Raw genomic sequence first — 119,634 nt, 5'->3', positions numbered from 1 at the left:
TGGGTGAAGAGTTTTCTTATTTGTGTGTAGAGTTTTGCAAAAACTGCCAATAGTTACAAGAAATGTGCTCAAGCCATCAGAAAAAACTGTAATCACACCACTCCCAAGACTTGTCTCAATTTTCAATTTTGTGCCTCCTCCTCGTTCAACAATTGTGATTATAGTTTTGTTTCTGATGTTTAACTTTCCGTTATTATAAAGTAAAACCTCATGAGCTCTGCTGCTGCTGTAACCACACTCTCACCAAAAAACTTTCAGTTCTCAGAAACGTCTTCAGTTCAACAATGAGGAAGAGGAGCGTCTCAGTACTGCTTCCTGGGTGTTTGGTGGCCAGAGCTTTTCATCACTTCCACTTTCGAACACTGTCCAGCTCATTGCTGACATCACTGGTCAAGTCCAATCATCTTTCTCCCGGCCTTCTTCAAGCCAATCAGCTTCCACTTCATGTACTTTAAATCTCACTGCTCATCTTTCATTCTCCCTTCCAGACTCCTTCACAAAACCCACCTCGCCACGATCTCTGCATCTCCCATGTTACTCAGCGCTCCATCGAATTCTTCACCATCATCACCACCATGTCTGGACTGTGGGGGGTCCTGCCTAATTCTTTCATCAGCGGGAATCCAATCAGCCGTGAAGGCCATCAGAGTCCAATCACCAAATATCTTGACTGGATTCTGTTTATCAGTTAATCATCTTTAATTCATCCTAACAATCAGTATTTAAATCACTGTCAGTCTGTCACAAATGCACTGTGGGAATAGACACGAAGTGCACCTGCTGAATGTGATTTCTCATTACAATAAATTATGTTTATAGAAATCATGACTTTCAGAGACATGAAAAGCTGACATACTCAACCTATGAAACATTATCATCAGCAAAAATAACAACTGGATCCCTAAAGCTGTGATGAGGAAGTGACATCTCACTGATGAAAGGAAGTACAAACAGTCTTAAAGAGTCATCAGTTCAGAGAGTGTGACAGTCGAGATCGAGAACAAGAAAGAAGTGAGACAGAGAAGCACGATGGATGAATTCAGATGGATTCAAATGTTTTCATGTCTGATGATTCAGATTGCAGGTAAGAATACAGGAAACATTTAAATCGCAGTCAAACTAAATATTGTTCATATTATCACAGTCAACAACCTTTACAGTAAGTAAGACAGCTGATCGTGCTCTGTTTATGAACTTGTGTCTAAAATATCTTCACTCTGATTGTAAAAACTGCTGTATTCTAATTTATTTTACATTTCTCTTCAATCTTCTCAACAGTATCTGTAACTGAAGCCTCCATGTTTATGAAAGTTGGAGATGATGTCACTCTGCCTTGTCTAAATGTGATAGATGAGCAGAATAACTGTGATGGTACTGCGTGGGTATTTACTTCAAGAAACAGAGAAACAGTAGAGCTGATCACACTTGGACAGATTGGTGAAGTAGCTAAAACTAAATCAGACAGACTGAGTGTTACAGTGAACTGTTCTCTGTTTATAAAGAACGTCACAGTTGAGGATGTTGGTTTTTATTATTGTCAACAATACAAAGTCGAGGAAACAACATCTAAACACACTCTGGTTCATCAGTCTTTCATTGATCTCTATGTTATTACCCGTGAGTATTTACATCAAAATATTTTCAGTTCAAATCTTTTCAGAACATAAAATGTTCAATAATCATACTGAAACTGATTAAGATAACTTGACTAATTTCCGCTCTGTTTGTCTCACTTTGTTACATTATGTTCACCAGTGACTGAACATAAGGACACTGATAAGGTGAAGTTAAGCTGCTCTGTGGTGACATATGAACAGTGTCATCACACAGTGAAGTGGCTGCTTGGAGGTCGAGATGTGGAGAAAAGGAATAAAGAAATAGTGACTTCACAGACTGACTGCGCTGCCACTGCGTCTTTTCTTGAGTCTCACTATATTTACCCATCAAGGTATAATATAATGAAATGTGAAGTGACTGACACTAACGCAAGAAGAGTGCAGCTGTTTACTTTCGGCCCTCAGCCATCAGGTGAGGAAACAGGTGAGATCAGGATCAGCTGTTAATATGAGTAAAATCACATCAAACATTTACTTAATATATTTCAAGTATGAAAGTAGAATATTGTTTCTCATATTTACATCAGATGAGAAACATGAAAAACTTTTGTGCTTTTACTTTTTCATTTATTCAGGTGACACAAAAACAACAAAGAATCCAGCCAGAAAAACTGAAATAAGCACAAAATCAGAAACAAACCCAACAATGAAGAGTCCTTCAAAAGCAGGTGACACTATGAAGATTAAACTACAGTCAAGTAAAACTTTGTGTTTATTTGAAATGTAAATAGGGCTTTTAAAATCATGTTATCTTTTACAGTTTGTGAAAAAAACTGTCTTGAATTGGAACTGGAGTGCACTGATTTTGCTTCACATAAATTTACTAAAATAAGGTCTTTTTGCTCATGTGCTTTGAAGTTTCTTTTCCCCCCTTTTGTCAGCTATCCAGTGGTTCATCATTCCAGCTGCTGGTTTAGTCTCCCTCTTGGTAATAGTTTTGGTTTTCATCAGATGGAAGAGAACTAGAGGTGAGAACATTTACAGATAAAACTTGTATGAGTTTTAAAGTCAATGTTAGAGTTGACTGTTTGTGTCTTTACAGGAAATAAAACACAGATGGATGAAGATGCTGTGAGTTTTACATAATAATTATTTTACATTTTAAATAATTAAATGTTTCTTCAACTGACATTAAATAAACAACAAATCCGATCATCTCTGAGGGGTGTTAACAAGAACTAAACTGCCTTCATAGACACAGTTTACCACCTGATGTAACCAGATTATGTCTGTTTTTCAGGGACTGAATTTGAACCCTGCAGAGACTCAGTCTGCTCCTCAAACCAGTCAGGACTCGGTGAGATCACACACGACACCCAGAGTTAAAATCACTTCTTCTTCTCTAAAGTTAGAAATGCATGAGACTCACTGAGAAAGCGTACAAGATAAGAAAGTTAGACAATGTAGCTGTAGAACTGTGCAACAGACCATAAATTCAGAAATGTTAGGTCAGAGAAAGAAAAGACAACATTTTGAGACATCATTCACGAGATATACCATGACGCTGATACGAATTAAAGACATCAAAGTGTATCATGTGTGAAGAGTTGCTGGTGTCACATGACACAGTGTCACATATTACTGAGGAGTCAGCATGTTCTCGTCTTGACTGTTTAGGCTGATCCTGAAGTTTCGTATGCCACCGTCAGCTACACCAAAAACACCAACGGTAACACCAGGGTAAGGTGTTTTTCTTCTTCTTCTTCTTCTTCTTTTGGATATGTTCTGTAGTGTCATAGTTATGAAGTTAAACTTGTATGTAGAAGTGAAGAGGCTTGTTTGTTTTAATGTTGTTTTTGTTGGTTTTGGTTTTTTTGCTTTGGTTCCCTCTACTGACATGTTCTACATCCAGCTGTTCACTGGAAAACGAATGTTGTAGTGCAACCCCAATATCAAAAAATGATGCTGCAATAAATAAATAAATAAATAAACAAACAAATACAGAATAAAAATGGAATAAACTCATGTTTTATTGTCAATGGAACATTAAAAAAATCTAATGTTTGACTGAGAGATTTTACTATTTTATTAAAAAAAAGTTTATGTTGAATTTGAAAGTTGGGGGCAAAGAAAACAGGAAATGGAAGTGAAATTAAAGACCAGAAGGTTAATTCTGTTCATCTGGACATAGCATCTGTGGGGATGGGGTTCGCTCTGTATCAAGCCTTAAATATTGATCCATATGTGTTGTTTCTCCAACTGAAAACACTATCAACAGAATCAACTTTCTGGGATTTCCTTGCAAACCCAGACTGAGCATGCATCAATAAAGCAGGACAAACTTTTTGGAACTAACACGGTTAATCTGCCAGTAAGATGGTAGTGTGGAAAAAGAAATATCTCACCATCTACAATATATAATATCATCAAACGATTGTGAAGAATCTGAAGAAATCTCTGTGCAGAAAGGACAATATCGGATGTCCATGATCTTTAGGCAGCACTGCATTAAACACAAGCATGACTGAATCATGGAAACAACAGCATGTTTCAGAAATCGTTCCAGAAATCACCGTCTGTGAACACAGTTTACTGAGCCATCCACAGCTGTCTCTTTCAGGGAAGACCTTCCATATTTCAGCAACAACACTAAGCCGCATACTGCATTACAACAGCGTGGCACTGTAGCAGAAGCTGAAAACATTTGGCACGTGATAAAAACAGAAAATAGGACTATTGAGCAGCTTTCCTATATCTGATAGGAATGGGACAATATTTGTCTCCCAAAAGTCCAACAACTGGTCACTTCAGATCCCAGATGGTTATAAAATCTTGTTAAATGATGGGGGGATGCTACACAGTAATGGCCCTGTCCCAATTTCTTTGAGCTGTTGCTGAAATCAACAAATAAATCATTGCATTATTTGATTTACATTTTACACAGCTTATCAATGTTTTCAGAAATATGTACTTTTCTGTACTTTCCTCTAATATGTATTATCTTTATTTGTAGACCACACTAAGCCAGAGTTTGAATAAAGACTTCAAACAGACCTCCGGTTGTTTTGCTATGGATGTCAATGGCTGCTGTGTGTTTACTTAGTTCGTTTGTCTGTCAGTGAGATTATTCCAAAGAGCATGACAGAGGAAGATATCATTATGTGTCACACAGGTTTCCTTTTGTTTCCCAGATTCGGGGTGATGATGACAATGATGTGACCTACTGCACCGTGAAGGCTCCTTCGTCTTCTGCTGCAACCACTGCTGATCCCGACAACCTCTGCTCTACTGTCAACTTCCCAATCACATAGCACAAGCAGCTCACAAAAGGACTTGTATTTAATGGAAAATCCTTTTTTTTTTTCAATTTCACATGGAGCAGCGTGGTAGCATTATATTAATGAAAGTATAATTGGTGCCTGGACTACTTTACGTAAGTTATGAGCTGTAGCAAATACTCCAAAAGAAGGCTGGCTAGATAGAAAATATACAATTACATCAAACACTGGTATTTCCTGGCAGCTGGACGGCTACATGACCCACAGCGTTCAATGTCATTTAGCGTTAGTGTCTATTTTGAGTATTTCTTCTTGTGTTTCTAGTTCCCTCGTGTTCCCTCTGTCTCATCTATGTGTTTGCATCCTCTGTAATCATGCTTAGGGTGTGCTCCATTTATTGGAAACATTTATCTTAACTGATGATCTTCACACATTCAATTTCCTTAATAATCTTTTTATGTCCATGGTGTCATTGTCACAAATATGCCGCATGAGTGGACTCAGTGTCAACCACAACATGCAATTTCGCCTTACAAAAATTGTAATACCATTGTTAAAAAATGTCAAATATCAAAAATGTGAAAAAAAATTACGTACATAAGTAAAGGAGACAACTTACTAAAGTTTACTGAAGTTGTAATTAAGAAGTGACGTCTCACTAATGACAGGAAGTGACAGTCAAGAACAAGAAAGAAGTCAGACAGAGAAGCACAATGAATGAATTCAGATGGATTCAAATGTTTTTATGTCTGATTTATGTAGCATCTTCATAGATGTCTTTATAGTGTGGTGAAGAGAGGATAGGAAAGCAAGGAGGCAGAGAAAGTGGGGGAAGGCACGCAGCTAACTGTCAGGCTGCTGCATTTGACTTTGTGGCTTAATGTCACCTGCTTAGCTTGTGAGCTAAACTAGTGCTCAGGCTACAGGAAACACTTTAATGATGGGAAAACTAAATGTTATCAATACTACAATCACTTAACTGCAAATTAATGAAAAGGCTGATCATCCATGTTTTAGAGGAGCATTGGACATCTTTATAGGGTTGTTTCTGAAAGTTCCTTCAATCTTCTCAACAGTATCTGTAAATGAAACCTCCATGTTTATGAAAGTTGGAGATGACGTCACTCTGCCTTGTCTAAATGTGATAGATGAGCAGAATAACTGTGATGGTACTTAGTAGACTTTTACTTCAACAGAGAAACAGTAGAGCTGATCACACTTGGACAGATTGGTGAAGAAGCCAAAACCAAATCAGACAGACTGAGTGTTACAGCGAACTGTTCTCTGGTCATAAAGAAGCTCACGGCTCTGGATGTTGGTCTTTATTACTGTCATCAATACAAAGTCAAATAGAAACCTGATCTCACACTCTGGTTCAACTCTCTTATTACCTGTGAGCATTTAAAACTACTTTTTTTTATAGCTCAAACTCTTCTTGGAACAAAAGCAGTAATCACAATCACTGTTCCCTCTAAGCTGACCTCTTGAGCAATCGTGCAGTGCTGACACAGTCTTCACGCACAGAAAATCAGCGAAATAAAATAAAGACATGAATTTACTTTCATTCCAATTCAGGCTGGATTTTTGTTTTTGTGCGCAGCGCAGATTTTCTGTGTGGGGAGACCATGTCAGCAGTGCGCGATTGCTCACGCGCTTAGAGGGAACATTGAAATGAAACTGATTAAGATAACATGACTAATTTGTCTGTAGTTATCTCACATTATAAGATTATGTTCACCAGTGACTGACCCCACAATAAGCTGATTTTAAACTGCTCCGTGTTGACGTGTGAAGAGTGTGATCACACAGTGAAGTGGCTGATAAAAGGTGACGATGTGATTAAAAATAACAATGAAATTGTGACTTCACAGATTAGCTACTCCTCCACTGTGTCTTTCCCAAAGTTTCTCCATAGTGACTGAAACTGACACATTCAGCCCTCAGCTATGGAAACAGGTGGTGTCTTATTGTATTTAATTCATCTGAATAAAAAACATTTTTTATTCAGTTTTATTCTTTGTTGCAGGTTGTAAATTGTACTGCAGAACAAATTAATAATTGTCACAGTTCAGTTCTGTTAATCACACCTACATCACCTTCTTCCAAGACTTTTCTCATTTCCATACTTTGTTCCTTCTTGTTTTGTTCCTCCTGTGACTCAGTTTTTACTTTCAGGGTAAAAATTCATTTCAGTCAAAATTCATATTTAATTGACTTTACTTCAAAGTGAGGCTCCAAAGCAAAGGGTGTTTCATTTCATTAAACACGAGTCAAAGATTTAGAAAATAAAAATTGGGCAGTTTTTCAGTCAGCTCTCCTCGATCATCTGATCTTAAGATTCACTCATTTTCTCTGAACTTTTCAAGCTGGTTTTTTGTTTCACATTTCTTCACAACGTGTTTGAGCCTTTTCTTCCTGCTTGAATTTAGTTCCTCTTTTTACATCCACAAAGAAACCACATAAAGACTGTTTCTGTGCATTCAGGCCCTCTATTCTGATCTCTAACATACATGTGACAATAAGTGAGTTTTAAACATTAAACGTAAGAAATAAACTGAGAGAACACGTAGTTGGGTGGAGAGAGAGGCTCAGAGGCTTCATCACTGTTTTAATCATTTGTGTTTCTGATGTTTATCTGGTCATTATTACAGACTCAAATGTCCAGAGCTCTGTTGTTGCTGCAGCTCACACATTCTCACCAAAACACTTTATCATCAGCTCTCAGAAAGAAATGACTTCATGTTAACAATGAGGAAGAGGAGGGTCTCAGTCCACTAAAAAAATCTTATCTGCTATATTTTCTATAGCTGCAGTTGGATATCTTTATCTCTTACACATCAGTCAACATGTAGGAGTTTGATGCTTCGACTGTTTGTTCTTATGTGCTGTCTGTTTTCTAACAAGCTCTGTTAAAACAAAGAGGATGGAAACATTTATCTTTACAATCTTCACACGTTCAGTTCTCGGTCATCTTTTTTTATTTTCATGGTGTCAAACACGTCATTGTCACAAATGGACACAATGTGCACCTGCTGAGTCTTCTTATCGTTTTTCTTTAGAACTTTTATTTATAAAATATTGAAAGAGTTCAGTTGGTGGACTCAAATTTTTAAAACATTTTACAATACTTTTTCCTTTTTAAAAATGCATTCATGAATTTCAGAGATTTCAGCTGATGGACTCAGATTTTGAAGTACGAACATCAACAAAAAAGGGACAGAACTGATAATTACTAAAGTTGTGGTGAGGATGTGACGTCTGACAAATAACAGGAAGTACAAACAGTCTTAAAGAGTCAACGGTTCAGAGAGTGTGACAGTCGAGATCAAGAACAAGAAAGAAGTGAGACAGAGAAGCACGATGGATGAATTCAGATGGATTCAAACGTTTTTATGTCTGATGCTGACGATTCAGATTGCAGGTAAGAATACAGGAAACATTTAAATACCAGTAAATCTAAACATTATCAATATCATTACAGTCAATAACCTTTACAGTAAATAAGACAGCTGATCGTGCTCTATTTATAAACTTGTGTCTGAAATGATCTTCACTGTGATTGTAAAAAGTGCTGTATTCTAATTTATTTTTCCTTTTTCTCTTTAATCTTCTCAACAGTATCTGTAAATGAAGCCTCCGTGTTTATGAGAGTTGGAGATGACGTCAGTCTGCCTTGTCTAAATGTGATAGATGAGCAGAATAACTGTGATGGTACTACATGGACGTTTACTCCAAGAAACAAACCAACAACAGTAGAGCTGATCACACTTGGACAGATTGTTGAAGAAGCTAAAACCAAATCAGACAGACTGAGTGTTACAGTGAACTGTTCTCTGCTTATAAAGAAGCTCACAGTCGAGGATGTTGGTCTTTATTCCTGTCAACAATACAAAGTCGAGGAAACACCATCTACATACACTCTGGTTCATCAGTCTTTGGCTCATCTCTCTGTTATTACCTGTGAGTATTTACATCAAAATAGTTTTAGCTCAAACTCTTCTTGGAACAAAAAACATTAATCATAATTATAATAATTAAGAAATAATCAGTTAAAGTGTCCTAATACACGTTTTTGTGTCTCACATTGTTACATTATGTTCACCAGTGACTGAACATAAGGACACTGAGAAGATGACGTTAAGCTGCTCTGTGGTGACATATGAACGGTGTCATCACACAGTGAAGTGGCTGCTTAGAGGTCAAGCTGTGAACAAAGAGAACAAACAAATAGTGACTTCACAGACTGACTGCGCTGCCACTGTGTCTATTCTGGAGAATCATTACTTAAACTCATCACGTCATAAAATACTGAAGTGTGAAGTTACTGATGCTGAAACAGGAGAAGTGCAGCTGTTTACCTTCAGCCATCAGACCTCAGGTGAGGAAACAGGTGAGATCATGATCAACTATTTAATACGACTAAAATCAGCTAAAGCTTGAATTTACAACAGATGAAAAACATGGAAAAGTTTAATGTTGTGTTGTTTCATTTATTCAGGTGACACAAAAACAACAAAGAAACCAGCCAGAAAAACTGAAACAACCACAACAATTAAGACGCTTCTAAAATCAGGTGATGTTACTAAAACTAAGTTTACCAAAGATATTTATTTATTTTTCAGTTCAAAGTGGCCTTTTAATATGATTTACAGCACATGAAAAATACATTCTCTCTCTTTTTTTAAAATTTGTGATTTCAGATGATACAACAGCAAAAACTGTGGAAAATGAAAACACGACACCAAACAACAAATCATCTGCAGATTCACAACATGGTAACTCAACCATGTGACTGCAAATGAAAAGTTAAAGATATACTGTAACATATATTTTACTTTTTATGTTTCTATTTTGGATTTTATATTTTTATATCAGATATTTAATTACATTTATGTAGATTTAGCTGAGTGACAGTCAGACAAGTATCCTACAGGAAACATAAGATGGAAACTTTTGGTCTGAAGATGTTTTCATTTTTGTATTAAACATAAATATTTGTCTCTGAGTATCATGGCTGTGGGTGGAGATCTATTTATTCATTTAATCACTGTCTAAGAGAAAAATCACATATCTGAACTCAAATGTTTCTGTTCATCAGATATTTAGACAGGAATACACTGACTTTGGTTCACATAGTGTAAAATGAAAGCAAATGTCTCTGATTATGTGTGTCTGTATTTTCCTCTTCATATAACATTTCACCAGCTGACTGTGTCAACATGGCAGCCATCTTTAGCCTTTTTCCATATTTTAAACTGGGCCATTTTGATTCACTTTTTTCAGATTTTGTATCTTTGAGGTTCATAATTGTCTTTGTGGGATTGGCAGCACTTTTAATAACAGCTGTGACAGTCAACATGTGGACAAAAACTAAAGGTAAATTTAATCATGAGAAGTTTGAATGATTTTGAATTTTCACTTTAATATTAAATTGACTTTCTTCTTATTTTAGGGAAGAAAACACAGATGGATGAAAACACAGTAAGTACAAAACTCAGTAATCCAACATAACAAAAACTTCTAAATGTTTATTTCTGATACTGTAAACAACATTTCAGAGATTATTTTGAATTTTTTGAGCGAAATGTGGTTCAGCAGAGGACTGAGAGTCAGAAGTGAAAGGTTGTTGGTTTGAACCCCACATGTGAGGGTTTGTCTTGGGAAAGTGGATCATTGATGCTGTCATCTGCCTTTAAATTATCACTGAAATTATTATTAAATATTTGTGATAAAGTTGTTAAACTTGTCCCAACAGCTGACACACTGAAAGAAAACCAGCAGGATGCAAAGCAAAAGAATTTGAACAACAAATCACAAAATAACAAAACGCGCCTCACTCCACTGCGCAAGGTGACGTCAGAGTGACGTCTTGTACACGTCAGTCCACTGAAGGCTTGTTTTGGAACGCCAGGCGACGTCTTTTTCCTGATGTCTACTAAACGTCAAGTGTTGACATCTGTAGGGTCTCCGTGTACAGGCTATTTATAGTCCAAATTTGGTTGTGGACGTTGTTTCATTGTCAGACTCAGACTCACTGTAGACGTCATTTTTATGCTGCTTGTATGAGCTCTGTGGTCCCATGTTTCCAGAGGGTGGAGGACATGGTTTCTATAGGCCACGAGCTGATTTTACTGTAGCTTTATTTATAGCTTTGTATGTCTCCAGTTATCATCTGTGTCTGAGACAATGAAATGAAGTTATTAGAAAATGATCTGGAACAGTATTTGAAATTGGACCAGATCATACCAGTTATGTATGAAGGAATGCAGAGAGGTCAGCGAGCATCTCCAAGATGGCGAGGGATCTGGAACTAAAACTAAAGTGAGCAGCTGCTCGGTGGATTTTAAGCAGATACTCCAGTTCATACATACACACTTCTACAAACTTCTCGTACTTTCCATTACAAATTCTCACAGTCAGCTACTGATCACAACCACATTCAGTGCCTTTTACAATCGTGAGCTCTTCATAATAAACAGGATACCTGTAAGAATAAATCATATATAATGGAAATGCTCTTTCAAACTTATTAAACACATTGTACTCATTTTAAAAGTAATCCAATTTTTTCTAAAGACTTAAACCATTATTATTATAAATTTTAAGACGGATTTTAAAAATATGTAATATGATAACATATTTTAATAAATGACCATTTTAACCTGGTTACAAACAAATAAGTTGATTAATTGAAATAAATGAACTAGTTAAAAAACAGGAAAATATAAAATAACAAAAACCAACCTACATGCACTGAATAAATAAATACGCAAACACATAATAGATCATGTTTGTTCATAAATAATTTGTATTCATATGTGTCATGTTGATGACAACAATGTTGATATTTCTAAATAAAAAATTAAATCTATTAATCATGTAAATTTCCTGTCATAGACGTCCTCAGGTGCTGGTGAAGGGCTGGGGTGGGTACTCCTTTGCAGTCTTGCGATGTGCTGCATTTTGTGCTCATGGCTGCAGGTCCTGGTTGGGCGGCTGGGCTCTTCTTCCACTTGCAGGGCCTGGAGCCCTGGTTCCCTGGGTTGCCCAGTTTTTTGGCTGGGTCTCTTCCTGGTTGGGAGTGGTTTAAGCCCCCCGTGGCTGCTTCACTCTGTTGGGTGGGTTGGCCTGCATCAGTATGTCCTGGTTGTGTCTCAGGGGCTCTTCAATGCCCGCAGGCCCTTTTTTGGAAGGGGGGGCAGGGGGGGTCCTTTTTTTGTGTGTCTGTTGTCAGGTGTGAAAATGACTGTGGTTGCATGCAGTCCATGAAGAGTGTGTGTGTTAGGAGGGGGGTGTGGGCTGCACAGACAGCAGTGGGTTGGGCCATTCATGTGTCGTTGCTGGCTGTACTGGACAATGACCCACCCCTCCTTTTTAATTACATCTTTGCAGCTAATGACATATCACCATGCACCATATAATGGCCTTTGGGGGCAGGTGTGTCATTACACATATCTTTTAAAAACAGAAATAAATTAACAGAAATTAATAAATGAACAGGTCAAGGAAACAGAAAAACAAGAGGAGCTTGTAAAGAATTTGTAGAGCTCATGTTGGAGAAGCAAATGTGTTTGGCACAACATCACATTCAGATCATGATTCTGAATCTCAGCTCTCAGACAAGACAGGATTTAAAAAAAAGAAAATGTATTTGTCTAAATCCAATCTGATATATTTTATCTTGTTTTTGTTTATGTGACAGGAACATTATGATAGCAGCCACTATCGTTCCCACAATATCATACAATTGATTGCCCTGAAAATCAGAACAGAATTAGGAAAAAAGCCTTTTAAATTTGCTGCCCCTGTTTCCTGGAATGATCTGCAGACGCAACTGAAAATGTTAGAAATGGTTACGTTTTAAGTCCATTTTAAAGAAAGGAGAGAATAACTCTTTTAGTCAATGTGATTGTTTTTAATGTCACTCTTAATGATCTGTTGTTGTATGTTCCTCACATGTTTGTAGGAATATTGTGTTTTTTTAATTGTTATGTAATTATGTGATGCATGTACTTTTGACTTTTGCTGCCATGATGCCAGGTGTCTCTTAGAAATTAGATGTTAATCTCAATGAGATTTTTACCTGGACAAATAAAGGACTAATAATAATTTATTTGACAGGTACATTATGATAGAGATGAAGATGTTCCAGTCAACTATGAAAATGTGGGAGACTCTGCTGTTTCTATCAGACTGCACTGATCAAAGACTTGCTGTTATGTTATCAGTATCATCTCATCTGGTTTTACACGTTAAATATCTTAAATATGATGAGTCCATTTTAGTGTGTGTGTGTGTGTGTGCGCGCGTGTGTGTGTGATGGTATTTTAATGTACGTTTTATAACGTGTGTTTAATGATCTTTAGAATCTGTATAAATATTCTGTTTTGTTTATGATAATTTGATCTCAATATTAAAACAAATTTCTATCCAGTTTCAGTGTTTGCTGCAGGTGAAACTGTATTTATGCAAAATAAATAATTAATTGTCACAGTTTAGGGCTGAGCTCTTTTTTCATGTAGTACCCTTTTCTGTCCACCAGAGGACCTCAGTCTGTCACTTTCTGTACAGTCACCTGATAATCACACCTGCATCTCCCAGGGAATTTCTCATTCCTCTCATTTGTGCCTCCTCATTTTCTGTCATGCATCCTCCTGACTGTGACTCATAAAATATCAAATATCCTTAGTGCACCATGATGAGAGGAAATTGTAATTCCCCAAACTCATTTTTAGAACAGAGGAGAGAGAAGAGAGAGATCCATTTAGTGGTTGGGGAAACGAGACGAGTCAAAGACGGACAAACTGAAAAATGAGAAAATGGGTCCAAATCAGAGGCTTCATCAGAGTTTTAATCATTTGTGTTTCTGATGTTTATCTGGTCATTATTACAGAGTCAAGCATCCAAAGCTCTGCTGCTGCTGCAGTTCCTTCACTCTCACAAAAACACTTCCTCTTCAGCTCTCAGAAAGAAATAACTTCATGTTAACAATGAGGAAGAGGAGGGTCTCAGTCCACTAAAATATCTCATCTGCTGTATTTTCTATAGCTGCAGTTGGATATCTTTATCTCTTAGACATCAGTCAACATGAAGGAGTTTGATGCTTCGACTGTTTGTTCTTATGTGCTGTCTGTTTTCTAACAAGCTCTGTTAAAACAAAGAGGATGGAAACATTTATCTTTACAATCTTCACACATTCAGTCCTCGGTCATCTTTTTATTTTCATGGTGTCAAACACGTCATTGTCACAAATAGACACAATGTGCACCTGCTGAGTTTTCTTATCGTTTCTCTTTACAATAGTTTTTCTTTATAAAAAATGCATTCATGAATTTCAGAGATAGCTGATGAACCTCTCTATGAAACATAAACATCAACAAAAAAGGGAAAGAACTGATAATTACTAAAGTTGTGGTGAAGATGTGACATCCGACAAATAACAGGAAGTACAAAGAGTCTTAAAGAGTCAACAGTTCAGAGGGTGTGACAGTCGAGATCGAGAACAAGAAAGAAGTGAGACAGAGAAGCACGATGGATGAATTCAGATGGATTCAAATGTTTTCATGTCTGATGCTGATGATTCAGATCACAGGTAAGAATACAGGAAACATTTAAATAGCAGTAAATCTAAACATTATCAATATCATTACAGTCAACAACCTTTACAGTAAATAAGACAGCTGATCGGGCTCTGTTTATAAACTTGTGTCTGAAATGATCTTCACTCTGATTGTAAAAACTGCTGTATTCTAATTTATTTTTCCTTTTTCTCTTCAATCTTCTCAACAGTATCTGTAAATGAAGCCTCCATGTTTATGAGAGTTGGAGATGACGTCACTCTGCCTTGTGTGAATGTGATAAATGAGCAGAATAACTGTGATGGGACTACGTGGACCTTTGGTTCAAGAAACAAACCAACAACAGTAGAGCTGATCAAACTTGGACAGATTGGTGAAGAAGCTAAAACTAAATCCGACAGACTGAATGTTACAGCAAACTGTTCTCTGCTTATAAAGACTCTCACAGTCGAGGATGTTGGTGGTTATTCCTGTCGACAATACAAAGTCGAGGAAACACCATCTAAACATACTCTGGTTCATCAGTCTTTGGTTCATCTCTCTGTTATTACCTGTGAGTATTTACATCAAAATAGTTTTAGCTCAAACTCTTCTTGGAACAAAAAACATTAATCATAATTATAATAATTAAGAAATAATCAGTTAAAGTGTCCTAATACACATTTTTGTGTCTCACATTGTTACATTATGTTCACCAGTGACTGAACATAAGGACACTGAGAAGATGACATTAAGCTGCTCTGTGGTGACATATGAACAGTGTCATCACACAGTGAAGTGGCTGCTTGGAGGTCAAGCTGTGAACAAAGAGAACAAACAATTAGTGACTTCACAGACTGACTGCGCTGCCACTGTGTCTATTCTGGAGAATCATTACTTAAACGCATCACGTCATAAAATACTGAAGTGTGAAGTTACTGATGCTGAAACAGGAGAAGTGCAGCTGTTTACTTTCAGCCGTCAGACCTCAGGTGAGGAAACAGGTGAGATCATGATCAACTATTTAATACGACTAAAATCAGCTAAAGCTTGAATTTACAACAGATGAAAAACATGGAAAAGTTTTATGTTGTGTTATTTCATTTATTCAGGTGACACAAAAACAACAAAGAAACCAGCCAGAAAAACTGACAAAAAAACAATTAAGACGCTTCTAAAATCAGGTGATGTTACTAAAACTAAGTTTACCAAAGATATTTATTTATTTTTCAGTTCAAAGTGGCCTTTTAATATGATTTACAGCACATGAAAAATACATTCTCTCTCTTTTTTTAAAATTTGTAATTTCAGATGATACAACAGCAAAAACTGTGGAAAATGAAAACACGATACCAAACAACAAATCATCAGGAGATTCAACACATGGTAACTCAACCATGTGTCTGCAGTTTAAGTTAAAAATATCAAATAAAAGTTAAAAAGTAAAATATATTTTACTTGTAAAATATATTTTACTTTTTATGTTTCTATTTTGTTTTTTTTTTATTTTTATTCCAGTCATTTCATTACATTTATGTACATTTAGCTGAGTGACAGTCAGACATGTATCCTACAGGAAACATAAGATGGAAACTTTTGAGATTTAAGATGTTTTCACTTTTGTATTAAACATAAATATTTGTCTCTGAGTATCATAGCTGTGGGTGGAGATATATTTATTCATTTAATCATTGTCTGAGAGAAAAATCACACGTCTGAACTCAAATATTTCTTTTCATGGGATTTTCTTTTTTTTTTTGTGGATAGAAATACACTGACTTTGGTTCACATAATGTGAATGAAAGTGAATGTCTCTAACATTATACCAGCTGTCTTTTTAAACACAGCAGCCACTTTAGCCATATTTTCCATGTTTTAAACTAGAAAATGCTTTAGAGACTTTTTGTTTTTCTCCTTTTGCCAGCGATCCAGTGGTTCATCATTCCAGCTGTGGGCTTAGTCTCACTCTTGATAGTTGTTGTGTTTTTCATCAGATGGAAGAGAGCTAGAGGTGAGAACATTTACAAATAAAACTTCTATAAGTTTTGAAGTGAATGTTAGAATTGACTTTTTGTGTCTTTACAGGAAACAAAACACAGATGGATGAAGATGCTGTGAGTTTTCCTATAAAAAATTAAATGTTTCTTCAACTGACATTAAATGAACAACAAATCCGATCATCTCTGAGGGGTGTTAACAAGAACTAAACTGCCTTCACAGACACAGTTTACCACCTGATGTAACCAGATTATGTCTGTTTTTCAGGGACTGAGTTTAAACCCTGTAGAGACTCGGTCTGCTCCTCAAACCAGTCAGGACTCGGTGAGATTACACACGACACCCAGAGCAGAGCTACAACCACTTCTTCTTTTATGTGTTCTCTAAATGTAAATGCATGACACACAGTGAGAGTCTGATGCTAGTATTACTATACTGTTCATATAGTGGATGATAAAATAATAAAGGATGTGTGAAAAGTGGTTATTCTGTGAGACACATAGCAGATGATATCTGTTACCATGGTGCTGTGCTGTGTATGCTGGCCAGCAGCATGGCCTCAGAGACTGCAGTGTATATAGTGAACATTGAGAGGACTTTTGACTGGCAGCATCATAGAATAGATCTTACTAGCCAGGACTGTATACTACACTCAGAAGAACAGGCTCTGGATCACTGTGACCTGAAAAAACGACTTAATACAAAGACGTAAGCCTTCAGATTTGCAGAAATGGAGGAACTGAGGACCTACGGGTGTAGTTGGAAACACCCACTGCTTGGCTGTGACTTCTGAACAGATTAGGAAACTTCTGGAGAAACTACATAAAAGCAAAGCCACCGAGGACCTGTGCTATCCAGCTGTCTGTGATCCTGAGTCACATTTACAACATGAATCTGAAGTAGGACAAGATTTCAGTGTTATGGAAATCTTCCTGTCCACTTCCTATTTAACACCATCAGAGCTTAACAACTATCGAGTTTCCTCGCCCACTTTGTAAACCTCAGGATCTGGATTATATGCCACCCAACTCACCTACACCTTTACTCTGACAATTCTACAGTGGTTTGAAGTATTTGAAGTATTACTAATTGTAACAGCACAGAGCACTAATGAATGATTTTGAGGAGTGGTCTGGGAGAATTGATCTGCTTCTGGATGTGAACAAGAGCAGACAGATGGTGAATGACTTCAGAAGGAAGATGATGGCTACATAACCAGTGTTTATCCTGGGAGGGTATTATTGTCTGTCTGTCTCTGTTTCCTCTGCGAAAGACTGGCGACCTCTCTGGGTTGTACCCCGCCTCTCGCCCTATGATAGCTGGGATAGGCTCCAGCCCCTCTGTGACCCTGATAAAGATAAGCGGAAGAAAATAGATATATGGAGTATGTTGATGTGGTGGAGGAGGTACAAGTATCTGGGCATCCACATCTGGCTATCTTCTCTAACAGGCTGATTCAGCTCCACTGCACAAAGAATGAAACAAAACGCATTTCTTACCGCATGTTATTGCCTTCTATTATAAGCTACAATAATAATAATAATAATAATAATAATAATAATAATGTTAGGTAGAATAATAATAATCATCTCATCATTGTTGTCCATGTATCTTCTCGTCTTCACTGTGTAGGCGGATCCTGAAGTTTCCTACGCTACCATCAGCTACACCAAGACCACGAATAAAGTTCAGGTAAGGTTTTGTCTTTGTGTATTATTTTTTTTTATTTGCTATATTTGTATATTTTTTTTTATTTATTCAGTAACATCAGTAACAAGAGCTCACAGAGAGCATAACCCCTCTGAAGGTCAAGGGCTATACATCAGCTATTACACCATGCAGACTTTTTATGGATTATTTAGCTGATGTGAGCATAGTTAACTGAGTCCTCCTGCAGTAATCATGTGAGTAACTACAAAACATATAATGGGCGACTTGTTAACTGCAAAACAGAACTTCATAGAGGTTGGTGGAGAGGCTGAGCATGGGCAAACAAAAAATCCATCATATTTGATCCACAATTTCTTTGAAACTAAAAATAATGTATTGAACACAGAAGCATGTGATCTCTAAGCGCCCTTTCAGTATTTCCATCGACCCGCTTATCCACTTCAGGGTCACAGTGTTTTGTCACTTTTCCAGGTACGTGGTGATGATGAAGGTGATGCAGTGACCTACAGCAGTGTGAAGGCTCATTCCTCTTCTGCTGCAGCCACTGCTGATCCCAGCAGCCTCTACTCTACTGTCAGTTTCCCAGTCACATAGTTCAAGTTGACAAAAAGGACTCACATTTAAGTTAAAGACTAATTTTGTGTTTGCATACAACAGATTGATAGCAACATGCTAATTAACATAAACTATTAGATAGATACCATTATTATAACAAACATTTGGTTTCAAATCCAGAACCACGTTTTTATATCCTTACATTAAAACTATATAAATAAATGTAAATAGAAACTTTATTTTCTTTGTGAAATCAGACCAGTGTGTTTCCAGAATGTGATCCAAGTGTGAATATCTAAATGTACACACATAAGCCTCGTATAGATACTATATTAAATGATTATACATTTATATTTTACAAAAAACATTTCTGCTAACATTTGTACATTATTAACATATTTGCAACTTAACAAAAAAAAGTTGTTCCTGGTTAGTTCAGCAGAAGACATGTGGAGGTTGAAATGTAATTTAAACCCTGCTTACGCTTGCTGTTCAGTTTAATTTAGCTTTAGTTTTTTATTTCCTGTTTTACTTTGAAGTTTACTTTTCTTTCATGTCTCGCATTAGTCCTACTTTTTATTTTGTTATTTCTCAATCTGCCCATATTGTCTTCATCTGTGTTTATCCTAAACCTCAACTAGTCATCAATGTATATAAAGTCCTGTCCTCCCTTTATCTTTCCCTGATCATTTGTTGGATCTTGTGATTCGGGTTTCTTCTTTAAGTTTTGTTTAGTTCCTTCCACATTCAGTTCTTAATTCTGTTTTCATTACACTTTAATACGAGCAATTTTTAAGTCTACTGTTTTCCATTTTATTTCTGCACATAAATAAATATTCATATTTGTAAACCATTTGTTTATTATTATTTTTATTACAAATTTATACTACTAATCTCTTGTCACTATTACAACTAGCATGAAAACCACCTGACATTCTGTAAGTCTCTGTTATCCCAATAGAATAGCTCTGATACGCATAAGAATTTTCTCAAAGGACTTCTAAATACCCTCTTGATTTTACAGCTTGACTTGATGAGCAATAACACTTTACCACTGTAATGGAAAATGTCTTTATTCTATGTATTCATAACATATTTTAACAATAGAAGAATATAAGGGGCACCTTTGGGGGTGGGGGTGGGAGGTATGCCCCCCACACCTCCACCAGTGACCGCCAGAAAGGGCACCTTTTGCACGTACGAGGACGCACACATGCACTCTGATGCACGCGCGTTCGCTCATCCAAAAAAGTGGCACTTCCGGGCCACGCGGTCCCCACTGCGCACGCTCTATGGCCTCCATATTAATGATCAATGATAATTGAAGAGGAAGCTTGAACCCTGGCTCTGGATATTTTCATGACAGTGACAGTGCAGACATCTACATGTTTTTTTTTCCATCATAAAGACTGAGATATGAAGCATCATTAAAGAGTCACTTCAGTAATGCTGCTGAAAGAAAGAAGTGTTGACTCGTGTTTTTAATAGGTGACTTAAAACACCAAATTATAATTTCAGGGGTTTATTTTAAGTTTAAAAAATATAACAGCTGATAAGACAGCTGGTTTAGTCACTGTGAATGTTAAAGGAGATTTGTTCCATAGACACCTTATACTAGTGTTTCCCACACTTAATCCAACACTACGATGTTCTAATTAAATCCAGATTCCATTTATAGTTTTCAGTGAAATTTGTTAAACCATTGCTTAATGGCCCGTTAAGCAATGGTTTAACAGATTTGCAGTGCAAGTCACTCTTTACTGACACATTGTAGATCAGTTTATCTACAATGGCACATGATTTTTGAAGTTTTGTGTGTAAGGGTTTAGTCTCTCACACCTTACCCTTTCCTCCCCAGTATCACAACAGTATGACTCCAAAGTAAGATTCAGTAAACAAACAAGGACTCTAAAGTCAGAACAGAAAGATACAGTTGGAAGATAATTGATTGTGTTTTTTATGACGTGTAGTAAACTACCCCCTCTTTGTGGTGTTTCGACAGAAGAACGGAGATGGCTTGGTTTAGAATGGAACGTGTATTCAGCAGTAGTTAGCCATCCAAAACCTATCACCATACACTTCTCTTCTTCTATCCTTCTATCACTATTAGTCACAGAGCCCCCTACTGGTAACTGAGTATATGTTCATATTCAGTCCCCCTTGTAAAGCACCCTTCACCATCTTAGCAGTGTATGTAAACATAACACTCTTCTTCTTCTATGTTGTTGTTCTTGTGTGTGTAGTCAAAGTATACATTAGTCATACTTACAAAAAACATTATGCCTCTTCCCCCACCCTCAAAGACAGACAAAAAACCCACTCCATCTCCCTATTCACAATTTCTTGAGATACACGGCGTCTTAAAGTCTGAAACAGTCAACAAAGAGCAGTTGTTAAAACAATCATGCAATGCAACACAATCCTGGTGGCATTTGTTTATTTATTTGTTTGGGAAGACCTCAAATTCGACTTAACTATCCCCCTCCCCAAAGCGCAGTTGTTAAAACACGCGCAATTTGCCGCTTCAGCTCGACTGTCTAAAGCAGTCTTTTTATAGTGTTAGGATAAAAAGATAAAGTAATTCCAGCTTGTATAAAATTTGTACTGAAATATCACTTTATAAAAAGATAAACCTGATTAAAACGCACACCCCCACTAAGGTTCTCAGTCTTCCAGGTCATCGTAGTTCTCCTTAGACTCGGAGGAGACAGAGCGTGCGCAGTGGGGACTCCATGGCCCGGAAGTGCCACTTTTTCGGATGAGTGAACGCGCGTGCATGAGTGTGCACGTGCGCGTCCTCGTACGTGGAAAAGGTTTTTGCACGTACAACTTTTCCACGACACCACACTGCCAGCCTGAATGCATTTTAGATGCATCCTGAAGCGAAATCAGTTTAGTTGCAAAACTCATTGATAAAAATGGCCATTGGTTTGTCAATTTCCATTAGTGTAACTAAAATACTGAAGATATAAACCTTTGTGGATCCTTGAGCTGTTAAATGAGCTTTGTAGTATTAAAATAATTTATATAGTGAGAACCTTGTTCTTAATCAAGTCGCCAATTTAGACATGACCTTTGCCAGTACTGAGTCAGGATGATAGAGCTCACAACCAATCATCCGTAACTACAACGACAAGATCCAAACAAGACATTAAATTATGTTACTAAAAATTCTGAAATAATTTATTGTGGGCATTAAATGAAATCAACCACAAAGACAAATATCCTTTTTCATTATTTATTTCTCCACATGACACAGAAGTCGTTCAACACTTTACAAACATCCGTTTGGATTTTGATTTTAAAAAAAAAAGTTTATGTCAACAGTGTAAGAAATTACTGACAGTTATAGAGATTACCCCAAAATCATCAAAGACTGTGCTCTGAGGATATTTGCGCAATCGGATTGTTTGGTGTAGTAAAAATATTTTTTTCTCTGTATTTTGTTAGAAATTTTCTTTTGAAAAACCTCGAGGCGTGAACCACCATTGCTGGTTTTCAGAGCACTGTGCCAACCCAAACAAACATCTGATGAAGCTGGTCCAGTAAATTGGTCTAAATGTAAAAGCGTGCACATTCAGGATTTATCCCCTTTGACATCCTCATTGGTCCCTTTAAACATCATTAATCAGATGCAGCAGCTGCAAATTATATATATATGTGTGTGTAAAAAAGACATCGATAGTAACACCCACTTCCTATTTCTTCCCTTTGCTCCTCGATTTGGCTCATCGATGCACAAACACTGATCATCTCTTAACCATCAAACAAGACAGATTCTGGTTCTATATGTTAATTATGTTAATGGTTTTAAGACATGTAAAAATAAAGGAATCTTGAAATACAGCAGGAAAGAAAACAAGTAAACATTTGTGTGACTGGAGAAAAAAAAGTTCTGTGTTACAGCAGCATGTTATAAACTTTGACTCCGTATTAAATCTTGTATTTAAACCTACTTGCACCCCTCGGGGGCAGGAAATGAGAAATGTATAGATTTCAGAAAAGATACATTTTTGTTTCTCTGACAGTTTGTAGGACAAAGAAGCAGCACACTGAGTTATCGGCCCAGTACGGTGGCCAGCAGGGCCATTCGGATGTACATGCCATTCTCCGCCTGACGGAAATATGCCGCCCTCGGGTCTGTGTCCACCTCCACACTGAGAGAGAAATAACAAAGAGAAACAGATCATTAGTCCACTTAATCAACACAAAAGCAAATAATGTAAGGTGGGTTTAAAATAAAATTCAGTTCAAATTTAAGTGTGTTAAATTTAAGTTAGTTAAAAGAAATCGTACTGAAATTAGACATTGTACGCAAAACGTTACATTTTTGCAGCCCATTTAAGGGCTCAAGCAACATTTAAACAACACAGCTGGAACTGATATTGTTGTCAGATATTTGACTGAGCGCGTCTCACCTGATTTCATTGACTCTGGGCAGCGGGTGCATCACCACCATCTTCTGTTTGGCTCCAGTCATGATGTGAGGAGTGAGGACGAACTGACCAAAACACTGAGAGAAACAACAGAGTCACAGTTAAAGATCAAAAATACTCTAATCTTATTTTACTGCAAATACTCCGGGATCATCCATTCACATGAGACCTGAGCTGATTGGTTATGTCTGCACCTATGAATGCTTAGCTAAAGGGTTCCACTTCCATATTTCCCCACACGCTTACATCTGTAGAGGGGTGAGGGAACGCCTTCGTTCTCGCATAAATTCTTGTTTTCTTAAGACAATTCTATTTAATAGTTTTGCCTCTAGAAATATTTCATTTGGAAAGAACTTTGTGACGAATAACTGAACAAATCAGCTGCTTTCCACTAAAGATGAACTCCAAATGCAGACAAACTGCAGCTTCACCAGATGGAGTCAGTGGAGTTTGCAGTCCAGAATAGTGGATTAGGAAAAATGTCACCATGAGACCAACTGAACGATATCAAAAACGATTACCGGGCCAGCATGAGGCAGGAAGCACCAGGCCTAACTACAGATGCGCTGTGAGTATATGTCAGTATCTGTGTCACAAAATAAAACCCGTCAGTGAAATGAAACTTACGGCTTTGTACTCCTCCGCAGATGCAAACCTCTCCTTCTGGATCCTCGTCATGTAGAGGACGTCGGTGTCAGGCAGAGCCTCCTCGATGCTGTCAAACTCCTCCTGCAAACAAACATTTTTTTTTAAAATTAGCAGTTTTTAGTACATATTTGTGAACACTGCTCTTTGCTGTGTAACCATGTTTAGTCCTCACCTGTTTGATGCCCTTTGAGGCCACGTAGCTGATGATCTCTGCTGGCATGTGGAGGTTTTTGGGAGCCACGTAACGCAGGGTGATGCGGTACTGGGTCAGCAGTTTGGCGAGGGAATGAACCGTTCGGCCATGTTTCAGATCTCCAACCATCGTTATCTGACAGACGCCACAGTTTTAACGTGTTTTCATGTAAAGTTTTATTCTGGCTGAAGATTCAATTAAAAATCCAATTTCCAATCCAATCCAATTTTATTTATAAAGCACTTTAAAATACCCAGCACAGGAACAAAGTGCTGTACAGAAAATAAGTTAAAACAATAGAATAACAGAAAACAGCAAAATAAATAAATAAAACACATAAAACATAAAATTAAAAACAGCCCTATATTAAAACAAAAACAAGATAAAACAGCATCGAAAAAAAATGAATCATGTCGCTCACCGTCATGCCGTTGACCGTTCCCAGCTCCTCTCTGATGGTGAAGACGTCCAACAGGGCCTGAGTGGGATGCTCCCCGACACCGTCGCCAGCATTGATCACCGGCTTACGGCATTGACGGGACGCGCTCTGAGGAGAAGGAGTCACGTGCATAAGATATTAAAAACTCATCTTCAAACTAAACAAGCAACAAAAAACACACAACAGGGTGCTGCTGCAGTTACTTTTATGACCAATTAGTGTTTATTTTCTGTTACGTAAAGAAAACTTTTAATAAAAAAAAAAAGTATCCATCTAAAATTCACCTCTACAGCTCCAGGTGTTGGGTGACGCAGCACGAGGACGTCAGCGTAGCCACTCATGGTCTGGACAGAGTCCGCCAGCGATTCTCCCTTCAGCGAGGAGGAAGTGGCCTCGCTGAAATGGACGACGGAGCCGCCCAAACGCTGCATGGCCGCTGCGAAGGAACTGCTGGTGCGAGTGCTGACCTCATAGAACATGGAGGCCATTACTTTACCCTGAACAGGAAGGCATGAGGAATGAGGGATTACTTTAAGGTACCTCATCATTCTATAACGTTGGTCATGTTTGATACGAACATCCACCATTGTAACAGCATATAACTGAAAATAGTGAATAGTGCAGTAACATGAGGCACGTTTAGGAGATACCTTGAGTATTTCCAGGCTTCGTTCCTTCTGAACCATCAAACGCAACGTGTGAGCAACATTGAACAGGTGTGAGATCTGAAACAAACGAAAGACACAAAAATAAGCTTTTGTTCAGACCCGAGATCTTGTTTTAAACCTGTCAGCATTTCCAGAGTGTGTGTTAACTTCTTCGGCGTACCTGCTCCTTGCTGAACTGTCTGACAGACAAGATGTGCTGTCCCACCAGTGGGTGAAGCAGAGGAGACATCTGCAGGTGTGACACCTGACCAGGAGGCACCTGTCCTGACCCAGACTGTGGGGACAGCAGCCTGAACAGTGGGGGAGGATGGCTGTACCCGTCAACAGCAGCGGCTGGTGGGAGCATGACCATCTCTGTGGGGATAAGAGTCGCAGTGTATCAATGACTGGAACACAGCAAAGGCGTTTCACTGAGAATCAGCAGGACAACATCAAACAACTTTAATTAAACTTGTCTTTATACAGCAATGAACAGTTTTGACATACTTGATTAATGGACATACCAGCTGAACATGTGAAATGATATGATAAGATAACATCTGCTTCATTTTTTAACCCCCCTTTCTAACTTATTGATACCTTTTGCCTAAAGAAGGCTTTAAAAATCCCCTGTGCAAAGGCCAGGCAGGCTGATAATACACTGGTAGAAACTCTGATAGAAACATTGGGAGAAACCCTCGAGGTCAAACAAAAAACTGCTGTTCCAAAGCATCATGGGAGCTGTAATACCTGGTGGCAGGCCGGGATCAGAGGCACGGTGGATGCGGGGCGGCAGCAGGTAGCGGCTTTCTCCACCAATGCGTCGTGGGCTCGCAGCACGAGTCCGCACTCCATCGCGGGGTGGAGTTGGACGCCGACGCTCAGGAGTCTGATGGAGCAGAATTAATGTAAACGAAACACATGAAATAATCCCCACATAGAGGAGTTCAAGAAACACTCAAAACAGTTCTAAGTACAGGCTTTAAATGTTTTTGTTTTACGTTTGTAATTAAACTCTGTTAGTTGTGTGTTCACCAAATTCTGTGAACCTTTTAGATGTCATCTACGCTCATAAGAAAGAAAACCGGGGATATAAGCACCGGAAAAGAGCTTCCTCCAAACGGTGGCGTCTAAGACCTCTTTCAATTCAATTCAATTCAATTTCAATTTTATTTATATAGCGCCAAATCACAACAAAAGTCGCCTCAAGGCTCTTCATAGATACAGAGAAAAACCCAACAATCATATGACCCCCTATGAGCAAGCACTTTGGCGACAGTGGGAAGGAAAAACTCCCTTTTAACAGGAAGAAACCTCCGGCAGAACCAGGCTCAGGGAGGGGCGGCCATCTGCTGCGACCGGTTGGGGTGAGAGAAGGAAGACAGGATAAAGACATGCTGTGGAAGAGAGACAGAGATTAATAACAGATATGATTCAATACAGAGAGGTCTGTTAATACATAGTGAGTGAGAAAGGTGACTGGAAAGGAAAAACTCAATGCATCATGGGAATCCCCCGGCAGCCTACGTCTATTGCAGCATAACTAAGGGAGGATTCAGGGTCACCTGGTCCAGCCCTAACTATATGCTTTAGCAAAAAGGAAAGTTTTAAGCCTAATCTTAAAAGTAGAGATAGTGTCTGTCTCCCGAATCCAAACTGGAAGCTGGTTCCACAGAAGAGGGGCCTGAAAACTGAAGGCTCTCCCTCCCATTCTACTTTTAAATACTCTAGGAACAACAAGTAGGCCTGCAGAGCGAGAGCGAAGTGCTCTAATAGGGTGATATGGTACTACAAGGTCATTAAGATAAGATGGGGCCTGATTATTTAAGACCTTGTATGTGAGGAGCAGGATTTTGAATTCAATTCTGGATTTAACAGGAAGCCAATGAAGGGAAGCCAAAACAGGAGAAATATGCTCTCTCTTTCTAGTCCCTGTCAGTACTCTTGCTGCAGCATTTTGGATTAGCTGAAGGCTTTTCAGTGAGTTTTTTGGACATCCTGATAATAATGAATTGCAGTAGTCCAGCCTGGAAGTAATAAATGCATGAACTAGTTTTTCAGCGTCACTCTGAGACAGGATATTTCTAATTTTAGAGATGTTGCGCAAATGGAAGAATGCAGTCTTACATATTTGTTTAATATGTGCGTTGAAGGACATATCCTGATCAAAAATGACTCCAAGGTTCCTCACAGTGTTACTGGAGGCCAAGGTAATACCATCCTTTCTTAGGAATAAAGTAAGGAGCTGCTATTCCTCCACATTTCAAAAGGAACAAGTCGATACCTGCTGTTTGCCCCCGACCAGACATTTCAGGCATGGAAGAAACACCAACTTTAATCACTGAACTGAACCTCTCGATTTTGCTGTGTCTATTACAGCATTTTAAACTAATTACATCTAAGAAGTTTTTTTATTAAATTTGTTGAATGAAATTCTAGTGTTTTCTTTCAGTTACGTTTGCTTAGCATCAACTAGCCGATATCTGCTGCTGTGTGCACGTTCTTCATGGCTATGGCTGCTAACCAAGCATGTTAGTGTTGGCAGATAACTTCACTCTCTTGTTAAATCTGGTCAATTTTGGCTGCAAAAATAATCATGGCGGTGGCCAAAACACCAATGTGATGTAATATTATTGTAGAGTCTTTATCTTACAACAGAAAGCATGAAAGGCAGCTGCATTATTACCGCATTCACTTTTATTACCATTGGAGTTTCTTTGACAGGTTCTGGAGGATGGGTGGAAGAAGTGGGCCAAGTCTTCACATCCTCACCGTAACCTGGAGGCACGAGCACCTGAAGGAGACAGGACACGTACTTTATTAGATCAACTACATTGATTCTCTTTGTTTTCTTGTTCAAAAGCAAAATGCACGAATGCTGACCTGGCCATCGATGTAGGCCACCTCTCCTCGCAGGACCACGCGGCGGACTTTACCTTTCACCTTCATACCTTCGAAAGGAGTCCACTTAGACTTAGTGAACTGCATGGCCTGAGGAATAACCCACTCCTGCTCCAGGTCCACCTGAAAGACACATAATTGATAAATAATTAGGAACATATTTCATCAGAGTATGGATAGGCTGCTAATTACTGCATAAAAGTAATGTCTCCTTAAAATGAATTCCCTTTAATTGTGTTTGTCTGTGTACCTCCACGTAGGTGTTTTCCTGAACGGGCAGGTTGAAGATCCTGCGTGGATTGTCATAAAGACGTCTGGTAATATCATCCAGAGTCAGACGTCCATCACTGACGGCGGTGAGCAGCAGAGGCAGCATTGTTTCCAGACCGGGGTAACCAGGAGGAGGACGCTCACTGTTCTTCTCGTCTACAGAGTGAGGAGCTAGCAAAACAAAACGCGTACAGTTCAGGAAGGTCGAAGACGAGTCGGTCTCCATGATTGGTGACAGAAAATGAATGCTCTCTGACCGTGGTCTGTAGCAAAGCAGTCGATAATGTCCAGATTTTCCCAGAGTGTCTCCATGTCCTCGCGTGTTCCCAGCATGGGTCGAACCTGCGCTCGACCGTCGCCGATCTGCGCCACATTATCCTCGCACAGGAACAGGTGGTGAGGGGCGACCTCGCATGTGACCTGGATGCCCTTCTGCTTTGCAGCTCGGATTATCAGGATCTGAAAACCATTAAAAAGTATTAAAACTGTAGGAAAGAATCAAAAAAATTAAGATAAGATGCACTTTAACAGCCGAAGCAATCGATAATAAAACAGACTAATTAAAAGTAAAATACCTCAATAATCCACTAAAATAGTTTAAAATAAAGTAAAAGTTGCATAAAATCAACAACAGTAAGAAACAGCTCTTTACCTCCTCTTTCTTGGCCACGTGACAGATGTGGACTGGCCGCTGGTACAGCTGGGCCACCATGAGGATCGCCGCCACCGTCTGCTTCTCAGCGTGAGCCACGATGGGCATCTGCTTGGGCCATTTCTCAAAGTGCTTTAAACAGATCCACATGGTTAGGGCTGAAGCATCTCTAATGACCTTCCAGCAACACTTATAATCCAGCCTACCTCCATCCACAGGGAGACGTTGTCCATCTTGAGGGTGGAGTATGTGTCATTCAGGTACATCTTCAGACCGGCGGCCTGGCTGGCGATGGGCGGCAGGACAGCAGCATTGTCCGTGGCAGCGCCCACATACAGGGCGTAGTCGCAGCGGCTGCCTGCTTTGGCTAACTGGTGACACAATATAACAGGAGTCAATGTCATATCGCTTAAAATTTTACTGAATACTGAAGTACTCATTTCTAATCTTGTCCATTCTGGTCACTGCCAACAAAAACATTTCTGCATTAACAAACAGGATCAGCCAACAGATTAAAAAACGAATACAATTTAAAAACGTGGGTTTACCTTCTGCACCAGAGCCAGATTATTAGCATCAGTGATGGCGGGGGAAGTGTTGGGCATCGCACACACCAGGGTCACTCCTCCTGCCAGAGCAGCTGCTGTGCCTGAGGAGAAGTCCTCCTTATGGGTGGCGCCAGGCTCCCGTAGGTGAACGTGGACATCGATCAGACCTGCGATTCAATCAGAAACCAAAATACTTCACCCGGTATCTTTGTACTAGTTTGTCTACATAGCTTGAGTTCAAATATTTAGAAAAAAACTGAAAAATCAAAATGAAAAGCTGTACTATTAGTGCAAGTAATTAGTAAAGCTTTTAGTAGGATGAAGTATTTACTGTTTAAAAACCCTCAGTATTTGAACAACTTTGCTTTAAAGACTCAAGAATTCCTGTTTCAGAAACAAACATCTAAGATGACAACCTGGACCTGCAGCCACAGGCAGAGGGAACTCTGAAAAGGATTCAAAAGGTTTCTATTCATTTATTTCTGTCTTATCCAAAACGATCAGAGCTCGTCAAAATTCCTACAATAAATTTAGTGTTGTTGTTGCTGTTTACGACCACTCACCGGGCAGACGGACGAGTGTCTGGGATGCCATGCTGTCAATATGAGTTTTCACTGGTGGAGTCCTTCCAATCTGACGAAGAGCCTGCAAACGAGTCACCCTTTATTAATCATGTTCCCATAGAACCATATCACACAAAAAACCCCTAACAAAACAAAAAACAAACAACAACAAAAAAACAGATCGCGTACCTGAACAAAGAGCTTGGTGCACTTGATATCAATGATGAGCGGGACAGAGTAGTCGATAGCCATACGCCTGGTCCTGTAGCCTTTGGTGACAAAGGAGGAGAGCCTTCGACCTCCGCTGTTCCTCATGGAGAGGTTAATGACAAGGTCGAAGTGGTTCTCCTCCAGGTAGTTCATGATGCTGCGCTGCTTCTCTTTGGTGGCACATTCATCGCTGTCGTACTCCTCAAACGGCCAATCGATTGCAGTCACCTGTACAAGGAGACAAAACAAACTTAAGGACAATATCTTATGACCGGATGCCATATCTCTATATCACTATCACAGTTAACTGTACACTGAATGTCCCCTATACATTTTATTTTTATATTTGTTTGTTGTTGTTGTTTTGTAGGGGTTTCTTTGGTTTGTTTGGTTTCCTTCTCTATTTCTCTTATCTTCTGGGGTATTGTAAATACTGAACATCAAACTACTGTATGTTCAAAGTTTTGTTATTAACATGCTGCTGTAACTGAAAATAAAATTTATTATAAAAAAAAAAAGACAATATCTTAAAGAGTCTTAAAGTTTCTATCCTGATTTCATCCTGTCATAGGTTAATACTTAAAATAGAGTGTTATTAAAGTACTTAAGTGATTGCCACAATTATGAAAATTGACATTTCTAAATACATTTCTGCTGTTTTTCAAAACTTCTAGCAAAATAAAACATTTTTTACAGTTACATTGTATCCATGTATAAGTGCTGCTCATCTGGAATCTTTGGTTTAATGTGCAATTCAAGAGGAGTGATAAAGATGTAAAGGGTTATCAGGATTACACATAAACACGACCGTATTCCTGAGTCACTCACAGATGTGCCACTGCAAAATAAGTCGATTTTGATTTAAATAAAGTTTGTTACTCCAAAAAACGAAGCCTGTGCTAAAAGACTTACCTTGACTCCATGCTCTGTGTAGAAGTCAGCCGTGCCCATGCTGGCATACAGGTCATATCCCAAAGACTCCAGGGCCTGCACGGTGGGCAGCAGCTCACTCTTGTTCTGCAAACACAAATCAATGCAAATAGTTTGGATAAACAATAAAATCATAACATCAGTACTGAAAGCTGGAAAAATCTTATTACTATGCTTCACACAACTGGAACACTCTGTAGATGCTCCTTAAAATCAGATCACCTTTAAACTTCTTAAATCTATTGTGGTAGACAGACAGTTTCAATTTCAGCTCATCTTATCTGACATCGATGGCCTTTTCATTCAGTTCCATTTGCTGTTTTTTTAATCCAGCATTCATATCTTTAGACTTCCCTGAACCACGGTCGCCCCTTAATATAGTTTTTATATTTTCTATATTTAGTGCAAACAGATCATAATATTTCAACACTGCAGAAAAAAATGTGGTTCGATAATTTTTTATTCCATTTGTGTTGCTGAGATGGTTTTGATCGAGTTTAACTACATCTGGTCTCATGGTGATAATATTTACAGTTATCAGCTGTTGGTGGAATCATCAACAGCTGCTGCAAAAACAAATAATCACGGTTTGTTGCTTGAAATTGTTCATTTTCTCGTTAGAAGAGCACCTTCATGTAGCAGATGCACAAAATCTGTTTATTCCCGTGTGACTGATCAGCCACAAAAACATCTGCCAAACATAACCCACAGTTGTGACTAGACTTTAATGTGCCACTAAAATGCATCATTCGTACTACCAGCTGCATCGCTTGTGAGCTGAACTCACTGTTCACATCTGGATCCCTATCTGTTGTGTTTTTGTCAGTCGAAACCTTTAAGTACCTTATAGCTGCCGATGGAGAGCAGGATGTTCTTCTTGGGGATCTTGAAGCCTGTGGAGAGCATGGCTTTGAGGTAAGCCTCGTACCGGTTCTCCCCAAAACAAGCTACTTCTCCAGTGCTGGTCATCTCCACCCCGAGCACCACATCAGCTCCGGCCAGCCGAGAGAAAGAAAACTGTGGGACCTGGAGGACATTTGGTTGAAAGCAATCCGTGATGCTCAGTCAGATGAGAAGACAAAAGTGATTTAACATGAAGGGAAATATTTATGATTGCTTTCACACTACTTACCTTGACTCCCACAATCCCTTTCCCTTTCATCAGGCCCACTGGCTCCACGTCCTCCCCCATAATGTACTGGGTAGCCAGAGCCACCAAGTCCACTCCCAGCGTCTTGGACACAAAGGGGAAGGAGCGAGAAACTCGGACGTTGCACTCGATCACTTTGAGCTGGTCATCCTGAGGAAAAAAAAAACACAGCGGTGAATGAATGCTCTGACCAGTGTTGATAAAAGACAACTGTCCTTTGCATTATTGACACAGCTTCATTTTCATAACTTAATGAGGACTTTCAGGCTCTGTACTTTACAATGTACAACACCTTAAAGTAACGGACAAAATGCCATCTGTGGTGGCTGTAAACGGGAAGAAACATACCTGTAGCTTGTTTCCCCAAATCTACAGCAAAAGCATCACATTTACTTTTATTTTTCATGGATGTAACTTGTTAGTTTTCTTGCTCTGCATGAAGATGACATAACCCTTATATGAAAGACTGACACCAAGCTCAGCTTCTCTCAAAAACTAACACTGCATTAATCTTTGCTTTCCTGGTGTCCTTGGTACTCGCTCTAACGCAGCGGTCCCCAACCCCTGGGCCACGGACCGGTCCGTGAGTCGTTTGGTACCGGGCCGCGGGAGTTGAGGCTCAGGTGTGAAATGTCTGGTTTTCAGGGTTTTTAAATCGGTTTTCAGCGTTATTTTGTTATCGTTTTTATCGTTAACTCGGTTTTCCTTGGTCTTTTCACGTGTGTTATGAATAAATCTTTTTTTCGGTACCGGTACTAGTTTTATTTTGTTGTATTTATCCGCGACACCTTAAAGGCCGGTCTGTGAAAATATTGTCAGGCATAAACCGGTCCGTGGCGCAAAAAAGGTTGGGGACCGCTGCTCTAACGCATAGTTTTTTTGTTTTTTTAAATGAACCCAGCAGCCTTTTAAAAGCTTCAGGAGTACGACAATGAGGTCACCTGAAAAAAATTCCATGTAGCACTTGTATATTTCTGTTACACCAGAAAATAACCCCCAAACATTCATATGTTTTTATTAAGTACACACAATATTTTCACTCTCACATTTTACTCTGTACTGGAAGACTTATTCATTTTCAAGATTCATTCAACCATCCATTTTCTTCCACTTTATCCAGGGCTGGGTCACGGGGGCAGCAGCACAAGCAGAGAAGCCCAGACCTCTCTTTCCCCAGCCACCTCCTCCAGCTTATCCGGGGGAACACCAAGGTGTTCCCAGGCCAGCCGAGAGAGATAATCTCCCCAGCGTGTCCTGGGTCTGCCCGGAAAACCTCGCCCAGGAGGTATCCAGGGGGCATCCTTGTCAGTTGCCCGAACCACCTCAACTGGCTCCTTTCAATGTGGAGGAGCAGCAGCTCTTCAAGATTCTCTCAAATAATTTTTCACCATATAAACTAAGTTTTTTTTTTTTTAGGCGTCATAGTTCTGAAGAGGTCCAGCCAACATTTAGAGATATGTGTTTTTTAATAGGTGGACATTTCTGACAGCAGGTTGGGGATTAAAAGGGTCGATTATGCTTGGCTAATTTGAGCAACTGTGCCAACTTTACAAAACTATACGTTTTAATACCACAACTCCCTAAATCTGACTCTGTTTATTACCTGAATCTGGAAAATACTGTAAGAAAGCTACATAAAGTATCAGCATTGAGTAACAATTTAAATTCACGTCCTCAGTAACAGCATTTAACAGTATTTCCATGTACTTCTTACCTTTGCAATTAACTGCAGGTTAAACGGCCCGGTGACCTGCAGCTCCTGACCGATGGCGTGAACGATCTGCATGATCCTCTCTATGGTTTTCTGATTGAGGTCCTGAGGCGGTGTCACCAAGGTGGCGTCACCAGAGTGAACTCCAGCGTTCTCCACGTGTTCGGAAATCGCAATGCCCATCACTACACCGTCACATGCGACAGCGTCCACGTCTATCTCCTGCGAAATTTATCAACAGTACAGCCTCAACTCAACTTGATAATAATCAATAATTCTGCTGTAATTATCAGGTCTTTAACTACCTTAGCCTCCTGAATGAATTTAGAGATGACCACAGGGTGTTCCTTGGACACTGCTACAGCGTTACTCAGGTATTTCACGAGGTCGCTGTCACTGTAGGCGACGTTCATGGCCGCTCCGCTCAGAACATACGAGGGGCGAACGAGGCAGGGATAACCGACCGTCTCGCAAAACTTCACAGCAGACTAGAGCAAAGAAGAAACGTAAACATCCTTGAACGCTGGCTTTGCAACTATTTTTCTTAGTGTTATATGTACAATAGTAAATAACAGTAAATATAATTTACTAGCATATTAATGCAACATTTGAGGGTTAAACATCTTTAACTTTACAGACCGAGACATCGGTGACATAAAACGAGCTCATCGTCAGTCTGCTGTACCTCAGTGTCTGAGAGCTCCTTCCACTGCGGCTGGCTGATGCCGATGGTGTCCAGCATTCGGGAGAACTTGAACCGGTTCTCAGCGCTGTCGATGAACTCGGGCGAAGTCCCCAAGATGTGGCACTGCTGGCGGTGCAACGACATGGCAATGTTGTTGGGAAGCTGGCCTCCCATAGACAGGATCATTCCCTCTGGGTTTTCCCTTTCATAGATGTCCATCACCACCTGAAAGATGCATAGAAATACTCTGCAGATTAATATGTGTACAAGGAAATTAATAACAGTTGTGGAAAAGACAGGTTTCAGCCAATGAAGTGCACATATAACCACAGGGCGCTAATTAGCTTCTAAAATCCCAGTTAACTATCTTAATGCCTAAAATGAAATTATTTAAACTGCAGAGACTATGAAAATGAAGTAAAATTATAAACATAACAATAAACTTTCTGGAGCTCGAGGAAGATACTTATAAATGTGACTGACTCATTTGCCAGTTGTGTTGGATCGCTGTTCTTCCACTTTGATTGAAACAGAAAGGAAGGACACAGCTATGATATTCTTATTTTACTTCTGGTCTTTACTGCCTTTACTACAGTTAGAGTGTTAGAAAGTTTGAGGGGATGACTTGCAACAAAGAGCCCAGAGGCTACTTTCACCCAAAATGTGAGACTTGAATCAAGTCACATTAACCACAATCACACTTTCCCGTATCAACTAAAACTTACCTCAAAGGAGATCTCATCGAAGTAGAGGCGGTCGCACATGTCGTAGTCTGTGCTGACTGTCTCGGGGTTGTAGTTCACCATGATGGTCTTATAGCCCATCTGCAAATGGTTTGATGCTTATTTAGTAACATTTGGATTACTGGCTCTGGGGTGTAATAATACATGTAATAAGCAACACAATAAATGACAAAAAAAAAAGATCTAAATTTGTATGTTTTTTCATAAATAAGTAAAAAGCTAAAAAAAAAAAAATAGTTTAGTAAAGGAAATAAAGAGATAAACTGAACATGGAGGCGGTTCTTCCTGCTCCCTGGATTCAATTTCAGTGAGGTAAGAGATTAACTCAGTCATAAAGAGAGCATCCAGTATTAAAGTCTCACGTAGGCCTTACCTTCCTGAGCTCTGTGATGCACCCAACAGCGCACCAATCAAACTCCACGCTGCTGCCGATGCGGTACACGCCCGAGCCGATCACCATGACGTGCTGATCGTTGAAGCTCAGGTCGTCCTCTGTGCCGTGGTAGGTCAGGTACAGGTAGTTTGTGTAAGCCGGCCATTCAGCCGCCACTGTGTCAATCTGCTTCACCACTGGCAGGATGGACCAATCGTGACGCAGCTTTCTGACGGCCAGCTCTGTGCTGTTAGAGGGAAACGTGGATTTAGTGATAGAGGACAAACCAAGGAAGTTTGGATTCTTTAATAGCACTTTATCTAAAATAAAATCTCATGCTGATAATACACTAATCACAGAGAAAGTTACCATTAAGTTAAAATAAGACAGTGGTTATTTCCTTTCCTACCCACCTCTGTACAGCCAGTGCTATCTGCTTGTCTGAGAAGCCCAGCTGCTTGGCCTTAAGCATCACCTCTGGAGGCATGGAGCTCTCATCCTGGACAGAAGGAAATTAATCCAGCATCTTAATCCATTTTGAACAGCTCTTAGTTTTTTCATGTTATGTCTTATCGGCCTTACCTGATTGTAGGTCTCCAGCAGCAGCTCGTGGTCGGCGATGTTCTTCATCTTGTGCAGGAACCAGCGGTCGATTTTGGTCAGCTCATACAGCTTTTCCACAGTGTAGCCAGCTTTGAATGCTGCCGCCAGCACAAAGATACGCTTATCTGTAGGAGTCTGCAACTCCTGGTAAGCAGAGGGAGCACAACATACTAACTGTGAAGTGATGTGCTGCTAGTTATTTGCCAGCCATGAGCATCAGCTCAGACATTTGGGCTTATTTTCTCAAAATAAATAAATAAAATTAAAAATAAATCAGCCACACACACACACAGTAGCAGAACATGATTAACAGCATGCAATGAAACATTCGTCAAAAAACCCAGAAGCAGGAAGCATTACAGTAGTAGATAGCTCAGGGGAGATCTGGCACCATCTACTGGTCCAGTTAAGACAGAACAATACAGTTTTGACCTTTTAAAATGTCCTTATCACAATCATTTATAGGGTCACCATCCTAATAGAGGTGTAGTAAAATAGATGAACATGCTTTAATGTGCTGCATCATCACTCATCCTTAAAAGCCGATGGCATTGCATAGCAAAAGCACTAATGTTGTGTTCTGACCAAATATGAAGCAAATCATTGCATGGTTGGCTGAAAATGGTTAAAAATCTTTCAACTTGGGATAAAGTATTTGCTGACACTGCAGTGAACAGGTCGTGCAGCAGCAAGGCATTTTTTAACCAGTACAACCATTTAACCTGGACTTTAGCTATGGGAGGTTACCTTTTCAGAGACAGGCTTGATGGTGTGGTCAAAGCCAACACAGTTCTCATCCACCATCCTCAGAGCTTTCTGGAAGGCTTCCTCAAAGCTACGACCAATAGCCATCACCTCCCCTGTTGAGGCAAAGGTTCAAGCACTGAGCACAATATCCATAATAAGCACCTGACTTACTGGCTTCTCTGCCCGCACTGGTAAAGATTAACTTTATAATCAAACTCTGTGAAATAAAGCAGTAGAGTAAAACTTTAATGCCCTCATGGAGAAATCTGCTGTGATAGCAGTGCAGAAAAAAATAAAGAAATAAGAATAAAAAAAGAAAAAAAAACATAGTAGGTGCAAAAAATGATTGTTAGCTTTACTGAGACCAAACTAAGTATTTTTAAAATGTTTGGGAATACTAACAGTACTAAATCTACTACCTATTTACAATTTGTTACAACATATTTTTGTTCCAAGCTCGCTTTTGCCTCTTACCAACACTCTTCATGGAGCTGCCTATCTTGGTGGAAACCCTGAGGAACTTGCTGAGATCCCAGCGAGGCACCTTCACCACACAGTAGTCCAAACTCGGCTCAAAGTTTGCCGTCGTCGAGTTTGTCACTGAGTTTCTGGACAAAAATACAGACGCAGTGCAAATATTTTTCACGGGTGAATCACTTCATTTAAAGGTGCTTTACAGTTAAGACATTTAAAAAAAACTACAATGCTTATGCTGCAACTGCTCAAAGCAGTTTTGTCAAAACAATAACTTCAAATCAACCAAACTGCCAGCTGTGCAGGTGATGAATATCATCTTGTCACCAACATTTCCAAATTTCTTTGCTGATGAAAAATTGTGAACACGTTTATACTAAAAAAAATGATTGAATTTCAATGATCAGATGTCTTTAAGTGTAATGATTGACTAGCTAGATGTTTCCTGGGTCTGTGTGACACTGTGGGGGTGACTATTCAGAGTAAGCACAACAGGTCCACATGCAGTGAAGGCAGCGAGTCGGTGCTGCCTTACTTTACAGGCATCTATGCATCACAATTGTTTTTTGGTCGTTTACTATACAAAAATTGATTTTAAGCTTGAATACTTTAAACCCCACTTTTAAAAAATGTTCAGTTTGGCAGAATACTGGAACGTCTTTGTTGGATGTCATCATTCTTTAAAAGCAGAGATGCCCCTGTTAGTTCATTATCCGCCATTCTTAAGCTGAGAGACGTACTTGAGCTGTGGCAGCGGGATCCCCAGACCAAGTTTAGCTGCTACGTAGGCCAAAGGATAACCGGTCGCTTTACTGGCCAGAGCAGAGCTCCGTGACAGGCGGGCATTCACCTCAATGATGTAGTACTGCAACACATTATACATAGAAGATACAGATTCAATCACAGACATTATGGGAATTAGACCAGGAACAGGAATACCAGCTCCCCATGCACACAAGACCTGTTTAAAGGCCTGTTCTGATACATAAAGCCTATTTATACAAATCTATTCCTGGTTTGTATGAAATGAATTTGGTCACATTGATACCTAAAACAATTTTCTTTTAAAACTTATTGAACAAGAATTTACATAGTAAAGACTTTTTACCTCCTTGTTTTGGAGCCAAAACAGTAAATTTAAGCCGGCTGTTACATTATATGCAGATCCAGCTGCACACTCTGTACATCCTATAGCCATATAAACTGTATATACTTAAAGTCATGTTACCACCCATGCTTATTTCAATATACCTACACTTTCTGTACTATTCATTACAGCATGTCACTGGCTTTAAAATAAGGAAATGCATAACAGATCCACTTTCCAGGTGAACACAGTCCTATTTGTGCTTTTCATCACCCAGGTCTTCACATATATGCTTACCTGTTCAGATTCGGGGTTAAGAGCGTACTGGATGTTACACTCTCCCACGATGCCGAGATGTCTGATGACTTTAATGGCCGTGTTTCTCAGCATGTTGTACTCGCGGTCATTAAGCGTCTGACTGGGAGCCACTACAATGGATTCCCCAGTATGGATACCCAGTGGGTCGATGTTCTCCATATTACACACCTAAACAAGAGGAAACAACAGTCACTTTAAATCGCCCTCAGTTTTTTTTTTAGCGAGTATAAACTGTTTGTTCTCTGGTCTCCTTTTACTCACAGTCACACAGTTGTCATAGGCGTCCCGGACCACCTCGTACTCAATCTCCTTCCAGCCTTTCAGGGATTTGTCCACCAGTACCTGAGAGGTGTGAGCGAATGCTGCCGTTACCAGAGAGGTCAGCTCCTCTCTGTTGTTGGCAAAACCGGAGCCGAGGCCTCCAAGAGCGAACGCTGAACGAACCAAGACGGGGTAGCCAAGACGCTCAGCAGCCGCCACCGCCTACAGCAGAGTGAATCAGATAAATTTAGACTTCACTGGGGCAAAAAACAATCCAGAAGCTATTAATTTATAAGCGAACACGTCTCCTCACCTGTTCCACCGACAGAGCTGCTTCACTGGGAGCTACATGCTCATTGATCTCTTCCATTTTCTCCACAAAGATTTTCCTGTCTTCGGTCATCTCAATGGAGGAAACAGGAGTTCCCAGAACCTGCACTTTATACTTCTCCAGAACGCCCAGCTTGGTCAACTCTACACCGCAGTTCAGAGCAGTCTGACCTCCAAAAGTCAGCAGGACGCCGTCCGGGCGCTCATTTTTTATCACCTGTAACAACAAGATATAATGACACGAAGCACTCACAACACATGAAAATGAGACAAACAGCTCTGTGGATTTCACACTGGGAATGTCATCCCGTCCAAGACATTTGGAAGTCTGCGACTGAACTAAAAGCAGCTTAAGTGATCTTTTTTTTTTTCCTTTTAGCCTCTTCGTTTCCACTCTATACTGCCGTATGATGGATGCAGGTAGAAAGCTGAGTGGGGATTTTTAGATCTTTGAGCCAGCACATTTTTACAGAAATGTATTATGAACACTGAAATTTAAAAATAAATAAAAATAATAACATAAACTACATTAAATAAACCTGGGCAAAGAAGGTAAAAATCTGAGGGAATATTTGTCCTCAAACTTGTTTCTTTTCATCATCATTATTAATCCGCACTCTTATTTTTCCTCTCTTACTACTTAATTACTAGCTGTTGTCACTAAATTGCATCTATATAAAAACCAGAGTGGAGCAACGAGCTCACTTTAGTCCACCAGCACCACCTTTATCTTACATCATGACTTCCATGGAGCCGCGGATTAAAGGGCTGTAACACAAAGCTCATGTTTTGCCTTTGCTTTTTAAATGCTTGTGCTGCATTCAAGTGTTCAACCAAACAAAGTGATGGACCACGTAAAAGTGTATCTTATCAACAGTAAAGAAATAAAAATAAAGGTTGTCCTACAACCCACTGTCCCAATTCCTACAATACAGACACAAAAGAAGACTGAACTACCTTCAGCAGTCACCAAAGCTACAAACACACCTGTACAGAACTGCTCTGTGTTCTTTGGTGGGCTGTGATTATGTGAGACCCCTCAGTCTTTTAGACAAACACAATCTGGGGTCAATACTGACTGATCAGAAAAAACAACCAAACAAAAAACAGTTGACCTACAAATTTCACCGTGTCCACAGTTTCTCTTCTTTCATCAGTCACAGAGTTGCAACAGAGAGAATCCATACCTGAGTGACGTACTCTGCTGTAATCGGCAGAAAGTAGACTTTGTCGGCCAGATCTTTGGAGGTCTGGACAGTGGCAATGTTGGGATTGATCAGCACAGTCTGGATATTCTCTTCCTTCAGAGCCTTAATAGCCTGGAAAACAGAGCAGAGTAACATCAGGAGGCACAGAAAAAAGTCGTCTGCGTTCAAGCGTTCTTCTTTAAATCCTGAATTAACCCTCCGCTTTACACACAGCCCAAAATAAGACCAAAAACCTCCTGTTTCACAGACCTGCGAGCCGGAGTAATCAAACTCTCCAGCTTGGCCGATGGACAGTCCACCTGAGCCTAGGATGAGGACTTTTTTGGATCTGACGTGCCCTTCAGCCTTTGGGGAACCAGTGAAAGTGAGGTGGTCCATCAGACGCTGCTTCACTGGAAAAATATCACACAAATTGCTAATAATTAGTCGTTACACAAGCCAGATTTACAAGGGTTTCTCTTCTTCACAGGCATAGTTACATTACTACTATTAAATACCAATTACTACTTAAAACTACAAAAGTACATACAAAAGTAATTTAGAAATAAATTAATATGCACCACAACATTTAAGATGATAAAAAATGAAAGTTAAATTGGAATACCAAATTTTCCAGTGTTGCCCTCTTTATGGTCTGTCACCGTTTCAATGAAGACATCAAACAGGCCGACCAGATCTGTAGGACCAGCCATGTGCTCTGGGTGGAACTGAACACTGGATGAAAGGGATCACAAATGATTTAATTGGGTTTTTTCCGACCAGTACAGAGCACTTAAGCCACCAGAGCCAGTCACTTCTAGAGTGAATCACCACTGGACTCCATCTTTCACAGACTGTTACCTGAACAGAGGCTTTGTGTTGTGTACGATGCCCTCGTTGGTGTGGTCGTTAGCATTTGTGAAGAGCACGTCCCAGTCTTTAGGCAAAGTGTCAGGGTCGACAGCGAAGCCGTGATTCTGACTGGTGATGAAGCAGCGCTCTGTCCCATTATGGATGCACGGTTGGTTGTGGCCACGGTTACCATACCTGAGAAACAAGAGAAAATAACACACTAATTAAAAGATTGATAAAAGACATTTCCCACGGTTAACAAAATCTATAATTATACATTTAGCTTAACCAGGGTGCCCTCTAATGAGGCATTATTATAGCAGAAGCTTTAATTAACTTGGCCTTTAGATTGTTCATCCAGGTACAGACAAAGCACATTTTAGGACGATTGTTTGACACTTGTAGTCTTTCAGAAAGAATCTCCACAAACAACCTGTAATCTGTCTGATGGGTTACCAGCAGAACACATGCTGCCCACTCTGACCTTCACACTCAGCCTGATAAAGCTGCCATCGGCAAAGTCTCCCATAATAGATATGGCTACAGAATTTGGCAGACGTGTTTATTCAGCCTTTTTCATAACAACGACGCTCAATCCAACCCTCTAGTGATCATAAGGGAGACGCCAGACTGCTGAGGACAGCAAAAATCTGCATTTCACAAAGAAAGTGTGAGAGCGTGAAAACCTGTGTATCTAGAGAGAGTAGAGGGTGCCCTCAGTGACCCGAGGGCTCAGCAAAAGACAGACGTCAGTGAACGCATCACTACCGATTCACTCAACTTTTTACAGCTCAACCTTTAAAAGGTGCGTTCAGGCTGGCTAATGTGTGTTGCGTAATCTTAGAAACAGTTTGAAGGCAATATTAATACTTGCTTGAGTCATGCAATGACTGAAATGTCAGCGAAAGGAACACAATGATCCTGCCAAGAAGGCTTGCAAAATATAATGACGTCCTATTTCACAACTTTAAGACAAGTCCACATCTACACTAGAACATACAGCGAGTTCTTCATTCACATGTGCTCACCCTTTCCACCAACGGTCATGAAATTCAGCTTCTGACCAGTTGTTCTCACAACAGTGCAGCTGTGGGGCCGGAGTAAAAAGATGGAGCAAAGGTAACTTAAACAAATTTAAATAAAATGTTTTCACACCATCCACCTTCACAAAAATTTCACTCTGGATCTTTTTTTGTTGTTGTTGCTCATGAATGATATGTTTTTCTTGTGCTTTTAAATCACTTACTGTTTAGTTCAGCTCCAGCTAACAACACCAGAGCAAGCACTGGCTAACAAGCCTGCGGAAGGGTTTGGAATTTATTACAAAGAGAAAGAGGTGTGTTAAATTGAAGAAATTAGTAATCATGTTAAGTTTACAGTACTGAAAATAATTGAATACATTTTTTCTTATAATGGAGCACCATTACTTTTTGATAGTAAACGTTGGTAAAAGTTTAAAATCACTTAAGAATCAAAGTTTAACAATTTATCTTTCAGTTTACGGAGGTGTTGAGTTTGAGGTACTCACTTCATCTTGTAGGTCTTGGCTCCAATGACCAGAGAGAGCAGCTGGTGTCCAAGACAGATGCCAAAAACTGGCTTTGGTTGGTCCACACAGACCACCTTCCTCACGTTGTTGACGGTGGCCTCACAGAGCTGGGGATCCCCGGGACCATTACTGACGAACAAACCATCAAAATCTGGAAAAAGATGAGATACAATCATTTATGTAACCACTGATAAAATTGGTACGAGTTCCCCTGAAAAAAATCCCCGACATAGCGCGTGTTCCTGACCGGCGGTGTCCAGCGGGTGGTCCCAGGGTACGACAGTAACACGGGCTCCTTTCTGAGCCAGGCAGCGGATCTGGTTGTACTTGATGCCACAGTCCACCACTGTGATACGAAAGCTGCCACTATGATTGAACACTTTTGGCTCCTGGAGACAACCAAACAGGGAAACATCTAAATATCTGACAGGCACAAAACAAGCAGCAAGCTACCTGCCAAACAATATGCTTTGAGACAACTACAGACAATCTAGCTTTTTAATTTATTTAGTTCAAAACCTCTTACTTGAGCTGAAGTGTGAGCGCTAAACTTTTCCTATGTTTTAGAGCTTTAAAAAAAACCTTTGCAAAATTAGATCCACAGATCAAATCTCCAAGTTTCTAGTTTATCAGTAACATAAATAACGCCCTCCATTAGCACTCGAGAGGTGGCAGAGCTTCGATGGGACTGTAACAAAACTCCTGGTGGGTTACCTTCATGGAGACCTCTCGGACCAGGTTCCTCTTGTCGGGATTATCGAAGGGAATACTTTCCTCAGGGGTCCCGTCCACTATCAGCTTCCCCAACATGGTCCCCTTCTCTCGGATCTTTTTGGTCAAGCAGCGGGTGTCAACACCTGAAGAAAATGGAAACCGTTTGTAGCATTCAGATTGAAAAGCTTGCGTCTGATTATTTTATGCATTAATATATATTACAGATGCTGAGCAGTTTTCCAATTAAATTATGCCCATTTTTATTCTGGGTTTCTGACCTTGTAATCCAGGAATGCCTTGCTCTTTGAGCCACTGGTCCAGTGACTTGGTTGAACTCCAGTGACTGGGGCTTTCAGACAGTTCTCCAATAATCAAAGCAGCAGCGTGGATCTTGTATGACTCAAACCACTGAACAAGACAACAACAGATAAGACAGTGTGTTTTATCAGTGTTAAGACTTCTTTCATTCAGATAAAACCGTCCCACAGAAGAAAAGAAGAAAAATCCTAACTCGCTTTTCCACTTTAAATATGTTAATAAGTTTGCAAATTAATTTTCACCTGGAATTTAAATAACCGCTTACCTTGCTCAGCCCGAACTCTCCCTCTTCATCCATTGGCACACCATAGTTGCCAACCAGAGGGTAAGTGAGGGTCAGCAGCTGGCAGCGGTAGGATGGATCAGTAAGAGCCTCGGGGTATCCCACCATCCCCGTCTGAAATACTAAACACACAAAACATTCTTGAGTACATCATATCAACTACAAGAGCTTAAATCTGCCAGACAGTTAATAATAATTAGGCTTTTTCTTTAGAGTCAGAGAATAACCATATTAGCAAACTGAGTTCTTCTTTTCTTTTTAATGCACACTGATGCACTTTCAATAACAATCAAACTCTTATGGTTTAGGACTTGGATGACTTTTTATCTCATAATTATGATTCTCTCATATTTAGTACAATTATATCTTTGTATCTCAAGTGCTGTATCTCATGAGACGATGTCCAGCTTTTTTCTTGTAGTTCATAATAAACAGTCCCATTATTAAAACATCCCATATTAACTGATATTAAAATTATTTCAGTCGTTGCTGTTGAAAAATACAGATAAATGTGGAGTCTCTTGTAGTCTGAGTGATCACTCAGACTAGAAAGTGCATTAATTACCAGTATTTCCCATTTGATTAACATGAACTGATGCGGCATCTTTAACTGTCTACATATGATGACTGTTTATTGAGAACGAAATGTGTTTTTCGATCTCTATAGTAGATTATTTTATTGTGTTCTACCTGCTTGTGTTTCTGTAATAAACTTTTATAACACCTGGCTGGAATACAGTCGCATTCCACCCGGGTATACGTCCTCCATACAGCATACGCTTAAATTTTTATTTATCATTTTAACGTTGCGTGACTCATCTCTGCAGTCACGCATACCGAATGTCAAAATCGGACCTGTTCCAAAATCACTATTATCTTATCTTTAATTCGGCATGCTTATTACGACACAGCAAGCAGTTTCCTAGTCACATCTGCCTGCCAAAATACACACAGGTGGGCGCTGAAGGTAGAGGTGGGCTATACGCGCATGGCTGTGATGGCGTCACTAAATTCCACTCTTTTTTAATGGAGTTTGGCACTGGGGGGGGAAACGTTAGGAGGATTTGGCGCTTTACAACTCTGAACCATGAGCGTCTTGGCACAAAGGGGCAAACCACACCACACATCCAGATTACACAATGTGCCAAAGCAAATGTTTAACTCATGCTGAGTTACATTATACACAGGTGGATTATGCACAATAACAAACTGAGAGTCTGAGGTGAATTAAAACAGTATAAAACACGTACCAACTTCTCCGGATACCGACACGCTTGCACCAAATTGGCGGCCTTTGAACGTCGTCCCGTCCTCCAGAATCAGGGTTGCCATATTTGCCATTTTTTGTAGTGATTACAGCTGAAGCTAACTGCAGATACCGATAACTTAAGGATTTGTGACGAGTCCCAGTTTCCACGTGAACGTTCTGCCGCGCGGAAGCAAGAGATGTAGATGAGACTGAGTCACAAAATACTTCAAAAAACACCAATAAACATGAGATCTGGTGGCCAAAAACAAACCTTTGAGTGTTGAAACGAATCCAATTTCAATCCAGGAGAAGCAAAACAAAGGAAATATGTTTAGGTTGACAGTTTAGAGTTTGTTCGGACGGGACGATGAGACCAATGTGTTCCACACGCGCCGCCAGCAGCGTGGAAGTCGGGCAGCAGGCCGCGACGGTAAGTTTGACGAACTGAGGCTTCACGTTTCCGCTAGGGATTTTCAACATAAAATACAAGCGTTACAACGAGATTCGGAAATATTTTATGGTTCAAAAACAGATGTCCAGAGTCCAGCTGAAGGCAGATGTGTCTACAGGAAAACGGTTTTTTTTATATCATATTTGGTATTAAAATAAATTTAAAAAATGTACAAATAGACTTTTACATAGGAATATAAAAGCAAATTTTAGCTAAATAGCTAAATGTCAGGTTAAAATAACGTCTTGATGCATTCTCAATCATCCAGGAAAGTAAATCTCCAAAAGTTGATTCTGTTCATCTGGACGTAGCGTTTTGTGGGAGAAACGTTTCGTCACTCATCCAAGTGACTTCTTCAGTCTCAACTGACTGCAGGTTTCCCCAAATCTTATAAACAGTAAATTTGCATGATGACTGAAACAGTCACGGAAGCGTTGGAGGTAGTCCGTAAGAGATTACAGGATGACCCCAACCTCAGCAACAGAACCACTCTCAGCATCGACCAAGTGTGTTTGCTTTTGGAACTGTGTCTTCATTCCACCTACTTCACATAAGGGTCAGTTCTACAGGCAGAAACATGGGTGTGCCATGGGCTCCCCAGTTTCACCTATCGTGGCCAATTTGTACATGGAAGAATGGAAAAGATGGCTTTGCTATCCTACCCTGGAACACCACCAAGCCACTGGTTCAGATATGTGGATGACACCTGGGTGAAAATCAAATCTCAGGACGTACTACATTTCATGGATCACATTAACTCGGTGGACCGACACATCAAATTCACCAGGGAGGATATGAAAAGTGGCAGGTTAGCCTTCTTAGACTGTGAGATTTCCATCAGTAATGGGGGACATCTAAAAGCTGACGTGTACCGTAAACCTACACATACGGATCAGTATCTAAGGTTTGACTCTCATCATCCACTGGAGCACAAACTGGGTGTCATCAGGACGCTACAACACAGAGCGAACACCATCCCCACAGACACAGCGGCCAGAGAGGCAGAAGAACAGCACATCAAGAAGGCCCTGAGTAAATGTGGTTATCCCAGCTGGACTTCTGTCAAAGCGGGAAAGGCACCTAAAGAAAGCTCCAGCCAATCCAGGAGAGAAGGACAACCGCTGCCTAAGTGAAAACATGTAGTGATCCTGTGATCATGTAGTGAAAACATGTGTCAGGAGTATCAGAGCAGTTGAGGCGCATTTTTTCTAAACACTGGGTCTCTGTGGCTTTTAAACCCCAAAACACGCTGCGCCAAAAATTGGTCCACCCCAAGAATCGGGTCCCCCGACACAAACAGAGTAACACAGTGTACGCTGTTAAGTGCCAGGAGGATTGTCAAGATTTATACATCGGGGAAACCAAACAACCTCTGGCGAAGCGGATGGCACAACGCAGAAGAGCTAACTCGTCAGGCCAGGACTCTGCAGTCTATTTACACCTACAGGCCAGTGGGCACTCTTTTAATGATGAGGATGCACACATCCTGGACAGGGAGGAACGTTGGTTTGAGCGCGGAGTCAAGGAGGCCATTTACGTGAAAAGGGAAAGACCATCTCTGAATTGAGGAGGGGGCCTAAGGGTACATCTTTCACCATCTTACAATGCTGTGATTGCAGCCATTCCCCAACTCTCTGTGAATGTACTCATGGCCATTGATCAGTGGTCTTTGATCAATGGATTTTGGTCAGTGGTTGTTGATCAATGGTCATGAGAATTTGCATAATTATGATTAAGGAACTGACCTCACAGCCCATTGTTCCTTCAGTGGGCTGGTTTCAGTCATTATGCAAATTTGCTGTTTATAAGATTGGGGAAACCTGCAGTCAGCTGAGACTGAAGAAGTCACTTGGATGAGTGACGAAACGTTTCTCCCACAAAACGCTACGTCCAGATGAACAGAATCAAGGAGGAGACTGATGAGACTGAGGTCCTTCGGAGTCTGCAGGACTCTGTTAAGGACATTCTATGACACTGTGGTAGCATCTGCCCTTTTCTATGCAGTGACCTGCTGGGGGAGTGGATGCTCGGACAGGGACAGGAGCAGGATTGACAAACTGGTGCGGAGGTCTAGCTCCGTGCTGGGATGTCCCCTGGAGTCTGTGGAGGTGGTTGGTGAGGGGAGGATGTTAGTAAAGCTGATATCCATCATGAACAACCCACATCACCCACTGCATGAGTATGTGAGTGGGCTGAGCAGCTCCTTTAGTCAGAGACTGAAACACCCTCGCTGCAGGAAGGAGCGCTTTCGCAGATCATTCATCCCAACAGCAGTTAGACTCTATAACTCCTCAATCACGATGTCATAAGTCACTGGACACTGTGAACATCCACGGTCACCACTTCATGCATAATGGACCTTCCATGACCTTCCAAGCTATATAGTTTATGTCTTCCATATTTCCAACTATATCCATAATCACATACTGTGTATGCTACCATTGTATATAGTGCATTATCTTACTTTTTTTCATTGATTGTACTTATTTGTATTTTTGTATTTCCTTCATATATCTGTACCTGAGCTGAGGTGACACAAAAATTTCCCCGTTGTGGGATCAATAAAGTCTTATCTTATCTTATCTTATCTTATCTTATCTTATCTTATCTTATCTTATCTTATCTTATCTTATCTTATCTTATCTTATCTTATCAACTTTTGGAGATACATTAAAATAAAGTAGAATTTGAGACTAGGCTGTTTGCAATATTTTGCCAAGTTAGATTTATTAAATAATAATTTAAATAAATAAACCCCATAAATTACACTAACACTTATCATTACTGACATTACCCACATTGTCCAACATTCATTTGTGCCCTGTTTAGTTTGATGGGATCTGATCGCCCAAACACCAGAGGACTTTCAACTTTAAAAAATGTTACAAAAAATATTCATGAAAAAATTATATCTCAATGCCTTAAGAAGAACATGATTTAGGAAAACGTAGGGACTATTATTGTACAGTATTTACCTTACAATATAAGTGTTAGTGTTTCTATTAACCTAATGAAAGGTTTTTGCCTCAATACAAAATTGACACAATTACTGTGGAATCTGGAGAAGTATGGGATAAGGTGTTTGAAAAGTTTTTATACTTTAACTTAATAATTTCAATAGTTGGTTCCAATGCCAAGTATTCAGAGTATATAAATTCTTATCTTTAGAAGTCAACAAAATGCATATTGTCATGAAAATAAGTAAATTGTTTACATGAATCAATAATTTAGAGTTACTTTGTTTTAGAGCCAATATGCATCCTAAATTGTAATAAACATTTTCATGCGTTTGTCTCTGATTTTGTGCGACATAAAAATTGGCAACATCTCGTCATACACGTGAGGGTTTCACTGATTTCCGGTACTCCTTGGTACACTTTGGAAAATTAACACTTCCACGTGACCTCTACGTCACCACGCTAGAGGGGCGTATCTGCAGCGGCAATTTAACATTTTGTTCTGTGCCCAGGTAAAAACGTTCTTACAACTCTTACAATTTTGATATTGACGTAAAATGTGTGGTGTGTATTCACCATTTAAATGGCTAATAATATATAGAGATTATGAAAAGTAAAAGATAAATCTAAAGTGGTGTTAACAGCAAATTTCACAAGTGTGTAATCGGGCAGGCTGAGTTTGTGGGGGCTACAATCCAGACTTGTTCATAAATTTACATTTATTTAACTTTAATATTTTTATTCAACGGTTTGGTATACCTGAAGAAAGTGTAAGCAATGTGCATAATATATGCGGAATGGAAATGATTTTTTTAAACAAGTATGATACAGTGAAGAAACAGTTAGCAAGTGTGGGTATAGTGCGGATGTATGCGAATAAATATACTACATTCGCGGCTTCCATACAGAAGGGGATGTAGCTCAGTGGTAGAGCGCATGCTTTGCATGTATGAGGCCCCGGGTTCAATCCCCGGCATCTCCACATTTTTTCTTTTCTTTTTTTGGGGAAAATTCCTCAAAACTGTTTAATCTTAACCTAAAATGTGACTATTTAAATATCACAACTAAACTGAACTGTTCCCTTACTAAACGTGGGCATGTTTTAGCTCCGGGAATTCTGTCATTTGACGGCTGATATATAATGACGGAAATCGTAGCTTCTTTAGAGAGTAAACAGAATAAACGGATAGAAATCACATAATCGAAGCAGTTCTGTTCACGGCCTGTGGCGTAACCTGGAACGACTCTACCGGGTTAAAATTGTTTCAATTATTTAATGGTATCCTTTTGCAGAAACAAAAGCCCGAGAGCTGACAAACTTCACATTCACATTCCCTATTGCTTTGAACGCACCGCAAGTCCAGCCCCAGCGGTAACTAAGGAGATCACAGTTAGTTTACTTCCAACCTCCTCTGCGCTACCCCTGGCTCTCTAGCAAAATGACCAAAATCTGAGGAATATTCCAGCAATAATAATACCATTCTGTGTACGAGCTTCCCTCAGAATGCAACTGAAGTATCTCAAGACACTTTTAACCTCCCGGGTAAGTTGACGAGTTAGCTAACGGTAACTGGTGCTATGAAGCCAGCGCGAGTTAGCTAACAATAACTGGTTCTGGAAGCCAGATAATCATGTTTATACTGGAAAGCTGAAACTGCGCACCAGTTTCGTGATATATTTATTTATTTTTTGCATGAATTTGATTTTACTGACCCACGCTGAACTGTTGTTGAAAGCGGATTTTTGCACTTAACTAGCCAGGCTTGCTAGCACATAAACACGGCGTCCTTATGATTAATACATGGCCAAAAGTCTGCACGTCCTAAACTGGATTTTAAAACACCTAAATCTATCGTGTCTGATCAAATTTAACATCTAACTGTCGCTCATAAGGAAGAGTATCTCTACTGGCCAAAATAGACAACAGTTAGTTAAAACATGATTTTATAGAAAAACAGAAATCAGGGCCAAACACAAGATAAAACAGAGAAACACTGATTTTCATTTAGAGTAGAAGCATAAAGACACGTGTAACAGATACACAATCATTAGAAGGATTTTAAAAGGGGACATCATTTCCCCTTGTGGGACTAATAAAGGTATATCAATCGTATAAGAGCAAGTCTATAAAACAAGTGCTTTAGGACTGATTTGTTTACCTGCTTTGACAGGAGTTTGCTGCCAAAGTTACCTGCATGGCATGGGCACCAAACAACATCAAGTTCGCTGTTTGCACTGTGGACAGGGTGGTGTTGCTGTATGATGAGCATGGAGAGAGCAGGGACAAGTTCTCCACAAAACCTGTGGACGCCAAGGTGAGACAAATCCCGTTGTCCTTTGAACTGCATGTGTGTATGAAAAGAGGTGCTGTATATAATGTAAAGAAATGATGATGAATTACTTGCCATTAACCAAATGTGTCGCTGGAATCATAGACTGTATATAAAAGATGTACCATTGCCATTGTGACAACACCCATTTATTTTGAACTCTGTGCTTGTATTTGTAGCCTACACCAAGTTGCTTTGTAAAATCTATATTAAATGCAACTGGGTATCTATCCAGCAAACATATCCTCTTGAGGCCCATGTGAGGCCACTGTGGGCAAACCCACACTGTTGGCAGCTCACTATGGGCTGAAATGTAGGGCCTCACTGTGTGTTTGCCCAATCAGGTCCTACAGTTTTACTATGCGGGGCCCCCATGACGGATTTCTATAGGCCAGGAGCACTGTGGGTTTGTTGGTGTGTGGTGTGTTATTATGTTAGAGTGCTTTTCTATAATAATAATTACTCATATGTATTATTTTCTCAGTATGGAAAGCAGAGCTATGTTGTAAATGACATGGCCTTCTCACCAGATTCCACGAAAATTGCCATCGGCCAATCCGACAATATCATCTTTGTCTACAGAATCGGAGAGGACTGGTAATTACCTCTGCTTAGTTCCATTTTTCTCATTAGTTTATATTTTGGTACAATTCAAAGCAGAAGCTTTAATCAGTTTTCTCGTCTCTCCTAGGGGGGACAAGAAAGTCATCTGCAATAAATTTGTTCAGACGGTAAGAAAACGTGATTTAATGCATTGTTATTGCCTTGAGGAGCACGCTAAAAGTGGCAGTGACTATGCTTTTTGTCAAAACTTGAAACTTTTCTTTCCATAAAAGGAATCTATTAAACTCATGTTTAAGCATGTGTTTTTATACTTTTGCACAGTGTAGCTTTGCTTAGTTTAAAGTTCAGAGTAATCATCATTTAGTCCACCTGTCTCAGATAATCTCACATCTGAAGCAAGTAGTTTTAGTTCCTCTCATTATGCCAGCTGTGTTTAATTGGCTGCTGCATGCAAACAAAAGGTTTGAAGGGCATGTCGATGGAGTCTCTGTGCTGTTGAATCTGAGAGTTAATAGTAATCTGAAGCCTAAGTTTTTGGCTCACAGGGATTATTTATTTTTTCAAACTTTGAACATGTTTAATATGAGCACCTACTGCGATCTACTACTACATAAAACAAAGACATGGATAACAAATGAGGACTGATTAAAATATATTATTATAAATCATTTAGACATATAAAATTGAAAAATGATCAGATATGTTCTGTTTTCTACATATGTGTATAATTGTAGTAGACTAATAGTTGTGTTCTTTAAATTTTTGTGACATTTTAGTTCCACGTGGTCTGATTCGGTTGTCAAAGCTTTTTTTTGTAGAGCTCAAAGTGAATACACTTTGCAGGGCTTAGCTGTTGATGAATCTATTCTGGTATTAGTTTTTAATTGGGTGATAAGTTTTGTTTTCCTTACAAACATGACATTTTTTAGCTTTCTCTCAACTTTGTGTCATCAACATGGTTGTGTTATTTTCTTATCTTTATTGCAGAGTGCTGTGACATGCCTTCTTTGGCCTGCAGAGCATGCTATTGTCTACGGATTAGTTGAAGGCAAGGTATGTCTTGGATATTTCATATGTTTATTTTAATATTAAGTAAAAGTATCAGGCATTATATATGGGTGTAGTAGAATAACAGTTGTATCCTTTAGATTTTTGTAGACATTTTAGTTCCACATGGTCTGATTTCTTTGTCAAAGCTTTTTTCTGTAGAGTTCAAAAACTGTCAGAATCATAAATAATTCATTTAGAAATGTACCCACACATACAAATACAAAGATGTTAGTAAAAAGAAATATATGCATCAGTGAATTTATAGAACATAATTTAGATGCATTAAAACCTCTTGGTGAAAAATCGGTATTACTTTATCTTTATGCAGTAAATGTGAAATATTTTCACAGCCTTTTCCAGCTGGGATGTTAAGTCTTTGTATTGCTCTCTAAATCCAACCGCAGTGTACTTGGACATTTTAAGGATATTTTAAGTTCTCTGATGTTTTTTTTACAGATTCGGCTTGCCAACACTCAGACAAACAAATCTTCAACCATCTACGCCACAGAATCCTGGGTTGTCTCACTGGCATCAAAGTGAGTGCTTAAAATATCTTTACACACACACACACACACACACACACACACACACACACACACACACACACACACACACACACATATATACATATATATATATATATATATATGTATTGAGTCTGAAGATGAGCTGATAAACTTGAAAATAGGAACTACTGTGCAGAAACTGCTTTTATGATCAGGATTTCTTTGTATAAATACCATAAAATCAAAACCAAAAAGATTTTTTTTCTTTTTACCAAAAAGTTGTACAAGGGTCCCAGCGTGAAGTGTGGGCTGACCTTATTAAAGTTATGAGCTATTTCCCATGTGTATAGCTTGTGAAATAATTGTCTGCTTCGCTGCATTTGTTCTGTGGACACTGCGTGTCATTTTTAAGATCTCTGCTCTGTGTCAGTGTCTCTGGTAAAGGGATCATATCGGGCCATGCTGATGGGACAGTTGTGCGGTACTTCTTTGATGATGAAGGCTCAGGGGAATCCCAGGTACGATTCACCTACAGGAGCTGTTTTTTCACACATGAAATCCAGAAAATGTTGGGAAATCAGGTTAAGACATTGTACAAAGTTGTTCTTTTCACCAATGGAAATGGTCATTTTCAGACGCATTCTCACTATAGGAAAAATTCTGCTTTGTCATGAGGAGCAGGAGTCACACAGAATGAATTAAAAACAGGCCTTTAAGGAGTGATTAAAAAAAAGAACAGAAAACAAAAAACAAGAACATCACGTCTTAAAGTGAATGAAACAGAAAAAACACAGAGCATAATGAGGCAAACTGGGAAACACCCAAGAAAAGGAGAAATACAGGATAATCTATGCACACGCATCAACCCTAGGCACAAGTGGAAACAGTCAAACACGTGAACTAATGAGCGTGGGGCAAATAATTCCCCTTTCTCATTTCCCAAATTGCACATCATTAATGCCTCTGCTCACGTCTTAGTCCCATCAGAGATGCGTGCAACAAGCATTTAAATGATCTTGGTCTGTATATTCCAGCTGTGTGTCACACCTCTTTTATACACTTAAGATGAAAACACTTCCCCGAAGGATACACCTGTGTATCCTCCAGCAATTCCTCTGTTCTCTAGATGCATTTTGGGAATTGAGAGATTTTGCAGCATGGTAAACATCAGACTGAATTTCAGGTCACCGACTGGTGGAAGCAGAAGAAGAGGAGGCACAAATAAGAGACTCTTGATGATGAAGGAGGGAAAGAAGCAACAGAAGAAAGAAAAAAAAAACTAAAACAAAGTAAAACAGGAAGTAACTAAAAGAAAAAAACAAACAGAGAAAGTACCAGGAAGACTTAAAAGAATAAACCTGCTGACAGACACAGATATAACAAGAACCATGGCACGTTCAGTCTAGATGAAGTATTGCCTGCATACAGCACACAGGAGGCAGGAAACAGGATGACCACTTACATGCTTTAAATTTACCAGACTATTACCTGCACTGTTCTCGTATTGATGCAATCAGACGTCACACAGAGTGTGTATTAATGAGCTGGAGGGTTAGAAAAGATTAAATTTTTAATGTGACTGCGCCTCCAGCATGTCTGGAAAAGAGCAGATATTCAGTGCATGAGTGAACACAGCTACAGATTGTTTGCCTTCATGCATTTTTTATTCCTATTTTAAAAGTTCTACACCATTCAACACATATCTTCTCACACATTTGTTTACTTGCCACAGGGTAAGCTTCTGACACACTCGTGCCCACCCTACGCTATAGCCTGGGGTGCAAACAGCATCATGGTGGGGGGCTGTGACAAGAAGGTGGTGGCCTACAGCAGAGAGGGACACATCCTGCAGACCTTCGACTACAGCCGCGACCGAACAGAGAAGGAGTTCACCGTGGCTGTCGCCAGCCCCAGTGGGGAATCTGTGGTGTTTGGCAGCTTTGACCGGTCAGTGTGTGGCAGCATCACAGTTAAAGTGAAAGTTTATCATGATGTTTCTGCTAAGTTTGTTTTTCCTTTCTGATGTTTGTCCAGGTTGCGGGTGTTTAATTGGTCTCCGAGGAGAGGAATGTGGGATGAAGCCAAACCTAAAGAAATTTCCAACCTCTACACAATCACCAGCTTGGCCTGGAAGAAAGACGGATCACGCCTCTGCGCTGTAAATACTTGATCTAACACATTCTGTGACTGTCTGCTTAAATAAAGGTTAAAAAAAGTTATTTTAACCTGCAGTGTGACTTTAAGAGCAGCATTGTTGATGCCTTTTGGTCTCAATTTCTTTCACCAACTCTTGACTCCAACAGCTTATGATGACTCTGAAAGCATGTATGTTCTGCAATAACTATTAATTTCTGTGCTGCTACCATCTGAAAATGACCAAAAAAAAAACCAGATTAGAAAATGTAAATTGCGTTTTTTAGGTGTTTAATTGTTGATTGTGTCTCAACAGGGAACACTGTGCGGAGGAGTGGAGCTGTTTGACTGCTGCCTGCGAAGAACCATCTACAAGAACAAGTATGAGGTGACCTACGTTGGCCTGAGCCAGGTAGGAACAGCCAGGCAACAAGAAAACCATCAGTGCTGAACCACAGTGTTTGTAATTTCACTAAATTAGACAAACAGACAACCAAATAGGCAATTTCAGACGTCTCTTTGCTCTCCTTCTTCTGCTAATTAACAGACGATGTGAAAACAGCCCCGTTGATTTTGTGAGAGCAGTAATGCAGACTTAATGAATTCAGGTGCAACAAGCAGCCCTGTATGATTAAGAAAGAGATGAGCTCCGAAAACAATCATCCAGCCTTTTTGTTTATCTGATTTTCTTCTTAATTGACAAATTAAATGTAGCAGAAAATAATGTTTACAGTAGTCTGGAAAAAAAGCCATGCTGGAAATACACATCTTGTTTGTTTTTCATTATTTTTAAGCCATCAAACATGAATATATCTGCCTTTTTTTTTTTACTATTTCCCGTAGTTAATTTGTTGTTGTTTATAATGTTGCCCTTAGAAAATAGGGAAAAACAACACTAATTGCTAATTCTAAGAAAATATCTTAAAAAAAAAAGCCATGTTTTTTAATTTAATATTTTTGTTTTTATAGGAATAAGCATGAGTCTGTGCCGCATACCACATTACTTGTAGGCCACACTAATTTGCAGAAGCAAAGTAGTAATTAAAACTATACAATAAATACACACATTATGAACACACACAAGAAGGAGTCTCTTGCGATTAACTTTGCTGCTTGGAACGACCACCACACTGAACTGACTGGCGTTTTAACAGGATTAACAGGTTGAAAGTATCAAATATCAGTGTGTGAATCGATTGTTACTGGATTTCAAAACCGTAAGTAAAGATGGAATATGTTTTGTTTTGTTTCTTTTAATTCTAGGTGATAGTAAAGAACCTCTCCACAGGAACTCGGGTTGTCCTGAAGTCCTATTACGGTTATGAGATAGAAGAAGTGAAGATCATGGGGAAAGATCGCTACCTGATGGCTCACACATCAGATACGCTCCTGCTGGGAGATCTCCTGACAAATAAATTAAGCGAGGTTGGACCTCAAGTATTATACCATAAAAGAATATACCATAAAACAAAGAAGTAACAGGAGTGGTACTGTTGGAAGGGAATAATATAGGAAAAGGGAAACATTGTGACCAAAAATACAGGTGAAGGCTTTGAAGTTAGGTCTCTGCATTTAATAAAAGGTATTTTAGTTCAATGGGCTAGAGAGACCCAACATTTATAAGCGTGCAACCCCATCCTAGAGAATATGCAAGCTGACATGCTGTTGCATTTTTTTGGTCATAAACTGTCAATTTTTGTTCTCTATCACATATACTTAACAACTAAACATGAGTAATCAGTTAATCACATCATTATGGTGCAATAAGAGTGTGTGGTTCACAAACATTAATGTCACATTCTCACAGTAAATGCACGCTTCACACTGTGTAATTGTGTTATGTTCGCAGTATTGTTGTAATATTTGTATTAAAGTTAATTCTGCTTTCTCTGTCCTCTCCCAGGTGCCTTGGACTGGCTCTGGGGGAAATGAAAAGTTCTTCTTTGAAAATGAAACAGTGAGTACACACTAACCATTTAGACAGTGTGCAGATTATTTTTTTTTTCTTATTAAAAAAACCCCCAAACTACTATTTATAGGCTTGCCAAGGAGCACAAAGGCCTAGTGTTTAGTAAATATAATTACCTCGGCAAAGGAGGTTATATATCAGGTCCTGTCATGTTGTCCATAAAACTACATTCTTCACTCTGCTGTATTCACAGCCCTGTTCTTGTTTCTGTTTTCAGGTGTGCATGATATTTAATGCCGGGGAGTTGAGCTTGGTGGAGTACAGCAGCAACGAGATTCTGGGATCAGTCCGCACGGAATTTATGAACCCCCACCTCATCAGGTTGGCTCCGTTCCTCATAATTATGCAGAAGCAGTGTGTTCAGTAACACTCGAGCGCCTCAACCGGTTTGTTTGGTTCTAAGGAACAGATGTGAAACAGTCCCACGCATGCAGTATTAGTGATCTGCTGATGGGGGTTGCAACTGTATAATTCTGATTAAAAGTCACACTAGGAGAGATTTCAGGCAATTACATACATTTATGTCAACATGTACTGCAACAAAAACGATTCAGCAGCAGTGTCATGAGCACATCTTTCATCATCCATTTACAAAATTGTCCAAAAATAGATTTATGGTAATAGCCTGAACCTACAATGATTGACAGTTTTGCATATTGGCAATGAAGTCAATATCTCACTTCCAAACAGGAATATTTTGGGTTATTCAAACATGCATTATCTTTTTGAAGACAGTATTTGTAATATACTGAAAAACTAAAGAGAAATCCAATTTTTTTCCTGTCTTGAACAAATATAAAAATGACAAATTTATATACATAAGGTACAAACAGAGACACAAACATTAACCCTGATGCTTTCTCATAAGTGCTTTCAGCCATGACCATTAGATGGCGGTATTGAGTTTTGGAGAAATCCTCTGCATCATTACAGTAAGGAGTCCACAGGAGTCAGTGAGGCTAAACCAACTAGTCAGCACACATCTATGTTAATGTATTCAGAGCTGTCAGAAGTGTCAGTGCTGTCAGCCTTTCTGTGACTGATGGCTGTCGGATACTCTGGCTGCTGCTCGCCTCCGGCTGGACACTGCAGCATGACAAATTCATGACCAGGTTCATCCTGGGATTTAACATAATGAAGAGCAGCTGAAGCCAGTTACGCTGCACTAATGCTGGGTTATTACTTGTTAAAACCATATCTCGCTGAATGCAGTCATGTCATTTAAACCAAGTGTGTGTGTGTGTGTGTGTGTGTGTGTGTGTGTCTAGTGTCCGACTAAATGAGAGGAAGCAGAAAGGAGTTGAAGACAACAAGAAGCTCGCTTATCTGATTGACATAAAGACTATTGCTATTGGTAAGAAAAAAAACTCTGTGTGTGTGTGTGTGTGTGTGTGTGTGTGTGTGTGTGTGTGTGTGTGTGTGTGTGTGAAAGTGAGACTGTAATTGTGTCTATTCAAAATGTGACCAGGTTCAGAAAAGGATTTAACACTCAGGGTGCTTTTGCAGTAGGCATAGTCCCTCCCCACTCCCCCGATGACCTGAGCTCACGCTGCGCTCAGTGACTGAACACACCCCAGTTAGTCTCAGCATGTTAGCTCCGCCCTCTTGTGCTCGCTGTCTGTCTCTTTCAAAAGCACGGCTTCATGCGTTTGTGGCTTAATTGGACCATTTTTGTGAGCTATGGCAGGCTGTTCTCTCACATTCCCTTTATATTTATTAATTATTTACCACAGAGATTTTAATGGAGGCTGTCGTTGAGGAAGTATTGGAATACTGTGCTTGAGTCTTTCAGTGGCCAGGTCGCAGTGGGCTCATGCTAGTTAAAGAAACTTTGGGTGTCAGATGTGCTCAGCATGGTACAGATTGCATATTGTGAGTACACCCTTAGTTGTAATAGTTAAACATAAAGGTAATTCACGTTCTCATCAATTAATTACATTTTCCCATGAAATCATCAATATTTGTCTTTGGCCCACACCTTGAAGGCTTTTGGTTTGTACTGAAAACATAAAACATCCTCAATAAAGTTTTATCTTATAAATGTGCTTATAAAAGTGTTTTAGGCTAATATTATTTAAACAGGACTAAACAGTAGATTTTTCGGGGACTATTCTAAGCAGCGGGTGAATATATTATGGAGGCCTACTAGACAGCATGGTGTATGATGGGCTGACTAAAAATGAAGTTATAAGGCCATGTTCTTCATAATGAAAGTCTGCCTCTGGTCATTGAGGGGAACATATAACATATATTAATAGCATTTATAAATAAGACATTAAAGTCATACTTGTTAATTGGATCTAGATTGTTGCTTTTGACATTTTCAGTCATATTGTACATATATTATGCACAAAAGTAAATGTCTCCCCAGAGCTACGCAGAGGAGGGTGTTACGGGTAACAGCAGGTTGCAGAGACTCTTCACAAGAGGAAAGCAAACAATCATAAATGAAATCATTATGTAACTGAACTTCACTTTACTGAGGCCCATACACAGGTACCTGTGCCTCAAAGAGGATAATTCCACCTTTTTGTTCCAAATACAACTCAGTGAAAACTGGTAGTATTTGACCAAGTCATAGCATATAGGAACTCAGCCAGCCCATATGATTACTTACCATAATATTAAACTCCTAAAGTAATATACCTACAATAACTGCAGTATAAAGTCAGTTAGCTCAGTGTGGACAATAACCCCCATTTTAATTAAAAAGACTGTATAGGCCTCACATCAGCACACTAATATCAGCTGGATCCCAAAGCAGGTACATTTTGAGAGCAGAGAAACAGCTCAGGCTCTGCCTGATAGAATTATGGAAAGTTATAAAACAACTAGCTGATTTGTGATCTTGAATAAAAGGCCAGCGTTAGCTAGACACTGGCAGTCTGACTCAGTTAATCTGTCGGTTTATTTCTCCCCTCAGTGGACTTGGCCGGAGGCTACAATCTGGGAACCATCAGCCACGACTCCAAGATTGACTGGCTGGAGCTCAATGAAACCGGGTGCAAACTGCTGTTCAGGGACAAGAAGCTGCGGGTAAGAATAAAACCTCGGCACAATGAGATAGAGGCCCAGAGGCAAAAAGAGAGCGAGGGGGCAAATGATAGACAGTGTGATGAGGAAAGTAGAAAAGGCTGTCAATGCTAGGGGCATTTCTTTAGTTATGGCCATGTCCATCATCCAAAACAGGCGCTGTGGCTCTGTTTTGAACCATTTTGGTCATCCAGCCTTTCTGACTGACAGTCAAGATAAATGTGAAACCGTCTTTGCCACCAGGGGGTGCCATAAATTAACCAGGAAAGGCATGAAATTTTAGCTATAGGGTTTAAATCAGAGGTTACCAACTTTTCTTTTTTTGGCTTTTGATCCCTTTAAATGACACGGTTCCCACTTGTTCTGCTGTTTTTTGAGTCCCGAAGGAGTAAGATTAATCAACAAAAGAATAAAACAATAAGACTAGAGGAAAATTGGAACGTGCTTTCTGGTGTAGCGTGAACATTTAATCTGCTTTTATAATGATGTTTAATGTCTGGGAAAGATTTTCTTTTCAAAGGAGGTCCTCCTTCATGTGTTGTTGTAAGCACGGCATTATATTGTATTAAGAAATTCACAAGTTGAGCTCTAATTGATACAGATATGTTCCAGAGAAGGCAGACATCTCTATATAGATCGTACTGTATATAATAATCTGGATGGAGTAAAAGCAAACTAGGCCTTTAAATGTTAAGTCTTCATGACGATGAACTGTCCCTATTTAAAAGCCTTTTTTTTCTTTCTTTTTTTTTTTTTTGCACAAAACTCATTTTTTTCTTTTAGTTACGTCTTATATCATATAAGTGGGAATACATTAATTTTGCTGTCATAGACCCCATTTAAAAAACAGTATTCATTTTCTTCTGGTTATATGTAAGAGGTTGCTGATATTCACAGAGGCCTTGTGTGGAGGATGAGAGCAGCAGCGAGTTGCTGTCAGTTGTTGCCTCGGGGTAAAAAAAAGTTTGATGTTTAAGCCTTGGGGCAAAGACAAGGAGAACTCAGGTAATTGAGAATCCCTCTGTGGAGTCTAACTTTTTCCTCCAGTGCGACTTGCTGTGACACATAATTCAGTTTTACAAATCTAGTGTACAAGTTTCCTTTTAGTATATGCAAAATGAACTTTAGCGAAAGAGATTGTAAAATATTTATGATCATCAATGACTTGAGGAAGAAGTAGAAGAATAGAAAAGTTTGACGGTAATTAGTGCCAGGAAAAAAATCTCTGCAATCACTGAAAAGCTTTGTGTGCAGATTTTTTTTTTTCAGTGAAACATTTTTCATGCCCAGGTTTACTGTAAATGTTAATTCATCTGATCTGCAGTGGTTATTAACTTTTACCTTTATTACAGCACTAACGGTGGTTCCCCAACTGCAATTCCGTATACTCCACAATCTGGGAGAAATTTCATTTTCCCATTTTCTTTTTTCAACAGTAAAGAGTCATAAAATGTTTCTCTAATTGCTCCTTGCTTTCAGATGACCTTATCAACAGGCTGCTTGTCCTCATTGCATTTTAAAGTTGGCAAGCTGAGCACCCGGGTGAGACTATAGACAAAGCATTATTAAAATTAGTGGTGGTGGGTGTGGGGAGGGCATTAAGGAAGCTGATTACATCAGCGGGCGGTCTCACATACTCACACATGCACATTAAGTGCTGCGGGAGTCTCTGTAGCTTATAGAATCTACATTCTCATCAAGTGCACAGTGGAACAGATTATTGCAGTGGGAGTTTTCACGTGGAGCTGCTGGATGTTAATCAACTTTGTTCAAGCCAAATGAGTTTAACTATGCTAATGTAAACCTCAACGTACAAGAACAGGTTGCTAGCAAAATGCTTCCTATAGAATCTTTACTTTAAGTGTTCTGCTGTCATATATCGAAAACCTTAAATGTTAATCCAGAGATGTTACAGCGGCAACAAATTATACTATAAAGGATGTACTCTGGCTTCCTCCCACAGTCCAAAGACATGCAGTTAGGGGGGTACATTAATTGGTAACTCTAATTTGCCAATAGGTGTAAATGGTTGTTTGTCTCTATGTGTTAGCCCTGTGGCACATTGGCGACCTGTGCAGGGTGTACCCTGCCTCTCGCCCTAGACAAGAATAAGTGGAAGAGAACGGATGGATGGAATAAAAAGAAGTAAAAACTGTTGTGTAAACCAGTGGGTTTTAAACAAGACTATTAAGATGTGTTTGAAGTGCATACTTTCAGCTTTAATTTAAGGAGTTTTTACAAACATTTTTAGGACGGTTGACAATAACCTAATGTGCCAAAAGGTCCAACAAATTATGGACCTAACAGTAGAAGATGCATAAGGCCTATTTTTGTACTGTGGACAAGGAGATACAACTCTCTCACTTTTAAGGTCTCCTACCTAAAGGTAACAAAATTCACCAACCAGGTTTTCTATAGATCAAAGAATAACCACATTATATCTTCAAATGCACCCCCAAAATCCAAGTACTAGTTACATATTTTTGCCACAACAAAGAAAACATAAAGGCTTGGCTTATTCCAGAGACTGGATATAAAGAGGACGTCACAACCAAGAGTCAGTGTACCTACAGAAGTTCAAGTTATAAAATAAGGTATAGAGACATGGCCAAAGGAAACAAACCGGTGGAAGGAGTGTGGGTCTGCTGTGCAGTGGGCCTGGAACTTACATTCCTGAGCTAATGAGGTTATAAGTAAACTAAACCAACAAATGCAGGTGCAAAAAATAAATCAATGATTCAAATGAAATAAATCAAATTAAATTCAACTTAGCCCGACTTTAAGTGGTGATCCATGATGGTAAAATGCTAAATGGCCTGTATTTGTATAGCGCTTTACTTAGTCCCTGAGGACCCCAAAGCGCTTTGCACTACATTCAGTCATCCACCCATTCACACCCTGATGATGCGAATACTCTTGAAATGACTCTTTTAAAGATAGCAAAAGATAATCTGGTGCAAAGTACTGTCGGCATAAACTTCCTATGAAATGATACAGTATATAATAAAAATATAATATTATTGTGGATATATTTATTTTATATTTATTTTATGCGAAGATAAACCAGATTAACTCTCTGGACTCTATATTTACGAACTTTAAATTTAATGGTCACAGCTGAAATTGGAGAAATCCATTCTTATGTACAGTGACACTTGCTGGACTTTGCCTTTACTGCTGGACTTGAAACCATTTCCTGATGATGAAAATAGGAATTTCTATATCTTTCTATCTTTCTCTGTCCCCTGCAGCTCCATCTGTACAACATACAGTTTGGCGTGAAGACCACATTACTGAGTTTCTGCTCTTACGTCCAGTGGGTGCCTGGCAGCGATGTGGTGGTCTCCCAAAACCGGGGAAACCTCTGCATCTGGTACAGCATCGACAGCCCAGAGACCGTCACCATGTTCCCTGTCAAGGTGAGCTTTTGTTTTCTTTGTAAGTGTGATTTAAGTATGGTCGGCATCGTTAACTGGAGGCTCTGCATCTGCCCTGGTTGGCTTGTTTTGATAAACCTTTTTATTTTTAATATCTCCACAGTGTTTATACTGAAGCCGCATGTTTTTGTATTTTTACTGTTCTCAAGCCTTTTTGTGTTGCTGGCAAAGCCTTAACAGAGAACCAGCTTTTTGTGCTGCTGTCCTGAGGCAGTTAGTCGCCCCTGGCGTGCGCAGGGTTTTGAAAGTTGCTTGCGTTAACACTTGCTGCTGTTCTCATTAATAATAAAAACCATCGCAGCAGCCTCTTGTGTGGCTGATTTATGTTTTTGCAAAGTGCACTGAGCTTTGTGCAAGACATTTTTATTTTGTAGACAATAGCAGCCTGTAGTAATGGACAAAGAATTGCTGCTGTTATGTGCTGGTCATAATTCCTTTAAAAGTATTTGATTTCATAGTGTTTAGTGGAAATCCCCATTAATAATCACCATATTAGTCTGCCCACAGTCTGCCCCAGGGCAGCTGTGGCTACAACTGTAGCTTGCCTCCACCAGTGTGTGAATGTGAGAGTGAATGGGTGGATGACTGGGTGTGTAAAGCGCTTTGGGGTCCCTAGGGGGGACTAGTAAAAAGCGCTATACAAATACAGGCCATTTACTATTATTGGGTACCAAAGTGCCTTGAGATGACTGTAGTTGTGAAGGGGCTCAATATAACTAAAACTGACTTAAAATAAATTGAATTTTGAAATTGAATATTTCCGATATACTTTGCTACTCAGCAGCTATCTTGGTGATACATCCAGCCATATATGTGGAAAGTTATTTTGATGCCCAATCTAATAATATGTGAAAAACAAAAGCATAAATGCTCGAAATTAGGTTTGAAAACTTCTGAAGAGCTAAACTGGGAAACACTTGTTCCAAGGCCAATCTGTGTGCACTTCTGTTCTCCACGAGCTTGTGAAAGTTTTCTTTATGCACTCTGGTTTCTAGAAAAAACCCCTGCTTGGCTAATGCTGTATATATTGGCTGAGAACACTCTCCAAAAAGAAAGACATTCTTATCTTGTTAAATAAAGGTTTAACAAAAACTTTCATTATAATTATGTAAGTATATTTAAGTGTACTCATTGTTTTTCTTGGCTAAAAGCATCCATAATGTGAATTTGGAGGGTGCAAGTTGATTATGGTGGTCGACTGGACTGACCCACTAATGAAGCTGTGATGTTGTAAACCTGTGTCTATGCATACTGCAGCTATAATTACCAGAGAGAAACAAGCTTTTTAAACGTTGCTTTATGGACAAATTTACCAACATTTCTTTTGTGTGTGTTTTTAAGACTGGTGGTTCTTGACATGTAGCTTCTGTAGCCTGGTAACCATGTGATTGCTGGATGTTGCAAAACAGCTGCCAAAAAGAAATACTCACCAAAAACCTCCTTGTGATTGTTTTGGTCATTAGTAAATTGCCACGTTCCCCCATAGTTTGCATGGAAGATGTCGTATTTCTCTGCAGACACTCACCATCTAACTATTAATTTGTAGTGAAACTTGAAAAGGAGGAATACAAAATCAAAACAGAGATTTTGAGTTAGAGATCAAAGTAAAAGTTGTGCTTTACTGCTAAAGTCAACACACTGTAAAGGCACATCTTCTGCTTTGAACGCACAGCGTCTCGATTTGGCAGTTGATTTCACAGCAGCTGCCAGAACACTCTGTACCCAGTTCAGGAATACATGTTTTCCCCTCGCGACCGGGGGTCACTGACCACTCTCTAGGTTATTGTGACTGGGGTCCAAAAGCTTCAAGAGAACAGCTCCTATAACTCCCTTGAGGTTTTCCCAAGATGGCTGCAGAGTTGCTGTGCTCACTTCTAGAGAGACTTTGGTTAGGAGGCTTCACGGAGAAAAAGAAAATAAGTCTTAAATGTACCTGTGAAGTTAAACTGCACCAAAATCACTGTCCACATAGGGTGAAGAATAATTGGAACAAAAAAAAAAAGGAACTGAAACACTTTATCTAACAGGAAATTACTAAAATTGTTAAACACAATCACAAAAGAAGAGAAAATGAACAGGAATGAGACAAAGTGCAGACGTAGAGGATGACTGCAGGATTGCATGTAGATCAGAAATTGCAGAATATAAAACCTGACAAAATGTATTTTTGTAAGTAAAAGCTTCATCTCTTAAGCATTTTGTGGCTTAAACTGTCTAATAAATGCAGTAGCACGAAAAACACGTTTTCCACTTTATTAACACAGCGCGGAGGTTTCATACCTATGTATAATATGTATCTCCTTTCTTTGTCAGGGAGACATTGTGGATCTCAAAAGAGCCGATGGCAAGACGGATGTGATTGTGACAGAGGGTGTCAACATGGTGACATACACACTCGACGAAGGCCTCATTGAGTTTGGTACGGCTGTTGATGATGGAGATTATAACAGGTGAGTACAGCCCACTAAATAAAACCCTACACCCTATCAAAATGACGATGCAGCGTGAACATCCGTCCGTCCTTTCTTGCACCCGTCACTTTTCTGGGTCAGAGGCGCAGTGACAGCAGGGTGAGCAGAACAGGCCAGATGTCCTTTTATCCAGCAGCTTCCTCCAGCTCTTCTCGAGTATTTCCTCAGCACTCCCAGGCCAGCTGGGAGATATAATCCTTCCCTTCAGTGTGTTGTGATTTGATCACCTCCGAAAGGATGCTCGTGTGAAGCCACCTCATCAGATGGAGTAAATAATTATAACTGACCTCTCTTATTCAGGAGGAGCATCAACTCAGCTCCTTCCTCTAGCACTTTGGGAGTCTTTAGGAGGAATTTGGTTGCTTATATGTTTAATGCTCTTCTTTCATAGGAAGAAATTGTCATACAAAGTCTGGAATTAAATTTTTTAAGCTCAAACTACCCAATAAGGAATTGAAAGATCATGACTATATTATTGAAACTCATATATTTTGAGAAACAGTTTACAACTATTAACTAAATATAGTATTGTTTTGACATGGAACTGTGTGTGGAGGAGGTCATTTGGTCCTCCGCTGAGCACCGTCAGGCCTTTGCTGACAATGTCACTAAAGTCACCTACAGTGGAAAAGCTTTGTTTCTGGAAGTTTAGGGAATCAATTGTTTTATTTTGATTATTCCAGTTAAGGTTACATTATCATTTTTTTCAGCACAATGCTGTGAAGTTTAGGTTGACATAATTTTGGGTAATAAGAAACAGAAAATTTCTGGGATCTTATGTCTTATGGGAATCTTCTTGTTTCTTTCAAATACTCTGTTATCTTCAGTTATAGTGGTGAATGTCCATATTAACAGGGCCATAATGTACCAGTAATCATCATTAGCCAATAAGTTTAGGTTTCATACTGTTTTAAGTCCTTTCTTCCTGACATTTTATATACACTTGTGTCTGTATTAAATCAGTGAAAGAAGATAGCTTTCTGTTTGTGCGGGGTAGCCAATAAGTAGAAGGCTGTCTTAAAGGGGGCGGAGCTTAAACCTCTATTTTTCAGACATTAGATGAACATAGGGTGAGCTAATAGATATGATAAGTATAGATTTTATTTTTAAGCTATGAATCACGTGAAGCAAAAATTATACTTTACAATGGGACAAGTACCACTGAATATGGAAACCAGGCATTTTATTTCATCCACTCATGATCTAAGTTAAAAGATCACTGTGTTATTGCAATTATTTTGTAAAGTAATTTTACAGCTTTGTGCCTTCTGGGGAGCTATTTGTTATTCCTCTCATTATTCTTATAAATCAGGATCTTTCTAATCCGCTAATCTGTCAAATAAGTCTTCTAAATTCTATTTTACTAATGTTGGTGAATGTGATTGAATTAGATTAAGAAGATAGCCCTGGTCCCTCTTTAGCAGCTGTCACATTGAAGAAGTTCAGCATCTTTTCAGGTCATACCAGTAATAATCTTTCTAACATGTCCACTGATCTCCTCAGCAGACTTTATTAGATCAGAACATCTCACGGTCCATTATGACTTGCTTTATGTTTTTGTAGAGCATGCTATAGTGGAACACTGGACCATGCATAGGTTTTATTCATTGATTTACTTCATACAGTAATACAAAACATCTTCTTTATGGCTCTATATGTGGGGCTATTATTGTGATTGTCTTGCTGAAGAATGAATTTGGGACATTCAGGAACCAACTTGATCCAGTTTTATGAAACTACTTTTTTTTTTGAGTCACCTGTGTCTAATCACCAGTCCCCCTCGTGTGTATCTATAATGCCATCTTCCTGTATCAGTTTAATGTTTTTGGTATCATGTTCACTAACCTTCTCTTCATCCTTACTTTGGAGTTCCTTGTTTTTTCCATTCGGACATTTGCATCAGCCAAATTAGGCTAATTTATTTATTTATTTTTTACTTTATCTGTCTTACGGTCCAGTATCCAACAAGTCTGACTAAAAAACAAGATAACAACTTAGACTAAACTGAATTAAAGCATATTTAAAAGTGATGAAAAGACCGTAGAAGATTTTCCAATTCAGACTTAAATTTGGGAGTGGCTGCTGTAACACAGTTTCCTCGATATTTGCAGCTCCGCTCCTTATCTTTACACACCATTTGTGGTCGGTATCTGCAGCACAGAATACTTGCTTTATGTTCTGTCTTGCCACCTGGCTCAGCTCTACTTGTGCATGTGCGTGTATTTTCCAGAGCCACAGCCTTCCTCGAGACTCTGGAGATGTCACCAGAGACTGAAGCCATGTGGAAGACACTCAGCAAGCTGGCTCTAGAGGCTTGCCAGCTGCACATCGCAGAAAGGTCAGCACGACACAAACGCGCGCACACACACAGCCACACACAAAGCCCTTTCAAAGTAATGTTCTTGTCTCCGGAATAATTACATTCAGTATCAGTCGTCATTGCAAGTGAGACTTATCTCTGGGGCTGGAGAGAAAGAAAGAGGAAAGAGGCAACAAGGGCACCTTCATCACCTGGAATGAAGAAATACACTCTTGGACACACTTGCGCACACCCGGGCAGTTGTTTTTCATCACTTCAGAGGACATTACATTGACTTACATTCATTTCCTGGACATTTACTATAACCTGTACTCCTCTGACCAATTGTTTTATCTAAAATATACAGATTCAGCTTATACAGCTTGATTTTTGTACCTTAAAGAGAATCAGATAGCTCCTTGAAATATTATTTTATAACCAGATAATGTCCCCACAACATAATAGAAGTATACCCTCTGCACACGCACGGCCGATGGCTGTGTTTCTGCCAGAGCCAACCCCCCCCCTCCAACTTCATTTATCATCAAAGACAGTTTTTAATTTTCTATCATTTTATTCCTCTCTCTCCATCTTTAGTTCTCTCTGTTTTGAGAAACCTTTCAAATTTGAATTCCCTGTCATTAATAATGCATATGCTGTTCGTTAGGCATCGTCTTGAATTGCATAAATCATGAAATCGGGGAAAGAAACAGTTTTGTCTGGAGTGGATAATGTTAATGAGGGAGGGAAGTGATGTTAATGAGAGAGGGAAGCAGAAAAAAAAGAGTCAGACAGTAGGAGTTTTTAAACTTTTTTTCTTTCATGACTTGTTCATTAATCTGATGCAACTGTTCACAGAGAGTTGGTAATAAAGTGGCCAAATGCTAAGATGTGCGTGTGTATTTCTCAGCTTCTCACACTGAATCTAAAGGCTAATTAGAGAAAGAGCTTTAATTTATCTCAGTTCATTAAGTGAACAAGTTTTCACTGACCAGAAATGCATTCTTCCTCCACTAAACTGAATATATTTCTCTTTATTTCTGTTTCTGTTTGACTTTCTCTGTCACCATCTGCTGCTTAATTGCTTAGTTCCTCTATGGTTTTCTCTCCCTTTTATTTTGTAGGTGTTTTGCTGCACTGGGTGATGTCTCAACCCTCCACTTCCTGCGCCAAACAAACGAGATCGTAGACAAAGTTTCACAGGAAACGGTGTGTTTTATCTCAGCAAAGGTCCAACGCACTGATCACAAATATAGCAGATAAAGAGCTTTAAGGGTGGCAATAATATTTCTGGCTAATTGGCTAATTATTAGTATTCTCCAATGAAATGCAATACGCTATTTGACATTTTTATGCAACGAAACCTGAATAATTCAATGCTTCTCTTAAAAATGTGTCTTATGATGGAACTGGAAATCCAGCATTCATTGTACAGCAAGTCTCTGCTGGAGTTGATATTAATGAAATTCCTTTTAGCTGAATCTCTGTGAGTGGTCCTTATAAAAAAATGCAGCTTTGCAATTCTTGAAAAGTTTTGCTATAGCTTCCTTTTTCTCTTGGCAAAGCTCAAAAGTGCTCCCTGGCTTTTGTATGTTTTAATCTCTTTGTCTCTTTATTAGGGAGAAGATGGGACATCATTTTATCAAGTCCAAGCACGCGTGGCCATGCTGGACAAGAATTTTAAACTAGCTGAGATGCACTACACAGAGCAGGTGGGCTGTAAAAATAATGAGCGTTAGAAATAAGATTGAATATGTAATGTGTAGAATGAATTCCTTTTCAGATTTTACAACAAACAGAACACCCCAAAATTCACAGAGCTGTTAAGCTTTTAAATGTGTATTTATGCTTGATTTATATTACTGCATCACGTCTACAGCACAGCCTGATGTGCACCGTCGCAGAAATTTAAGTAAACAGCACCACAGTAACGTCTTGTATTAATATTTGTGGTTAAGCACAACATATTAGTAACAGAGGAGTAATACCTTAAAGAAAATCCAGGAACTATTGCTCCATATTATGAGGAACTTTATCTGTAGGTAAACTGACATTTTTAGTCAAATATGTTCATTCTACAGATTAGCAAAAAATAGACCACTTTAATATAAAGCTCAAAATATTAACAGACTAACTGTTTCTAGCTTGCTATATAATGTTAATGTAGTCGGTAGTACTGTGTCCCTGTAGACACACACACGTTTTCTTGCTTTCATAGCTCTGATGATACTTGTATAGACTCAGTGTGTTCTAAAGTCTCCTCTCCTTTAGTTAAAGTAACCCTTCACAATTTATTAGCTCAGTTTCACTTGTGATGACAGTGAACAATGCAGATACACAAGCACACATAAATGCTGTCACTTGCTATAAGAGGGATTCAACACAGTAAAATAAGGCTTAGGAGCAACAAGCAGCCACAAACTAGAGATTTATAATTTCTTCCCCATGTAAAAATGGGAAGGACAAGCAACACAAAGATGCTTTCACTGCTAAAAGTATTGTTTACCTTACAAGATGGTAACCAACAAATCCCTGTGAGGGCTGCAGTGGCAAGTCATTGTAGTCTTTTACCAAACACTGGAGAATCAAGTCCAACGTTTGGCTTTTGTTTGTTTTGCTTTGTTTTTGCTGTGCAGAATGCCATCGAAGAAGCCATAGAGATGTACCAAGAGCTCCACATGTGGGATGACTGCATTGCTGTAGCTGAAGCCAAGGTAAAAAAAAGGGAATTGAATCACACGCAATTACTGATAATATTTGATCAAATAATTTTACGTGGTCACAAATCAGCTCGAGGTAGCGTATTTATATTGATTACTTTGATTTCAACATATTTTAAATATTTATTTATCATATTTATGTTACAGAATAAAAGCCAAAAGCTAGTTTTTTACTGCCTCTTTATTTGGGAAAGGTCAGCACAGTGGGTAGCTCCACATATTATATTTATATATTTATTATACATTTATTACATTTTATATTATGGGGATTTTAAGGGTTGATGCCCTATCTAATGCATTCCCCAAGAGACAGAAAAAAGGAAATTATTTGCTTTATTGCTTAATAAAGTATATAAAGCTACAGTAAGTTTAAATCAGAAAAGACAGGGGAAAAACCCAAAATGTGTAAACAGACAGCCTTCTCATATGACAAGCACAGGCTTCTTAATTGCTTAAAATAGCATTTCAAAAAACAAAATCATTTAGCCCATTTATGCCTTTGTCTTGCTTACATCTATTAGTTAGTTATCTGTGGACAGGATAACTGTTTGATTGAACTCTAAATGCAAAATAACTGCAGGGCTACCCAGAGCTCGACACCTTGCGTGAAAACCGTTACCGGTGGCTGATGGAGACGGGTCAGGAAGACAGGGCCGGCGAGGTGAGGGAGAGCGAGGGAGACTTCCAGGGTGCCATAAACCTCTACCTGAAAGCAGGGCTGCCAGCTAAGGCCGCTCGCCTCGCCATGAGCCAGTCGGAGATCACCAACAGCAGCGAGACCGTCGACCGCATTGCTGCCAGTCTCATCAAGGGAGAGTTTTACGAGAGAGTGAGTGGATCATTTCTTCCTCCTGTGTTTCCCGCTTCTCTGAGCCCATCTCTCCTCGCCTCAGCTTCAATGCCGGAACAAGTGTTCTTTGTTATTTTCAGTTTTGAACTCTGTCTCCCTCCATCTGCCTGTTTTTTTTCTCTGTGTGCTTTTTCTTTTTCTTTTTTTTGTCTAAAAGCTCACTTCTTTTCCTCTTGCCATCTGTGTTTATGTAACAGGTGGGAAAGAGGCTTGGAAAAGGAGACTGGATCCTCAAAGCAAATTTTGTAACCTGATATTTTGTGTTCTAATCAGTTTCGGTGTCTGGAATTAGATATAGAAGTTGGTGATTACAATTTAACTTGCAGTAGCTAAAAGAAAACTTCTCTATTCTCCATTGCATTTTATTGTTAGAAAACCCACTGAGTTAGCATTTGAAATGTGTTTTTTTTAATCCTTTTAAAAGTAAGGATAATTATAGATTGAAAGAGTTTAACATGTTTAATTGAGGATGGTTACATGTTATTTAGCTGGAACAAATATCTGATTCAGGTATCATGTTGTTTGAATCATAAAATACCTAGCAGCAGAGAAATACAGGGACAAAATGTTCCCACTCAGTCCATTAAAACAAACAAAAAAACTGAGGTAACTAATTAAAATGTGGCACGGTGTAATCGGCAGCTTTACTTCACACAGCCTCAGCCAAATTCACAGTTACTGGCCAGGAGTATATCGATACGAGCGTCCTGTGTTTAAATCCACAATAAGAAAACATACTTTCTAAAGACATTTAAAAGTGATAGTAGTCACTGTTCCAAGGACATCGGAACAAAATTCAAAAGGCACATTATTCTCATGTTCCCATGTTTTCATTACTGAACTATACTAAAGTAACTTTACAATTCATCTTGTAATGGGCCGTGATATAGCCCCACACTTCATGCACTGTCACAATCAAGCTGTTTCAGCTCTCTTTCTTTTAGACAGCTGTCTTCTGATTGGCTGCACACCATTGTTGCATGTTACTGGCTATAAGGTCAAATTTTGAAACAATTATAAATATCTGATATAAATATCTGAAATATTTGATTTCCATAGTGGTGTGGCAGTTAGCAGAGTCACAGAGTTCAAACCACTGGCTTCACAGTCCAGTGACATGAATGTCAGCTTAACTGATAACTGGCTGCTGGAGTTGATGGCCTTGTCCAGATCTCTCGTCGATTGACAGCTGGGATATGCTTCAGCCCCACATGACCCTAAGTTGAAAGACAATTGACAGAAAAATGTATGTCATCTCTTCTGACCAGGCAGGAGATCTGTATGAGAAGATCAGGAACAACCAGAGAGCACTGGAGTGCTACTGTAAAGGAGGTGCCTTCAGGAAAGGTAAAACAGTTAGGTAGCTTGGACTGCATATACCATTTGATAACTTCTACAATGTTTTGTACAATTTTAGATGGTAGGTTTAAGCTAAATCAAGTCAATTGTAACTTTTCTGGTAAGAAAGTTTCTCCTTCCTTTCCTGTAGCGGTAGAGCTGGCTCGCATAACCTTCCCCGCTGAGGTGGTGAAACTGGAGGAGTCCTGGGGAGACTACCTCGTCCAGCAGAAACAGATGGACGCTGCCATCAACCACTTTATTGAAGCAGGGTATGTAGAGTAGAGGAGGGATGGATGGAGGGAGAGGACTGGAGAGACAAAGATAAGGACAGATGGAGAGGCAGAAAGATGACACATGAAAAACAGTCCAACAGTGATGGCCAACAATTCTTTAAAATCATCACCAGGATAATGGAGAGATGAGATTTTTAAAAATCGCTACACCAATGCCCCAAAATCCCAAATAAGACAGGTAGTCAGAGCTCAGAAAGAACTTAAAGAAGCTTCTGAAACTGAATTTTGACTTGGCTACAAGTCTCTACAGAAACAAAGACATTAAAAATACTACTTTTAAATACAGTTAGTAAAGTTTCAGGCACTATTTCAGATAGCTATAAGCTAACTATAAGTTCTCTGTCTGCAGAATAGTTTAAAAATGCAACTAGTATTACCAACACAATCTGCATTTTAATGCTCACTCTTGCTATCTGAACAATTAAGGGTGCACAAGCACAGTAACTTGTTCATATTGTCTTCCGTGCAGTTGTTCTCTTAAAGCGATCGAGGCAGCCATCGCAGCTCGCCAGTGGAAGAAAGCAGTCCACATCCTGGAGTTACAGGAAGATTCGTCATCAGAAAAATACTATGTGAAGATAGCTCAACACTACGCCTCCATGCAGGACTATGAGGTGAGAGACAGGAGGACTGAGGTAGGAGGTAAAGAGGAAAACCTAAATGAAAAACAAAAACAGGTTAAGGTATAGCCACAACATGTTTTCAAGTTTTTGTCTTTATTGTATAATAGATTATATGTTGGACTTTTGTTAAATTGTGGGAATGTTTAAGGGTAAGATGAAAATGAGCTGCAGATGTAAATATAACTTTTTAAAAATGTCTGATATAAACTATTATTTTCCTGATATAAATGATGAACTGAGGTTTAAATATATTTTTTATGCATTTTTGTAGCACTTACATGCTTGTCTGCTTTCACACATCCCAATCTTAATCCATAGGGTTCAATAAGATGTCAGCCCACCCTTTGCAGCTATAACAACTCCACCTCCTCTGGGAAGACTTTTCATTAAGTTTAGAAGTGTGTTTAAGGGACTTTTTGACCTTTCTTCCATAAATTCCATAAATACATTTGTGGGGTCACTTACTGATGTTTGGCAAGAAGGCCTGGTTTACAGCCTTGTGTCTAATTCATCCCAAAGGTGTTTCTCTTGGGTTGAGGAGAGGAAACCATGCAGGCCAGTCTTCCAAGTTCTTCCATGACAAACACGTTCGTCCATATCTTTAGGTACCTTGATTTGTGCAGTGGTGCACAGTCATGTTGAAACAGGAAGTGGGCATCCCCAAACTGTTTCCCAAAATCTGGGAGCATGAAATTTTCCAAATATCTTGGTATGCTGAAACATTGAGTTCCATTCACTGGAACTAAAAGACAGTTCAGCAAAACTCGCCCATCTGATTATCCAAAAATCTCACATTCTCCGCGGTGATAGCTGAACACACAGTTCATATTTCCTCCTCACAGCTCTCCATTAAGCTCCAGCTCTGAAACCCCGGCATCTCCTCCGGAGCGCTTCTAGGATAACAGCAGAACTGCCAGGAAAAGTTGGCTAAAAAGTGAAACATGTTCACCTTTCACTTTACAACCAAATATCAACATTGTTCAGACGTCTGGAAAAGTCATCTTTTCAATGTCATTTCAACAAGGTTTTGCTCGGGGGATAGCACTGGGAAGGTGTTTTAACTGAAAAAGATAAATCTGCTCTACACAGCAGTAGACAGATGGCAAAGTAAGAAACGGGTGAACAGTGGAACAAAAAGAAAGCAAAACACGACTACAGATCGTTTCAAATGCGTGTAAACGGAAAACTGCATTTTTAAATATTTGTGCTGGTTACATACTTTGAACTGACTCAGTGTTACACTTTCACTTGTGTTATATATGTACCTCATAAAAATACTGTACAGGCTTGGCTAAATGAAGGAGGCTGTGACATTTTGCCACTGGCAGTTAATTTCCACTCATCTCATGTGGACACGTACATACACCCACACACATGCACGGTGGCCAGTTTTCACTTTACTGCAGTCTCTGTGGACACTGTAACCCATCTTTGCTCCAGGGTGCTTTGGCAATAAGGACAAGTTTGGTAGTTGTAACAATACTTTTAAAAGTTGCCCCAATACCACAAAAACCACGACTGTTGAAAAGAAAACGATAACGAGAGCAATCTGGTACGAATACAAAGAAAAGGAAGCGAGATGATGGTGGCGAAGCGCAGTGTGCTGTGCTTATTCTGATGAGCTCAGCTGAGCCAAACGGCCTCCACAGACTGCCAGGCTCTGAAAATAGCAGCCTATTTCAGTCAGATTGCTCCATGGGCATATTCACAGAAAGTAATTAAGATAACAAGCTCTTTGCTCTCCAAGTTGGGGGGTAGTTGTTGCAGGAAAGTGAAATTCAGTGCAAGCTATAAACAATGAAGCGCACGCACCTGCTGTAGCTATAGAGAAAGTATCCTGGAAAAACAGTGACTAAACACTTTTTAATCAGAATGGCAAACAACCAGCTCATCTGTTTGTTGTACTGAAACGACTTTTATTACAGATTGATTCTATGAGTATCTGGCTTTATGTAGCAAAAGTCAGTTCACTGTAAAGTAGCGGGATTTTTTTCATTAACTGTTACAAAACAGGGCAAGAAATAACACTGATCTTTATGGTATTATATATTATAATTTCTAAAATGCTATAAAATTTTAATTGCTTTATTCACTCCCTTAGTCTCGACTGTGTGTTAAGAGTCAGATCACCGGACACAACATAAACTGGCAACCAGCAGCAGAGTTTACAACAACAACAAAAAAATAACAGTGTTATTCAATAGGTCTGATATTACACTGTTGTAATTACGTGTTTCATGTAATGGTACAGTCCTACACGAGCCTTTCTAGATCAGTATTTGTTTACAACCAAACTTACGAGTTGCAACATTGAAAAAGTCTACCACCAGAATAAGTATAATTAGAATTTGGTTTCACAAATTGCATATCCTTAGCTAGTGCAGACAAATAAGCAGCCTTTGGAGTGTGGTGAACTCTGTGCAAGTCTCTGCATACATCACTTTTATTCTCACCGCCTCAGGTATGAACAACGAAAGTAAGGCCTCTGCAATCTGAATTAAAATTAAGTTTCGTTTTTTCATAGTTTGATGTATTCATTCAAAGTTTCCAGTCTTGTCTTTATTTAACAGGCGCAGCGCACGTTAATGGACAGCAGTGTAAGAAAATATGAGATGTAAACACGGCAGATTTTATCTATACTCCTAATTCACATCCACAGTCCCTGGACAGATCACATAAAACGATATAATAAACAAAAACATGCAGAGATGCAACAAAACAAATAAATACAAACATGTCATATGCCATCTGTCCTAGTCTGGTTCCGACTTGGTGGTGTTATTGCAGAGAACCCAAACAAAGTGCGCTGCTAAGTTTTAGGTCATTTAGATGAGAGTTTCACATATTTTGGCTACATGCTTTCTCTGTTACTAGTGTTCCCCCGACATTTTTTTAAAATGCAATTCAATTTTATTTCTATAGCACCAAATGACAACAACAGGTGCCTCAAGGTGCTTTATACTGTAAGGTAAAGACCCCAGAATAATACAGAGAAAAGCACAACAATCATATGACTCCCTATGAGCAAGCTCATCTGCCGCTTTGGAGGTGAGGGGAGATAGACGGGACAAAGTCATGCTGTGGAAGAGCCGGTGATTAATAATAACTAATAATTAAATACAGAGAGGAATATAAACATTTGTAGTAACTGCTGCCTGATCCACTCTGTGTGTAGGGGGAGGGGACTCACACACACAGGTTTCTTTGTGATTGACATTAATGCACTCCAAAGCCTCTTATCCCAAAAATAAGCCAACAACAGTAAGCTCCATACCCTAACCTTAAAGATGCATCCACGCTGGAAGTGATCTACTCTGCGCCAATTGCTTTTTCTCCGACAGGCTCTGGATGGCTAGTTAACACTCTAATATAATCACCTAAAACCAAGTTTTATCCTTGAACAGGTCTTTGAAGAGGTTTGGAGAAAAAAAAAGAGCCAGCCAAAAAGTTCTAACTTAGAAAATTTAATGACTGTGATTCGCTAAACCTCAAACAGTTTCTTACCAAGATAGCTGGGCAAGATTTTATTATTGCCTTTGTGACAGATGACTTTAATATATCACTCATGTTGTTTAGCTGAACCCACAATCTGCTTGTTTTGCACTGGCAGGCATGCCCACACACATATATTCAATGAGAGTATCCTTAAAGCTGTCCCATTTTGAAAATGGTAACTTTATGATTAGGTTAGCGGGGAATATGCAGATTTCAGCTGCAAAAATAACCTGGATTAAACTCTCAGAATGGGCTCTGGATTAGTAATGTAATATATAATTTTTTTTAATGTGACATTCTGTATTTTCTGTGTGTTTTTTTTTTTTGTTTTTTTTTTTATTGACCTGTAGATGGCAGAACAGCTTTTTGTGAAAGGAGGTCACATTAAAGATGCCGTAGAGATGTACACCGCAGCAGGGCATTGGGAGGAGGCTCACAAGGTCAGCACGGACACATTACAGCATAGTTTTAAATATTCTGTGTTTTCTAGAGTCCTTTTAAAGAAAATCTTCCTGGAATAGATAGTTAAGAATCTAATGTGGGATTAATTAAGAAATAAGGCCGTGTTTTTAATATTCTTTTTCTTATAAAGCTGGCAGTGAAGTGTATGACGGAGGAGGAGGTTATGGCTCTGTACATCAGCAGAGCTCAGGAGCTGGAGAGAGATGGGAAGTTCAAGGAGGCCGAGAGGTAAATACAAATCTCCAGATTTACACGAATTTGTCACGTCATTGTCTGCTGGAGTCGAGCTGGTGGGAGACAAACTACCATGACACCATTTGAGTTAATCTCTGACCTTGAAAACAGCAGGAGAGAAACTCTAGGTGTAGTATTTTAGACCTGAAGTATTTTAAAAAGCCCTCTTTCCCCTTTTACACATGCAGGCTGTTTGCTACAGTGAAGCAGCCTGACCTTGCCATCACCATGTACAAGAAGAACCGGATGTTTGACGATGTCATTCGTTTGGTAGCCAAACATCACCCTGACCTGCTGACTGAGACCCATGTCCACCTAGCCAAGGTACACACCACACTGCAGTGATAATCTAACGACAGTGTTTTTACTCCTAGAGTTAAGCCCTACAGATTTAACATCTTACAATCAAATAAATCTCACTGTGACCCGAACCGAGCCTGAGTTCGGGGGATGGGCGGGCTAACTGTGTAAAACAACTCTCTTCACACATATTTGCAAATTGCCTCATGCATCTATAGATTTGCAAATGGATGCATGCTAAAACCTTTGTTTTGTACCAGACTGTAAACATGCTTATTTCCTCTTTAAGCTTTTCGAGCCAGCTTCAAGTGGCTGCAAGAGGAACTACAATGTTGGTATTCTTCTATATGAGCATCCAACTTTGTCACCATATGAATAAATGACAGCAATAAGGAATAGTTTAATAAGATAACATAAAATAATGTTGAACAGACTGAATAATATGAGCACACTAAATAGAAATGAATCAAATAAAAGTAGTAAATAAAGTAAACAGAAATCTTTGTTTATGTAATAAAACAGCCAAATAAAATAAAATAATGCAACAGAATAACTAAATACAGTCACATAAAAACTGTCTATAATTATTTAAAATCCTGGGTGAAGTAGTAGCTTTACTTCTAGCTGCTCTCAGTTACTCCAACAGTTAGAGCACAGAAACTAAAAGCTGCCTTTTTTCTGCTTATTGTACTGGTTCATACACTGAAAGTACCATAGCACTAATGCAGGACTTTAAGACAGGTATAATTTGTTCTCTCGTTCAGTGCTATGAAAGATAAATAGGATTAAACTGCAGTGACAGTGTTTATACTGTAAAGCAAAGTTTTTTGTGGCAGTTCATCTGCTTATTTTTCTTGTTTAATTACTTGGAGATGAGGAACATAACTCCAAGAATGTGAGCAACAAAAATAATGTCGTCAGATTCTTCCTGCTCATCTGAAACCAGTTTAAAAGTGAGAGAAGGGTTGTGCTTTGGTTCATGTCATTACTTCACAGCTCAGCATTTACGCAGGCACGACTGGTTGGGGCTTCTCATCAGAAGAGCTCTCACGGGCCCAGAAATTGCTGCAGTTCTAGAGCCGTGTGAGGTTTTTATTGGGAGGTCTGTGTCTGAGACCACTCTCTGTTTCTAATGTTTGTAGCTGTCCAGCTGTCTTGGGAGAAATGCCTTGCAGGAGTTTAAACTCAAACAATAATTTATTCAACATTTTCCTGATTTGTGAAGTTCAACAGATCACTGTACAGACTCAGACCATACTCGACAAATTTTAAAGTCTTTTAATCATGTCCCGACATAATCGCTTTCAAACTGAGTCTCTGAGCTCTAGATTTCTTTTCCATTACTGAATCTGTTCATTTTTGGGACCAATTTTCTAATTTTAGCAACTTTTTTTTTTCACAGTGTCACAAACTTTGGGGCATTAATTCTTCCTCTACATTCTATTCTAGCTCTAATTCAGCGACCCTTAATGGGCTGTGTGGTATGGTTGAGCCTGCCGGTATGTGATACATAAGTTATGGTAAGTGACGGTGATGATAAATGTGCTGTTTGCAGGAGCTGGAGGCTGAATCGAGGTTCTCGGAGGCGGAATACCACTTCATGGAGGCTGAAGAGTGGAAGGCTGCGGTCCACATGTACAGTGTCAATGATATGTGGGAGGATGCGTACAGGGTACAAACGCCACATTTGTTTTGTTTTGTTCACTTGTGTTTAATCTCATTACATTTATAAGATATGGCAGGGAGCAGTAAAGTCTAGAACCTTGTCCCACGCAGCAAATGTTTACACCTCACACTCTGCTTATATCAGCTGTTATCTGTTGTTGTAATTGTTTTAGGTTAAAGCATATACTGTAGATTGCATATATTATAATGTTTATTCCTGATGCTAAATACAGAATAGGACGGCTTGACTTGTTGTTACTGGGTTTCATGTCCACAGCATTGTTACAGGTGTGTGGCTCTCTGTTTATTGCTGTAGTTACGTTGGGAATGCACCACAGCTTTATAGCTTCTTTCAAATGTTTCTCCCCGGGATTATGTGTTGTAAGGGGGTTAGGGAGCCACAGGAGTGAAGGCCTGGTGTAATGATTTTTTTTAATGTGTTTGTGTGTTCGTCAGGTGGCAAAAAGCCACGGAGGTGCTGATGCGCAGAAGCAGGTGGCCTACCTGTGGGCCCGGAGTCTGGGAGGAGAGGCAGCTGTTAAGCTGCTAAACAAGTTTGGTCTGCTGGAGTACGCCATCAAGTCTGCTTCAAATAAATTGTGAGCATTATCACAACACAAAGACCCAAATAATTATTTAAGTTCAATTTACTCACATACTGAGTTTCATTTTATTTGCTTAAAATATGATAAACCTTTTGCAGAGCTTTAAAACAAGTTTGACACTCATTCAGAATCTTTTATCTGTTGTACTGTCTGAAAGGAAATCCTAACGGTAAAACTTGATCAATTGTTGCCTTCCTAAAAAGGAAATGAGCAAGGTCACTTAGTAACCATCTTTGAAAGTTATTTGTGCTTTTAATTCCCAGACCGTGTATAAATTAATGGGGAGAAAGCTATATATTTGACTTTTGTGGTCACAGGGACAAAAAGTGCATGTATCCTCAGTCAAATCCACATTTCTAATTACTTACTATGATATCAATTAGAGGTTTACACATGCTTATTGATCCCCGTGGGGAAATTCCTCTCTGCATTTAACCCATTCACTCAGTGAAGCAGTGGGCAGCCATTGGGCGCCCGGGGAGCAGCGTGTGGGGAGGGTACCTTGCTCACCTTCCAATCGTGGGGTGTGACATAAATAGGGACTGTCTTCATGTTCTCTCCAGCTCATTTGACTTTGCCTTTGACTTGGCCCGCCTTGCATGTAAGGAGAAGATTCCTGAGATCCACCTCAAGCATGCACTGTACCTGGAAGATGAGGTAAATCCATCACAGTTTTACCACACAGTCAGTTCTCTGCTCTTTCTATACACTTTCAAAAAAGTTGCTACAACTACCCACATAAAGACTTTTCAGTTTTCCTCCTACAAAACTGCTTCATGCCAAATTTATTCTCTGTCTTCTTTATTTAACCAGACCAAGCACATCAATATGTGATTTTTTTTCTTTTTATTGCCCAGCATAGTCAGCTCATATGAGAATAACAATAAACCTGCTGCTACTGTTTCTGTGAACTAACTCACTGAGTTATTGTTCGTAATTTCTGTTACTGAGAATCTTGAACTCACTGCATGCTGCACACATTAAGTCGTGTTAATCCTGAATTTTTTCACGGCTTCATCTTACAGGGGAAGTTCACTGAAGCCGAGGTAGAGTTCATCAAAGCAGGAAAACCCAAAGAAGCTGTGTTGATGTGAGTATTGGAGGTGATGATGTTGTGCCCATCATTACTGCCAGCTGATCAGCATCAGTGAGGAGCAGATTTATATCAGTTTCAGGCTCAGTTTGAAGCTTAATTTTTAAGGACAATTTTGGTTAATATAATTATTTGAATACTTTAATTTTTAAACTTTCTCGTGTCATTAAAAAAAAGTCCAAATGTGATTAGTTTCACTAATCACATATCTCTTTTAAGGGGTTCTTTCTTCCATAATTGAACTAAACAACCAAGCCTCATCAAAATAATTTGATAGGTTGGTAATACTTTAAATTACGCTACATATATTAACCATTAATTAGCTCTTAATTAAACGTCTGATAAGGGTATAATAGGACCATGCAGCCCAAGTCATTAGTAAGCGGTTTGCAATGACTAATAAAGAGTAAACAGGCTACTAATAAGCATGTTTATAGCAAGATAATTAAAGCCTAATCTAAAGTGTTAGCAGAAAGTTAACTGAGGAATCAGCCTGCATAGCAATCAGCAGTAGAAATACTAATTATGTATAGCTTTCTAAAAATAGACATAGTGAAGTTACACCACAGCCAGCCACACAGCACTGCGCAGCAAGGATTCTTGTACGTACAGGCTTAAGTAATTTTAGGTAATATTCAAATTGGGGAGTGTGTGAGTATTCATGAATGATGGAGAGTAACCCATGATCAGTGACAACCCCAATGCTAACACTAATGTTAACACTAACCCTAGGCAAAGAAAATATCATCTTTGTTTTTAATTTCTCTTTCAAGGATAGTAGGCATGGAAGAAGGGGAATAGTGATTCTAACAGACACATCAAAAATAATTAACTTTTTCATTTTTTTCCCCTCCAAGATATAGGATTGGGGTAGGGTTATGACTTCGTCCTCAGAGAGGTAAAAGCAGTTTCACAAAAGTGTGTAGAGATTTGAGCTTTAAGTTTGAGAAGTGCCATTACTTCCCTAAGCCACTGAAAGCAGATATGTCTTGAAATTAATGTCCAGCCTCCCAGGTAGCCACAGCTTTAAGTAAATTTCTATGAACCTGAACTTATTCAAAGTCCCCTTTCTGGTACTTGATGAAAAACATTTGAAAAATCTTTTCCGTTAATCTTAAAACAGATTATTTTTGGATTTTATTTCCTGTGTGTATTTGTGTGTGAACTGTTCCAGGTATGTCCACAACCAGGACTGGGCAAATGCACAGCGGGTGGCTGAGGGCCACGATCCAGAGAGCCTGTCTGAGGTTCTGGTTGGCCAAGCCAAGTTCTGCTTTAAAGAGAATGATTTCAAGAAGGCTGAGGCCTTCCTGCTCCAAGCACAGAGACCTGAACTAGCTGTTAAATACTACAAGGTAACTCCACCTCAAATTTATTTATAAAGCACATTTTTAAAAATACACTACCCAACACTTGCTGTGCAAAAGATAGAGTGGATAAAAAGACAAGGGAATAGAAATAAATAAAGAAATAAGAAACAAATAGATATTAGTGGGTGATAAACAGATAGAATCATGGCCGAAAACAGCACAGGAAATATAAAGACCAATGACACACTCAAATGTCAGTGAGTAAAAAGTCTAGTTTTAAAGGATCGAATAGAGGGAGCAGATTTGAATGTGAGGGAAAAGTTGTTCCAAAGTTTGGGGGCAAACACACAGAAGGCCCAGTCTCCTCGGAGGTTAAATCTAGCACTAGGGACAGTCAGAAGCATTCCGATCAGCTGACTGGAGGGACATGGAAGATTAATAGGGGTGTAAGAGGTCATAGATGTGGAGACAAACCACGAATGGCTTGTATACAAACAGGAGTATCTTGAAACTGATTCTGACCCTCACTGGCATCCAGTGGAGAGATGCTAAAACACGTGTAATATGACCTCTCTTTTAGATACCTGTGGACAGCCTACCAGCACCAGACAAGAGAAAATGCGAGCATGAACACAATTTTGCAAGAAAGGAAAACCTAACTTTTGATATGGAACAGAGATGAAAAAAGCTGTTTTAACCACTGAGTTAATTTGCTTGTTAAACCTAAAGCCAGAGTCACATATCACACTAAGAGTTTTGGCCTAAGGGTTTACATAAGTGGACAGATTTCCAAGTTGATCAGAAAAACTTACAAAGGAATTGGCAGAGCCAAAAAAGAAAATTTCTGTTTTATCCTCATTCAGCTGAATGATGTTTTGTGCCATCCAGTTCTTAATGTCCACAAGGCATTTGATGATGCTATTCAGCCTGGACTTGTTGGGATTGAGGGGGAGATATAGTTCCATGTTGTCAGCTTAGGAGCAAAAAATTATATTATGTTTACTGATTATTTGACCCCAAGTAAGCATGTGTAGAGAGAATAGGACGGGACCTAAAATGGAGCCCTGAGGTACCCCACAGGAAATTGTTACTCTTGAAGAAGAATAGTTTCCAGTAATGTAGGAGAAGATCTATTTTTTAGGTATAAAGTGAACCAGTGTAGTCATCTGCCGCTTATACCAGCACTGAAGTGCATGCGTTGTAGGAGGTTGTTGTGGTCAGTGGTTTTAAATGCAGCACTGAAGATTGCACAGTTCCCAGAGTCACCTACAGGAGCAGATCATTGTATACTTTGGCAGGGCTGACTCTGTTCTGTGGTTGGCCTGAAACCTGACTGAAACTCAGAAGTCTTGATGGAGAATTACTTTGTCTAAGACATTCAAGAGTAGAGGAAGTTAAGAGATATTTTTTGTAGTTTTTGGCTAAGTTAGCTCCACAAGCCTCACAAAAGACGAGAAAGTATTTGTAGAATTTTTTGCAATTTAGTGAAAAATGTCTAAAATTGCAGGATTCATTTTCATTTTTCAGATGTTGACAATCTGCCTGATAGTCAGTTATTTAATTTATTTTGTGTCTGTTTTAAATTCAGGATGCAGACATGTGGAGTGATGCCATACGTATCTGTAAAGAGTATATCCCCAATAAACTCTCCATGCTCCAAGAGGAGTATGAGAGGGAGGCCTCCAAGAAAGGACTCAGGTGAGATTAAGCCCATAAAATAAGTAACCACTGACCTTCATTTCTTGTGGTGTTCAAATATTTTAGGTCTAACATGGCAGAGTAAAAGATGAAGCACAGTTCTACTAAAGAAAACCCAAATCCATCACTGCAGCTATATCTAGTTACAACATTTGAAGTCAAAAGCCTTTCAACTTGACTCGTGATTATTTGTGGGACATTTTTTAACATATTTTGAACATTACCAGAAATGCATCTATGCACAACGAATCAGTTTGATGCTTTTTTTTCCTATTTTTTTTTAAAAACACCTCACGTGTACTCCTAAATTTCAACTCCCAATGAGGAACAGCTCATTAGACAGCAAACCAGCAGCATGCAGCTCATACCCTCCTCCCATCGTTTCTCCCGCTTTAATGACTTGTGGGAGGAAACATCAAAAGTTACCAATGGAAACGGATGAAAAAGAGGGTTTGAAGAGAGAAAACACTGAATTATTCTTGCAGACTTTACAGCTCAGGCTTCAGATAAGTGCAAAGCTTCTCGTCTCCCACGGGCATCCATCTGCAAAGCTGTGATGGAACTGCAGCTTGTAGACGATGAACACAGTTCTAATCTCTAATTTCTAATGAAATAGAAGCTAATGACAAAGACCGATTATTAACAAGACAAGTAAATATATTAAGTGATTGAGATGAAAAGGCTGTGTACATTCCAGACAGAGAAAAATATGGATTCACTGAAGACTAACAGGGCAGAGGAGGGCAAAGGAACTAATACTGCACGATAGAGAGGGAAGTAGTGAGAAACGAGCTGATAATAAAAGAAAAAAAATTGAAGAAAAAACTAAACTTAATACTACAGAAAACTCATTACAGGAATGACAAAGAAATCCAAACAGGAACCAGACTCAGTCATTTATCAAGCACTGAAACTTGCAATATACTGTAAAAAAAACCAAACAACTAAAGATAAACCAAAACTCTGATATATTAACCCAAAAATCCAAAATTCTAAAACAACACAAAATGAACAGTTATGTGTATAATTTCTGTTGAAGTTGAGGAATAAGGCACACACACATATAGAATGGGATATTGCTTTCCAGCATGTCCTGGCTAAAGAAACCTCTATTCACGCCTTTAAGGCTGATTTCCTGTGATGATATCTGTATGGCCCCGCCTGCACATATACCCCCTTCTCTCAGCCTCTTCTCTCAGTTCGATAGCCGCTCTTCATCGAGCCAAGCTGCGCAGTGAGGCAACCTTGTGTTGTAACTTGTTCCTCTCCTTCAGGGAACAAAAGTTATACACATAACTGTTTGTTCCTTTTCAGTCGATTCACATGTTACAACACATATAGTATGGGGCATATATACACGCCCTGCAGAGTATCCATCAAACTGGAGTTGGACCACCACCACCTTAGTGCCTGGTAGACCCAGCTGAAAGGACAGCATGAGCCACTGAAGGGGCTGTAACGTCCAAACGATTGAACCGGGGAAAAAAAGTGTGCGGTGATGCCCAACTAGGTGCACAGACAAAGCATGAAGGTCACCCACTTACTTTGCAGAAGCCAAAGTGAAAAACAATGCAGTTTTATATGAAATACATTTTATATCCACTGACTCAAGGGAGGCACAAATGGCCTCCAGCACCAAACACAAGTCCCATAAAAAGACACTGGACCGCCAGTATCTAGAATCTCCTGCAGGAATGTCAAAACATCCGCAATAGAGCACTGGACTGGGGGAATGTGCCCGTCCTGGAACCATTGCTCAAAGGCTCGCCATTTGTACTCATAAAAGCCTCTACAGGACTACGCATGGGGCAGATCCTTAGCTATCAAATTTGATCTCTCAGTAGGTAACCATAAAGGCACCATAGATCCGGGCAGATGATCACTTCTCCTCTTGCCTGAGAGAGGAGGTCCCCACAGAGAGGAAGCTGCCAAGGACTTGCTGCTAGCAGACTGATTATCTCTGCATTCCACGACCTTGTTGGCCACCAGGAGGCAACAAGAATCAGAGAGATGTGCTGCCGATGCACTCTATCAAGAACTGGAGATATCACTTCAACTGGGGAAATGCATAGAGGAGCACGTCTGGCCATTGGTGTGCTAGTGCATCTATGCCCACGGGTGAATCACTGTCGATTATGGAGAAGAACATGGGGTAGTGAGTGTTCACCCTGGAGGCAAAAAGATCTACTTGCCTCGCCAAATAGATCCCGTATCTGGGCCAATATCAAAGGGGTGCAACCTCCATTCCCTCACTGGAATGGAGAGAAGGTCTGGAGAGAAGATCTGGCCCCAGGTTGAGATGGCCTGGAACATGGGTTGCTCTTAGAGACAGACATCGAACACTGCACCATAATAGCAGAGAGCGAGACAGCTTTAACAGGGGAAGGGAGCGTTTCCCTCCTTGCCTGTTTATGTAAGAGACCACTGTTGAATTGTCCATCCTGACTAGGAAATGTTGGCCCCTCAGAACTGGACAAAAATGCCTGAGCTAAGAACACAGCTAGCAGCCTTACATCATTGTGAAGCTCTGTGTCCAGACCCCTTTCTCTGATGCGCCATCGGACAGAACTCCCCACCCTCTTAGGGAAGCATCTGTGGACACCACCTCGTAAAACGACACTCTCCCAATCCAAGATCCCTGGTGCAACAGCCCGGGCTCCCACCGGTAGCTAGCATGCAAGATGCGGTTACTGTTAGCCTCCTCTGGAACTTTCTCCGCAAAGTCACCCATCTTTCCAGGGTTCCAGAGTGATGGAGCTGGTGACGAAGCACACAGACTTCAGGTCAGTCAGCGTTCTCCTAACCTGGACAATCCCCAGGCAAATGGGGCACGCGTCATTGCTGGTCACTATCATGCAAAGAGAAACTGCACCACTGAAGACAGTGGCAAACAGAAAATTTCTGTTTTGTTCACTTTGGTTTGATATCCATACCAAAACACAAAGCAAAGCGCTGCACAGGAAGATTTGAAATTAGCGCTTTGTGGACAGCCTACACACCAGCTGTGGAGTGAAGGCTAACACCAACAAGGCAGTTGGGCTAACTTAAGCCAGCAGACATTGGAGCTAACTAGCAGTAGCTAGCTAGCCCAACCCAGTAGATATGCTCTTAGCGAGGTGAAGAGCGTTAGAACTGAGGGCTGATTGTGATGGCAGGGGGTATATGTGTAGGCAGGGCCCTATGCATGTTGTCTGAGGCCACCCGCCTTAAAGGTGTGAATAGAGATTTCTTCAGCCAGGACAAACCGGGGCGGGATATCCCATACTATATGTGTTGTACGGAGTAAATGGACTGTAAGGGAACCCTAGCATTGACACAATTAACTGTCAATTTACCATTTAGTAATGGTGGTTATTATTATAGCATTAACTATTTTATGCCATGAAAGTTATGAACTGGTAAAATAACATAGAAATTAAATAAACCTATTGTGAAATGTTTAATATTTTTTAATCTAAAAAAAAATAGTTTATTGCCTGTTGGTTCATGAAGAAGTAACAGCAAGTGTGAGTTTGCTTTTATTACGGATTTGGAAAAGATTTCAAATGAGCATCATCCGAAGGGGACTTGTTTGTGCCTGTTTATGTGAGTCTGTGTGTTTGTTTGTGGTTTCAGGGGTGTGGAGGGCTTCTTGGAGCAGGCGAGAGAGTGGGAGCAGTCGGGTGAATATTCCCGGGCCGTGGAGTATTACTTGAAGGTTAAGGATGACTCAAACACGGCGCTGATGGAAAAGTGTTGGATGAAGGTAAAAAGAAAAAAACAACTGCATAGAACTGTTAATTCACATGATTATTAGTTCTTTTTAACAATATGAAATTAATAGTACGTTTTTTACACGTGTAGTTGCTACTGAATAAAGAAGAGCTTTTAAGTCTGTCATGGGTTTATTAGAGAGGCAGGTTTGAAAAAACAAAAGTTAGCCTTTCACCTAGGCATATTTAAAAAGATCTTACCCTGAATAGAGATTAAAATGGCTTATAGAATTAAAAACATATATATATATATATACATTGTGAGGAGACCCTGGGGCAGACCCAGTACAGGCTGGAAATACTATCTCACGGCTAGCCTGGGAACGCCTTAGTGTTCCCCTGGAGAAGCTAGAGAAGGTGGCTAGAGAGAGGGAGGTCTGGGCTTCTCTACTTACGCTGCTGCCCCCGCGACCCATCGCCAGATAAGCGGAAGAAAATTGATGGATGGAAAGATGGATGTATTGTGCAATTCATTTCGGTTTTATCGGGGGGGGAAAAGTCTCAAAAACTCACAAAAAAACTACACAAATATGATACACTAGACATAAGGGGTTAAGATAGTGAGTGGGAGGTTTAACCTTCTAGTACAACAGTCATCACAAGCTTTTGCAGTTAAATATTATTCACAAAATTTATTTTTACACCACAAACACTCCAAAAGGTCGAAACCATCTAAAGGATAAATGAATTATTTTCAGATCTTTGTCCTAGATGCACATGGAAACCTTATTTATATTTTGAAATGCCATAAATTAAAACATTACTGCAGCTCAGAATGTGAGAATCCCCTTTTCAGCTAGATTAACAGTATTAACTCGATTTGTCAACCTGCCGAAAATATCTACTTACATTGTGTCAAATCTTAAAATGAATTTAGCACTACATTAAAATAAATCACAATCTGTAGTAAGTTGACAGTTTGGCTTCAAGGCTGCGGCCGAGGGTTGAGGTCTCTGCAAAGGTCTGTCCACTCTTCATAGTTTTCTCTGTCTTCCTCTGAGCCGCTTTCCCTGGAGTGTTCGTTTTATCTTTGGCATCACTGTACTGTTTGAGCTTTCATGACATAAAAACTACAGACAGTGATTTATAACCATTTCAAACAGTGTTTATTTCCCTAAAGAAGGAAATTATTCAGTAACTTATTCTCTGGTTCTGCAAAAATAGTCCAGAAATAAAAGAAAACTTCCCACCATGACCTTTAATGGGCGTACTGTAAATCTTATATTTAGACAGCATCAGTAATTACTGTTCACTTTTACTTTAAGCTCTATAGTGGGTGAAGGACAGAATAGATGTTTAATTATAGTCAAGAGTACCACTAAAGGTGGAGGAGGGCGAAAGGTCACCATGTCACCAACATCAATAGGTGATTTCTGCTGTGAGCATGAAGATACGTAGCACATACTGCATGTTATTGATTAAAGTGCAGAGGTCAGATTATTTGAAATGGGAAAGGTCAATCTCCGTGATTGTAAAGAATCTCTTGAAGAGATCACAGAGATCAATAGATAGGTTTTTGTTTTCCCAAGTGAGTTTCATTAGGTCAGAAAATGCTGCATCTGCATTACAGATGAGTCAGGCGATACACTGATTTAAGTTTTGAATTTTTGATTCCTTCCTGTAGTGCGCTTCATAATGACCTTTATTCCAATTATCAATTTTTTTAAGACATTATATTTAATAGGTGAAAGTGGGTGCTATCAAACATGCCAAATGCCTCACAGAAGTAGCTGATTCTAGCCTATTTAATGTAGAAGTGCTAAATCAAAGATTACACAGATGTTGTTTAAAAGGGACAATGATTTAAACACACACATTATAATTACAGCTAAAAGAATTCTGCAGTCTCGTTTACAGCTGTTTAGTTTTTCGATCTGAAACTGTTTTTAGTTCCTCAAACGTGAACTTTTCCTGCTTTATGGTGTTTTGTTTCTTTTTAAATTAGATTACTGTGGACTCTCTGTTTAAACCTGTGAATATGAAATGTGGACATTTATTTTGTGCTATTTATATAATATATTTATAAATTAACTAGTTAACTATGAATGAAAATAGATAGAAACACAAGGTACAGCCGTATTGGAAATATTGCATTAGAAGAATTAAAGACTTTTTCTTCAACACACGAACAGCAAAGTCAGTTCATGTATCACCAACTATCCCCACAATCAGAATCAAATGGATTATATAATGATTACGGTGACATTATATTGCTTTTTGAGATGACAGATCATGACAATTTTATATTATCATCATTGCAAAGATCTCTTTTAATATATTTTTAATGTCATGAGCTAAACAGTTGAAGAAGTTGAACTCTTTCTCCCTTGAAGTATGACATCATCAGTGTCAGTACTGGTAGGGCAAAACAGCAGTGGTAATAAGAGGCAGTTTTTAAATATGTACCATTCCTTACACTGCGGTGGCTCAGAAACTGGTGGAATAACATCAATTTGGGGGCGACTGTGGTTCAGGGGGTTGGGAAACTCATCTTGTAACCGGAAGGTTGCCGGTTTGATCCCCAGCTCTGTCTGTCTTGGCCGTTGTGTCCTTGGGCAAGACACTTCACCTACCACCTACTGGTGTTGGCCAGAGGGGCCGATGGCACGATATGGCAGCCTCACCTCTGTCAGTCTGCCCCAGGGCAGCTGTGGCTACAACTGTAGCTGCCTCCACCAGTGTGTGAATGTGAGAGTGAATGAATAGTGGAATTGTACAGCGCTTTGAGGGTCTTGAAAAGCGCTATATAAATGCAATTCATTATTATTAATAGCCCCACCCACTTTCTTAACTGTGTCCTAAAAAGGTTATGAAAGAACTGCTACTTTTTTAAAATTTGGTTTTATAATATTTTTGCTGTACAGAATATCAAAAATGCCAAACACACATATTGTAAGGAGAGAAAAAAACAGGAGCAAAAGCAGGTTTTGTACATTATATGTCTCGGTGTACACACACATACTAAACGTATGTGTGACTGAGAATAAAATGCAAAAAATTAGAATAAAATACACTTGAAGTAGGAAAAATAAGACACAATAAATATTTTTTATTGAAAAAGTTGGGAAAATATTGTGCTACAGCACCCACAACATTTAAAAAAATGTAGTTCAGAACAGATACAAAACAACAGAAAAATATAGTAGTTAAATATGAAATAGCTTAAGTCCATACTGAATATTGTGGCAGGTATTATTTTAAGAAGTGGAAAAGGTTTTCTGTATCTATCCTCATGGCAGTGGAGCGGAAACAGACGTTCAGCTGCATGTCCAGTCAGTGTTTCGATCCCGGGCTTCTCCAATCTGCATGATGACATGTGTGAATGTGTTCATGACCAGGATGAATCACAGTATGTGTGTATATGTGTGAGTGGGAGTCAGGTGCCTTGAGGGCTCAGTAAGTGCAGAAAAGTGCTATATAAATATCACTAATACCGAGTCCATATGCAGAAGATAAAATAAATCAGTACTGCCTTTATCTTCATATGGTACCCACTCTTTCTGTCTTCCTATCCAGAATAAACTCTCTTGTCCCAAGCTACATTTTCTCAAACCAGAAAACGGAGAGGTTGATGAAAAGGAAATGCAGAATCTATCAAAAGGGTTTCATAGATTTGTTGCCCATTAATACCAAAAACACGCTGCCTACCTCGATTCTATTTCATGAAATAATTGCAAAAATAAACCCTAAAAGGAAAAAAAAAGAAACGTCTTGAGTAGACTTGAATAACAAAATAATGACAAAACTAAATGTTATATTTCTATATATGGTTTGAATGGATTTTTCCTTTTTGCGTCTTTTTGGGTGTCCTGTACTGTTTGGCATGTGCACTCGCTGTGTGCATATGTCCAGGCGGCAGAGCTGTCCATCAAGTTCCTGACAACACATGTAGCAGTGGAGGTGATCCAGGTGGTCGGACCACGACTCGCACAGCTGAGGAAGTTCAACGCCGTGAGTGAAAACACACGTAGATGCAGTTAATAAAACAATACACACACACACACACACACACACAATCCAAATATATATGCTCTTATAATGTCCAAGCATCTAATATCTGACCAGTTGCCTCTTTCCTGTGTCCTGTTCGTATTTGCTTGTTGAAGGCTGCTGAGGTCTACTTAAACATGGACCTCATCAAAGAGGCAATCGATGTCTTTATTGAGGGTGAGGAGTGGAACAAAGCCAAGAGAGTCGCCAAGGAGCTGGAGCCGAGGTTTGAGAGCACACAAACACACACAAACACTCGAGTGTATCATAGTTATTACGGGCAGAACAGCAACAAAGACAAGGGCCGACATTGAATTAAAACTCAGAATAGAAGAAGCGAACAGAAAGACGAAGACATGCTGGTTATTTTTTCAATGTCATATCAGTTTTATTAAGCATGCGTGCCTCTCTGCCCTGTTTCCTATGAATCTGATATTTGACAGGTATGAGGACTACGTGGACCAGAAGTACAAGGAGCACCTTAAAAACCAGGGCAGAGTGGAGTCTGTAAGTACAAGTATACACTCTATGACACCCTGAACCAAACAAATTAAAAAAAAAAGAAAAGCTGACATGTTATCAAGCTAATATTGACCCAATTATGACAAAATTCAGCTTCCAAAATCATTCCAAGCAGTTTGGTCCAGAAAAATAACGTTTTGTAACGTTTATATAAAGCAAAAAGAGATAAATATCTCTCATTTGATCCATTTCTGTAGTAAACAGCAGTATGTTCCTCCCAGAATAAGAATTTGTTACGTTTCACTGAGATGATTTTACAATGATTGCTGTATTTCCTGCACCATTTCACTGCTCTGTGGAGCCCTACATGTCCTCCGAGTTGTTTGCCTGTGCCATTTGATAAATATGAGCAGAGAAAGACAGAAAATGTAATGGTCTCATTTCAAGTTTCATGCTGTGTTTCTTAGAGGTGAAAAAACAGTTTGTTTTTATTTTTGATGACTGTGTTCGTTCAGCTGGTGGGAGTGGATGTCATGGCGGCCCTGGACATCTACGCAGAAAGAGGCCAGTGGGAGAAGTGCCTGGAGACAGCATCCAAACAGGTATGTCTTGTTTGATGTTATTAAGAGTTCATATTATATTGTCACCTCTTTTGTTTTTCGAGTTGTTAAGCAAACAACTTTTGCTCAAATCAGGGTTTTAAAGTTCTAAAACAAGTGAACTCTAAAGCAGGTCACAGGGGAAAGAGTCATTCCTCGTTACTTCAAACAACCAGGAACTTTGTGCAAATTTGTTGGGAAGTAGGGATGGAGCGATGATGCTGGGAAATCTACAGGGAATCCGGTGATTCTGATAAGGTATTACACATATAGGCAGCGGGCTAAAATCCCAAGCAGTTTTAGAGCAAAAGCAGATAACCAGGTGAGGTCAAGGTGTTAGAGTTTTAGACAAAGCAGTGAGCAATTGATAAACTAGAGGTTAAGTGATGCCAGTACTACACTATGGGATGAAACAATCACTGAGCGGAGTTCAGGTCTGGAGCTTTATGATGCAGGTAGGTGATAATGATGAGCAGGTGCCCCAGCTGAAAAAGCATGGACAAAAACAACATGTACATTCAGACCGGTGACCGGTGGTTGTAACTTTTCTTAGAGTGGGAGAGGGTCAAGGATGAGCCGGACTGAAGGTATAGGAATATATGATCTGATGGGGAATGTTCTTTGTTTGAGAAGGTATAAAAGAGTTCAGGGGGGCGTCCTTCCTCAGAAAACTGTTTTGGTGTTTGACTTGAATGTTTTCTCCACTGCAGTGTTTTGTTTTGTTTTTCTTTTTCCTTAATAAACCTCACTTCAAAGACACGCTCACCTGGTGGTTGCAATTTTATTTAAGATCGTCCACAACAGAAACAAAGAGGACTAACCATGTCCTAGCTGCAGCTAATTTGTTGTTACCTCCAGTAAAAATGTGCTGCAAGGCTCCAGGAAAGCACTTCCAATCCTTCTTAGAGCCGAATCCAAAGTGTCCATGTCTGGAAATGAGATGATCCACTTTGGAGCTTTCTCAAATTGTATTACAAGTTAATTTGAGACATTAATCGAACACTTTTCGGCACTGAGGGGGTGGTTCTTGTTTTGGGTGGGTCCCATCCGAAGTCCCCCCTGATTCAACCCCGGTGATATCAGACAGAAAAGCAACTTTGCAGCAGCTAAGTAGTTTATGTTGATTTATGTTTCCCTCCAGTGAGCCTTAATGTGCAGTTTTTTTATGAACTAGCTAAACTCATTCCCGAACTGTGGCAATATTCAGACAAATAAGGCCTGCATGGGCATTTCTGTCATACAAGATGAAGCATATTCGGGCGCTCATGGACAATTATTTCTGCTGAGGCAACACTTTTTTTTCTTGTGCTTGTTTGCTCATTAACAGGCCTCATTGACCTCATTGTTTCTGTCAGGCTTCATAATTTTTGTGTTGTGTTTTGTCAGACCTTTCAGATCCTCCATAAGTACATTGCTCTGTACGCAACACATCTCATCAAGGATAAGGAAGCTCCAAAGGCTGTTCAGCTCTACATACAGCACGGAGTACCACCAAACCCTCAGGTTCACACACACTTCTTATAGCTAATTCCATTCCCACCTAGTGGGTACCCTAAAGGTACATTATCCTTCTTTCACTCCCTGATAACCCAAGTTTCCCTCTTTAATGTAGAATATCTACTCTTAGTTTTGTAGTCTTCATAGAAGGTGAAATTATATAAATATTCCAACCAAGTATCACAGCAAAATGTGTTATAGACATGCCAGTCCACCATGTCCATTTCACGCTTTGCCTCTCTGCTGTGGCCAGTTAGGCAAAGAAAAGATAAAGTAAGCATAGAGAGACCACAAACAGATTGGGGTGTGGTGCATTTTGTGCAAGATTTTGGCACAATCGGGATGTTTGCATAGTTTCAAACAACCCACATGTTTTTATGCAGTTCAGTGTCGACAAGATTGCATTGATTGCCAAGATTGTCGACTTTGTTGTTATGTACAGTGTGAGTCTCAATTAGCACCACAAAAGCCAAATAGCTAGTGTTTCTTAAGCATAATAAACCAATTTCTTCTCCAGTTTTTACCCCTCAGCCGTATTGGCGTCACCCTGCTATGCAGGCAGGTGGCGTGGACACCTAAGTTTGGGAATGCAATAGCTTGAAAATGAGACGATATAGGATTTTCAAATTGACAGCATAGGTGCAAAATCTCAGACGAGTTTGAAAGTAAAGGTCAGACATCAGGTTTTCTGAAAATTACCCAAGATTTTCTAATTAAACCATAGGTGTGTCTATTAGAAGGCTGAGGGGTAGCAGTGGGCACTGCCAGTATTTTTGTTTGCTATAAAGCGGTATTTACAACAAAACTCTATGTTACCTTAAGAGCTTGGAGCCCTGGTTTACAGATTTTTATGGTTCTTGAGTGAGTCAGTTCCAGATTATTTCAATAGACAATAATATCAGTGACTTTAGGAAATTATATTTACACAAATAAAAAGCAAACTGACTGTGAAAAGGCAGCTGTATTTTATTTTAAAAAAAGATATTTTGATTTCTATTACAGCCTTAACAACATGATTAAAAAGAGACATCTCTTGCTTATTATTTTTTACAAGCTTTGCCATTTTTTACAATCAGAACTTTAACATCTACAAACGCCTGTTCCTGGACCTGATTAACCTTTCCGACACCGATGGACCAGAGTCCTACCGCATGTTCGCCGACCTCCGCAATTTCTTCTTCCAACTGGTAAATCAAAATTAGTAAATGCCTTTATCGACCCATTTTAAAAAACATGAAAATAAGTTTGTTTGCTGTGATTTCAGTGTGAGAACATGTCCAAATCAACCGAGGCAAACACTCCGGCTCATGAAGATTTTGAACAGATGCTGCTAATCTCTCACTACTACGCCACAAGATCTGCTGCTAAAGGAGTCGAGCAGCTGGTATGAAAACGCAAACAGCACCTGCCTAAATACAGAATATTTAAGAATGAGGACATCTTTGAAAATGACTTTGTAAAAGTTGCTCATAATTGGTGAGAATTCAATAATAGAACAAAGCACTGTGAAGCCTGGAGTCTTGTGGTAACAGCATAGATGATGTTGGGTTAGAGAATTGATGGATGTGAACAATACAAGGTGAAAACATGGTGGATCTATCCACAATACAAGGTGAAAACACCTTGTATTGTGGATAGATCCACCATGTGAACTGCAGAAAATGTGACCAGCAAGGCAACATTTGCCTGCCACCTCCTTCCGCGCTATTCGCTGGTTTATTTCTGTCCGCACAAATCATCGTAAAATATCATCTAAACTAACTCCTACAGCCATGTTTCCCTCACAAAAGGTCACTTGATTTCTGATTAGTTTTAGACAGAATTTGTCTTCAAATTGTTTAAATTATTTAGTGTTTTTAGAGCATGTATGTATTGCAAGAAAAAAGTTCTGTGTCTTTGCTCAGAAAAATAAAAACGTGACCAGATTTCATTTTGGTCCCGAGGTCATCTCCTGGTGCACCTTGGATGCTTCCAGTACTGCTTCTTCTATTTTTAGATGTCCTCCTGTAAGCCTCTTTCTGACCACCTGCACATTACCATCTGTGATGTATACTCGATCTTTGCCTTTCATTTTGGGAAAGAAGACAATGTCACCAGGAACCAGACACCGCTGGACATTATAGAAGACTTCAGTGATGATAGTCTGACCTAAGCTAAACAGGAATCCATGAGGGGAGTTACCACGTAGACAAACAAAAAGAAACTAAAAATACACAGAGCTGAAAGTGCACAGGTGAACATAGTTGAGACTTGGCCAGGCAGTCTTAAAAAACGCACAGGAAGGATGCACAAAGAGGTAATTACCAAAATAAAACAGGAAGTGAAAACAGAGGAAGTCAAAGAAACAAACAGATAGACGAAACAGGAGGAGACTCTAGAAAAATGTGAACACTTAGAAACATGAGTATGAATATCAGTTAAATTATAACAGGGAACAAGACAAAAAAAGACCATGTCATGGTACAAATCTAAACCTCTGCTAGGTAACTGATGATGATATGTAGGAAGCTTTACTTTGGGGTTTTTTAAGTGTTCTCTTCTTCCTCTGTGCATTTTCAGATCAGTATAGCAACCAAGCTCTCCGTGTCTCTGCTGCGTCACACTGAGCTTGTTCCTGCGGACAAGGCTTTCTATGAGGCGGGCCTGGCCTGCAAGGTGAGTCCACCAATTAGAGAGGATGAGGTGCAGCTGTTCTGCTTTGGTAGTGCTGATGTTTTTTTTTTAGTTGCAGGTGCATGTCAATAGTCTAAAATGTTCCTCCTAGACCACAAAATTCAATGAGTTTTCTCCACAAAGTTGGTAATATTCCCAGATTGAAGTACAGGGTGGGCCATTTATATGGATACACCGTAATAACATGAGAATGGTTGGTGATATTAAAGTCCTGTTTGTGGCACATTAGTATATGTGAGGGGGCAAACTCCTCAAGATGGGTGGTGACCATGGTGGCCATTTAGAAGTCGGCCATCTTGGATACAACACATCAAACTTATTGGTAATGTCACAAGATAAACAATGATGTGCTTGGTTTCAATGTAACTTTATTCTTTCATGAGTTATTTACAAGTTTCTGACCACTTATAAAATGTGTTCAATGTGCTGTCCATTGTGTTGGATTGTCAATGCAACCCTCTTCTCCCACTCTTCACACACTGATAGCAACACCGCAGGAGAAATGCCAGCACAGGCATCCAGTATCCGTAGTTTCAGGTGCTGCACATCTCGTATCTTCACACCATAGACAACTGCCTTCAGATGACCCCAAAGATAAAAGTCTAAGGGGGGCAGATCGGGAGACCTTGGGGGCCATTCAACTGGCCCACGACGACCAATCCACTTTCCAGGAAACTGTTCATCTAGGAATGCTCAGACCTGGCACCCATAATGTGGTGGTGCATCATCTTGCTGGAAAAACTCAGGGAATGTGCCAGCTTCAGTGCATAAATAGGTAAACACATCATCATGTAGCAATTTCAAATATCCAGTGGCCTTGTTGACCTTTCCATTGATGAAGAATGGACCCACTATCGTTGTACCCTATATACCAAACCAAACCATCACTTTTGTTGTTCCAACGGTCTTGGAGCGATCCATCCAATGTGGGTTAGTGTCAGACCAATAGCGGTGGTTTTGTTTGTTAACTTCACCATTCACATAAAAGTTTGCCTCATCACTGAACAAAATCTTCTGCGTGAACTGAGGGTCCTGTTCCAATTTTTGTTTTGCCCATTCTGCAAATTCTGTGCGCTGATCTGGGTCATCCTCGTTGCAATGCTGCAGTAGCTGGAGTTTGTAGGGTGCCATTTGTGAATAGCTAATATCCGCCAAAGGGATGTTCGACTAATGCCACTCTCCAGTGACATGCGGCGAGTGCTACGCTGTGGGCTTTTGCTGAATGAAGCTAGGACAGCCACTGATGTTTCTTCATTAGTGACAGTTTTCTTGCGTCCACATTTTGGCAAATCCAACACTGAACCAGTTTCACGAAACTTAGCAAGCAGTTTGCTAACTGTAGCATGGGGGATGGGTGGTCTCGTAGGGTTTCTTGCATTGAAATCTGCTGCAATGACCCGGTTACTGCGTTCACCAGATATCAACACAATTTTGATCTGCTCACATGTTAACCTCTTCGACATGTCAATGGCTGTGAACAAAGAGAAACTTGTAAATAACTCATGAAAGAATAAAGTTACGTTGAAACCAAGCACACCATTGTTTTTCTTGTGACATTACCAATAAGTTTGATGTGTCACATGGCCCTCTTCCTATTGAAAAAACAAAAGTTGTATCCAAGATGGCCGACTTCTAAATGGCCACCTTGGTCACCACCCATCTTGAGGAGTTTGCCCCCTCACATATACTAATGTGCCACAAACAGGACTTTGATATCACCAACCATTCCCATGTTATTACGGTGTATCCATATAAATGGCCCACCCTGTACATTTAAAAATGCATTGTATACTTCAGGTAGTCCATGACTACTTACAAGCCTTTAACTCTGCTCTATTGGTGATTGGCCATTAGAGGATAATCTTTTTGAAGCAGCAGATACTCTCGGTCTAGTGTTGATTCTACGTGTTATGTTTTTAATTCTGGCAGGCTATTGGCTGGGAAAACATGGCCTTCATCTTTCTCAACCACTTCCTGGATCTGTGCGATGTATGTATTGTAGAAATCTTTATTTGTGACCTTTCTGTTATGTATTCTGTGAATACCAGCAAAATCCCATTATAACACCATTACACCATCTGAAGTTTTAATGTGCAAAACAGGAAGTTTGCCAAAGAAAATTTTTATATTTTTTAAGACTTTAAAATTGAATCTTTTCATTTGTGATTGGCTGATTTTGTTGTCCAGGGCATTGACGAGGGGACTCTGGACACTCTGGACCACACCGACTTCCTAGACACCGACATTCCCTTTGAGGTTCCAGTTCCCACCAAACTCTGCGTCACAGTAAGACATCATCACCACCCACCAAACACATATCCCACCGGATGCGCTGCGGTCAGACTGATAGATGAAGACAATATTGGTGATGTGCTACAAATCAGATCTGGTGCAGTTAGTGTCACAGTCCTCTGTGATATTCTTTACAAATGAGCACAGATGACAGATCGCTCCATTTAAACACCCAGTCTTAAGCTGCAGGGTCGCAGTAGCTGCAAATTAGAAAGTATCGGCAGGCAAACAGGTGGCCTGTGGGCTAAATCAGGCCCTCTTAACAAAAATCATATTTCACATTTTCCTGTTTATAGGTCACATTAAAGCTTGTTTTTATTAGTTATTTTTATTATCTTGGTTATAGCTTCTTAAATATGATGACCAAAATTTGGGGGGGGGTTAAGAGTTGGGGTTAGAGAAATTGAAAAGAATAATAGTAACTATATAACAGCCCATTTAAGATTACTTTGTCCAAAAGTCTTCTTTTGTCTGAACAAGCTCAACCTATTCCTGTTTATGACACAGTCACTGAGTTTCTGTGTAGGAAACTCATATCACTGCAGGCTGACATCACACAAACTGTATTTTTTTATATAAAAAATCAAACTCAACCTGACATGCAGCTCAGTTGCAATGAGCAATGTTTAGAAAAGCTGTCTGAAAACATCGTGTGTGTTACAGGTTGCCCAGCGGGACCAGATCCGCGACTGGGTGCTTATGGTGTCCATGGACCATCGGCTCGAGCAGGTTCTGCCACATGACGAGAGGAACACATATGAAGCCTCGCTGGTGGCCGCCAACACCGGCCTTCGCTCGCTGCCCTGCGTCCTCACCGGTTAGACACACATGCACACACAGAAACACTCAAGCATGTCCAAGACTTATCAAAGTTTTGTTAAATTCAAAGATTGAAAAGAGATCAGAGGGGGAAAAAACTCCAAACTGATGTGATGCAATAGAGAAAAGCAAAAAGCAAGAAGAAAAGTTTCATCATTTATTTTGTGGAAAACATGAAATAATTTAATAAAAAATGGTGTAATTACCATAAACTTGCAACATGTTCTCTGTTATTTGGAGCTTTTATAGTTTACCTGTTGTTAAACTTTCTTCTCACACCCATGATGTTTGCATACAGTGCTGACATTTACACAACATCTAATTTACTAAAAAGATAAAGTATGGTGTCATTGGGGATTTTGAATTCTAATCCACTTTGCAATGCACGAGATTTCACACACGCTTTAACGTGAGCATGTTGATGTAATGAAATCTAAATTCAGGAAAGTGTAGAGCTGTTGTTTGAGGTGTTTTGGAGATTTAAGATGGATTTGTTCTCAAATAAATGTTTAATTTTCACCTCTGTGTTATTTGAAGAAGGTAATCTGTATTTAAGGGAGACGTGTTTTGCTCATTTCTATCTTCATGTTTTTACTCTTGGTCTCTACTAGTGAAGCTTTTTGTTATTCTCTTATATATCTTATACTGAACCTTAGTGCAGCTGCTCAATTCACCTTTTTTCTAGTTCCGCAACCTTAAAGCCAATGTTCTTTTGATTGGCTACCTGTCACAAACAGAAGGTTTGATCAGCATATCCTCTCTCACTGTGAACAGCACTGACATGAAACTGTGGCCTTGTGTAATATTAATCCAGCAATAAAACAGTATATATGTGACAGAGAAAGAAATGTATAATAGGTCCACTTCAAGAACCTTCATTTAAAACCTAATGGACCATTCAACGATTTTCTTTCTTGAATTTTAATATGAAATGATAGCTACTATATAATAGAACGCTATCATACACAAAACATGCTGTGGCCTTGCTGTAAGTGTTGATTCTCCAGTTTGCTGCGTGACTGTGCAGTCATACACAGCATGTAGCCTCGCTCTGTGGTGTTCCTGCTTTCAGGCTACCCCGTGCTGAGGAATAAAATCGAGTTCTCTGCTGCGGGGAAAGCAGCCAACAAGGAAGACTGGAACAAATTCCTCATGGCCACGAAGGTGAGATCAAACAGAGAAACTGTGGGTTTGTAAGCTGAAAAATTTCCGTGCATATAAAAACAACACAAATTGATCTCTCCTTCTTTCTGAATGAAAAACCTCAGGAGTGTATTTGACTCCACGGGGACTGTAATTAAATGCAGTGTCATTCAAGGTTTTGAGGAGTTTTGATTAGTTTCGAGGAACTCAAAACTCCTAAAACTTACCCAGGTTGTCTGTCCTCAACTTAAAATTGGTTGAGAGAGAAAGGAACTCCCATCATGGAGCAGTACTCAAAACTTTTCTTTTCTTTCTGTTTTTTCAAAGCAAAGGCATGAAGAAAACATTTTCTTCAGGTTCAACTCTCTTTGAAACAGCGCTGAACTTTAGTGAAAATGCTAATGTTGGATTGTAATTCATTGGATTCATTATAACTAGAAAAAAAATAATGGTGCATGAGTTAGAGCTCAACACTTCTTGGCTTCTTATAACTCTAAATCATATTTTACTGTTGATAATATCATGTTTGTGTTACTTCAAGATGTTCTGCAAAAAATAGAGAAAAATAAGATTGGCTGGGCACCACCACCAGTCATTAGGCAGTTGCCGGAGCCTGCTGGATAGTTGCTAGGTAAAATCGATCACTAAGAAGGCGCTAAACCAGAGACCTATTTGAGATTGGTATGGTTGCTAGCATAGTTTGCATAGAAGACACAGAGTTATCTGCAAACGCTCGCCGTTTACTCTCCAAATTGGAAAAAGTACAGCATAAAATGGAAACAGACATGTGCCTTCAAAATAAAAGTTCTACCTTACCTGCAAGCAACATATTTTGAATGGTGCAACTTTTACTTTGAAGACGAATGTTCTTCATTTCCCATTTACATTGTGTTTTTCCCAGTTTCACTAACACTTGGCAGGTAAATACTGATTACTGATATAATACAAGTCAACATGGCAACCAGCTAACAACCAAAGCAATTTGAAAGAGAATTTCAGTGCAGCACCATATACATCTTTGTGACTAGTTACGTGATAGTGACTGTCAGCAACCACTCACCAATTGGTCGCAGAATACATACTTTATCATAGCAATCAGTGGTTACTTGGGGCCAAGGCCACCAGCTAAAGACCAGGTCTGGGTGAATGGGGCTTTAGCGATTGAGTTCACTTAGCAACTTCTAGCAACTACTCATTAACTGACTTGGGAATACACATTTTTCCCCTGCGACTGGTGGTTCACAACTGGCAAAGCATGAAACTGAGGCCTAACCTTTCTGAGTCTTACAATACTGAATTAGTTCATCACATTGAGAGAAATGAAAACAGTGGTGCTTATTTGAGTTTGAATCAGCAGATGAATATACATAGCATCCTTACCTCCCTTCTCACGTGTGTTTCCTGATGGGTTGTTGTTTGTGTTTCTCTCCTTCACCTCCCCACAGACCACTCACAGTCCAGAGTGTCAGGACGTCCTCGAGTTCATTAGGCAGTGGTGTGGCGGCCTGCCGGCGTCTGGATTCTCCTTCCGCTGATAGAACGACCTGCAGCTCTGCCCTGTGCCTTTTTTTTATTACTCTGTTACACACTTTGAAACACCTGCTCTTCCTTCTATTCTTCCTCATCTTTTCTTTCCGCAAATTCAAACATTTCACAGGAAACCATCTATTTTATTGTCCCCAGAACTTCCTACTTACTTTCTAAGCCCAGAGGAGAATACACAATCCCTTCATTACAGTTTAAACCAGTTCATGATTTTCTTCTTTAAAAGGCACCTTAAAAGTATAGTTAAACTGTTAAATGTTATGTGTTACATGTTATAAGTTAAACTGTAAATTGGTAAAATGATAATAAAAGTACATATACATGACTTTGAACCTTAACAATTGACAATTTAAGAATTCAAGAAATATATTTAGTGCTTTTTTCTGATTCATAGTAAACATCAGAAAATTGAAATGACTGAGAAATGTAGCACTTTGATCCGATTTTGCAGTTTCTGCTAGTTTCTGGTCATTAGAGTAAGATACTAGGCTGACAAGAGTCAATAAGCATTTTTATAACATTACTAGTCTTAGAATTTGACCACTGTCAGAGCAAAAGCACAAGATAAAAACTCGTAAGTATTTATTAGAATTCAGGTTCACATATTTCTGAAGCAACCTCAAAATTTATCAGTAAGGAGCTCGAAATGTTTCATAAAACAGTTAACAACAAAAAAATAGACAGTGCTCTTCTTTGAAGCCTCAAAACATAGAAGAAAAAACAAAAACCTGTTCATATGCTCAGTGTGTGTTGGCCCCAACCACAAGCCCTTTTAGTTCCTGACCAAAAACACACAAAAAGTGATTTCCTGAAACAGCTCTTGTGCTGTAGTTTAAGTTAAAAATGAATAAACTTTGTTGGGGAATAATTTCAGCGGCGGATTAATCCTTGTTTGGTGCTCTACTGAGAGCGGTGCAGAATCAAAACAAACTCAACATCAGAACTCTAAAGCACCAAGGAATACAATGCATCGGGATGAAGTGATGCTGTTTGCTTTTGTTTTTTCCAAGATGTTTCATTTTTGTTATTTATTTTATCCTCTGACTGGTCAGTTTATCCCAAGGTGCAGTCACCATGGAAACACATATCATCCATCTAGTTGTTTCTATGTATTTTCTCATCATCAGAAGGACTTTGTCTCAGGTTTCCGTCTGTGAAGACTTTCCTCTGCAGCAGATATTACAATACTTAATAACCTGACACTATGATGCTGTGGTGGCGGTTTAGGATTGTTTAATGTCTGCAGACTAAATTGAGTTCTTTTCTCTGTGAATGTTTTTCAGAGGCCAGTAATGTTTGGCAAAGCTTTTACTGAGTGTTCAATATGGAATATACTTTGTTTAATAAAGTTGCAATATAAAAATGTTCAGTGGTTTCTAAGCATTCATCATATCCTGCTTCGTGCTTCTTTGTGACTGTAATGAGTGGAACCACATTCAGCTTTATGTTAAGCCATTAAGATGTAAATTTACCCATTTTAGCATTTTAGAAAGAAACAAACAGCTCATCATCTGAAGCATAGTTGATGTTGATTTATTTAGATGTAAAAGCCACTGTGGTGGTGTGTAGAGGCAAAACTAGAAAATATATGTCATTGCCCAAAACCTAACCAAGCTAACTAGCTTTAGCTGATAACTTGGTACTCCACCATCATCCAAATATGGACATTTTGACCGTATCTGACCGCAATACTAAAGGCTTTAAAATACTAGTCCACAAACCAATAGGTCATTATCCTCTCTGTTGGAATCTAACAGGTATTATTTAGTAATATTGTTTCAGGTAGTATCTTTAATAGGCGTTTATCACTTGTGCCTATAACTGGGAACAGGGCCTCAGTGGAGGTACATGAGTTGGAGTATATGAGACTGTCGAGATCAGAGAAACTCAGCACCCCTGTGTCACAGTCCAAACAAACTCTGATCCTCTTGATCCTATTCCTCACTGAAAGAACAGAGGCTGAATTTGATGGTGAGGATGCTTTGTATTTACCTTTACAAAACTCCATTGTCCATAACCCAGAGTGCGAGCCTAAATGTCCTTTCCTTTGGACTGACTCTGGTGCCACGCCCAGTATCCAGTGTGAACTGTGTCCAAGTTCAACTTCCCAGCTGTGAAGCCCTGAGTTAAATCCCTGAGAGCCGAGGGTGATGCAGAAGCTGTCAAATCTCTCCGGGTTGTTGGGACACTCTACTGTCCGTCCCTGTTTAACACTGCTCAGATCTTCAGACAGGTTGAGTCTTGGATGGGCAGTGTTTGGATCCAGAATCACAGGAGTATACGAGCTGGCCTCAGCCATCTTGTTCAAGATGTTGAAGGTCAGATTGCCCAGGTGTTTGGCCTGGTCCAGCAAAACCCCTAGAAGAAGCTCTGGATCACCCATCAGGGGATGCTCCTGGACCTGTTCTGCTGTAGCCTTGTAGTTGTTTAAGAAGAAGGTGTCTTCAGCTCTCAGCTCTTCCTCTGTCGCTCTGATAATTTGCGAAAGAGCTGCTATCTCTCTTCTCAGAACGTCCATCTTCTCCTTCAGCACCTCACGCTTCCGCCTTTCTTCTGCACTCACAGCAGCGATCCTGGCCTTCTCTTCCTCTTCTAGAAACTTGTGAAGCCTCTTGAACTGCTTCTTAATCTGCTTCTTTGTGTCTTGAGCCTGGACTTTAACATGTTCTGTTGTTTGGGTGTAGTTTCCTTTAGTTTGTTTCAAGAGCTTCAGCTTCTCCTGTAAAGGCCTCAGGTGTTTTTGAAGCTCGTCTCTGTGATCACGTGCAGCTTCATCAACGGGTCTGAACTTGTGATCCGCGTGATTTTCGGAGTCTCTGCAGATTAAGCACACTGGTTCCTGGTGGTCCAAACAGAAAAGTTTGAGTTTCTCTGAGTGCAGGCGGCACAGAGCCTCAGACCTCACACAGATTCTTCAGTGCCAAGTTGCAAGGTGGGTGTTTCTTCCCAGATATGCGCTCACAAACAGGACACTCGAGTGCTTCTTTCCTTCTCCACCATCTCCGGAGGCAGACTTTACAGAAGCTGTGGCTACAGGAAAGAAGAACTGGATCTTTAAAGATATCACAGCACACGGGACAGTGGAGGTTGGCCTCTGATCCGGAGGCCATTTTCTCTCTGAGTGAAGCCAAAAACACAACAAGCAGGTTGCCAAAAGTGTTTCGCTTAATTCTATAGCAATACTTCCCGTCGGGATTTCACTCGGGCTGCAGTATTCCAGTTTGGCTCCCTGTACCACCACCCCGCTCAGATGCAGGTTATGTCTGGTGCGTCTCCTTCCAGTGGAAACATAATAACTTGAGTGAGTCAGAGAATGGGAGGTGCTTTCTCAGTGGTTTTCCTCTAAATGCTCAGCTGTAATAAACCAGGGGTGTATTTCATTTCTCTGTGTTAGCGTAATTGGTTTGATGGATACTGCCATTTTCCTTCAGGGCACGCTGACTCATGCTGGCAGACTGATCTTGGATCTCTTTGCCAATCAGAAACTAAATACATTAAGCTCAAGAGTGTGTTTTTAGTGTTTTAAAGGTTAACGCCACCGGTTACATATCATGAGGAGTAGAAAGGTTTTTTGAACCAGGGGTTTGGTTTAGTTTAAGAATAAATAAAATATAATTTTATTTCTTTTAAATGCTCAGTGTAGCACTATCCACTAACTATAATGCTAAATGCTAATTCTGTAGTACAAAATCTATATGTGCAGACATAGTTGGGAAATTTATTTCAATTTTAATTCCATTTCAATGCACTTCAGTTTAAAACCACAACAAACGTAACAGTCAGACGGTCAGAATTTAGTGTGAACAGCATGAAAACATGGATCCATCCTACCTACCTCGGATTAAAGGTTCAGGATGCTGGTGGTGGTGTAAGGATGTGTGGAATATTTTCTTGGGGCTTGTTACCAATAAAGCATTATTTAAATGCAACAGCTTATTGCTGTATATTATTGCTGACCATGCCCATCCTTTTATAACCATAGTGTGAAGCAGGCCTACAGGACTGTGGTGCACTGACAAGAATAGTAAAATATTCATAGAAGTTGCACAAAAATTTGAAGATTACAGTTTTGAAAATACAACCGTGAGCATTTTATCCTGCACTTATTGCAATACATTATCAGCTAACTGTCAGGCTTAATTAGCAAGCTGTCTTCATATACCATATGGATGCACAGACACACATATCTGCTAATTAGTGCCAAGTAACAGTCTAATAAAACACTCAAATTTCATTTTTTTATAAGCTTCTAAACATGTTTTTTGATGCTGTAAAGTTAACCATTTTAACACAAGAGTCTGTGGAGACTGCTTATTTTTGGAGCCAACCTTAAGTGGCCGCTAGACAAATTGCAGTTTTTGCCACTTGCACGCAAGGAAGGCAACTGAGACTAAGAGAACAAAAACTAGAAACAGTGGCAACACAAAGAGTACTAAATAGAGACCACTGCAGTCAGACAGTGAACAAAAAGAAACTGTGGAGTACATCAGGGGCGATTCTAGAATCAGAGCTTTGGGGGTGCTGAGCACCCAGAGAGCTGCCCAGCCAGGCAAGATAAACCTGTCTCTGTCAGTCCCTGCAACCTTAAATGTTGTCCCGAGTTCTCTCTGACTGTCACTTTGGTGCATTTAAACCCCTGTTCCTCCCTGTCCTCATCGTCTGTTGTATTCATCTCCATTATCAGTCATCATAATTTTACCATCTCTGTGTAAGTCTGCAAATTTCTTTATTATATCATAAGATTCTTAAATTCATCAAGTCTCTCTGTGCCTGGGTCCTCGTCACAAAACATGACATCACTGTTTTGTACATTTTAACACAATTTAATCCCACATTTGTGAAAGAAAAGCAAAACACTTTTTTGAAAAGTCTGTAACAAAACCATCAAATCTGATAAAGGTTATTTAAAAGAAGTAAAAGAAGAATGGATTGGAATAAAAAAAATACATATCCTAACCTTAATTACTGGGAGAATAATGAATGATGCTCATAGTGAGTAAAAAGTAAACTGAGTGCATTTTTTGGACAGAGATTCACATTTAATGTGTATGTATAATATAACACAGATACATAAAAAACACTCCCGAAACAGAATAAATTGTTACAAATAAATTATTACAAAATATTAATAAAAACTATAAAAATGGAGGCAACTTTGCCTGTGGTAGAATGTATACAATGTGTACAATGTATGCAGATACTAATTTTACTAATTTAATAATACTAATTTTCTGTTGTAAGATTTATGAGTTTCATGCTTTCATAGTGGTACTTAGGAGAGCTTGACATTTTTATCAGGTAGTCCACACTGTAAAAAGTTTGAGAAACACTGAGAAGTGTATGTGTGCTTTTGGAAGACATTTAAAGCTGCTGTACAGAATCTTTGAAACAAGCTTAAAACATTTTTTTGAATATAAACAGAGCATCTGCTTCTCTTTACAGCTCCTCCCTCCACCAGGGCTGTTTGGCACTTTCTGACAGTGTGCAAATGTGATGTACGTACTGCGGCAGTCATACAGACAACTGGACGGTCCAAAAGCTGGCCTACCTATTACTGGCTGAGGTTTTAGTAGAGTTGTGGCTGAACCACATAAAAATATATCATTAATTTTAATCTCCCCGATCAATGATAATGTTATGTTGGAATGTTGTTAAAGAGGGTCAAAATGTTTCAACCCAGTTTGTTTTGCAGATTCTGTACAGCAGCTTTAATATAGGGAGGACACAACTTCCAGATTGTGTGAGTTTCTGTTGTGCCTGTCACTGTTCCCTGTCTGTTTTCTTACCTGGTTCTTCCTGACCTTGCCCTTTCTCCTCACATTCTCCTCTTTCCTCTCTCCCTCTTTGGACTGACAATCATACACAAATAGATTGTATTAAATTAGATGAAAATTAAATTAATATGAAAAAATACTATTAAGATCACTAATAAAAAAGTCCTCTCTCAGTGTACTTTCAACCAAAAGGCAAATAACCAAACCACATGAACATCTAATAAAAGATATAAATACTGAAACACTGATTTGATCTCTGTACGCACACACGCACACACACACACAACAGGAGTTATAAGGTTAATGGACATTCAGTCAGTTAGCTAGTTAGTATCCATTTAACTCAGGACAGTGGTAACAACTTTAGGCTACGGAAAATTTAAAGTTTTAGATTTTTAAATAGGCTGTATACATTTCAATGGGAGCAACAGGACGGTGAAATGTCGCTGAATTTACTACAGAGCAGGACGGATTGTAGGGTAGCAAACATTGTCGGAAAACACGTTTTCAACACTGCAGGTTACCTGGTGTAATGTTTTTCAGTTAAAAAGAAACATGGTCTGACTCCTACCAACTATATAAAGAGTAACTAAAGGGTAATTGCAGCTAATATGTCCTGTTTTAAGCCAGGCATTCACACCTCCGCTCCGCTGTGTCTCAGCCACCATCGCTCTGGCAGCAAGAGCGCTAGAGCCAGAGCAGGTGAGAGCTGGAACAAACCATTTTGGGAGGGGGGTTATCTATACTTTTGTTGTTAAAATGTTACGTCTCAAACAAGTACAGTACTGTATGCTTTTTATATTTTTAGTAGTGTGTCACACAAACAGCAATTATTGTCAAAAAAAGTAAGAAATCTTTGGGGGTGCTTTGATTCATTTTGGGGGTGCTGAAGCACCCCCAAAAATGGGCTAAAATCGCCCCTGGAGTACATACAAACAGTTGAGCACCTGGATGATTGACACCAGTTGGGAAAAGTTCAGGGATTACAAAACAGACGAGGAAATGACAGAAACGGTTTTAGACCTTATTTTTTACTGCACTCTTCTTCTGAAGTTAGTTATTTCTTATATAAACACTCTTTTTCATAATTTTGAAACATTGCAGCAGAAATATGAATTTCCTTATGTTTGAGCATGCACCAAGAAATCCCAAATCCAAGTGACTTCTTCAGCCTTAATGACTGCAGGTTTGCCCAACCTTACAAACAGTACATGTGTATAATGACTGAAACTAGCACCATTGATGAACAATGGGCTGTGAGGTGAGTTTTTTGATCATTAATATTCAAACTGTCATTACCATTGATCAACAACCACTGATCAATCACAATTGATCAATGAGTACCATTCACAGAGAGTTGGGGAATGGCTGCAATCACAGCATTTTAAGATGGTGAAAGATGTATACTTCTTCGGTCTTTCCCTTTTCATGTAAATGGCCTCCCTGACTGCCCGCTCAAAACAGCGTTCCTCCCTGTCCAGGATCAGCAGAATCAACTTTCTGGGACTTCAAATTTAGGTTTCATGAGTTCCAGCTGAGTTCAGTCTGGAAATCCAAGCTTGGTGTTAAACCTTTAACAACAAACGAATAAATCCTAGCACGATATGCAAATACAGATGTACAGTATACAGATGTTTTACCATGATGTCATACCATGATTATAAAGCCCTTATATAGTGGGATGAAAAAGTTTGGGCAACCTTGTTAATAGTCATTATTTTCCTGTATAAATCGTTGGTTGTTACAATAAAAAATGTCAGTTAAATATATCATATAGGAGACACACAGTGATATTTGAGAAGTGAAATGAAGTTTATTGAATTTACAGAAAGTGTGCAATAATTGTTTAAACAAAATCAGGCAGGTGCATAAATTTGGGCACCACAAAAAAATAAATGAAATCAATATTCAGTAGATCTGCCTTTTGCCGAAATTACAGCCTCTAAACACTTCCTGTAGGTTCCAGTGAGAGTCTGGATTGTGGTTGAAGGTACTTTGGACCATTCTTCTTTACAAAATATCTCTAGTTCATAAAGGTTTGATGGCTTCCGAGCATGGACAGCTCTCTTTAACTCGCACCACAGGTGTTCAATAATATTCAGGTCTGGGCTGAGATGGCCGTTCCAGAACATTGTACTTGTTCCTCTGCATGAATGCTTTAGTGGATTTTGAGCAGTGTTTCGGGTCGTTGTCTTGTTGAAAGATCCAGCCCCGGCGCAGCTTCAGCTTTGTCACTGATTCCTGGACATTGGTCTCCAGAATCTGCTGATGCTGAGTGGAATCCATGTGTCCCTCAAGATTCCCAGTCCCTGCACTGGCCACACAGCCCCACAGCTGATGGAAACACCACCATATTTTACTGTAGGTAGCAGGTGTTTTTCTTGGAATGCTGTGTTCTTTTTCCTCCATGCATAACGCCCCTTGTTGTGCCCAAATAACTCAATTTTACTTTCATCAGTCCACAGCACCTTATTCCAGAATGAAGCTGGCTTGTCCAAATGTGCTTTAGCAGCTCTGTTTGTGCTGTGGGCGGAGAAAGGGCTTCCTCTGCATCACTCTCGCATACAGCATCTCCTTGTGTAAAGTGCGTTGAACGATGCACAGCGACTCCATCTGCTGCAAGATGATGTTGTAGGTCTTTGGTGCTGGTCTGTGGGTCGACTCTGACTGTTCTCACCATTCGTTGCGTCTGAGATTTTTCGTGGTCTGTCACTTTGAGCCTTAACTTGAACTGAGCCTGTGGTCTTCCATTTTCTCAGTATGTTCCTAACAGTGGAAACAAACAGCTTAAATCTCTGAGACAGCTTTCTGTGTCCTTCCCTAAACCATGATGGTGAACAATCTTTGTCTTTAGGTCATTTGAGAGTTGTTTTGAGACCCCCATGTTGCTACTCTTCAGAGAAAATTAAAAGAGCAGGGAAACATACAATTGACCCCCTTAAATATTGTTTCTCATTATTGGATTCACCTGTGTATGTAAGTCAGGGGTCACTGAGCTTACCAAGCCAATTTGAGTTCCAATAATTAGTTCTAAAGGTTTTGGAATCAATAAAATTACATTCAACTATTATCACCTACAGTCAGTGACATTTCATTACGGGGAGTCTTGACTTAAACCAGCTGCTTGTCTCCCTCTTTTAAAGGATCTTTAGAGAGATCTTCGGCTCTTCGGGAAACAGGATCATTCTGGTTCGGCTTATTAGGATCACACCCGAGAAAGGGTTTTAACAATGAGTCCTGTGTTTCTCAGCCTCTTTTATTCATTTTTATTGTGAGAAGACTGAAAAGCAGCTCAGAGCTGTAAAAGCAGATAGATTTGTTCATCTTTCTGAGGTTATGTTTCTGATGAGTTCTTCTGGGTGGTGATTACAAAAACACCAGTTTGTTTCTGCTGTTCTCTATAAACATTGTATAAATCAGCAGTTAGACCTCAACATGAGTCTCTAGTTTAATTTAGTTTAGTTCATATAAATATCAGCTCAAAACTGGAAAAAACAGTCTATTCCTAAGATTCTTTCACAAAGGTTTACTGTGAATATGTTAAAATCATCCAAAGGTTTATGTGGTTTTGTGTTTGTGTGTGTGTGTGTGTTTTCTTTTTTAATGTAGCTCAAATCAACCTACTGAGCTCCATATTTTTTGCTTTGGGGTAGCTTTGGTTCAAACTCATCCTTATTCCTCCTTTACTGGGTCTTGGTATTTGGATTGGTACTTATAATTTGTTTCTACTTTGAGCATTCGAAGTGGTTTATTCTACACACCATTAAGAGCTTTCTATTACTGCATGTTCACTCTATAATGGATGTACTGGGACCCATTTGGACTTCAGTATCTTGCGAAAGGACACTTGGACTTGGATTGGAGGAGAAGAAGAAGACCTGTTCTGGCTTGTGCGATCCCTCAGTCCTTTTTAGCTCCTCTCCCTTTAAGGCCACCTTCTTTTTAATCCAGCTTTCTTTGAAGTCACTGCCCTTCACAAACACAAGATTTAGCCTGCAGGTGGGTGGGGCTTCTATGCTATATAACTGAGATCCACAACTAAAACTGTGTGACAGAAGTTAAGGTAGGTTCTCATTAAATATATAAAAAATTAAACAAAAAGAATAAAGACAACAACAAGGTCACTTTTTTAATTGTATTTTATTGTTTAGCATCTTCATAAGACACTCTTGGGTATCATTATGTCCCTGAGAATATACAATAGACAAACAGCACGCACAGACACATAACACTGACTGCCTTGAAATTATTTAACCACAGTGCTTGAACAGTTGATCCGAGTATATAAATCTTGCAAAATTATATCGCAGCCAACAAATAAACACGTCTATAACAGAAAAGTGCAAAAGCTGTGAATAAGGGTGGAGGGAAACTGCATCACATCGATTTGGTTACTTTTATTTAATCAAATAAGAAAAAAAAATACTGGGATAAAAAGAATTCAGTCAGAGGATAAACTATAATGCAATCATGGTGTCTTTTTCTGCAGTTCGTGTACATTAATCATCTGTTTCATCTTTCAGCTGTCAAACCCAAGATCTAATATGTGCCCATATAACACTCACAATCCATGCGTCCGTATTTTCCCACGTACATGGCAGTTTCTGAAGAAGGAGAAGGTTTTGTTTGTTTTTTACAGATATTTTAGCTCATCTAAGAAAAGCCCAGAGTTAAGCAAATTTCCAGTATAAGTAGACAGAAAAAAAAAAAAAACGTGGTTCTTTAAATAATTTAACAAGCTGAAATCAGCTAAAGAATACTTTATTTGCAAAATTCACAGTCTGAAGAAAATACATTAAGATGCACCAGAGTGATTAAATTCACTCTCTGTGCATATTCAGAACAACATACAGTAAATATCCAGTGTACGACCTCCGTTCCCAGCAGAGGAACTATACATCCTTGATCGATACACTCTGTGTTTGGGGACAATGCATTAGTAAGTGATAACTCGGGAGACTTCCTGTCCTGCTGCTATCCTTGTCTCTACTGTGAATCAGAAAATCTTCACCTACATCCGTGTAATGTATTCTCTTATTTCACACAGAGCAAAAAGTGCTTATTGGACAGCAATAATTATACAAGCAAGCATTAATTATACTGGGAACAAAGCCTGGAGGCGCTGGGAGTCAGTTTTTTTTGTGCTGAAGTCCAAAAATATCCTTTTTCTATGAAAGATTTTAAGCCTAAAAATCTCTTCCTATTTGCATTACTTGCAGTTGCTCTGCTGCTGTTTTCCGTCCAATATCAGAAGACTTTATCCTCTTGTATAGTATTTATTGGCCTTGTCTGCATGTCAGAACCATAACAAATGAGACCCATGTGAAACACAGTTACTTTAATCACAATCCTGCAGCACTGAAGCAAAGCATGCCAGGGTGGATTCATACAGGCTGACAGGAAATTAACAGGAAGCACAGGAACACCGTAGCTGCACTTGGTTCTTATTAATATTACATGTTACATGTTATAGACATGTATGTGAGTGAAGCATACATTATTAAAGCCTCCAGCAGACCCGCTTTGTCCATACTTTTAATTCCATTTTGAATGTTAATCTGTAAACACAGGGCATTAATTAGTGGTGGGTATTAACCCGACTGCTCACACCCTTTTCCATTTTTTTTCAAATCAGTGCTTCCAATCTCATTTAAATCTAATCTCATTTTAGAACATAATTAATGAGATCTTTCAGTGAGGACATTAACTAGACCTGCATGTCAGACAGCTTTCAAAGTCTCAAAGACTACAAATTATAGTGGATTTCTTAGGATTTAGGAGGCTGATGTAAGCGAGACGCAACAGAGCAGCGATGGTAATGAAAGCAGAATGAACTGATGTGTTCTGCTGATGTTAATGAGACATTTTTAAGTGTTTATCTCGCGTCTTTCAGCGTTATCTCGTTCATTTAATTAGTTTTTGAGGATTTTTCCTTTACCTGAAGTTGAGGATAGAAATAATCTGGTTGGATTTAGGCCTTTGTAAATAAAACTACCGACTAGTTTGATCTTGAAGTTCATTATTAGTGAGCATTTAATTGGGCACAATCTCTGTATATACTGATTCTTTGAATGCTCACTGGTGGTTGGCATTCAGTTACAAAATATTAGTCCCTTCCTGCAGCTCCCCATGGTTGAAATGGTCCTAATTCTGCCAGCCAGTAGAAATAAATGTCATTTCTCAGTCTAAACTGGGCCAAATCTGCACATATAATACTACTCCAAATTTGGCACATTTGAGTATGCTGATATTTAACCCCAATTGGCACAACTCAGCTAGCTACAAATATGACTTTTGAAAACATTTGCAATATGTGGCATTAGACACTTACAAGAGCCTGGAAATGATAGCACTTTATGTTAAACTGTATTGTAAATTCAATTAATATTATTCTCTACTTCTACTAATTTTACTCCCGTTTCTGTGATTTCCAATTGAGATTAAAGGGAAAAAGCACTATTTCAAATCTTTTGATTCAGGTTTAGGAGAACAAAAGCAGAACCCTAGACCTATCCATCCACCCCAACCTCCTCCTAATACTGGCACTATAATACTACACACAGACTAAATATAAGCTCATGTAATTCAGACACTAGAAGGCGCTGTCATAGTTAAGTCTTAATTATGGGTAGGGTTGTAACGGCATGAAAGAAAAATATGAGGACAATCTTATATCTAATAATTTTTAATAAAAAATAATAAAGGAAAAAAAAAAGTCTTTTACATATATATCTATATCTATATATATGTATATGTATATATATATGTATATATATAGAGAGAGAGATATGTATGTATATATATATATATATATATATATATATAAAAGCTTTATATATGTGCACTAGTGGTCCGTGGTGGTACTGCAACGTCTTACCCAGTCTACCGTCAAGACAGCCATGTTAGAGAAACTGGAAACTGGAAATGCATCTTTACATCTTTGCATGACATGAACACTCAAATAAGTGTTTGTAATGGCTGATATTTGGTTGCTCTCTTGGCATTCACCGCGTGCCTTAATTGTATGGACATTTAAATCAAGGTCCGCTGTGAACACGAGGAGTGACAACCCATATTTCTCTTATTCCCCTTTGTTCTCATCTGACTCACAACATCGTGATTCTGTACAGTTTTCATACATTTGTTGCTTTTTTTCCAATGCAGCTGTGGTCTTGTGCACCTCGCTTTAACGTTTCCAGTGAGTCCATTTTTACCACTGTTTTTCTTTTCTTTTTTTTCCCCAGCACTGCTCTGTCCTACTTTACCCTACTAGAGCTTTCTCTGTCCAGCTTGACTGAATCACTTCCACTTTATTCCCGTCCTTATCTGTCTCAGTAGTTTTTCTGCAACAGCAGCACTCCAGAAAATAAAATTGCTGCCAAGTTATCAAGCGCTGAGGGGGTTCCTCTTTAATGTATTTCTATAAACAGATAAACAAATTTCAATATATTGAGCTTGTAAATCTCCCATGACACTCAGTGGGCTATAAATGTATTAAATATCAATATGGTGAACGCTTTATTGTCACCGTTGGGTTATATTGACTATGACTGCACTGATTATTTATCATGCCTCCGCATGCTGCTAAAACTGCCTTACAAATTGAATACAGCTGATCAAATTACACTGACAGCAACATTTATGATGATATTGGTGCTGATTGTACTAGATATTGTGAATGCAATCTATTGACAGCGTTATAATACAATATTGTTAAAGCAAAAGAGTGGTTCGTTACAATAACGGCAAGGTTTTTTTTTTTACTCAGCTCTGCTCCTCTGCAGTGCTTTGTCTCCTCCTGCAGTCCACACACAGAGAGGCAGCTCAGGAGGACCCTGTAGTGGTCCATGCATAGGCGTAAACGTGACTGTGTGTGCATATCTTTCTTTTCCCTGAGATGTAAATGGGTGCAGTGTTAGAAGTGGTTCAGTGACAATCAGTTTATCCGCTGTGTATATGGACAGTTTGCAGATTTTAGCCCTGTGACTAAAAATGATGTCAAAATCCATCCAAGTCATTTGAATATTAATCGCTTCAATCTCCTCTTTTGGCTTCTAGCATACTTGAAATAATGTAATCTCTACTGGTATTGTCATTTCATTGGCTTAATTTGGCAGAAGTTCCACAAAAAGTGTCATCTGAAGGATTTCTGGAGGGCTGAAAAAAAAAAAGATTAACATTTGTTCAATGTAAAATGATTTTTTTTAACATCATGTGACCTCCATCTGTTTTTTTTCTTCACCCTTTTTTTTGCTTTTTAGTTGCGCTGCATGCAACAGTAATGCATCTTCAGCTGCATTAAATGAGGCTGAAATTGATTGACTGCATGGAGCAAGTGTAAAAATCTCTGCAAATTGATTTTCATACCCCCGGATGAGTGGAAACCAATAATAGCTTACTGGAAGACTGGAGGGGAAAATGCATTTGGAAGAGGCCAAAAAAAAAGAAAGAAAAAAACTAAAATAATACAGTATATGTGTAAAAAGTATTGCAGAGATGTGCAGTTTTAAATCATTAAAAACACGGCAGCACTGCGGACCATTGAAGCATCATCCTCCATTATCCAGCAGCAGCAGCAGCCATAATGTACGTTCTTATACAGCACTGCATTAGTGACACAGCTGCAGGGGAGGAAGCTGCTGCTGCAATTTTACTTCTCATCCCACATGAGTACACCATCCTGTCAGCTAAACAGAAAAAAAGAGGAGGGGGCAGGGGGGCATCAGGACATGTAGCCTCTTCCTTTGATTTGTGCAGATGAAAAGCAGCAGCATCAGCATCATCTGTGCTGCTCAGCGGCTCTCCGGCAGAGAGGAGGACCCATCTGCAGCCTCATTAACCGCTGAAATGCTAATGACCCAGATAGCTCATGTAGGCTAAAACTGCAGAGAGGAGGGAGGGGGTGGATGGTTGCCTTTGTGGGGGTCGGGCGTGTGTGCGTGCGTGTGTGTGCTAGAGCTTATATTGAACATTTTTAACCAATACACGACTGCAGGCACCGAATAAGTCAAATTACAGTCTGTAAAAACTGGTCTAACAGACAGTAAAACACAATAAAGATTTCCGTTTTTGCGTTTTTCCAATTACAGCATCAAATTTACCAGAAAACACCACGGCCTGCCAGAGTTAAATATTACATCTGGTGCAGTATTTGTGGATGGATTTGGGCGTGAATGCAGAATTTGGCTCTTTTTTTCGCAACAGAAACAGAAAAAAAGAGAAGTTCCGCAGAGCACGACAGCATACTGCGGCTTTCGCAGGAGCAAAGCGCAGATGAAAGGGTTTTTAAACACACACACACACACACACACACACACACACACACACACACACACACACACACACACACACAATGCCTATAATACCTTAGCTTTAAAACGAACAAATGTGCTATAAAAGTGTGTAACACCGAACAACAACAATACCTTTCAGCGGCAGGGTGCAGGATAAATGGCGCAGGTATCTATTTCTTTTGCCATTACCGAGCACGTTCTTATTGTTTGATGTTTAAAA

General features: G+C 39.4%; 5 protein-coding genes, 1 non-coding gene and 1 pseudogene across 14 annotated transcripts; 5 read left to right on the top strand and 2 right to left on the bottom strand.

Annotated features, from left to right (window-relative positions):
- Positions 1 to 1,029: 1,029 nt before the first annotated feature.
- LOC148098455 (uncharacterized) lies at positions 1,030 to 5,648 on the top strand. Of its 3 annotated transcripts, none has more exons than XM_087852103.1 (9): positions 1,030 to 1,084; positions 1,279 to 1,617; positions 1,756 to 2,028; positions 2,192 to 2,284; positions 2,498 to 2,584; positions 2,659 to 2,687; positions 2,857 to 2,913; positions 3,234 to 3,296; positions 4,748 to 5,648. In XM_087852103.1, exons 1-9 carry the CDS (start codon positions 1,030 to 1,032, stop codon positions 4,865 to 4,867), a joined length of 1,116 nt encoding a protein of 371 aa, XP_087708229.1. In that variant the 3' UTR covers positions 4,868 to 5,648. The 3 variants fall into 3 exon arrangements, with proteins under 3 accessions (XP_087708229.1, XP_087708228.1, XP_087708230.1); XM_087852102.1 differs by having other exon boundaries at positions 1,756 to 2,040; positions 2,192 to 2,280; positions 2,506 to 2,584; XM_087852104.1 differs by lacking the exon at positions 2,192 to 2,284 and having other exon boundaries at positions 1,756 to 2,040.
- Positions 5,649 to 8,194: 2,546 nt separating this feature from the next.
- On the top strand, positions 8,195 to 13,131 carry LOC148098454 (uncharacterized). 3 transcript variants are annotated; one of them, XM_087851950.1, is made up of 8 exons: positions 8,195 to 8,255; positions 8,453 to 8,794; positions 8,940 to 9,224; positions 9,333 to 9,407; positions 9,535 to 9,609; positions 10,118 to 10,210; positions 10,287 to 10,315; positions 12,956 to 13,131. In XM_087851950.1, exons 1-8 carry the CDS (start codon positions 8,195 to 8,197, stop codon positions 13,034 to 13,036), a joined length of 1,041 nt encoding a protein of 346 aa, XP_087708076.1. In that variant the 3' UTR covers positions 13,037 to 13,131. The 3 variants fall into 3 exon arrangements, with proteins under 3 accessions (XP_087708076.1, XP_087708077.1, XP_087708078.1); XM_087851951.1 differs by lacking the exon at positions 9,535 to 9,609; XM_087851952.1 differs by lacking the exons at positions 9,333 to 9,407; positions 9,535 to 9,609.
- A 1,234-nt stretch (positions 13,132 to 14,365) lies between these two features.
- LOC118453520 (uncharacterized) lies at positions 14,366 to 18,966 on the top strand. Of its 4 annotated transcripts, none has more exons than XM_087851946.1 (10): positions 14,366 to 14,426; positions 14,624 to 14,965; positions 15,111 to 15,395; positions 15,504 to 15,575; positions 15,703 to 15,777; positions 16,316 to 16,402; positions 16,477 to 16,505; positions 16,657 to 16,713; positions 18,022 to 18,081; positions 18,532 to 18,966. In XM_087851946.1, the coding sequence occupies exons 1-10, from the start codon at positions 14,366 to 14,368 to the stop codon at positions 18,652 to 18,654; spliced, it is 1,191 nt and encodes a 396-aa protein (XP_087708072.1). In that variant the 3' UTR covers positions 18,655 to 18,966. The 4 variants fall into 4 exon arrangements, with proteins under 4 accessions (XP_087708072.1, XP_087708073.1, XP_087708074.1 ...); XM_087851947.1 differs by lacking the exon at positions 15,703 to 15,777 and adding an exon at positions 16,042 to 16,051 and having other exon boundaries at positions 15,504 to 15,594; positions 16,324 to 16,402; XM_087851948.1 differs by lacking the exon at positions 15,703 to 15,777 and having other exon boundaries at positions 15,111 to 15,383.
- Positions 18,967 to 21,845: 2,879 nt separating this feature from the next.
- Positions 21,846 to 46,124, bottom strand: cad (carbamoyl-phosphate synthetase 2, aspartate transcarbamylase, and dihydroorotase). Of its 2 annotated transcripts, XM_006793546.3 has the most exons (45): positions 45,958 to 46,124; positions 45,688 to 45,863; positions 44,420 to 44,559; positions 44,115 to 44,244; positions 43,837 to 43,979; positions 43,370 to 43,511; positions 43,102 to 43,273; positions 41,583 to 41,768; positions 41,347 to 41,456; positions 40,992 to 41,134; positions 40,722 to 40,853; positions 39,518 to 39,751; positions 39,205 to 39,426; positions 38,923 to 39,111; positions 38,279 to 38,403; positions 37,539 to 37,672; positions 37,065 to 37,177; positions 36,297 to 36,461; positions 36,128 to 36,213; positions 35,715 to 35,961; positions 35,324 to 35,422; positions 34,599 to 34,823; positions 34,219 to 34,401; positions 33,917 to 34,135; positions 32,185 to 32,352; positions 31,896 to 32,078; positions 31,035 to 31,139; positions 30,102 to 30,350; positions 29,913 to 29,994; positions 29,350 to 29,516; positions 29,008 to 29,172; positions 28,802 to 28,933; positions 28,407 to 28,608; positions 28,130 to 28,320; positions 27,862 to 28,002; positions 27,683 to 27,772; positions 25,729 to 25,867; positions 25,160 to 25,353; positions 24,982 to 25,056; positions 24,616 to 24,828; positions 24,314 to 24,439; positions 23,872 to 24,027; positions 23,679 to 23,780; positions 23,034 to 23,128; positions 21,846 to 22,772 (listed from the first exon to the last, which is right to left on the bottom strand). In XM_006793546.3, exons 2-45 carry the CDS (start codon positions 45,776 to 45,778, stop codon positions 22,673 to 22,675), a joined length of 6,705 nt encoding a protein of 2,234 aa, XP_006793609.2. In that variant the 5' UTR covers positions 45,779 to 45,863; positions 45,958 to 46,124; the 3' UTR covers positions 21,846 to 22,672. The 2 variants fall into 2 exon arrangements, with proteins under 2 accessions (XP_006793609.2, XP_087708400.1); XM_087852274.1 differs by lacking the exon at positions 45,958 to 46,124 and having other exon boundaries at positions 45,688 to 45,928.
- Positions 46,125 to 50,004: 3,880 nt separating this feature from the next.
- Positions 50,005 to 50,076, top strand: trnaa-ugc (transfer RNA alanine (anticodon UGC)). Its single transcript has one exon. It is a non-coding gene; the product is annotated as a tRNA-Ala (tRNA).
- A 375-nt stretch (positions 50,077 to 50,451) lies between these two features.
- Positions 50,452 to 104,672, top strand: ift172 (intraflagellar transport 172). Its single transcript, XM_006793547.3, has 48 exons — positions 50,452 to 50,637; positions 51,266 to 51,409; positions 51,909 to 52,021; positions 52,116 to 52,155; positions 52,976 to 53,041; positions 53,495 to 53,574; positions 53,975 to 54,062; positions 55,277 to 55,491; positions 55,579 to 55,702; positions 55,994 to 56,089; positions 56,941 to 57,102; positions 57,581 to 57,634; positions 57,864 to 57,967; positions 58,915 to 59,000; positions 60,570 to 60,682; positions 63,931 to 64,098; positions 66,430 to 66,566; positions 68,818 to 68,925; positions 70,011 to 70,095; positions 70,506 to 70,598; positions 71,523 to 71,600; positions 72,187 to 72,435; positions 73,725 to 73,803; positions 73,946 to 74,066; positions 74,560 to 74,704; positions 78,559 to 78,648; positions 78,801 to 78,898; positions 79,093 to 79,228; positions 80,760 to 80,876; positions 81,326 to 81,468; positions 82,038 to 82,131; positions 82,500 to 82,564; positions 83,742 to 83,922; positions 85,466 to 85,575; positions 89,191 to 89,320; positions 93,180 to 93,278; positions 93,434 to 93,543; positions 93,761 to 93,824; positions 94,295 to 94,381; positions 95,765 to 95,881; positions 96,952 to 97,062; positions 97,140 to 97,259; positions 98,435 to 98,530; positions 100,478 to 100,537; positions 100,736 to 100,834; positions 101,504 to 101,657; positions 102,732 to 102,823; positions 104,248 to 104,672. Exons 1-48 carry the CDS (start codon positions 50,599 to 50,601, stop codon positions 104,335 to 104,337), a joined length of 5,250 nt encoding a protein of 1,749 aa, XP_006793610.2. The 5' UTR covers positions 50,452 to 50,598; the 3' UTR covers positions 104,338 to 104,672.
- A 1,419-nt stretch (positions 104,673 to 106,091) lies between these two features.
- LOC102800173 (nuclear factor 7, ovary-like) lies at positions 106,092 to 107,457 on the bottom strand (annotated as a pseudogene).
- Positions 107,458 to 119,634: the final 12,177 nt, after the last annotated feature.

The sequence above is a fragment of the Neolamprologus brichardi genome, chromosome 15 (assembly GCF_056152115.1).
Source record: "Neolamprologus brichardi isolate AB-2024 chromosome 15, ASM5615211v1, whole genome shotgun sequence".
Taxonomy (NCBI): domain Eukaryota; kingdom Metazoa; phylum Chordata; class Actinopteri; order Cichliformes; family Cichlidae; genus Neolamprologus; species Neolamprologus brichardi.
The sequence above is the reverse complement of the archived record's forward strand: the minus strand, read 5'-3'. Positions and strand labels throughout refer to the sequence as shown.

Excerpts from the sequence above, each read along its gene's own strand:
- LOC118453520 (XM_087851946.1), top strand. The coding sequence starts at position 14,366 with ATGGATGAATTCAGATGGATTCAAATGTTTTCATGTCTGATGCTGATG. Across the intron at positions 15,778-16,315 it reads ATCAGGAGATTCAACACATG|CGATCCAGTGGTTCATCATT; the intron begins GTAACTCAACCA and ends TCCTTTTGCCAG. Across the intron at positions 18,082-18,531 it reads AGACCACGAATAAAGTTCAG|GTACGTGGTGATGATGAAGG; the intron begins GTAAGGTTTTGT and ends TCACTTTTCCAG.
- ift172 (XM_006793547.3), top strand. The coding sequence starts at position 50,599 with ATGCAACTGAAGTATCTCAAGACACTTTTAACCTCCCGG. Across the intron at positions 52,022-52,115 it reads TACAGAATCGGAGAGGACTG|GGGGGACAAGAAAGTCATCT; the intron begins GTAATTACCTCT and ends CGTCTCTCCTAG. Across the intron at positions 74,705-78,558 it reads CCTCCATGCAGGACTATGAG|ATGGCAGAACAGCTTTTTGT; the intron begins GTGAGAGACAGG and ends ATTGACCTGTAG.
- LOC148098454 (XM_087851950.1), top strand. The coding sequence starts at position 8,195 with ATGGATGAATTCAGATGGATTCAAACGTTTTTATGTCTGATGCTGACG. Across the intron at positions 8,256-8,452 it reads GCTGACGATTCAGATTGCAG|TATCTGTAAATGAAGCCTCC; the intron begins GTAAGAATACAG and ends TCTTCTCAACAG. Across the intron at positions 9,225-9,332 it reads GACCTCAGGTGAGGAAACAG|GTGACACAAAAACAACAAAG; the intron begins GTGAGATCATGA and ends TCATTTATTCAG.
- LOC148098455 (XM_087852103.1), top strand. The coding sequence starts at position 1,030 with ATGGATGAATTCAGATGGATTCAAATGTTTTCATGTCTGATGATTCAG. Across the intron at positions 1,085-1,278 it reads TCTGATGATTCAGATTGCAG|TATCTGTAACTGAAGCCTCC; the intron begins GTAAGAATACAG and ends TCTTCTCAACAG. Across the intron at positions 2,285-2,497 it reads GAAGAGTCCTTCAAAAGCAG|CTATCCAGTGGTTCATCATT; the intron begins GTGACACTATGA and ends CCCTTTTGTCAG.
- cad (XM_006793546.3), bottom strand. The coding sequence starts at position 45,778 with ATGGCAAATATGGCAACCCTGATTCTGGAGGACGGGACGACGTTCAAA. Across the intron at positions 43,512-43,836 it reads TCCGAGAGGTCTCCATGAAG|GAGCCAAAAGTGTTCAATCA; the intron begins GTAACCCACCAG and ends GGTTGTCTCCAG. Across the intron at positions 32,353-33,916 it reads ACCTGCAGTTAATTGCAAAG|GATGACCAGCTCAAAGTGAT; the intron begins GTAAGAAGTACA and ends TTTTTTCCTCAG.